The sequence below is a fragment of the Chelonia mydas genome, chromosome 5 (genome assembly GCF_015237465.2).
Source record: "Chelonia mydas isolate rCheMyd1 chromosome 5, rCheMyd1.pri.v2, whole genome shotgun sequence".
Classification (NCBI taxonomy): domain Eukaryota; kingdom Metazoa; phylum Chordata; order Testudines; family Cheloniidae; genus Chelonia; species Chelonia mydas.
The window spans coordinates 45,438,650-45,582,828 of record NC_051245.2 but is presented as its reverse complement, the minus strand read 5'-3'; the positions used below and the strand labels follow the sequence as shown (position 1 = coordinate 45,582,828).

At 42.8% G+C, this 144,179-nt stretch overlaps 2 protein-coding genes, 2 long non-coding RNA genes and 1 other non-coding gene across 14 annotated transcripts; 2 read left to right on the top strand and 3 right to left on the bottom strand.

The window, feature by feature from the left end:
• The first annotated feature begins 3,262 nt into the window (after positions 1–3,262).
• Positions 3,263–27,349, top strand: LOC102932894 (corticotropin releasing hormone binding protein). Of its 2 annotated transcripts, none has more exons than XM_037902976.2 (7): positions 3,263–3,445; positions 3,926–4,019; positions 4,333–4,490; positions 8,874–9,084; positions 12,408–12,556; positions 15,365–15,482; positions 25,808–27,349. In XM_037902976.2, the coding sequence occupies exons 1-7, from the start codon at positions 3,365–3,367 to the stop codon at positions 25,945–25,947; spliced, it is 951 nt and encodes a 316-aa protein (XP_037758904.1). In that variant the 5' UTR covers positions 3,263–3,364; the 3' UTR covers positions 25,948–27,349. The 2 variants fall into 2 exon arrangements, with proteins under 2 accessions (XP_037758904.1, XP_037758903.1); XM_037902975.2 differs by lacking the exon at positions 25,808–27,349 and adding an exon at positions 20,114–20,574.
• A 47,799-nt stretch (positions 27,350–75,148) lies between these two features.
• On the top strand, positions 75,149–112,641 carry AGGF1 (angiogenic factor with G-patch and FHA domains 1). 5 transcript variants are annotated; one of them, XM_037902972.2, is made up of 16 exons: positions 75,149–75,632; positions 76,565–76,667; positions 78,207–78,328; positions 80,886–81,032; positions 82,960–83,145; positions 92,455–92,546; positions 93,363–93,480; positions 96,958–97,312; positions 100,075–100,186; positions 101,461–101,512; positions 105,106–105,207; positions 105,588–105,753; positions 106,263–106,342; positions 107,761–107,888; positions 110,463–110,562; positions 111,470–112,641. In XM_037902972.2, the coding sequence occupies exons 1-16, from the start codon at positions 75,450–75,452 to the stop codon at positions 111,668–111,670; spliced, it is 2,247 nt and encodes a 748-aa protein (XP_037758900.1). In that variant the 5' UTR covers positions 75,149–75,449; the 3' UTR covers positions 111,671–112,641. The 5 variants fall into 5 exon arrangements, with proteins under 5 accessions (XP_037758900.1, XP_037758899.1, XP_037758902.1 ...); XM_037902971.2 differs by having other exon boundaries at positions 78,207–78,412; XM_037902974.2 differs by lacking the exons at positions 93,363–93,480; positions 96,958–97,312 and having other exon boundaries at positions 75,196–75,632; positions 78,207–78,412; positions 92,455–92,524.
• LOC119566669 lies at positions 83,770–89,824 on the bottom strand. Its single transcript, XR_005225975.1, has 2 exons — positions 89,732–89,824; positions 83,770–84,198 (listed from the first exon to the last, which is right to left on the bottom strand). It is a non-coding gene; the product is annotated as an uncharacterized LOC119566669 (long non-coding RNA).
• Positions 90,616–126,155, bottom strand: LOC114021076. Of its 5 annotated transcripts, none has more exons than XR_006290811.1 (7): positions 126,039–126,149; positions 123,471–123,570; positions 118,704–118,826; positions 114,763–117,830; positions 114,357–114,433; positions 104,592–105,728; positions 90,616–91,890 (listed from the first exon to the last, which is right to left on the bottom strand). It is a non-coding gene; the product is annotated as an uncharacterized LOC114021076 (long non-coding RNA). The 5 variants fall into 5 exon arrangements; XR_005225970.2 differs by lacking the exon at positions 118,704–118,826 and adding an exon at positions 100,481–100,517 and having other exon boundaries at positions 114,763–114,858; XR_005225969.2 differs by lacking the exon at positions 118,704–118,826 and having other exon boundaries at positions 114,763–114,858; positions 126,039–126,155.
• On the bottom strand, positions 122,282–122,420 carry LOC114021078. The gene has a single exon (XR_003565736.1). It is a non-coding gene; the product is annotated as a small nucleolar RNA SNORA47 (small nucleolar RNA).
• Positions 126,156–144,179: the final 18,024 nt, after the last annotated feature.

Here is a 144,179-nt window from a genome sequence, read left to right as displayed (position 1 = left end):
CCGTAAATCTCACAGGAAAGCCATTCCACTCATAATTGCACCTTGTTGTTCTTCCATGTGATCCTGAGCCTCTAGTGAATCTGCATGAGCAACTGGGCTCCTCAATAAGGTATCGGTAACCACTAGGGATGTCTCTGGTGCATATTCTACAAAAGGCTTAAATCTCAAATGGGAGAGCAATCTGTGAGATTTAAGGGCCACCTGGTTATGTTGTTACTGTTTATTAATTATATCAGACAGCAGCTTGTCACAAGTTTGAAATGATCAAGAACCTGGAAATAATGTATGAAACTCTCACATACTCATAGGCTCACCAAACATTCGCTATCTCTTCAGCTTTTCCAGGGCTCAGGGTCTGATAGCCATCAGGCGACATACACTAGGGGCATCCCTCATTTTAACTGGATTAGCACCAATCAAAACCATGGATTAGATTTTGTGTTGTGTCTCCAGTGGGATTCAGCACAGGAGAAACAGGTCTTGGTTCTAGGCTGCTGCTGGGGCTGAATCAGAACTGTATCTCCTCTCTTAAATGGTAACATTTCAGCTATAGCTTTGACTTCTTCTAGATGAGCCCTCATAAATTAGTTGTCTGTTACACTGTGATCTTGGTCTGTTTATGTTTTACATTTGTTTTATTCAATTTAAAAAGTGAACATATGACAATACATGCTGAATGATGCTAGATTCTCCTATAGGAGGATGAGTGAGAGCAGGGCCATCGGTGGAGTACCTCTCCAGCTCCAGTCTCTCCTAATTCTGATGTAATGTTCCCAGGGACTCTTGCAACTACTCAGGTCCTTCTGTGTCCTCCTTCTCTATGATAGCGTGAGCAGGGGCTTAGAGCTGTGATTTTCATAGGGATTTGGTGTTTTACTCTCTTCGGTGCTTTTGCAAATCTCAGCATAGAACCAAAATATTTAAACATTTCAGAGCAGATTCATTGAAGACAAATTTACTATTTCATAAGAACATAAGAATGGCGATACTGGGTCAGACCAAAGATCAATCCAGCCCAGTATCCTGTCTACCGACAGTGGCCAATGCCAGGTGCCCCAGAGGGAGTGAACCTAACAGGTAATGATCAAGTGATCTCTCTCCTGCCATCCATCTCCACCCTCTGACAAACAGAGGCTAGGGACACCATTCCTTACCCATCCTGGCTAACAGCCATTAATGGACTTAACCTCCATTAATTTATCCAGTTCTCTTTTAAACCCTGTTATAGTCCTAGCCTTCACAACCTCCTCAGGCAAGGAGTTCCACAGCTTGACTGTGCACTGAGTGAAGAAGAACTTCCTTTTATTTGTTTTAAACCTGCTGCCCATTAATTTCATTTGGTGGTCCCTAGTTCTTATATTATAGGAACAAGTAAATAACTTTTCCTTATTCACTTTCTCCACTCATGATTTTATATACCTCTATCATATCCCCCCTTAGTCTCCTCTTTTCCAAGCTGAAAAGTCCTAGCCTCTTTAATCTCTCCTCATATGGGACCCGTTCCAAACCCCTAATCATTTTAGTTGCCCTTTTCTGAACCTTTTCTACTGCCAGTAAATCTTTTTTGAGATGAGGGGACCACATCTGTATGCAGTATTCAAGATGTGGCCGTACCATGGATTTATATAAGGGCAATAAGATATTCTCTGTTTTATTCTCTATCCCTTTTTAAATGATTCCTAACATCCCGTTTGCTTTTTTGACTGCTGCACATTGTGTGAACGTCTTCAGAGAACTATCCACGATGACTCCAAGATCTTTCTCCTGATTAGTTGTAGCTAAATTAGCCCCCATCATATTGTATGTATAGTTGGGGTTATTTTTTCCAACGTGCATTACTTTACGTTTATCCACATTAAATTTCATTTGCCATTTTGTTGCCCAATCACTTAGTTTTGTGAGATCTTTTTGAAGTTCTTCACAGTCTGCTTTGGTCTTAACTATCTTGAGCAGTTTAGTATCATCTGCAAATGCGGGGTCAGCCACCAATTAATTACTCCGTTCACAAGACCAGTTTTGATAACTTTGAAACAAAAAAAGTCAATATTTAAAAGTCGTATGTGAACTGAATGCATGAGACGTTAGAAACAAGCCATTTTTGGAGAGGCCAAAACATGGGGAGACAATTTATCGGTTTATATTTCTTTATGAAGATTTTTGATGCAACACAAAACCATAGGTTTAAATACAGAATAAGAAGAAACAGGTTACATGAAAGTAAACTCTAAAATAGGAATTGTGTGACACTTAATAAAGAAATTCATTTGAATTCCAGTGATTAGTAAAGGACTTCAAACTATTGTCTCTGATGACATAAATCCCTTCAAATGGACAACTCCTAATGAGTGAGCTGCTGGGGGAATCTGCTGCTTCCTGGGACTTGCTCTGCCCTCCCTTCCCCCCGCCCTTTACTTTTACCTCCACGGAGTCCTTGGGACTGGGGGAAGTCATATGGAGCCTGTTGCCCATAGGAGCTGCCCCCAACCAAGAGAGGCAGGGGAGGGAAGGAAGAGGTCTCTGGTTGCTGCTGGGGGAGACCTTGTTCTACGCAGTATGCACCTGCTTTTACATCCAGTGAAGTGAGCTGTAGCTCACGAAAGCTTATGCTCAAATAAATTTGTTGGTCTCTAAGGTGCCATAAGTCTTCCTGTTCTTTTTTCGGATACAGACTAACACGGCTGCTACTCTGAAACATCTCTAGGAGAGAAGACCCCATTTATCTACCTCCTCCACAAGGGCATTGTGAGGGATAATCAATTCATGTTCATATAACACTATGCAAAGCATCTCAGAGTCTAGCAAACCAGTGGTAAGAGCCCTTATAGGCGCTGATAGCATTGCAGACACCCAGGAAGTCAGAGGGTCCAGTTAACATAGCGTATGAACAGGTTCTGGTTCAGTGTGGGATGCTGCTGCTGCTGCCTTTCCTGTGCAATTCCATGTAAGGGGAGAGGGATGCGGGGAAGCTTTTTGTTTCCTGCTTTGCCTTTGGATAGTTGGGCTAATTCTAACTATCAGTCCCGCATTTAGTAGGTGCAGAGGGACAGTGCGCTTCTCCCTGTAGCTGTTTAACTATGCCAGACAGGTAAGTAGAAAAGACAGCTGCCAATGAGAAGAGCTAGACTGGCTTGGAAATTTGTGGCTGTGATTTGGACCCTCGTCATACCCACGTACTTTGTCACTGAGATAGGGTAACCCATGGTAACTGAATTCCTAGCAGTACAGGGACCAAGTGCCTCCCCTCCCAACAGCTCTATAAAAAGGGTCTGTCAAAGGAACCCCACAGGCTGCTGCCTATCAGCACAGACAAGAAAGAAAACTTAGACAGTGAGAGAGTGTCAGGGACCAGAGAGGAAGTGCCAGCATGGCTTCTGCTTTCAGACTTCAGTGCCACTGCATCCTGATCTTCTTGGCAGCCCTCAAGGGGGAAACCAGATACCTAGAGGTGAGCAATGCAACTGGCACCTATCACAGCTCATCACACCTTCTCCAGCCTTCTTCCAACTCGCAGTTCCAGGTTTAGGGCATCCTGCCTGTCTCCTCTACCCCTCCCACTCCCTTCCAAAGCCTTCGGAGCAGACTGGAGGTAACATTAAAGGCAGCAGGTCCTCTCCCCATGTCCCCAGCTAGTGCCCCTTCCCGCAGCCGGCTGGCAGCTTGGCTAACGGACTGAGAGACTCACCGTGCACCCGGCTTGCTCGCGCCCTCTCTCCAGCGCGGGTCCCCTCTGGAGCCGGCCGCCTTAGCCCGTGACAGGCAGGAAGTTTCAGACAAAGCGCTGTCTGCGCGGGCCCATTTGTGGAGGAGGGCGGGATGCCATTCGCTGACACCTGTGTCGGGGGGTGCAGGGCGAGGGAGGGCTGCTGCCGTCAGCCCATGTCCCCTTGGCCCAGGCTCTTCTTGCCCGAGTGTTTCCTTTCCCCAGGCGAGGGCTGCCGGTGAGGACGAGCCCTTTCTGCTCCTCAGCGCAGACCTGAAGCGGGAGTTGTCAGGCAGGCAGCTCTACCATCGGGCGCTCAGTGAGTTTCTTCGCTTCTCGGCTAAGGGGGGAGGCCCGGGGAGAGCTCAGAGCGGGCGGTCTGAACTGGGGGGAAGGAGGGGGCTGAGGTGAGAACTCAGACACGCGTGTTGTGGGGAGCTCCTGGCTGAAGGGAGTGGGAGATGGGGTGCTCAGCCTGGGCCCTTGGCATGGAGGTCTAAGCCCGACTCCCCCCCAGCTCAGCTCTCCCCATGGGGGGCGGCCGGGGGTGTCTCTCTGCAGCACGGCCCGAGGGAGCTGGGCGCGGGTCTCCCTGCGGGAGCGGCGCTGAGATGCAGCCTCTGTCTCTCCAGGATGCATTGACATGCTGAGCGTGGAGGGGCAGTTCACCTTCACCGCCGAGCAGCCCCAGCTGCACTGTGCCGCTTTTTTCATAGGAGACCCCGAGGAGCTCATCACAATAGACTATGACTTCGTCAATATTGACTGCCAAGGGGGAGACTTCCTGAAGGTAGGAGGCTGGCAACTCCTGGTGATACTCCCGTCCTCCATATACTAACCAGGCACAGGACATGGCATTTATGGGTGTGGGGGGATGGAGGGGAAATGTGTGTGTGTGTGTGTGTGTGTTTCAGAGGTTTAAAAAGTAACTGTCATTGGTACTTGTGCTCCTAACCCCCTTAGGCGCTTCTGAAGCTCTCCCCCCGTAAGATCTGATCATGATGCAGGCGGAGTTGCTTGTTAAACTGCAGTGCAAACGTTTCAGAACTTTCACAGGGGGCCCCTGGCTGTTTCTTCCTCCCTGTTTTCGTGTGATCGGTTTTAAAGAAAAGCCCAGGTAGCCTCGTTAGTGTTGCTTTGTTGTTGCTTTTGTAACACGATGAATCACACGAATGCTGTTGATATTATTGTAGCTCTCAGAGGATTTTCACTGCACAAGCATTTAGCTTTAGTTTACTGATGAGGGGCTTGGTGCTTTCTTTCTTTTAAATGGCTCCAGTGGAGCTTTTCATGGCGTTCTCCTTAAACAGAATGAACTCCATGACTCATGGTCAATTATATTTCAGAACTAAGAAAACGTCACTGGAAAACTTTGATTTCAATGGCCTTACACCAGGAAGAAACTTTCAACAAGTACTTAAAAAAAGGAGTACTTGTGGCATCTTAGAGACTAACAAATTTATTTGAGCAAAAACTTTCGTGAGCTACAGCTCACTTCATCGGATCCGTAGCTGTAGCTCATGAAAGCTTATGCTCAAATAAATTTGTTAGTCTCTAAGGTGCCACAAGTACTCCTTTTCTTTTTGTGGATACAGACTAACATGGCTGCTACTCTGAAACCAAGTACTTAATTCAGTTAATGAGACCAAGGGAGGCTTCAAAGTGCCTGGGTCATGACCTCATGGTGCCCCTTAATCTTAAAATGGGAGGGGGCTATACCCTCGTCTTTCCCGGCAGGGGTCTGTGGATGAGGACAGGAAATAAGGAGGAGGTGTGGAAGGAACCAAGTCAGGCCTTGGACTTTTGACTTCCCCATGGAAATACAGTTCCCTGCTGTATTACTCCTTTGTAGTCTCTCCCATCTTGGGATCTCCACAGGGATCACATTGCCAGTGGGTAATGATAGGGGAGGGGAGAAGTGATACTGGGGACCTCCTGTGGAGCCATGGCATTTAACACTGGACCTTTTCTTTGGGGCCAGAAAAATTCAGACAGAACTTCACTAGGGGCCTTTGTGGCTTTTCTTCAACCTACACTCTGAGTTTCACAATTCTTACAAACAGCTTTACCTGCTTATATTCTAACACCCACATGTAGCCACGTGATAAGGATTTGCTGCTCTAGAAGATCTGAGGCCTGATCCTTAGGTAAGAAAGCCTTTCCCTATAAGCATAAGGATTCCTCACTAAATGCTTGCAGGTTCTGGCCCTTAGCGTCTAAGTGCTCTACATGAAAACCACTGAAGCATGTAATGACTTGCTGAGTAAAAGCAATGAGAAGACAAGTGAATCAGGGCTCAAAGGGTAGTTGCTCAGTTAAGCTAATTGCAGTGCAGATACTTAATTTGTTTTGGCTCTGACAAACAGTATTCTCACAAATTTTCCCAGAACACTGTAAGGGCAAATTTGATGCCATGTTTACTGTTATGTTCTTTCATGGTCAGCACGAGCCTCAGAGTGAGATGAGAAGGAAATGTAGCTCAGTTGGTTTCAGGATGAGAAAGGGACAAAGTGGTTGAGGTAATATTTTTTATTGGACCAACTTCTGTTGGTGAAAGGTACAAGCTCTGGAGTTTCAAAGAGCTCTTCTTCAGCTCTGGGGAAGGTTAACAGCATGCCTAAGCTAAATACAAGTTGGGACACTCTGGTTACCTTCCCCAGACCTGAAGAAGAGCTATGTGAAGCTCCAAAACTTGTACCCTTGGTCCAATAAAAGATATTACCTCACCTACCGTGTCTCCCTTATTAAAAGGAAAGGCACAGAAGGAAAAAGATCTGGCCTAGCACAAGCAGTAATACTGGCAGGAATTCTTCACTGAAGATTTATCATGCTGATTTTTCAAGATGAAGTGCCAGGGCTCAGGAATGTCTTCTATCCAATTAAAAACAAGCATTAAAACATTCCAAGTGGAAAAAGGCAGAGACATCAAAGTAATTAATAGTTAGAGGTTGAGATGGTGACATATGTTTGACACTGATGCTAGATGACGTCAGTCAAAAGCTTGGCTTAGTAATAATGGAACAGTAATAATAATGGAATAATAATAAAAAAAGATAGTTTTAAACCATGAGATTCTCACTCCATCTTCCCTTCATTAAATACAACCAACATCAGCCCTGGGAAAAGTACAGCCTCTAACATAAAATACATGCATTTATCTTCTATGCATTGACTGAAACATCAGCAGTTACTTTCTTTTAACCACAGGGAATATAGAAACACAGATCCTCTTCTAATTTCATTGATGGTTTTGGACTAAACACCTGGTGTCAAAAAAATCAACAAATCCACTACTAGTTGAGTCTGTTTGGTATTGCTGGATTAGGATTATAATACGAGATCTACTTGTAGTAATTACCAAGAAGATGATCGCTAATATAAGCATTATTTTTAGGTACATATGGTATGAAGAGCACTGAGCAAGACAGAAGATAACAAGAATAAGAGTGAGGCAGGTGGCAAATTGGGATTATTTCTATTCATTGGCCAAGGACCAGCTAGCATATCATTTTTGTTATCCCATCCCGCCATCAACTTGTTTCGTTCACCCACCTGTTCTGTGTTATCTGTTTAGATTGTAAACACTTTGGGTCAGGGAATGTCTACTACTTGGCGTCTGTGCAGGGCCTAGCACAATGAGAACTGATCTGGCTGACTCCTCTGTGGCTGCCATAATATAAATGTAAATAATATGAACACATGGTACATGCCCCTGAAGTATAAATAGGACCTTACCATCTAAGGACATCATTCTGAAAACCTTTATTCATGGAAGCAGTCATCTTCTTGCAAGTAGAGTTTGCAGGATAGAACTCTATATAATCTTAAAATACTTAGTCACTCTCTGACCTAGAATACAGCTGCATTTCTGTGCCTTTGATGTGGGACCAATACCTACCCACACAAGAAAGTTTGTTAAATTGCTGATAAGGCTGCAAAAGTGCCTTTCCTCCCAGCACAACCAACAAAAAACAAGGTGATTACCAGGTAAAGCAGCATTAGAATCCCAGCCAAACTCCATTCACAGACCTTACTCGTCAAAGATTAGAGTGCTCAAGTGCATTCACAGACTCCTCACCGCCAGCACACAACCACCCACAACATAGTACACACGCAGTTCCTCAGAATCTCACTCAAAGTTTCCTGGTTTGTTGGACTGAAACTCTGGCTGTCAAACCTCCACAGGTAACTGGAAGGCTGTTTGGGGCGAGGGGGAAGGATAGGTGAGATGGATTCAGCAAGGGTGAGGAGCTGGTAAGGGCATAGCTACAGAACCAGGGAGGTAGCAGGGCTCTGGAAGCAGAGAGATAGGATGCACAGAGGGTGAGGAGCAGCATCAGACAGGGCAGCAAAGCCAGGCAGGAAGCTTCAGAGAATGGATGTTGACTGTGAAGATGCATTGTTCTGTCAGCTGCCACCATGCAAAATATAATAAGAAAAGGAGTACTGGTGGCACCTTAGAGACTAACCAATTTATTTGAGCATGAGCTTTCGTGAGCTACAGCTCACTTCATCGGATGCATACCGATGAAGTGAGCTGTAGCTCACGAAAGCTCATGCTCAAATAAATTGGTTAGTCTCTAAGGTGCCACCAGTACTCCTTTTCTTTTTGCGAATACAGACTAACACGGCTATTACTCTGAAACCTGGCAAAATATAATGTTATCTTTCAGCATTTTTTAAAATTGATCCCCCATGAGATCTGATATTATTTCCAGGAGCACAAAGCATTACGAGGTCATAAACACTGCCTTGTGAAGGCAGAGGGGTCTGAAAAACATAAGACCCTTTGTAAAAATGTCAGGATGGACTGGTTTTTAATCCCTTTAGTGTTTAAACATGAGGGGGAGGGGTTGGATTCTGCCAAGGATTTGTAAAATGCAAGTTTGTATTCCTTTTTGAAGTGGCATCATTGTGGGAAGGATCAGTTTCAGGGCTGGCTATTCAAAACCATCCAGGGAGTTAGGAGCTCATTGAAAATAAATGGGTCCTGTGTTCCTAATTCCCTTATGTGCTTTTGAAAATCTTACTGTCAAACTCCACCTTTAGAGGAAAACTCTAAACTGGAGCCTCTTTTACATCTTTTACACTCTGTAATCTTTGACATGTCTGGAGACTGCTGACAGAACGATAACAAACCTGAACTGTTCTTTGAATCACTGAACCCCTGTAGGTGTTTGATGGCTGGATACTCAAAGGTGAGAAGTTTCCTAGTTCTTTGGACCATCCTCTCCCTACTTCAGAAAGATATGTAGATTTTTGCAAAAGCGGCAACATCCATAGGAGCATCAGGTCATCCCAGAATGTGGCAATGATCTTCTTCAGGATTCATGAACCTGGGAATGGATTTACATTTACAATAAAGAAAAATGACAACCTCTTCCGTAAGTTTGATTTTCATATTGCTACTTGGATTGTCAGATGGGCTACATTTGGATTAGGAACCAAAAAGAACCAATTATCATGAAGCAGGACAGTTGAAAAGAAGCTGGTAAACTTAAAACCACTCTCTCTGAAATCGTTTTGAAGTCTTCAGTAAATTGATAGACTTAGAGGACCAGATTCCTAGCTGCTGTAAAGTGACATTGTTCAATGGAGCTATGACAATTTATACCAGATGAGGACCTGGTTCAGAAAGTACTGATATAGGCTAAGCTTGTGTCTCACATTAAGAGAGAAAGTCAGTGAAATACTAGAGATTTTTTAAGAAAGCCTGCTATATGTAAGATCCAAGGAATTTTTATTTCAAAGATTTGTTCCAATCTATAATGTTAATATATCCAATAAGAGTAAATGGTATTACTTTAAGGATCTTAAATTTGGCAAATGACTAGAGCTGGGTAGGCAATGAGAAAAAATATTCAAATATGTTATTTGAAATACATGGTGAATTTTGTCAAATTACTCTATGACAGTGTTTTTAAATGATTTGCACAGGTCTATAAACTGACCAAATGAAAAATATTTACTCAAAACAGTACAAAATTCAGCAAACAATTTATTTGCCAACCCAGTCCACTTACTATTCAACCCAGTCCAGTTACTATTCTTTGATAAACATGCTAACTCAGAGTGACAGGTTTCAGGGTGGCAGCCGTGTTAGTCTGTATCCTCAAAAAGAAAAGGAGTACTTGTGGCACCTTAGATTTGTGTCCATTTATTCTTTTACATAGAGACTGTCCAGTTTGGCCAATGTACAAATCAGATGTCAAGAATTATAACATTCAAAAACCAGTCAGAGAACACTTCAATCTTTTTGGTCACTTGATTACAGACCTAAAAGTGGCAATTCTTCAACAAAAAAAACCTTCAAAACCAGACTCCAGTGAGAGACTGCTGAATTGGAATTAATTTGCAAACTGGATACAATTAACTTAGGCTTGAATAAAGACTGCGAGTGGATGTGTCATTACACAAAGTAAAACTATTTCCCCATGTTTATTTCCCCCTCCTCCCCCCCCCGTTCCTCACACGTTCTTGTCCACTACTGGAAATGGCCCACCTTGATTATCACTACAAAAGGTTACCCGCCCCCCCCCCCCTCCTGCTGGTAATAGCTCACCTTACCTGATCACTCTCCTTACAGCGTGTATGGTAACACCCATTGTTTCATGTTCTCTGTATATATAAATCTCCCCACTGTATTTTCCACTGCATGCATCCGATGAAGTGGGCTGTAGCTCACGAAAGCTTATGCTCAAATAAATTTGTTAGTCTCTAAGGTGCTACAAGTACTACTTTTCTTCTAACTCAGAGTGCAATTCTGCCACCCTTACCCACACTGAATATGCCCTACTTTATATTCTAGGCCCAAACTATCCTGTGCATGGGAGGAAACTCAGAGGAAGGAATTCTTTGTGAGGATCCCCCATGGAAAGGGTGGGGTTTAATCTCCTCCCTCCCCATATGAAAGGCTGCAGGGGCTGACCCCAAATCTAGATGATCTCTCGGAGGTTTGTGCTTCCATGTAGGCTCTGATACCAGGCACCGCTTCTCTGCAGCATGGTTCCTCTGGAGCCTTCCCTTGCCTGTGACTGCTCTGAGGAAATGACAGTACAACACCCAGGGCCAGGATAAGGGGAGACCTGGATCCCCCGGTTTCACTCACTTTTCTCTTCAGCTCATCCAGTCTCCTTCTGCTCCATATGGTGGACCCTGAACCAGAGCGTGGGTCCCCTGCAGGATTGAGCAGGGTGGGAGGTGAGCTGCACACAGTGGGTTCTGTGTGGATCTAGGGGCAATGTCTGAGCCATACATTAGAATAAATCCTCTTTAAAGGCGAAAGATTCCTTGGAATGAAAATATAGGATCTTAAATATGGCAGAAACAAGTGTGCCAGAAACAATCGCTGCTCTGCACCACGGAGACACAAGGTAAGCTGCCATCAGTAATGGCTGAATCTATCAATTTAATGGAGATTTTAAAATAAAACCAATATTCATCCTCTGGTTTCAATGGGATCCCTTTCAGTGTGAGTAAGTGGGGGCAGAACATGGCTATCAATGAATGTTTTAGTAGATACATAATGTAAGATAATAGCTAGTGGACTTCATGTAGTATGTAGCTTATTATTAAATACTGACCAAAGAGCTAGGTCTTAATCCCTAAGAAACCCGTGCCCCTATGCAGAGCCCCACTGAAGTCAGTTGGACTCCATGAAGATTCAAGAGTCAACCCAGGCAGAGTCAGCTGCAGGATCAGGTCTAAGGCTACATCTACACTGCAGTCAGGGGAATGATTTGCAGCTCGTGGACATGTACCCTCACTACCTTTAATCTAGCCAGCTTGCTAAAAATAGCAGTGAGGATGTGGTGGTGCAGGCTTCAGTGTGGGCTAGCAATGCAAGGATGTACCTGGGGAGGGCAGGCAGGCTTGTATGTCCCACAAATATAGCTAAGCCCTGGTCTACACTACAAACTTATATTGGTATAACTACGTCACTCAGGGATGTGGAAAATCCTGACCTAACCCACTATGTCGACAGGAGGGCGTCTCTCGTAGACATAGCTACAACCTCTCAGGGAGACGGAGCACCTACGCCAATGGGAGAAGCTCTCCCGTCGGCATAGGTAGTGTCTTCACTAGGCACTACAGAGCTGTAAGAATAAACAAACCCTAAACCACAAGCCCGGGCCTTTGTGTCTTCACTGCTATTTTTAGCAGACTAGCTAGATTAAAGGTAGCTTAGATAATCTACAAAACCTTCTAATTATACCCGCAGCTACAGTGTAGATGTAGTCTAAAATACTCAGCTAAAAGGAGTTTCTTTAAGTTCTTTGGCATGTGATATTACGTTCTGAGTGATATGCTGGCAATTGCTAGAGAACAATACCATGTACTAGCCAAAGGAAATGCTGAGTGAATCTTTTTTCAGCATTCTATTTATAATAAATAGTAATAAAATGAATTGTTCTTTGATAGGATCCATTATTTGAGAAAATTGGATACAGTGAAGAGTGCAGACTGGCCTATTTTGGAAGTGTAATGACACTGCCTGCAGGCCAGATTCTGTTCATGATTACACCAGCTGTAAATCAAAATAACTCTGCTGAAGTCAGCAGAGGTCCCAGAGGGCAGAATCTGGCCCTGTGAGTTTGGCCTGTGAGCTGCAATTACATCAAGAGTGTCTAGAACACAGCTGGATGTCTACATCTATGCTGCATGCAGATTGTGACTAATTACGCTGTATCTTTTTCCTGTGCTAAAGCTTGCAATGTCATCTCTCAGACCCCTACTGGAAGATTTACCATGGTAATTCCTCATCAGCACAGAAACTGCAGTTTTTCCATAATCTATCCAGTGGTGATAAAAATATCTGACCTTATACTGGGACATTTAAATAGCCTCCATTTAAAGGTGAGTTGTTCGTTTGTGTCGTAGTAAATTAATGTCTTCAGCTGGAGTGTAGCATAGATAATGAGGTTATACAGAGTGTCATTTGTATATTTACGATTATTAATATGATGAGTGCCCTTATATGTGCTAGGCATCTCATAAGAAACCAAGCTTCAGCTCAAAAGAGCATACAATCTGCATTTCACACAACAAGTAGTGATGGTCCTAAACAGGCAAAAGGGTAACACATATTGTGTAGTTATGGGTGTGTTTAGTATGACAGACATTAAAAGCAGGAATCTATTTACAATGGACCCAGTCCCATGAGGTGCTGAGAACCCTCTGTCCCTTCTTATTTCAGTAGGAGTGGAGGGGACTTGTTAACTTGCAGAATTGGACCTGGGGTGGTTTGAAATCTATGGAAATGGTATAAAATTAGTACCTTGAGTTGAGCCAGGGGAAACTCTGCTGACTGGATTCCTCTGAAGATCACAGTAACACATTTGGACCACAACAGGTCTTCCCAAGAAGACCCATTTATAATTTAAGCCTATTAGTATGGTAGGAGGGAGGCCCAGAGCAAGCAAAGAGCCCCTCCAAATCTATGGAGAGGCAAGCAGGTTCTTCCACAGCTCAGCCATGGAGGAGCTTAAGAGGATTGCACACACAACCTAACAATAAGCAGCTGTTAGTTCTGAAGGGTTCCAAGAACAGGAGGAACACCCACTGTTGCAAAGAACCTTTCCCTCCCATAACATGCAGACTGGGTGAAGAAGTGGGGCAGATTTCTTTGTCCCAGGGGGTGCTTCTCCTGTCTTGGCTGCCTTGCAGAACTACCAGCTGATAATCTTCAAGTTGTGCAGCCTCTTTATGCTCTTCCATCACTGAGCTGTGGAGGAACCTGCTTGCCTCCCCATGGATTTGGAGGGGCTCTTTGCTTCTCTGGAGCTCCTTTGCCCAAAGGTTTTCAATAGTGTTCCATACCTATGGAGTCCCGCAAGGGGCCTGGTTTCTAACCAGCTTCATGATGTCAAGCACCATAGGGTCAAGATTTGGCCGTAAACAACGTATGGGAAAGAACAGCAAATGATTAAAGCTAAGGTACTGGATTTCATGCAGGTAATAGCAATGTTCAGGCTGTGGAGTTTGAAGTATAATTTTTAACCACTTCATAAATTCTCATCATATATTGATTATACCATTGCTATTTCATAAAAACTCATCATATATTGATTATACCATTGCTGTTTTGTTTGAGGCACAGAGCTAGTTTAATTTAAAAAAGAGAACATTTATGGGAGCCTGGGTGACTCAGTAGATAAACTGCATATCTTAAATCTCTGAGGATCCAGCTCATACCAGTACCCAAGTATCACCTTGCCTTACTGGCCCTCCTTGCATGGATTTACATGGTTGTCTCTGACCAAGGAGAGAGAGTGTTCCCACAAACATAGTTCTTAGGTTATTGCCAGGGCAAAAAAACCCCAATAAATGTAGATCTCCTAAGTGAAAAAACAGAGTTTGCCCATTATAAACTAGCTGAAAATGTCTGTGGATCCAATCCTGCCAACAGATGAACACCTCTTTTGTCCCACACGGAGTCCCATTTGTCTCTGGGACAAAAGAGATGAAGTCTCTGGGCCTGCAATCACATAAATGGTGGCAGAAGTTGCCTAGAAATGTAATTTGCACCAATTTGGCATGTGGTGGTGTGCAAAATGAGTGTGACTTAATCATTAACAGGCAGACATGGGATTGTAACAGGAAAAGGAATAGGGGAAACTAACTGAGCACAGCTCTTACCATGGGTTGAAGCAGCAGAATGGGAGTTGGTATAAGGTAGCGCTGGCAGTCAGCATTAAACCACAGAAGAAAATCTTCGCAGTTTTCCAAGACAATGAAGCTGCAGAAAGAGACTCTCCCCAGCTCCCTCAGTCCATAGAAGCCAAAATATACTGAGGGGTTTCCCCAGGATTGCAGGGAAGTGACTTTTGTGTTGGCTCCAAAATCCTCTTTCACCCTGCCCCAGTGGATTTTAGGTCAGCTAAATGGGGTTTCTGTTCCTTTCACAATGCTCCCTACTTGGGAAACATGGAGGGGGAATGTTGTGCTCTCCTGATATTTTCATTGTAAGTTAACTTAGTGAACAGCATAGCCTGGTTAGTTGTCACTCTGACAACTACCTGGAAATGTAATGGGATGGTGAAACAGAGTGGGGCATGTGCACACACGCACACACACACTCTTTCTCTCTCTCAACATTGAAATGAAACATTTTTTTGACAATTTCATTTGACTCCAAACAATTTTTCTGACTTTTCAATTTGCAAAAAAAAAAAAAAAAATTGTTTTCAGGGTCTACTTGAAACATTTTAATTTTTTTATTTTTCGTAATTGCCAGTGAACCAAAAAGTCAGTTATTTGCACAGCTCTGTGTGTGTGTGGAATTTATAGTTAGGATTATATTAGCAGCAAAAATTCATTGCAGTACCTTTGTTAATTAACTAAACTTTGCAAAGGTAATATATTTCAGTACCACAGCTATAGTATCTTACTGTTTTTGATAGGATGATTTGGTTTGTTAGAACCAACATGATCCAAAACCTTAACTGGGTACTCCTATTGCTAAAATCCATCTATAGATTACTTGTATGGTCTCTTAAGGACATTAAATTTGCTAACTTCAAATTAGAGCATTAAACAGGCCAAAAGGGGCCTGATTTTTACAGGTCTGAGCACCCACAACTCCTATTGATTTAAATGATATCTAAATGACTGTTTAATTTATTAAGTATATTCAAAATGTATCTTCTGTCTCTGTCTTTATAGAAACCATCAACGGGCTGTGCAGGAGTGGGAGATTTTGTGGAGCTGTTGGGTGGAACTGGATTAGACCCCTCCAAGATGTTCCCACTAGCTGATCTGTGCCAATCCTTTCATGGTTCTGGTGAGAACTTCTCTTGTTTAAATCTGTGCATGAGGACATAATTAATTAGCAGTAGAGTACAGCAGAAATCTGATTTCCTGGTAGGCTTGGGTACTTCATATGGAGCAGAACCTGAGAATCAAAGCTGTTAAGAGCTCAACCAGTGTGTTTAGGTTTCCTGTATCACAGCCCCTAGATGGAGAACTTAAGGACAGACTAGAAACCACAGCAGGGTTAAGCTTCAATTAAAAAAAAATTCTTATTGCAGATATGTCCATAGTCAATAAGGACTGCAACAGAAGGATGTTCCTAGAAACCATGATAAGGTCAAAACAGGGCAGGCAAGTTCTGAGTGGAGGGGGAGGAGTACTTCGTATTTTACTCAAACTCCCAAGTTGTGCGACGCGATTAAGCAATTTTTGGTCTGCTGACTGAACCGAAAAATTGAAAATATATATATTATATATAATTTCAAGGTGACTCAAAAGCAAAATGTTTAAAATATTTTGGCAAACCAAAGTAGTTAAAAATATACATTTCAGGTCAAACAAAATATTTTGTCCAACCCAAAATGAAATGTTTAATATTTGAGGGTGATTTTTAATACCTTTTAAAAACTTATTTATACCTTTGATGTAAAATATAAAACAAAAAGTCATTTTGAATGGAATAATTAAAATGTTTCATTAAAAATGTCAAAACAAAACATTTTGATTTTTTCAGATTGTTTTGTTTTGTTCGGACCAAAACAATTTGGTGAATTCAGTATTAGCTAAATGTTTTGGTCGACCTGAATGTACATTTTTTGATGAAAAAGTTTTGTCCTAAAAATTTCACCCAGCTCTAGTTCCAAGAGCCTTCTCTTCCTTTGGAAAGAAAAAATGTACTGCTTACATAATTTCCTCTAACATGCGGGACGTTAGAAAAGCTCTAAATCAGTGTTATCTCAAGCTTTTCAGGCTGATGACCTGTTATTCAAAGTAAAAAGTTTTAGCAGTCTCCTTATATTTATTATAAAAGAAAGAGAAAAAATGTATGTGGGATAATAATAAGCCTATATAATGTACTTTTGTGGATATGTGATTCGAGAGATTGACAGAAAACTCTTGATTGTGATGAGTAAGGGTGTATGGGACAGTGAGATTTTCTTTGCTTTAGATTGTAATTCAGCAGCTCGTGATATCTCCTCCTCCTCCCCCCAATTGCCTTTCATGATCCATCTTTGAGGTCACAACCCACCATTTGAGAAAAACTTCTCTACACCAGAGCGAACAGAATTAAAGTCTCAGACAAAAAAAATGTCACTGAGCCTATGCTGAGTGCTCCTATGAGGTAATATTGTTTCCAAGGCAGCTCTTGAATACATTGTGAAATAGTGTTCCAGTTAATGAGAGAAAGGGAAATCATACAATGTTATATTGTTAGCATGAATCTGAACGGTTGGGAGGCCAGTGGGTTCAGGCTCCCTCCAAATACAAAAGGCCACTTTAAGTTCTTGAAATGGTCTACAAAGGTTAATGCCAAACTCCTCCTCGGGAAGCTCATCACAAAGCAGGGTTTAATAACAGGCTCAATGAGCTCTGACAAGGTTTGGGGCCTGATGCCACTCCTAATGCGTATTTGGAAAACACAGGTATATGGAGAGATACAGCAGAATAATTGGAGAAGCAATGAGAAAGACAGAGCTCAGTACTGTAGAACTTCCATACTGAGAAGTTCCATTGATTTCAGTGGGGACTCGGAGCGCACAGAAGACTTAACAGGATGAAGACCAAGAACTGGGAAAAAAGTGAAGGGGAGAAGGGACTGATCTGTGAAGGGGAGAGATGCAGAGGAAGAAAAAAGAGAGAGGGAGAAGGTACAATAGAACACAGGGGAAAAGGAAATGGAGAAAGAGTGGGAGCAAGTGTAGAAAAGGTGTGAGGATGGAAGGCATGAGGACAGGTGAGAGAGTGGGAAAAGAGATGAGCAACAACATAAATTCTATAGAACTGACTTGAAGCAGGATGGATAAGTTTCAGCATAATGTGCTGCTATAAAGCTTTAGGAACAATCATCACATCTTAGAGCTCAGGTTCATCCTAAAAGGGACACACTTGGGCTCTGAAAAAGGGATAGCCCAAAAGTGTATATTTCAAAGGTGATGTGTTGAGGAAGGCATGAGGAATATGTCTGCACTGCCTTTTGATATGAGGGAAGGTTAATAGTAAGGAAAATGTGACATTCCCTCATGGGTGAGGTTAAGATTCTGTCATAGTTATTTTTAGTAAAAGTCAGGAACAGATCACGGGCATTAAACAAAGATTCACAGAAGCCTGCAACCTGTCCCCGACTTTTACTAAAAATACCCGGGAGAGAGGAATGACAAACAGATCACTGCCAAGGCTTGCAGCTGCTCCAGACCCGCCAGTACTCCTGTAGTGGGGGCTGACCCAAACCCCAGCCTCTGCTCCAGCAGCCCTGCCCAGAAGAAGTCACGGAGGCCCCAGAAAGTCATGGAATCCATGACGTCCATGACAGAATCGTATCCTTACTCATTGGTAATGCAACATGGAAACACAGATCTCTTGATGCCTCTTAATCAGTGGGGTGGAATAACCATGTAAATAATCAGCTATCCGTAGAAATGTAGGGCTGGAAGTAACCTCAAGAGGTTGTCTAGTCCATCCACCCCACACTGAGGCAGGACTAAATAAACCTAGACCATTCTTGACAAATGTTTGTCTAACCTGTTCTTAAAAACCTCCAGTGCTGGGGATTTCACAACCTCCCTTGGTAACCTATTCCAGAGCATAGCTACCCTTCTACTTAGAAAGTTTTTCCTAATATCTAACCCAAATCTCTCTCGCTGCAGATTAAGCTGATTACGTCTTGTCCTACCTTCAGTAGACATGGAGAACAATTGATCACCAGTCTCTTTATAACAGCCCTTAACATATTTGAAGACTGTTATCAGGTCCCCTTTCAGTCTTCTTTTCACAAGACTAAACATGGCCTTTTTTTAACCTTTCCTCTATAGGTCAGGTTTTCTAAACCTTTTATTATTTTTATTGCTCTCATCTGGACTCTCTGCAATTTGCCTAAATCTTTTTTAAAGCATGACACCTAAAACCGGGCACAATACTCCAGATGAGGCCTCACCAGTGCTGAGTAGAGTGGGACAGTTACCTTCTGTGTCTTACATATAACACTCCTGTTAATACATCTGTCTTTTTCGCAATGGCATCTCATTGTTGACTTATATTTAATTTGTAATTCACTATAACCTCCAGATCTTTTTCTCTAGTACTACTGCCTAGCCAGTTATTTCCCATTAGTATTTGTGCATTTGACTTTTCCTTCTCAAGTGCCATGCTTTGCATTAGTCTTTATTGAATTTCATCTTGTTGATTGCAGACCAATTCTCCAAGTTACTAAGTCATTTTGAATTCCAGTCTTGTCCTCCAAAGTGCTAGCAACGCCACACAGCTTGCTGTCATTCATAAATTTGATAAGCATACATTCCACTCAGTTATCCAAATCATTAATGAAAATATTGAATAGTACCAGACCCAGGACAGACTTCTGCAGGACACAACTGGACACATTCTCACAGTTTGATAGCAAACCATTGATAACTACTCTTTGAGTATGATTTTTCAATCAATTGTGTACCATTTTATAGTAATTTCATCTGGACCGCATTTCCCTAGTTTGCTTATGAGAATGTCATGTGGGACTGTGTCAAAACCCTTACTAAAATCAAGATATATCACCTCTACTACTTCCTCTCTATCCACTAGGCCAGTAACTCTGACAAAGAAGGAAATTAGGTTAGTTTGACATGTTTTGTTCTTGACAAATCCATGCTGGGCTATTCCTTATAACCCTATTATTCTTCAGGTGTTTACAAATTGATTAATAATTTGTTCCAGCATCTTTCCAGGTATTGAATTTAGGCTGATTGGTTCATAATTCCTCTTAGTAAAGATAAATTCATCTTCCCCCAATGCGTGCCCCTGCCCTTTTACTTTGTTGTAATGAAAAGAGGCAGGATTGAAGTAGACATCTGTTTTGATACTCCCCCATTCACTGTGTTACAGTGCACATTGTACTCTCATCCTGAATTCTCCTATGGAGTGTTGTCTTAAGAAAACCTGACTAACATGAGTGTTCCCTATTTGGGCATGCTACACTAGAATTTAAACACACCTTTTACATTAGGAGGAATCTTCTTGGTGTTGGCACCTAAAAACTGTCATTTTTTCAATAGGAAATATTTCACAAATGGTTTATTAATGACACCTCCGTGGTTGGGAATGGTTTCCTTTAAATATTATTATCAATGGCATTTAACATTCATATACATTTCAGGGCATAGAAATAGAAAGGGGACAGGTGGAAATAACATATGGAATTAGTATTAGTAAATAGAACATTTGATGAAATGGTCAAACCGTTTAAAAATTAATAATAAAAATACAAAATTTTATTTTTTAATTTTGTTAATATTTAACTTGTATTCAGTAGTGTCATCATTCTACAGTCAGCTAGGTGAAAAGTTCATCATAGTGGGAAAGTTATATATAGGAATGGATACTTTCAACTATATATTTAGACATTTGTATTTAGTAATTCCTAACAATGTAAAACGCTATCTTTTCATTGATTAGCTCAAATGAAGATTGGCTGTGACAATACTGTACTACGAATGGTGTCCAGTGGCAAGCATATTAATCGTGTGTCATTTGAGTATCATCAGCTTGACCAATATGAATTGGAAAACAGAAAGGAGAATAGCATTGAGGAGTTCTGCTTCCCTAGTATTTGAGAAACCATTCAAAGCATTTTCACGCTGCTAGCAAAAATATCGTCTTGGCTGATAAACAATGTACTTTTAATTTTAACTAACTAGTATTATCAAACTTTCTATGGCATACACATCCTTATCTTTTTCATCTTTTTCATATTAAACAGCTGTTCCCATGACCAATCAGGAAAAATGACTTAATGTGTTAATCTTTCTATTTATCATAATACTTTTTTTTGTTGCAATATTTGGGTTCCTTTATTGTATCCAAAATTAATAAAGACCATGTTCCCAATATAATTATTATTTCAAAAGGACATAAGCGAAAATCCTCTGTGTAGCTAGTTTGAGCACTCATAAAAACTACAAATTAATATCAAATTCAATTAGCAACTTTATCTTTTTATATCAGATGCACTCACAAAAAGAAAAAATATGGTGGAATGTACATCAGTTTTATAATAGAAAATCCATTATTAGTATGTACAAAGATTGCTTATTTATTACTATAAATGTACTATTATTTATTTCTAATTACTTGTTTTTAATAAAAACATTTGTAGCATGGAAACTTTTCCTTACACAAGTCCAAACATGAATAAATACATTCAAAGTGTTGGCAAAATTTTATGTTGCATTTGTCTGAGAAGCTGTTTAACTCTCTGGTTAACTTTGTAAATCTTGTGCAGTTTTTTTGGAAATGATAATCTTAGACATCTGTCACTGTAAAACTGGACCATTAAACTAACATTATGGCCATAAATTCAGTTTGCTCTGTTGCATACCCATATGAAGACTTACAGTAAGCACCAATTTAATAGTTAATTAAAAACCTTAAACAGTAAAGATAACGAAGTGGGCACTATGAGAAAAGTGTGGGTATAAGTGCCTACAAATACAGGTATTTTTGTCCCTGGACCTTTATCTACCCATAAGAGGGGGATGTTGTGTTACCATTCCAAGTACAAAGCTTCCAGAAGAGTGACAGTATATTGAAATATCAGCATTACACAAATTATCCTACCTTAGAAAAATAAGGCTCCATCTCAAGTGTATCTCAGGAACACTTCTCGATTAATTCTTTATGTCTTTGAAATTATTGCTGCTAAATTTAGGCCTTGGTGACATTATGACTGAGATTTTTAATAGTGGGTCCCTAAAATTAGGCTCCTATATCCATATCTAGGCACCTAAGCAAATGTCCTGATTTTCAGAGCTACCAACCACTCATCTGCTCCCACTGAAATCAGTGGAAGCTGCTAAGGTGTCAGCATCTCTGAAAATTGACACTTCTGTAGGAGCCTAACTTTTGGGACCCTGATCTGAACCTATAAATTCTGTTGTGGGTTGGGTGAATCATCATTGAAATAGGTGGGTGTAACCACTGCCCCTCACTTAAGATAGTGGTAAGAAACAGTTAGGCTCTTTTATGAAATAACAGGAGTTTTTGTCCTAAACACAGGTACACGCAGTGCCTTAACCAAAAACACATGTGATTCTGCCCAGGAATTAGCATCATGTGGGCAGAGGGTTTTTAGCTGGTGTGTGTGTGTGAGAAGACAGAAGCAGGCAGAAAGCCAAGCTGACAGTAACAGAAATGCTGGAAATGTGGCCCCGAGAGAAAGCTTTTGGGGCATAGAATGCTGGCTGGAAAGGCAGGCTTGGAATAGGAAGCAAAGAAACTTTCTCCTGCTATTTGTTCCTACAGCGTTCAGGGAGTCAGGATTTTGTGTATAGTCTTTGTAAATAAATAAGATTGCATCAAATAAAATACCTGTCTCTATCATCAATTTCTCCTTCTAGTGGAAACAACCTGCAGGGCCCTGCACTCCCGCTATCAGTGTGTGTCAAAAAGGGGTAACAGTACAATTATCTTTTTGGAACCAGATCATGACACCCTCTTCAGAATCTGTTACAAAAACCATGCTTGAGAGGTGTCCACGTAGCCATTTCTTTCTCACAATGCAATCACGTTATGTGTGAGTGTGTGTGATACCCATCATGCTTTGTATCAGTGTATCCTAGGAACACCTAGAATGTTATACTCTAGCAACAGAAGGGAATAGAGGGCCTACTCTCTACTGCTTCTTACATTATGTAGTAGTTTATATCCATGCCAAGTGAATGCAGTGTTCTAACATCAACGTGAGTGGAAAGTGTCTGAGCTGATGGTACTTTACACCCTCCTTTGCAAGCATGTAAATGGTTATACAAGCTGCAAGGCAATTACGTGCCTAAGGCGTGTATCCAGAGGACCTAGAGGCTCTATGCACAGTGGCACCAGCAACATGCAGGGCAATGCACTTTACTATGCCATGCTATATAGATAGGCTAGGAGGACCAGTCAGCCCAGTTACACAGCCCAGTAGAGGATTCCATCTACATAGCAAGGAGACAACCATGTGTTGCACTGACCACAGACAAGGGTGACATATGGCTATTCGTGCACTTACTAACCATGGCAGTTATACAGCATGTGGACGCAGTCTGTGTGAAGAACGAGCCATAATAGCCTGTCTTGGCACCATCCTTTGCTGCAGTCACCAGAACACCCTGCTACCCTATGAACAAGAACTCTACGGCTCACTGTTTCAGCATTTGTAATGTTTTGTTATGAAGTCTAAATTGAAAGCCTGGGATTGTGAGTGTTGCTTACAGTGCAGTAGTGATATATTCTCGTACTGCAAGTGCTGTTTTATTACTGAGCCAATGTTAAGAGTGCACATTACTTTTCTCTAGTCCTTGTGGCACTAGTGCTGAATAACGGTTGTGTACCCCTGTGACAGGATCCCCGGGGTGCAACCTGGGACTGTGGGGCCACTGTGCCCCCTTAACTTGCTAAGCTTGGTTGTCTATCACAATGCCTTACTGGTTTACAAGCAGCAAACCCCTCCAGCTGCTGCTATCACTCAGTATATCAACGTATGGAGCCCCATACCCAGCTAGATTGCATGAACGCTCCCAGAGCCACTCATGAATCACACAGAGCAGAGGTTCTCAAACTGTGGTCCACAAGCTCCATTCAGGTGGTCCAAGGATAGTTCTCTCTAAGGTGCGGGCCTGGGCGGCTGCATACAAGAGAACGAAGGGCCACCCACCTAACTAGTGGAGCCGTGCAGGATTGGCTCCACTAATGAGGTGTCTGGACCCTGGAGAAGATGCACATGTAAGGTGAGGTGGTGGCCTTGGGGAAAATAGGGGGTAGGTGGGAAGGGGCAGTGGGGTGAGAAGAGGGGGTGGGTGGAATTTGGGATGTGCAGGTCTGTGGCAGCCAGAGAAAGAGGTGACTTTTCCCAGCTCCAGGGCTGCGGTTGCCGGGGAGAGATGGCCCTCCTTCCCAGCCTCAGCTGTGTGGCTGTTGTGGTGGGGGAGAGACCCCCCTCCTTCCTAGCCCCAGTTCAGGGGCTGCTGTGGTACGGGAGAGAAGGAGAGACTCCCCTCTTTCCCAGCCCCAGCTCGGGGGCTGCTGCGGCGGGGGAGAAAGGGCACATCCATCACATTAGAAAGGTAAGACTACTGATATTAAAATATGAGTTGTGTGCTTTTATTTGTAGAAAAAAAACATTAATTATTAACTTTTTTTATATAGCGGTTTTATCCAAAGTGCTTTATAATAGCTAACAGTACAAACAACACTTGGAAAGATCATTAAGTGGTCTGCCAAGACCCTCAGCAATTTTCAAGTGGTCCATGAAAAAAAAAGTTTGAGAACCACTGACACAGAGCAAGTCACTAGCCAAATTCTACCAGCTCCCAGACTTCTACCTCAGGAATATACTGTCTTGCGCTGTTCAAGATCTTTCTTAAGCAATGCAAGTTTATTAATTGGTTCACCACTTCGTTAATGGAAAGTGGACATGCAACAGCCTTTTTAACCTGAGAAGATTTACCAAATACAGCCCACCCTAGCTCACCTCTGCCTCCTCCCCTGAGCGCACCTTCCCCACTTCTCCCCCTAGCTCCCAGTGCTTGCTGCCGTGAAACAGCTGTTTTGCAGCGTAACAAGCTGTGGAAGGGAAGGGGGAAGAGTGGAAACGCAGTGCACTCAGGGGAGGAGGCAGGGAAGAGGTGGGGATTTGGGGAAGGGGTCCAATAGGGGCAGGGAGGGGGCGGAGTTGGGGCAGGTACTTTGGGGAAGGGGTTGGAATGAGGGTGGGGCAGGGATGGAGGGGGGCACGAGCACCCACCAGCACCATGAGAAGTTGGCACCTATGATTCCATATGCTTGGCGAACACAAGACCAAGCATGTCTGGTGGGCGTTGCTGAGTCACCAGGCAAGGTTGGCCTTGTGCAAGTGAGTAATTCCCCTGGTGTTTCCTAACTTCATATGCACTAACTATATACATATTTAGATAAAACAATGGCTTTCAGCAGATCATAACCTTTCCCATGATACCTTACATGGCATGCTTTATATGAAATATCACAATTATATAAAAATGATGAATATGAGGGTTACAGGGTGCTCCCCCAAGATATAGTGTCACATGTTAAGAGTGCACATTACTTTTATCTACTCCTTGTGGCACTATTACTAAATAATGGTTGTGTACCTCCAAAACAAATGAAAGTATTTGTCTAGTGTCCCAGACTGCTATGTTGCTACAGTGCTATTGCGTGGTTGGAAGACATGTTGAGAGGCAAACATTTCACAGCTTCTCTCATGTTATTGGCTATCTTATATGTTTAGGGCATTAACCCTAACATGAGGTATTTGGAGTTTTGATTCTAACACATGGTGTGCAATTTATCACAAACCCGTGCACTTTGTGACATGGGGCCAGGTGTGTCTCCACACTTGCAGCCCCCCAGATCTCATCTGCCCCACTGGCGATTCTGCAGCACTATGCCCCCGCAGGGTTGGGATCTGTGGGGGATGAAAGACAGCCCTTTATTACCTGAGGCTAGGAGACGGGGAAATTATGTGCTTCCCCTACCAGCCCCGTGAAGATCGACTGAAGAGGTGACCCAGCCTCAAGCCCTATTACCTCTCCCACCAATCCTCTTTCAGCGACCGCGGTGGTCAGTGGGAGGTGGAAACTAGGTTGATATCTAGGGGCAACACTCCCTTTGACTTCAATAGGGCCAGGATTTTACCCCAGGGCTCTAGAGCCAATGCAGCCACAGAGTGTGTGTGTATGGCCATGGCAGGTTTGGGGCTAGTCCTGCAGCTCATTTCGGGAGGGGTTCCAATGGAATGATGTTAGAGCAGTGGTTTTCAACCTGTGATTCACAAACCCATGGGGTCCACAGACTTCGTCTAAGATTTCCAAAGGGGTTCGTATCTCCATTTGAAATGGGGTCCGCAAATAAAAAAAGGTTGAAAACCTCTGGCCTAGAGAGTCTCCTTCTGAAGTTTTTACTATACGAGGGGTCCATCTCACCCATGGATATCACAGTCTTGCATTATATAGTCCCAGTGAAGCTGGATCACTGGGCAGAGCAGGTGAGATCACTGGGACCACCAGTAGAATTTCAAACCTAGAAGGTACATTCAAACGGGCTACCATGTTAAAAAAACTGCCTAAGAAATGTTTACTTCTTTCCTCCCCAAAGGCGGAATTTTCCCCTGGAACTACCCTGGTCTGACCTGCAAGATGAGCAGCAAGCACAGGACCAGTGACAGATTTAGGGTCCAACAGCTCAGGACCAGCTCACGGATGAAAATGGCTGCTACACACCCAGGGTGTGGTTAAAGCAGACTGAAACTGAAGAGCCAAAGAGATGTGGGGAGCCGTTAAGAAGAACTGCTCCCCCAAGCCAAGGAGAGGAGGTTCCTGCTACTTTCAGTAGAGGATGTGGAGTGGCACTCCCCAACTCAATGCCTCTTTCTTTAACATTGTTACAGGGTTTAAAGGTAGATTTCTGACTTTCTAATGGGACCCAGTACTGTTTTCTAGACCTAATATATTTGGCCTTAAAATAGCAATATTATTTACATAAAAGCTATTTTAGGTTATTTTCAGAGATTAAAATTTAGTTAGAATTATCTTCTTTCAAGGTATTTACATTCAGGATCTTGGTACTAAGAAATACTAACTTTATAGGTGGAGGGCTATGACAAGGAGTATTCTCTACAAATATCTCTAGTAATTCTGCTGAGTATTACACACACAGTGCATGACGGGGGGTGTTTGTTGACACTTGGCTGGAATGAACTTCACGGTTCACTTGTTGCTTCACCACTTGTGATTAATGTTGCCTTCCAAACTCATGCTGATAAAGCTTTTATATAACCCCACATCATCGTGTATTTTGCACAAAACCACAAGCCATTCTTTGTGCTGCAGATGCAGCTTTTCCTCATGTGAAAAATCAATGCACATTTAAGCCTATCTTCCTGTATTTATTGAGGCCTTAGTGGTTATTAAATGCAGAGAACACAGTAGAGATGCTTTAAAACCACAATTGGAAGGCAGGTTTGCTACTTTTGGTTCCTGAGAAAACAAGAAAGGAAGCAGAGCTGGGAAGGAATGGGGCATGAGCAATCCCACACTCAAACCTCTGGCATTGTGATGCAACTGTCAGACTGCTCCATCATACTGCCTTCAATTTATTTGTTTGTTCCACCAATTAGGTCCTCGGCACTTAAAACTCAAAAGGCAACTAATCACAGATTGGCTGACATTGTCCAAGGGCAGAGAGCCACACCAGTATTTATTTAATAGTTTTTTAAAACAGATATTGAATTGCCTTGGTAACAACCAGGATGAACTGGTCTGTGACGATTGGCAATGGAAATAACCATGCTCAGAACAGGACAAGTGTCATCCTTCTGAATGGGAGTCTAAATATTTAAATTGTTTTCAGAATGCTTTATATTTATAACTAAATGTACTGCTAACACTAATGTGATGAAACTGTGCCATTCAATTCACTTGATTGAAGGTTGATTGCATGGAAGGTTTTATCTGTAATTAGGAAACAGTTTCCAAAAAAGCTGAACAATGAAAAATGTAGGTTTGTAGATTGCACCAAGTGCTGGATGATATAAACAGCTTTGCTATAGAATCTCTCTATTCTTAGAAGATTTAAAATATAACTTCAATGCAGTCAAAATGTTCTTGCTTAACATTCAAGGCAGATTTTATTCTACTTATTCACCTGTACATACCGGCAATCTGTACTAGTGAACCCCATTATGGGGGATACGGCAGACATGTAATTGCCTTATGTAACAAAGAGATACTTTTTTCTTAAAGAATTTTTGATTTTCTGTATGAACTCAAGTAAAACTTCTTACAATCCCAACGCTTTACCTACTCAGTATTAAATACAAGCTAAATTATACTTCAGGGAAGTGATTCATTATAATCATTTTTATTTAGATCCACATTACTTCTGGTAGCTGAGCGATTTGCTTGTTGATAAATTGACGCACTTCTCACTTTTTTCACTTTGTCTTTAAAGATCAGCAACAACTAATCATAGCAACTATGGATTTCACTCACACATCATTTCCTATCAAAGGGAAAGCAGTATATAACACGTGAGTCACCACCAAATGAAAAGTTTTCATTATCATCCACTGTTGCAAACAAAATTGATATTCATGCTATCACGCGGCTTCAAACTCCCATCAAACCATCGTTTACAATATTGACTAATTTCCTAATGTTTCCTCTCAACTGTAATGCAAGGGGGCTTCTGACAATAATGTGCTTTTACCCTGTTATGGAGGCACAACTCTCATCCTCCAGGGGCCCAGACTTAGCATTTTTCAGTGGCCCCGTGAAATAATTTCATGCCCATAACACCCATTATACACAGCACTGGCCTAAGGAGGATCTTTAGGGTGCTCCCAGACATAATACACCTTTGATATAAGTGTGCAGTATTGCCAACCCTGAGTTCAAAACTCATGAGACTGATAAAATAGAATACATTTTTATGGCTGGTTTCAGAGTAACAGCCGTGTTAGTCTGTATTCGCAAAAAGAAAAGGAATACTTGTGGCACCTTAGAGACCAACCAATTTATTTGAGCATGAGCTTTCGTGAGCTACAGCTCACTTCATCCGATGAAGTGAGCTGTAGCTCACGAAAGCTCATGCTCAAATAAATTGGTTAGTCTCTAAGGTGCCATAAGTACTCCTTTTATTTTTATGGCTGTGCCTCTTGGTGTTGGAGCTCCCAATGTGTGGGTGACAACTGCAGACTGACAACACAACCTCAGTGGCATACAAAATGTGCTCACAGACACATAGCTGCTTGTGCTCCAACTCCCTCCCCCTTCCACAGCCTTCCCTGCTCCCCCTTGAAGCCTCCTATCCCTCAACCACCTGGTAGGATCTAGCAGCTGCCCCCTTTCTCCAGCTTGTAGGCTACCCAGGGTTCCTGCAGTAACACAAACTAGAGGAGGGGACAAATCTCCTGTGTTGCATCTGCTACAGACTCTCCTCTTCAGAGCACACCGGGGCAGCATGGTACTAGAAGCAGCAGCTTCAGCTACTTTGTGGCACAGTGGCCTCTGGTAGCCAAAAGGGGAACCTGTAGGCAGTTCAGGGAAAATTCAGGGGTGTGTGTGTGTGTGTGTGTGTCTGTGGGGAGGGTGAAGAGAGATCTTTAGGTTAATCCTGACCAACACGCACACATCTCAGATTGCTAATGGAGTGTTGGAGACCAGCTGCTTATTTTGGGGTCCATGCCTAGTTGTCAGCATTTCACAGGGGATAAGCCAGAAGGGACCATTAGATCATCTAGTCTGGCCTCCTGTATCTCACAAATCACTATATTTCATCCAGTTACCCCTTTATAGAGCCTCAAGACTTGTGGGTGACTAAAGCATAAGTTGTTATGCAAAGAACAACTGTGAAAATAAACTGGGGAGTCACTCAGCCACTGGAGGGTCTGCGTTCACCAGAAAGCACGCATACAGCATTGTACGTACATTAACTAATCACCTCTTCACCCTGTCAGGTAGATAAGCATCACTCCCCATTCGAGTAGCAGATGAACTAAAACACAAAGGTTAGGTGATGACTCGCTCTGACGCTTAGTCAAATGGCAGAGCTGGGATTCGCTTGTAGCCCAGTGGGTTAGAATGTCGCAATTCCTCACTCTGAGTCTGGTGCTTGCTCCACGCTGCCCGTCACACTCTGAGTGGCCCTTCCTTGTGGCAAGGAGTCACACGGGCTGCTCAGCGGAAGAGCCAGCCCCCTGGGAACATGCAGCAGTTCCAGTGCCAGCAGCCGCCGCCTATGCAGCTGCTAACTGATGTATCTTCTGAAAACTGCGGGGCCTCTAGCCATGGGTTGACAGCAGACCCTAAGGGGCCCTTTGTAAGAGGATGGGAGAAGACTGAAAACCTATGATCTTCAGGAAGGGTCAATGAGAAGCTCTCATCCTACAGACCAGTTTAAGTCTAACTTTACAAGGAAGTTGTTTCCCCCTCAACCCCCGAAAGAAAAATGAGATAAGCTCTGACATCTCCTTAAATCGAGGGCAATGGTTCGAAGAGGTGGCTTGGGGAGAAAGAGCTCCCACCACACCACCCAAAAGGGGAGGGGGAGGTTGCAGAGGAGCACTGCTTATCGAAACCAGGAAGCGGAGGGGGGCTACACTGCCCCAACTCCTCCCTACTCGAATTCCTGATCAAAGGGCCACAGCTTGACAGCTGTGAGCTTTGTGGCCCAAAAGCTGGCTCCAGAAAACATCTGCATTTGCAGTGTCTAAAGGTTTTCCTCTGTAATGTCTGCAAATACATTATGCCACATAACTGAAGGGTCGTGGTGGATAATCAGCTGAACAGGAGCTATGTTGGATCATATTAAAGAAGTTCTGTATTAACATCACAAATGAGTTTGATTCCCCATAGTTTAAATTGCAGGGCATTACTAATTAAGAGGTCTCTTGGTTTTACTGTTTCCCTCCCTCTCTGTGTGAAACTTGCAAGCCACTAATTGTGTTAGTACATCCTAAGACAGAGTCTGTTCTCAAAGCAATACTTTGTAACAACAACTACTCAGAGAAAGAGAGAGAGAGAGAGACTCAAAGCAATACTTTGTAATAACAGAAACAGCACACAGAGACTCCCTGCCCTTTTGTTGTATTTATCTCGCTTTGTTAACAATTGTGATTAAAATAGAGATAAGAGGATGTATGTGGATGGATGCTTGGTGTGGATAATAACTGAATGATCAGGGAGGTGCCAGGCTAAGAATCCAGTGTCGATCGGCCAAAGAAGGCATCAAGTGGAAACAACCAGAGGACACCTGGAGGGCAGATTGGAATCCACCCAACAGCCTCAAAGATGGGAGAACCGAAGAACAAGATAATATCTGGCAGCACAGAGCCGTCAGGAATGTGCCGTCTGCTGATTGATTCAGCAACAGCATGATGAAGCAATTCCCACAGACTGGCATAGGAATAAATTCCTATAAAAATGGAGTCTAGAAACTGAGAACTTTGGGGTCTGATTCTGCAAACCAACTTCCAGGAGCATCAGATGAGCATCTGACATGTCCCTGCTCCCTCCTCATGTCCAGGCCACCTAGCCAGTGGCTTGGCATGAGCAACTCTAAAGCTGGTAACTATGATAACAACCTTGCAGAACCTGTGTGTGTGTGTGTGTGTATGAATGAATGTGTGAATAAATATGAAATTGAATGGAATGTTATAGCTATAACTAACTGCTTACTATGATTCTTTCTGGATTCACAATAAATGTGGCATTTTGCCTTATTCCCTTCAATAAGATCCTGCTGGTTTTTATTTTATTGGTATAACAGCTCCTCGTACAACACTATGGCCCAAGGGCTAATGTGATCCTTGAATGTGTAAACAGGGGATTAGAGAGTATGAGTAGGGTGCCTGGGGGTCCCTCCATCATGAAAAAGGGGCAGCCATGCCAAATCAGAGTGGCATTGCGATACTGCACGACGGGTTGCAATGCCACACACTGAAATTTGGGGTGGGTGCGGCTGTGCCAAACCTGAGTGGTGCTGCAACTGTGCAGGCCAGGTCACAAAGCCGAGAGCAGAGAGTCAGACCCAGACCTGTGGGACAGGAGCCAAGCCGCCACTGTTACAGACTTGTGGGGGAGCAGGCAGGGTCACGTGCCCCCCAGATTTCTGCCAGGGAGGGTTCACACCAGAACGTGGCCAGCAGCAGCCTTTTGACACTGTGTGGCAGGAAGGGACCGGAGCTGCTTCCAGACGCAGGGGGAGGAGTGGGGAAGGGATGACCTGGCCTGTGTCTTTGCAAAGCTCATCCCTTCCCTCTCCTTCCCCCCTGTGGCTGGAAGCAGCTCCCAGCCCTTCCTGTCTGCACAGCACGGAAAGGCAGCTAACACCTCCAGGCTGCTGCTGGCCACCAACAAAACCCAGCTGCCTCCTGTCCCCTGGCTTCAGCGCAGGCAGGAAGGGGTTAAGCACTAAGGAGGCATTGTGCACCGGAGCCCCAGGGAACTTCACAGCTGGGGCTTCAGCAGTCCAGGAGCCCAGCCAGAGGTGGCTTAGCAGGGGAGGGTGCCATAGGGATGGGGCAGCCCTGCACTCCCTGGGGCCAGGACCCGGAACAGTGGGTGTGTGTGAAGAGGATGCTAAGCCCCCGGGGGCTGCTGTTGAGCCTGCAGGTTGGACTGGAAATCGCTTCCCCTCCCTCCTCCAGTCCTTATCTGAGGGGTTGAGAGGCTCCCCCCATGCCGGTGTAGTGTCCACCTGGTGCTGCGCAGGGCTCCAGGTGGCTTTGGCACATGCTGGGTTCAGCTCCTCCTGGGCAGTGCCCCATGCCCAGCCAGCAGCAGCAGGGGAGGAAGGAGCCTGCCAGGCAGGCTGTAGGTGTGCGGAGCGCTCCCACCGGGAGCTGGGTCTCCATACGCTGCTGGGAGTGGGACATGCCCCACCAGGGGGCGGGGGTATAAAGGAGCAGTAGACTGGTGTGGGGAGAAGGGGCAAAGCAGGAAGAGAACAGTGAGGAGGGGAGCATGTAAAGAGCTGATCGGTGGGCAGCAGAGGCAACATGTGGGCCTGTCCCATGATCCCCCCAACCTTTAAATTATGACCATCCCCTACTATTGACAGTTACAAGTCACCCAGGAGGGGTTAGTCCAGTCCAGGCTCACTCTCCAACACCCATTCTCCCTGGCCTCTCCCCAGTGGTAATTTCTTTTGGAAGGGGGAGGGACCTCAGTTTCAGATTTTGCCCCAGGCCCCCAAAAACCTCTGTGTGACCCTGACCTTATGTTGCAAAATCCAGCCTGGAACAAATTCTACAGCTGAGCTCTGAAAAAAGAAATTTTACAATGGAAATGCTACCAGAGCTTTGGCTGTAATATTATTTGTAGAAGAGGCAGGCTGCTACAGTTTTCTTTAGAAAGAAAGACTTAAAGAAAGGACATTGCACATAGATAGAACAGCGAGAGAACTTGCGTAAATTCAAAGCAATGTTCTATTTTTACCAATGTTAATTAAATGTTATCTCTCGCCCTTCATGACTTCAAATCATTTCAGCTATTGTCAAATCTGAAGTAGCTCCTTCATTTCTTCTTCTTCAATGAAACCAATTTGAAAGTCTCTTTCAGTGATTTGCTTTTAATTGGAAAGCACTCCCAAATGCAAGACCAAACAATATCTCTTCCTGTGGTCAGTGATGTGCATGGATACTCTTGAAACTGATAAAACATGATTTGTCAATTATCCATTTAAAAGGAATGCATGACTGGAATTTTTAGCATGGTTTATTTTATTTATCACTTGTTTCTCCTGCTTCCCTCTACAACAGCAGTATAAGGAAATGGTATGCCCCAGGACTCCGCTAAAGAATACAGAGCTCCTCTGTTGAGTCACCCTAAATTCAGGTGTTAGAACTGTGACAAAGCTCTGTCCTAGTCTCAGTGGGTCCCGCACTTCCTGGCAGATTTCGCTAGCCTCAGAGGCTCACTGTGACCCTCCACGTAGCACTTCTCTCTCTAGAGGCAAGGGTCACAGCCTACTGAGCCATTTTCATCATAAGCCAGCAAGGGAGGTGAGGAGAAGCAACCTCCCTTGCACAGTCTCTGTTGTCTCCCAGTCTCAGTGATTAATTGGGGAGGGGGAGCCCGGGCCCGCCCTCTATTCCAGGCCCCATCCCAGGGACCCTAATAGTAGCAGCTGTGGTAGCTGACTTTTTGGAGATAGGACGTGTACAATTCCCTGGGCCACTTCCCCACAGCAGCCCCCACTTCCTCAATATGTACTTCACCATTAGCTCAGGGCCTCCTTTCTAGCGCCTGATATGGTTTGTACTGCTTAGTTCCTCCAACAGCGCAACTTCCTCCTACAGCTCCTGACACACGCCCAGCTGACTAACTGGGAGGCTTTTAACTAGTTTCAGCCAGCCCCTGACTGGCTTCAGGTGTCCCAATCAACCTAGCTATCTTCCCTGCCTTCTGGAAAATCTTAATTGGCCCCAGGTGTCTTAATTGACCTGGAGCAGCTGCCATTTACTTATCCTGGTAACAGGGATTTGTTTAGCCTGTGGCTAATATATCTGTCTCCCACTACTTTTCTATAGCCATCTGGCCTTGCCCCGTCACAGAACCTAGCATAGGAGGTGATAGTTTTGGATAGGCATAGACCTGCCCGTCCCAGTACCTGTAATAGGTGGAACCCAACATAAAAATGTATAGTAGCTCATTTTACTGGCAGCTGGATTGTGTTCATTCCCAGTAGGATATGAGGGACTGGTCATTCTCTGAGGCAGTGAAAATTAGCTTTTGGGACAGAGACGGTCCTGCAGGAAAAAAATCTAGGAACAGCCAAGCTTGGGGAGGCTGAACTTTAGAACAAAACCAACATTGGCCTATTTAAGTTAACAGTAGAGGACAAACCCACAAGAAAGTAGCATTGGACTATAGCCAGTGTGTGGCTCTTCTATTCAGAGGAAGCTGGGAATGCCATCTGCTTCCAACCACTTTATGTTTATGGGAAGAAACTGGGACTGCAACAATTGGCTAAAACTCTGTTAGCGCTTTTGTATTATGGTGATAAGTGCCCTCTGACTTCTATGGGACTATTCACATGAGTAAGCATTGAAGTTGAGAGCTAGCCTTTGCAAACCTCATAAGATGTATGATCTGGGCTTTAACTGTTCATGTTGTTTTCTATAAGGGCAGGTCTACACTAGAAGTGCTGCACTGGCGCAACTCCACCACTGTAGTGTGTCTGGTGAAGACGCTCTGTGCTGATGGGAGAGTGCTCTCCTGTCAGCATAATTACTCCACCTCCATGAGAAGTGGAAGCTATGTCAGCGGGAGAGCATCTCCTGCTGACATAGTGCCAGTGTGGACAGCGTTTAGGTTACTGTAACTTGCATCGGTCAGGAACAGGGGCGCTGGATCAATTTGTATAGTGGGGGTGCTGAGAGTCATTGAACCAAACTGTAAACTGTATGATGGAAACCACTTCAAGCCAGGGGGTGCAGCAGCATGCCCAGCACCTCTAGTTCCAGCACCTGTGCTCAGAGGGTATCTTTTTCACACCCTTGAGTGACGCAAGTTAGATCGACTTAAGAGGTAGTGTGGACCTGCCCTAAGTATTCATTTCTTCAAAAGGATACAGAACCTACCTTATTTTCCTTCTCCGCTTACACTGCCATCTCATCTCAAGAGAGCTGAGAAACAAGCTGCAACTTGCTAACCAGAGATACCTTAAGGACAGGAACTCCACCAGGAAGGCCTGTTTTAAGTCTGTTGTCATGACAGGGCAAACCTCTAGCAAGAGTTATCAAGTGACACAACCTTAATTAGACATTGAAAAAAATGCCTCATTCTAGCAAACAGTTATTTCCAGTACCTAGCACTGCACTCACTGTTACATGGGTTATCTCGCCTTTTAAAATAAATAGTTGGAAGTGATGTTGCACAGGACTGCCCTCTGATATCCTTGCCCTGATTAATGTACAGCTCAAGAATATTTCTAATTACCCAGAGTGCTTCAAGTGCAATGTTTCAGTTATAAATGCAAGTCCCTTAAATTGTTTTTACCCCTATAAGAGTTAAGACAAAAATATTAGCTACCTCCTTCATGGGCTCAAATCTGCAAGGCGCTGACCACTCCTATGAGTTACTGAGTGCCCTCAACAGCTCCTAATGGAGGGGATGGATTTTCAGTCCAACTTGGTTCAGGCCACATTCCTCTGACGATAGTTACATGCCGCGTTTGAACTTTAAGAGAAACCAACATGTTTTGAGTTCAAAAAGGCATCTGAACAGGTCTTTAACAGCTGAAACACTTTTGCATGCTCAGTGAACTCACACAAATGAGTGGATTTTCTTTAAACTGGAAAAAATCCCAAATTTCAACCCTAATTTTTCTGAGTTGGGGAGGAGTTATGAAGCACTGAAATCAGGGACTTTGCTTTACCTTGAAAAGTCTTTCTTTATCTTAACTACAGTGATGCTATATTATAAAGAGCTGCATTTTAGTTAATGAGTCATTGATGAAATCGTGGTTTCAGTTCATTGCACTTTTGATTAAGGGGTATAAATATTCTTTGTTAAACAATACTGTACTATGTACTTTCACTAGAAAGGTGCTAGACCTCTTCACTAGCAGACAATCTATAGAATACAGTGGTTGTCAACCTTTTTTCATTTGCGGACCCCTAAAAAATTTTGAATGGTGGAGGGCTCTTTTTGTTCAGAATGTCAGCAGGTTATGTCATCACTGGGATTCACAGTCTATTACTGTACAATTTTCAGCCATGCAACAGCACAGGCTTTCAGCTACAGCAAGGCATGTATCTATGTGGTGCCAAGAGTCCCAGGCCATTGTGATATCAGAGGTAACTCAACCAATCATCACCCTTACTCTACAGCCAATTTGCATGCAATAATTTAATGGGTTGCATAAGAGAGACTGCAGATGGTGGGTTACTTGGCTCATCTACCAGAGTTCCTAAAAGCATCGGTTTTCACCTACTTTAAAAACTTTAAACTATTCAAACTGAATAAAAATAGTGAACAAGAAAACAAGACCTGCCATTCCAGCAACCGTGGTCCAGTTAGTCTGATGAATAGTCTTTTGTTTCAGCCCCGTCTAACATTGCACCTCAGACAGTAGGCTCTCTGATACCCTTTCTCTGTGTTATCAGAGGTCTCTGCCAGATGGAGAAGTGTCCTTGTAAAATTCCACATAGTCAATTATGCATTTCTGTCTGATTAGCAGAGGGAATCCTGATCTCAGCCGATGATCATTTTATTTCCTGAAGCATAAGACCTAATAATGAGAAGTTAAATGGTGTCTTGAATAAGCAATATGAGCCATGTCCAGCTCCCACTGAAGTGAACAGGAATTGTGTATGTGTATCTGAAGGAAGCATTTAGCTCATTTAGGTTCTCTTTTCTTAAAACACATACTAATGCTCATGATAGACAAACTTCTTATGAATTTTTCATGTTGGTTTTATGTATTTGGCAGTGTTCAGGAGTTAAGATAAAAACCTAATTCAGGCTATTAAATTATGGACATGCTGTCATTCTCAATTGTCGAGGTACCTTTCATATTGGTCTGTTGAGTTTTGTTCCCTAAAGAGCAAAACACATAAATAGACATGTACAAATAGAAAATAACTCACCAAAGCACTTCCCTGATTTCTCCTGAGGGAAGATTGAATGTATTAACTTCTCTTGGAATAACATTCAGAAGGGAAATGAAAATGCAAAACACTCATTACTTCTCCTTTTGAGCATGTCATGAAGGCTTTCTACTATGTTATACCAGGCAGAAAAAAATATAAAAAGGTGATGCTTGCTTTCAGATAGCTGTCATGAAAATACTGAAGAAAAGCCTTTTAAAAGATTAAAGGAAAATGTATTTTGTATTTGTTGGACTTTGGGTGAAGTACATGTCTTTCCATAACTGAATGTGCAATGTACATTTTATTACTTTAGATGTAATTTACTAATTCATTGCATAGGAAGTCTTTGATTTTAACAACTGGTTGCGTCTTTAAAGTGCAAATCAATTGACCAGCATTTCAGCTTTCCATTGAAGTCAATAGTAGAAGGCTCAGGTCCCAAATCAAGATTGTCAAACCTGTCCTCTGACTCCAGCACACTTTTTTGGCACTTGGGACGTCTTCTTCAAGTGTTACTGAATAAATAAACTCTCTTACTTTTGTTCTTTTTTATGCAAGATCATAACCATTTCCAGAGCCAAACTGAAAACTGTCATGTGCACTTGTCATCCATTCTGGAAACCAGGCCTGTTTTCTTCAGTTTTAGATAAGATCTGGCTTCATCTTTCAATTTCTACACAGCAAAGCTGTTTGAAAATATGCTGTATTTCTTGTCATGTAGCTGTCACTTTAATATGGATGTCTCAAAAGAAATCTTTTCTTTTTGCTATAGCACAATTGCAATTTATCATAATATCTGCTTCCCAATTCATTTCACATTTTTGCGGCAGTGCTGACTTCACAGCTGGATACAATGATAACTTTGTGATGTCATTGGTGAACTAGATAAGGGATGGGAGTAAGAATCCTCTGAAATGTAAAGTGTTTTAAAAATGATTAGCTGTGTTTCTGCTATCTTAAGTTTTATTTTTTACCTTCTTTTAGAAACAGTTATCTTGGTCACCAGATTAACATTACAGCTTAAATCCTGTGTGATTTATATTTGGTTTTTACATATTGTGTATGAATATGTGGATTGTTTTTACTTTGGATAATTAATCAAACAATTACTAGATGATGTATTTTATATCACAATTTTTGTTATGAATAATGACAACCTTCTCTGATCCTCACAAAACATTATTTTGATTTCTGATTAACATACAAAAGTAGTCTACATTTTTCTTGAGACAGATCAAACTCTTAGTCCCCAGATGCTCTGTAGCTGAATGTATTGGCTATAAAACTGTTTTAGCAACAGTGGTTTTTAAAACTTTGTGAATGCATTTCTGAGCTCAAGTAACACTGACAAAGGGGAGGTAGGTTTGGTCTATGTCTTGGTTTATTTTATAAAGCAACAATTTTTTGGCTGCTGGGAAAAAAATAATTAAGTGGAAGAATTGGCTAGCTCCACCACAAGCAAAATGGGGAATTTCCTTGATTAACAGGGACTTGAGACAAAATTTGATCCATGATGGAAGAACATGTAGAATATACTATGGGAGATTAAACTTACCATAATTACCATCAAAGAAATGTTGAATGGAGCACAGTAGAATTCTGCGCCAGTCACAAGTGTCATTGTGATTCACGTAAAGGAGAAGTTTCTGCTAAAGATCACCCGTATAAATATTGCTGAATGGAGGGGACTGGACACCTATGAAGATGAACCAACTACATTCATGCTGCTGTTGAATATGAAGAAACAGCTTGAAATATGCTTACAGCAATGGGAAGCAATTCAAGAGGAAATAGACTGTATTCTAAGCTAGCAGATGGAGTTCCCTTGGAAGAGGAAAACCAAACCACTAAAAATGCTCACCCACCTCGCTAATCCCACTGCATTGCTAGAAAATCCATCCGCTGTGTCCAGCAAGCAGATGTGAAAGAGACAAGGAAAGAAAGTCACACTACAACTTCATTTTGTTCCTGGAACTTTATGATGAGCACTGCAAGCCACTTGTCTCTCCATTGCAAAGGGACACAACATTGTGTTTGTGTAGCCACTGAACCTGATCCTTCACACACTCCTGGTTCTCCCAGCTTCTGCGGCATGGACCGGAGCAGTGGGAGGCCAGATACCAGACATCAGGTAAAAAAAACACATTTATGTTCACAGGGAGAAAGGACTGCTCTGATGTTCCTTGGACAACCAAAGGATTCCCTTTACCTTCCCGGACCTAAGTATTACCTGCACAATCTAGGGCACCCCACCTTTACCCTATCGATGGCTCAAGGCACAGTCTGGTTAATTTAGGCACCCCCACCCTTTCCCTTCCATAGGCTCAAGACATAGGGCACCCACCCTTACCTGTCCGGGGCTCAGGGCAAAACCTGGTCAGTTTAAGTATTTTGCCAGAAGCTGGGAATGGGCAACGGGGGATGGATCACTTGATGATTACCTGTTCTGTTCATTCCCTCTGAAGCACCTGGCATTGACCACTGTCAGAAGACAGGATAGTGGGCTAGATGGACTTTTGGTTTGACCCTATATGGCCATTCCTATGTTCTTATCCCCTTACCTTTTTCCCTCGGGGCTCAGGGCCCTACGGGTCCGTAGGACCTTTTCCCAGTGAAACAGCCTTACAGAGCTTGCTCTAAACATCTATTTATTAGCAACACATACAGAATACATGTGCCAGGCAAGGCTACTATGCTCACCTCTCCCAATATACATTCGAATCTCACCCAGTAGCCAGTCGGGATCCACTCGTCTGGGGGTTCCAGTGCCCTTACATGTCATGGTTGTGCAGGGGGTATGACATCGCAGCTTGTTCGTGCACTGCAGTCCAGAGTTGATTCCCAAGAGCCTTGTATTTCATTTATGTTATATAGGTAAAACTAACCACCTCCTTTAATGCTACTAAACCTACCACATTATCTAACACCCCTAGGGAACAAAATTTAACACATCACACACTGGCACCTATGTTTCCTCCTCCCTCCCAAGTCTCTTACATTTTAACTCTCATGCCCAAATTGTAACTTATTTATGACCTTCCTTGTTTGTGCAAATGGTCAGCATAAATTTGCTGGTCAGAGCTTATCTTATCTATAACTATTTGTTCTTGAGTCTCTCTATATCCTCCCTAAAACTTCCCAGCGCCTGTGTGTCTCTACTTTACAACCCTTGGTGATTATAACTCTTGTTAGGGACATTCCTGAAGGGATGCTTTATCAGCAGCAGAGCATTCTTTTCCTCAGTTTTAGTGGTGAACTCCCTGAGTTTCACCCCAGGCTAGTTTGGGGGTGGGTTAGGTCCCAGGCTTACATAAGTGGACCTGCACCTCATAGACTTTAAGGTCTCCTGCACATTGCAGGCCACAGCACCTCATTCACCCACTCTTGTAATAGACCCAAAACCTTTGACTGAGTTACCGAAGTCCTGAAACCATGATTTAAGGACTTCAAGTAACAGCGAATCCAGCATTTACTCTGTTTAAACCAGCAAGTGACCTGAGGCCCAAGCTGCAGAGGAAAGAGCAACCCCCCCCAGGATCTCTGCCAATCTGACCTGGGAGAAAATTCCTTCCCATCCCTAAATATGGAGATCAGTTAGACCCTGAGCATGTCAGCAAGACCCACCAGCCAGACCCAACGGAAAGAATTCTCTGTAGTAACTCAGAGCCCTCCCCATCTAATGTCCCATCTCTGGCCAGTAGAGATATTTGGTACTAGCAGTCGTAGACGAGTCACATGCCATTGTAGGCAATCTCATCATACCATTCCCTCCATAAATTTATCAAACTCAGTCTTGAAACCAGTTAGGTTTTTTGACCCCACTGCTCCCCTTGGAAAGCTGTTCCAGAACTTCACTCTTCTGGTGATTAGAAACCTTTGTCTAATTTCAAGCCTAAACTTGTTGATGACCAGTTTGTATCTATTTGTTCTTGTGCCAGCATTGGCCCTTAACTTAAATATGTCCTTTCCCTCCCCAGTGTTTATCCCTCTGATGTATTTATAGAGCACAATCGTATCTCCCCTCAGCCTTCATTTGGTTAAACAAGCTGAGATTGTGAAGTCTCCTCTCGTAAAGTAGGTTTTCCATTCCTCAGATGATCCTAGTAGCTCTTCTCTGTATCTGGTCCAGTTTGAATTAATCTTTCTTCAACATGGGAGACCAGGATTGCACACAGCATTCCAAATGAGGGTTCACCAGTGCCTTGTATAATGGTACTAACATTTCCCTGTCTCTACTGGAAATACATCTCCAGATGCATCCTAGGATTTCATTAGCCTTTTTCACATCAGTGGCTCATAGTCATCCAGTGATCAACGAATATACTCAGGTCTTTCTCTTCCTCTGTCATTCCAATTGATGTGTCCCCAGCTTCTAGCAAAAATTCTTATTGTTAGACCCTAAGTCCATGACCTTGCACTATTAAATTTCATCCCATTTCCATTACTCGAGTTTACAAGTTCATCCAAATCTTCTTGTATGATATTCCAGTCCTCCTCCATATTGGCAATACCTCCCCACTTGGTGTCATCCTCAGATGTTATTAGCACACTTCCATTTTTTTGTGCCAAGATCAATAATGAAAATGTTAAATAATGTTGATCCCAAGACTGATCTTTGAGGAAGGTAGTTAAGGACATCATTCATGAATAATCTTTGTTATAGCTTCCACTAAACACATAATATGGGATTTCCAGAAAATCATTCATTTTTAGCCATGTCTTGCTTGGGGACCATTAGGGGTGGAGCAGAGTGGGGCTGGGCTTCAGGCATGTAGCACCAGAGCAAGAGGGGATATTTCAGGGGCTGAAGGAGGGTCCATTGTAAAAATTATCAGCCTTGGATTCTGGTTCCTACCAGAGCTCAGGATCCTCCTTGGGCTCCTTTGGGGTGGGGACTTTGTTCAACTGGTTTCACTAGGTAAAGGTGCTAAATCACATGCTCCTCTTCCTCTGGCTCTCCTGGGTCTTCCTCCAAGCTCCCTGCTGGCTCCTGGCCTGATGAGGCCAACAAGGTTGAGGAGGGGTTCATAAGTCACTTCAGGCTCTGTACTGGGAGCCCTGGGGAGCACCTGGTCCATCTCATCATAGCATGGGCATATACAAGGGTCACTCCCAGAGTGACTGTTCCAGTCCTTCTCCTTTCAGAACAGGAGCCTCAGGGGCTTCATCTGTTCCCAGCACTCAGCCTGTGTCTGGTGAATGCCCACCTCCTCCAGCCTCCATGAAATCTCCCAGTACAAATGAATGTTCCTGCTGCTCCAGGCAAAGTCCTGGAAGACGGTGTATTCTGAACACACCTTTATCTGCACTGGGATGTGCTCGGTGGACCAAGTGGCTGCTCTGCAAACATGATCCATGCTAACCTGTACTGACCAGAGTGTAGAGGAAAACTGTTCTGAAGTGCTCAGCACAGTTCACTGCTACCACTGATAGTGGAGGGCCAGAGACACTGGATGAGGGTCAGGCAGAAACGAGTCTAATGCATTGTGGGAATGGGCCTTGAGGACGACTGAAATTTGAAACTTGGTACATGCCCCTGGCCCCATCCACACTGCATGGTAGCATTTGGGACCATGCCACAGCAGAGGCATGTACATACCCACGCCCCTCATGCATGCTAGCTTTCTTGCTGTGCGCACTCCTTCATGCACGTACTTCAGGGGCTCAGATGCGGACAATGGGGGAGTGGTGGTACAACAAAGCACATGTATTCAGTGACTAATGTAGACAGCCTGAGGTGGGGAAAAACTGACTGATGTCATCAAGCAAGAGCATAGAAATTATGATCTTTCCTTCACTCACTGCAGAGGACAGGTGTTAATGAGGGGACAATCCAGGCACAATATTGCTAAATTGTTTTCACGAGTTAAGTCATTCAGTGTCTATTTCTGTCTTATACAGGTCGTATTTTCATCATCCATGAGCAGATGAGAAGCTTTGGAGTCTCACATCTGAACAGCTTTGAAACCTCGCTGACTCCTGCTGGAGTGTAAGATTGAAGGCATGAAGATCTTGAGATACCTGCACAGGTATGTCTGATATGAAGTGTTGGCCCTGAAGGAAAGCATGCTGTGAAAGTGCTCTGTACACAGAAGCTGAAGAACTGCCAGAAGAAGTCACCTTTCTATTTTCTAATACTAACAGTTGCAAATGGTCTGAGGTGCTCAAACTGGAGCACACTTAATTTAAAGAAAGGAGTGAGCTGCTCACCGGACATATGGCTTTCTGCATGGAGCATCCTTGACTTTGGAGCTTACTCCTCTACTTGATCTGCCTGATTCTGGATTTGTTAACTTTCCAGGTATGCAGCAAAGTCCTTTGTTCTTTTTGGACATTTGGGGTGAAAATGGATTGATAGGCTGACTGACAGGATTACTGATGGGTTTGAGAGAATAGGATGTCGATTAGCGGTTGTTGCAGTTATTAATATTTGAACTTATTAATATTAATATGGAAACCACCAAACACTAATTTAACCATAAGTTCCTTTATTAAATCCAAAGGCCAATGGTTTTTATACAATTGCTCTAAGCATGCCGAAAAAGCCTGACTACTAAACAATTTACTACATCCAAACAGTAACAAAACATTTATAAGCATTTGATCAAGATACTTACAAACAGACTGAACCCAGAGGTGCTTAGACCCATATTGGTTGGCTCCAAATTGGTCAGGCAGGTATTAGCAATGAACCGTTTAAGAGTTTACTTTTTATACCCATTTACAAAGAAGTGATGTCATTGCCAATTACTGACTTCAGATAAAAACAATTTGAGACAATTCACCCTTACTTCCAGTCTTAATCCAGATAAGATTTATAACCTCTTTTCTTCCCAAGGCCTTTCCTTTCTTATCTTCTCCCCTACCTCCCTGCTTACCAGCAGAACAGTGGGAAGGGTTTGGGTTAGTTTCTTTTAAGACAATTTTTCTTTGTCTTGTTATTGCAGTTCTTTATTTTATTAATTATGTCTGGAACCATACAGCCTTCATGCTACAGGTAATCTGATTTATTATTCTCATGGCCTTCTTTTATTTCCTGATTGGGGCCTTCTCCCTACTTGCCAAAAACTATAAATCAAATATGGTCTTTTTTTAACCAAATTTAAACTAACTCTAATTCTTTCCTGGTGGGGACCAGCTATGATCACTCAATTAGGGTGAACTGCAAAGAACGGGAAAGACAATGCCCATGAAGCTGGTGGATATTCCACTACTTAGATTTACCAAGCCAATGTAAAACAGCATCTTTATTACCTTACTGGTTACTCAGAAGTCCAAACAACAGAGTTCCCTTAAAGTGATCCAGCCTCAGGCTTCCATCCAGTTACCCACGTCAAATATGATGAAAATTTCTGTAAATCTTATTTCATCATATAAAAGAAAAGGTTCTACCAATCCCAAAGGATCAGACACAGTACCTCCCAGGTTAATGAATGTTTCAGATCTTACCCAAGTACATGCTACAGCCAATTCTTATTAACTAAACTAAAATGTATTAAAAAACAAGAGAGAGAGAGTATGGTTAAAAGATCACTGTACATACAGACATGAGTTCAATTAATTGAGGTGCAGATTCAGAGCAGAGATGGTGAGCTTTGTAGTTTCAAAGAGTTCCTTTAGAATTCAGTTCATAGATAATAGTCCAATGTCCAAATATCATATTCAGGGTGTACCAGCCTAACTGGGACCTCAGTCTTGCAACTCAAACTTCACCTGATGAAGCCTAAGCAGATCTGAGATGACAGAATCAGGACCCAAGGGTCTTTTTATATAGTGTTCTAGCATCCACTTGACAACACAATCCTGGTTAAACAATAGGCTTTTGATATAACCTTTTGCTTTCTAAACACCAGCAGCAATTAGTTACACAAATTAACATAGGCCAATTTATCCATTAGCAGTCTATTACAAACTTCAAAGAGACACATAGACAATGACATTATATGACCCAACACTCTCACAAATCTTGGGAGACAGGCCAGTCCTTGCCTACAGACAGCCCCCCAACCTGAAGCAAATACTCACCAGCAACCACATACCACACAACGGAACCACTAACCCAGGAACCTATCCTTGCAACAAAGCCCGTTGCCAACTGTGCCCACATATCTATTCAGGGAACACCATCACAGGGCCTAATAACATCAGCCACACTATCAGAGGCTCGTTCACCTGCACATCTACCAATGTGATATATGCCATCATGTGCCAGCAATGCCCCTCTACCATGTACATTGGTCAAACTGGACAGTCTCTACGTAAAAGAATAAATGGACACAAATCAGATGTCAAGAATTATAACATTCATAAACCAGTCAGAGAACACTTCAATCTCTCTGGTCACGCGATTACAGACATGAAAGTTGCGATATTACAATAGAAAAACTTCAAAACCAGACTCCAGCGAGAGACTGTTGAATTGGAATTCATTTGCAAATTGGATACAATTAACTTAGGCTTGAATAGAGACTGGGAGTGGCTAAGTCATTATGCAAGATAACCTATTTCCCCTTGTTTTTTCCTACCTATACCCCCCCCACCCTCAGACGTTCTTGTTAAACCCTGGATTTGTGCTGGAAATGGCCTACCTTGATTATCATACACATTGTAAGGAGAGTGATCACTTTAGATAAGCTATTACCAACAGGAGAGTGGGTTTGGGGGGGGGGGGGGGAGAGGGGAGAAAACCTGGATTTGTGCTGGAAATGGCCCAACTTGATTATCATATACATTGTAAGGAGAGTGATCACTTTAGATAAGCTATTACCAGCAGGAGAGTGGGGTGGGGGGAGAGAAAACCTTTTGTAGTGGTAAACACCCATTTTTTCATGGTTTGTATGTATAAGAACATCTTCTGTATTTTCCACAGTATGCATCCGATGAAGTGAGCTGTAGCTCACGAAAGCTTATACTCAAATAAATTGGTTAGTCTCTAAGGTGCCACAAGTACTCCTTTTCTTTTTGCGAATACAGACTAACACGGCTGTTACTCTGAAACCTATTATTTTACCCAAGATTCATCCAAATGTTAATATTCCCTTTTGATCTCTGAATCAATAATTATAGTGACAGACAGGAACTATCTGTTTACGGGTAGCATCTAAGATACACACAATTAGTATTGCTTCTAACAATATAGGTTTGCATTTCAAAGTTCTAGCCTATTTAGCGTGAATGGCTCTGATGATCATTTGCATACCTTTCTAACATGACTTTAAAGGTGGGCTTTGGGTCATTCAGCCTGCAATCTGTTTAACCCTTTCTAGCCATGCATCACAGTCTTGTTACTAAAAAAACAGGAGTACTTATGGCACCTTAGAGACTAACAAACTTATTACAGCATAAGCTTTCGTGAGCTACTGCTCATATATATGTACATATATATCTTACTATATGTTCCATTCTATGCATCCGATGAAGTGAGCTGTAGCTCACGAAAGCTTATGCTCAAATAAATTTGTTAGTCTTTAAGGTGCCACAAGTACTCCTGTTCTTTTTGTGGATACAGACTAACACAGCTGCTACTCTGAAACCAGTCTTGTTACTGCAGTTCTTTATTAATTATGTTGGAACCATATTTCCTTCCCACACTACAGGTAATCTGATTTATTATTCTCACAGCCTTCTTTTATTTGCTGATTGAGGCCTTCTCCCTACTAGCCCAAAACTATAAATCAAATATGGTCTTTTCTTAACCAAATTTAAACTAACTCTAATTCGTTATGTTTATACTTATCCTACTGGGGTTATTATTCGATGGGCTTTTGTTAAGGTTACAGTATTTGCAGTTTAACACATTTCTAAAATGGTAATTGGGATAAAATACAACATTGGTTTTATCAAAGGTAGATCATGCCAGACCAACCTGATCTTTTTCTTTGACAAGATAACTAATTTTCTCGACAAAAGAAATGAATTAGAGCTAATCTTCCTGGGTTTCAGGAAGGCATTTGATAAAGTTCCACATGGGAAATTATTAGTTAAATTGGAGAAAATGGGGATTAATACGAGAATTGAAAGTTGGATAAAGAACTGGTTAAAGGGGAGACTACAGTGGGTCATACTGAACCGTGAACTGTCCAGCTAGAGGGAGGTTACTAGTGGAGTTATAGACTCATAGACATTAAGGACGGCAGGGACCTTCATGATCATTTAGTTTGACCTCCTGCACATTGCAGGCCAGAGAACCTCACCCACCTACTCCTGTAATACACCCATAATCTTTAATATTCTTGGATGGAGATTATCCAGGCACCCCCGGTTTGGTCCCATGAAGCTGTTTGAATTTGACTTCCATCTCAGATGTGGTCATTTCTATTTCCATATCCCCATTGTCATTAGCCACCCTGCCACAACCTCTAAGCTCTTCATTAGCATTATTAAAAACTGAGGTTTGGGGCCATGCCTAGATTATTTTTAATATCTACCCCATCCTCAGTTTAGCAGTACCATTTCTTTATTTGTTTTCTTTTTATATATATGGCTAAAGAACCTTTTAGTATTGGTTTTAATTTCCTTTGCAAGGTTCAACTCTGCTTGGCTTTTGGGAGTTCTCATATTTCCCCTACACTTTCTGACCTCTAAGAGGTAGCTTTTCTTGTTGATCCATCCCTTCTTCTATTCCTTATAGGCTTTCTGCTTTTTCTTAATAACCTGTTTGAAATGCCTTTTTATCCAGTTTGGTCTGCAGCCCTTCCCTACAAATCCCGCCCCCCCCGCCCCCCACCTTGCGTGGGATACAGGCTTCTGATACTTTAAGTCAAAGTTGCAGAAACTAGTTCCAAGCTTCCTCCACATTCAGATCCTTGAGTTCTTCAGTCCAGTCCACTTACCTAACTACTTCCCTCAATTTTTTAAAATTTGCCCTTTTGAAATCAAGGACCCTAGTTGCAAACCTGTTTTTGTTAATCCTTCCATTTAGTTTAAACTGAATTACCTCATGATCACTTGAACCCACGTTGTCCTGTACCATCAGTTCTTGTATGAGGTCCTCACTACTGAGCAATATTAGATCTAAAATGGCATCACCTTTTCTTTGTTCGCTGACTATTTGGTGGAAGAAATCTGTCAGCTATCACATCCAGGAGTATCTGGGCCCTACCACTAGGGAATTATGTGATTATGGGAGATTTTAATTTCTCAGCTATAGATTGGAGGACAAGTGCTACTAATAATGGATTTATTCCTACGAAGTGCCTAAGGTATAGAATTGGCTGTCTAAGATCTTCATAAGTAGGTAAAATTAGTGATGTAGCATGCTCTCATGGAGTTAGAGTAGCAAACTCATGCAAAACCCTTATCTGCAAAATTGTCAGCAGCCACGTCTGTCCAGAATAACAGGCTATCTAAACACAAGGGAGAGAGTGTGGGAAAGTACACTTGGGGACAAAAAAAACTTATGGGAGAGTTGTTTGTCAATTACTCCAGAACTGCTGTTAGCCTGCATCTGATAACTTAAACGTCTAATAAATTATTAATTGAAAGGAGAACTAGTAATGGACACAGGCAAGACATTGAGGGTTGAATTTTCAGTGTTTTGCTGGCGTGTACATTAACGCATTATGTGTTTCAATGAACGTAAAGCTGCAGCTGGATTCCTGTATGGGGTTAAGAAACAAAAAAATGCTAGAGATATCAAATTGAGTAAGTGCTGCATAAACCTAGCAATAGCACTGACTGACGCACATAAAAGTAACTCAGACGCAGACTGTGTGGATATTATTGCTGAAATGCAAAGACCGTCACATTTAACAGTCATTAGATGAACTTGGTACCCCTTCATTTCATTTATAAATGATATTTATTCTAATGTGTCAATAGGCCTCTGAGTAACAGTGACAACTCCTGTGACAGTTGCATCAACAGGGAGAAGCTTTTCAAAGCTGACGCTGGTATCGTATTGGCATTCAAGTACAGTGTATCCCACCAATGCCTGGCAGGCTCAAAAGTAGGAGAGATTTTACCAGATCACAGGATTTTAGGCAACTGGCTCCTTTTTAAATATGAATTTAGGAAAGGAGGGCAGCTACATTTGGAACACTCTTTATACAGTATCTTAATTTGAATTGTAGTCAATGTATGTAATTAGAGATTTAATTAGTAGCTTGTAGGTGTCTATAGCAGTGGCCTACCTGTCACGCATTTGCTGCCTGAGATCCCCCTCTAGGTCTTAGATTAATACATTCACACTCACATGTTTAGAATAAAATCTCCTCTTGTGGTGTCTGGCTTATTTCGACATGAAACAAATTAATAGTTCCTTTGGCCCTCCCACATGAGAGCAGTTCCTCTACTGAACAGCAGGATTTGACCATTAGCCCAGAGGAGTAGAATAGGATGGACAGTCCTTTCTGCCCCACAGTGCAGAGTTCTGCATACAGTTTCTCTCCCTTTGGTGCAGAGTTATCTGCTCATGCCCCAGCAGGAGGCCCAGACACCTATCTTTCTGCAGGCTTTTGTGGAGAGGACACAGCCCCTTTTATCTCTCCCACTGTGGGAACAGCAGCCCTTCTTACAGTAGACACCACCTCCAGCTGGGCAGTTGTCACATGACTCTTAGGCACCTGATTCAGGCACTGGCCAGAACTGAGGTCTTAATCCCATAGCTGACCCAGCTCATCCCATGTCCTCCCCAAAGAGACTAGCCCAGCTGATGTATGGTTGTCTTTTTTAGCTCTGGTCCCCAACCAGGATGACTCTGCCTGTTCAGCTGAAACAAGGAGGTCTACCAAGTTTTGGGTGGTAATTATCTTCTATTCATCAAAGAATGAAGTGGCCAGGCCCTGGTGTGTACCACCATCTATATAGCTAATGTGGACATCGTCTTCAGTAATCAAAGAATCACAGAAATGTAGGTCTGGAAGGGATTTTGAGAGGTCATCAAGTCCAGCCTCCTTTGTTGAAGCAGGACCAAATAAACCTAGACCATTCCTGACAGGTGTTCATTCAGCTTGTTCTTAAAATTCCGCAACCTCCCTTGGAAACCTGTTCAGAACTTAACTACCCTTATAGTTAGACTGTTTTTCCTAATATCTAATCTAAATCTCCCTTGCTGCAGATTAAGCCCATTATTTTTTGTCCTACCTTCTGTGAACATGGACCCCAAGTGTTCTCCATCTTCTTTATAACAGCCCTTAACAAATTTGAAGATTTATCAGATCATCCCTCAGTTTTCTTTTCACAAGCATAAACATGCCCAGTTTTTTTAACCTTTCCCCACAGGTCAGGTTCTTCTAAACCTTTAATCACTTTTTGTTGCTCTCCTCTGGACTGTTTCAAACATGTTCACATCTTTTCTACAGTGTGGCACCAGGAACTGGACACAGTACTCCAGCTGAGGCCTCACCAGTGCCGAGTGGAGCAGGACATTTATCTCTTGTATTTTATATATGACATTCCTGTTAATACACCCCAGAATATTAGCCTTTTTCGCAGCTGTATCCCATTGTTGACTCATATGCAATTTGTGATCTGCTATAGTCCCCAGCCCATTTACTACTACCTAGCCAGTTATTCCCCATTTTGTAGATGTGAATTTGATTTTTCCTTCCTAAATGTAGTGCTTTGCTTTACTGAATTTTCATCTTGTTAATTTCAGATTCATTCTCTAATTTGTCAAGGTCATTTTGAATTCTAATCTTGTCCTCCAAAGTACTTATCCTTGGCATATCATAGTTTACAATCTGTTTGTCATGTTCTGGGTTGCAATCCAGACCAGTAAGGGGTTGTGTCACGACCTGCCCTGAAACCTTGGGTGCTTTACAATGCTTTGCTGCTTTGGCTCACATCTCAGTGGACACCAACAACCCACAGACAGGCATGCAGTCCCCTGAGTACCTGTGTCCTGTGCAGCTCTGGTTCAGCGCTCTGACCCCAGCTGCCTGCCTATAAAACAACAGCTCCACTCCGGTTTCCACCAGCTTTGGTTACATCTGCCAAGATGACCCCAACACACTTCCAATCCCAAATTTCCCGCAAACCATCTGCCCTGAAGTGTCCAGTCCTCTCCTGGACCACTCAGAGAAATAGTAAGATTTATTTGTTCCTTTAAAGAGTCAATACTCAGCAGCTTGCCACATTAACCAGAGTTAACAATTACTTAAATGTAAATACAGCACTGGGTTGATTTAGATTAAAAGTCAAACAAGTTTATTAACAAAAGGACATAGGTTAAGTGATGCCATGTCAAAGAAATAAAGGTACAGATGGTTACAAGCACAAAGTAAAAGTGAAAACACACATCTGAAAGTCTAAAACTTAATCTAGCAAGACAGTTTTTGTTTAAGATAGTTTATATCATGATTATTCTTTGTCCAGATGGCTGACTGTCTCTCAGTCAGGACTTTCCACAGAAGTAAGAGGTGATGGTCTTCCTTGTCTTCTTAGTGAAAGAAAAAGATGGAGTCTCTCTTTGTCCCTTATATTTCCAAAAAATTGTCTATGTTCTTAAGGTCAGCAAGGCCTCAGGGGGATTCAGTTTCCTGTGTCTCTCTGGGGTTCAGGAACCATGTTAATTCTCTTTCTGTTGAGTTCAGGCTCCAAACATGCCCTGCTGTCTTAGTTTGAGAGCTTTGTTTACAGCTAATATGTAAACTGAGGTAAACACATATTCCTTTATCTAGGACAGATGTGTTTATCATCGTTACCTAGTCTAGGGTGTCTTTGTCTTAAACTTGTTCTACTAACATTATACAGAGGGAATTCATAACTTCACAAATAATGTTAACACACACCTTTTACAACAAAATGACACACTTTCATATGATATCTTGCAAGGGATAGTTTATACAAATATCATTGCAGTAGTGTGTGGAATGTGAATACAGGGCTTAGGGTCACATTGTTGTACATCTCAACTGTCTGATTCTCAGGATACTTCTGATGTAGACAAAAACAGGGGTGTTTACTGAGTCAAACTGGTGTAAAGGTTGCCTCTGTCCCTCTGGTCAGGAATTCCTGGGGTGCAGTTTTATGGCCTGTGCTGTGCAGGAGGTCAAAGTAAATGATCATAATGATCCCTCGCCTTAAAATCTATCATGCATATTTATGCTGGACCACAGGAGCAGTGGCTGGCCTTTGCATTGTCAGACATGGCCACTGCTTCAGTTTCCCCTTGATTTCTCTCTTTTGTGTAGAGTAGCTTAATTTAACACTCCATCTAGATTAAGGAAACTCTACTCCTTCCAGGTGTAATGATCACTGTGATGAGGTTGCCTGCAGGCAATGAACCCCAAACCTGTGATCTAAAGGTATGACCCTCTACTGCTGGAGCTAAAGGACCACTGCATTAACTTGGATGCAGTAGCAGACCCAGACCTCTTTTTGCAGTCCAGCCAAAAGAGGAGCAAAAAGATCCACACTCTGCAAATACAAGGTATGCTCCCCCTGACTTTACACATGGGGAAGCGTGTCCAGAACATCAGAGGACCACAGCAGTTCAAATCCTTCTATACATCAGCACTTGTAACAACATCTGTAGCTGGGATACCCGCTGGGATTGAACCTGGGAGTTGGATCTAAAAGCAGGAACTTCTCATGCAGTTGGGGTGAATGAGTGAAAGTCCAAAATAAATACGTGTCCAGGCTATTAGGATATGAGTTTCAGACTGTTCTGAAGCTTACATTGGCTTGAACGGCACACTGGCTCAAGCATGATATTATGTACCAGTTTCATAATTCTGTGTACAACATTAGGCATTTGTCTCATTTCCCCCCCAGAATGTATCATCCCAGAGCCAATCTCCATATATGGGTATGGCATTTTCTGGGTGTGAAAGCTGGGGTTCTGAGTAGACATGCTGCACATGGGCATAGTATGGGAGGGACAGAGGGGCCATTGCCCCCCAAACTGGAAGCCTCAGGCAGGTGCAGAATTTGCCCCATATGCATGGCCCCATTGGCCTGACTGTGGCTCCCCCCCCCCGCCCCCCCCCAGATATACAGGTCAAACTACCACCGATGACGCTGCAGGCTCATTAAGTAAGGTATCCAGCCTATGAGTTGGGAACACTCATAACACTGGTACATCCCAGCTGAGTTCATGCTTCAGCCCTCCTAATGCAATCACTGTGCACCTTGGTAAGAATCATTCAATGTTAGAACCTGCGCTGGTGTGATTAGAAGGATTAACATGACTGGATTACTTGCAACATCTATTCCGAGCAGGCTCCTTCCCTGGTAAGTATGGTGAGGTGACAAAATCTGGTGGCTGTGAATTGGGTCAGGAAGAACATCAGCCAGGAGATAAAGATATTTGCACTAATGCCTGGTTCTGAGGGGATTGCGGGGAAGATAGTTGCTGGGCCTCAAGTCCACTGTCCTCGGGTCTTTTGTCCTGATCGGTACATTGTCAGACACAGGTACAAATTTGTTCAGCCTCGATCATGAATCCATCATTAATGGCTTGAGGAATTCTTAGCAATTGGTCTGTGGGAGAGCAGCCCTGTAACACATTCGCTGTCTCTTGTGCTAAGTAATTATTGCAACTTGATCTAGTTGGATGGCTACTGGCCAGCAGGCTGTAGCTATGGTTGTATCTGTATGGAAAAGTTGTACTAGTATAACGGTATTTCTTTTTCCCAACAAAAACTGCCTTATTTTATCTTGTGCCTTAAATCCTAGGTTTGCATCACTATGCTGTCCTGTCTTGGATGTCCAGTTCCAGAAGCAGCACTCCACCAAATGCAGCTGATCAAGGAATGTGTCATGCAGGAGCATCTGCTGGTATCTCTCCTCCTCCTCCTCTCAGAATAGCTATGCAGAATCACAATGGTGATCCACAATCTCCCTTAAAGCTGCCTGGCTGCTCAGCTGCCAATATCTACCAATTAATGCAGACAGGAGGATCCTGAACAGGTCTGTGATGCTTACCAGTGCTTCCTCCATGCTACCTGACAGCTCTTTGAAAATGAATGAGCCAACAAGAACCCAATGAATTATAGGATGCAGCAGGAAGAATAATGGGAGTTTGACCGCGGATTCTAATTTTCCACTCAGTACTGGCAGGTATCCCACAATCCACTGTGAAAAGCACTGAGAATGTATAGAGCCCAGTAGCAGTGCTTTGAACCCTGGAATGCCACACAGACTGCAAGGTGTTTATATTGATAGAGCGCTGTGCTGTGTGGACGCTGCTCCACAAGCAAAGTGGCTTAAACCAGTACATGGAAAGCAGTATGAACTCACACAATCAAATTAGTTACATTGGTATTATGAGCTGGGTGAAATTCTGTTATGGGTTGAGTAAAAAACCTCTTTCAAACTGATGTGTGAATACACCTTCCAATTAGGATAGTTGTAAGAACCACTCCAGGGGCCATACCTAAAACAAGATCTAATAGAATCTGCCCAGAAACTACCACCATGTGGGTGTGGGGTTCCAATGGGTATTTTGACAAGGCGTGTGCGTGTGTGGAGGGGTGTAAGTCTCTGAGGGAAGGCACAGAAACTGAAAACACACAGACAAGAGAGGCAGAGGCAAAAAAACCCCTGTGGCTGGCCAGGCTCAGCTGACTCGGGCTTATGGGGCTCAGGCTCTGGGATGGAAAAATCACTGTGCAGACGTTTGGGCTTGGGCTGGAGCCTGAGCTCTGGGACCCTATGAGGGTCAAGGGTCCCAGAGCTCAGGCTCCCAGCCTGAGCCTGAATGTTTCCACAGAGATGTTTAGTCCGGCAGCCTGAGCTCTGTGTGCGTGAGTCAGCTGACCCAAGCCAGCCGCAGCCATGCCAGAGGTCTTTTATCCCTGAATAGACATACAGTGTGACCCTGGAAAAAGCTAGAGAGAGTGCTTTTGGGTCTGGCGTTGGCTAAAGAGGGCTGGGCTGTAAACTAAGAAATTGCTCCTTTGTTTCTCATTCCCTCTGCATTCACAGAGGCAGGACTTTGTACATTCCTTGGAAATAAACAAGATGGCATCAAAGAAAATACCAGACTCCATCAGTTCCTGCTTTCAACTAGAATGTCCCCAGAGTTTGACAAGCTGATGCTGTCAAAAAGAGGCAATAGTATAATTAAATCAGTATAAACTATACTGGTGCAACTTGATTGTACAGCCAAGCCCTGTGACAATGCGGTCAGACTAGGACCTATAGGCTCTGGAAACCTTTAAGCTGCAGAGATTTACCTCCAGGTTTACAGTATAGTTATGGTGATGTGGATACAAATGTAGAACAAAATAAATGTGCAGCCTTTTGTCTTTCAGCAGAAATTCATGTTGAGTAATTGTTCCTGTGTATCTCCAGCAATGCCCTCTCATCCAGTATGCCTCCAGGAAGCTGTCTGCTGCATTGAACCTTTTGTACCCTTAATCACTTGAGCCAAGTAAATGTGAAGTGGATGTAAATTGCACCAAGAGCACAATGGCAGCATCTAATTCCCACTGTGCCCACATACTTGCATTAATGCCAGTGGCTACAAAAGGTGATGTTAGGACAGATGGGAAGCAGCACCCCTTCATATGCAAGCTGTGCCCTCGCTAGGCCCTTTCTCTCCTCCATACCACTAGCGCACGATAAGAGTAGCACCTAAAAGTAGCACTCAATAGCCATTAATTGCTTTTTATCATTTAAAGTCTAAAGGGGTCCTTTTGTATCATCATTTCCAATGGGCGTATACTTAATTGGATGGTGTCGTTCAAGCTACCCTTGTGAATCAGATAAATGCTTTGTTCTGCAATTAGTGCCCAAATAACAATGGGCAGGCAAACTCATGTTGGCCCAGTTACTTTGTATTCTTTGTATTTTGTGTGAGCACTCAATTCAGTATTGCCTTATTAGTGCTGCTAATGTAAGAATTAATATTATTTTATACCTGCTTTCTAGATATTTAGACGTAGCATTTATATGGTGCCTGAGGCATCTGCTAGGCTATTGAGACAAGAACCAGTACTGAATTCACTAAATTGCTGAGTGATGGGGCCATTTCCAGGTAAACATGTGAATGAGCATTGGCTGTTCTCTTATGCTTGATTTGGTCTGAACCCCTTTTTAGAATAATGCATATTCTATGACACCAGACTTTAATAGGAAGTTGCCCAGCGATTGCCCTGAGGTGCTTTACCACAAGCCATGCTGCTCTATTTCAAAGGATTTAACAGAAAGATTACTGGGGAATTGTGGTTTTGCAAACATATATTTTGATAAGGGTTTGAAGAGGGCTGAGGGTATGTTTCCCAGAATGGTGAGAGGATGAAAAGGAGCTGTTTTATAGCAGAGTTCCTTTTTGGATAATTATTTAAGTGTAATCCTTCTGCCCGTCAGAGTTGGCAGCAACAAGGGCCGGGTTCAATATCTAGGGGATCCATTCCAATAACAAAATGCAAACCGGCTCGAGCCCCCACCCAGTGACCTGGGACAAATATATACCACCCCCGCTGGGCACCTCCAAGAGACAATACTTCCCCTCTCGCAAGCACATAGTCTGAGTGTAGCAAAAAGCCTTTTAATAATGGAGAGAAACAATGTGGCATTATGTTGGGGAAACACCACCAACAAGATTCATAACACAACCCATGAGCAAAAAACCCACCCCAAGCAAATTGGGGCATGCCCTTTCCCTTTGGTTCTTGAGTCCAGCAACCCCAAATCACCCAAAGTCCCAAAAGTCCAATGACCCAAAAGTCTCTGTCCCTGGTCAGGGCAACCCCAGAGTTCAAAAGTTTATCTACAGAGCTTTACCTCCCAACCTGGGTGGAGATGGGGGCGGAGGTAAGAGGCACCTTACATGGTCTGAAGCTGACCGCCCCACAGCTCCATAGGTCTTCGCTCCGCTCCGCCAGCCGCCCCACAAACTGCTTCACTCAGCTCCGCTCTGCGGCCCACACGCAGCTCCTGCCGTCCCACGAACTGCTCCACGTCCCACCAGCAGCTGCCGCCGTCCTATGAACTGCTCCACCAGCCTGTCCACAAGGCACTCCAGCTGTCCCGCAAACTGCTCCACAATATATCTTCAGGCTCCCCCACTACTTAACACAACACTCAGTGATTTCAGCTCTTAGTCAGTTCAGCTCAAACTGCTCCACAATATATCTTCAGGCTCCCCCACTACTTAACACAACACTCAGTGATTTCAGCTCTTAGTCAGTTCAGCTCTTCGGTGAATTCAGCTTGTAGTAGGGGAGCCTCAGTGCTGGTGCACTATTAGCCCAAAGTGAGCTCAGCAGCCTGTAACTAGACTTCTAATGAAATCAAAATTAGCTCTGATATTCCACAGTGGAGGGAGGAGGAAGTGCAATTAGCATGTAAGGCCCTCACCAAGGGGCCCATACCACCAAGTATTAATACTTGTCCCCAGCCTCTCTCAATTCACAGAGTTTTGGAACCCATGACCCTTGCCTAGCGAGTGCTACTTAGTTGATGGTGAGTCCCTCCATCATAACAAAAGGCCAAGTACAGTTCCAAGCACAGTTCCCATAATCAGGGTAATAACAATTTATTCTTCCTGCCCCAATAACAGAGACACTGGGGATCCCACAGCAGCCAAAGTGACCATTTGGGCAGCTATGGCCTCATTCTAGGCGGGGTGGGTGTGCCTATGCAAATGAGATCGGCCTCTGAAGTTCTTTTCCACAACTTGCCACACCTCACCACCAGATGTCAGGGTGGAGCTCATCCTGACACTGCTTACATCAGTAATATTACAACAGTTATGATTCAGGATGTCTAACACTTTGTATATGCATCTTTTTATTATTTAAATCAAAATAGAGTCAGCTGCCTAGACGCAGCCAGAGTTTTAAGAAAGCCTCTTTAGCAACATACCCAGCTTTGTATGTTTGGCATAAGGAGGCATATATTAACTGCAGCCACATGCCTATCGCAAGGTTTCAAAACCAGCTTCACATTTATATGAACAGAAGTATTTCATTACTGAATAATTACTATGAATGAAAGACGGCAGATAGCTTTTGATGATATTTTTCACAGTTTAATACTATTTTTGCAAACAGATTAAAGCTGTCTCTCAACTTTACATAAGGTAAAGTAACACAGCAGCTTACAGAACAATATTGTGTGTGGATGACTGAAGGGAACAGATAGGGAGGAAACAGATGCCATGATAGCAGTGGCAGATTTAGAGTTAGTGGGGTCCTGGGCACAGCCGCCCCCCTGCCCTGGGGACCCAGCCAAGAACAAGAACATTCTCTCTTATCTCCCCCTCACACACATTTTTCATTCTTTTTTTCTTCATCCTCCTCCTATATTGTAAGTAATGGGAAGTAAATGAAAATAAAGTGAGGTACCTTGATTGGGGCAGGGGGTTAGGGTGCAGAAGGGGGCTTGGGGGTCAGGCTCTGGGAGAAAGTTTGGGTGCTGGGTGCAGGCTCAGGGCCAGGGCAGGGGGTTAGGGTACGGGACGGGGGTAGGGGAGCGGCGTGGCTCCCAAAGCGACCAGCACACACAACCCTCCGGCCGCAGCTCCTAGGTGAGGGGGGGCAGGGGATCTCTGTGTGCCGCTGCCCGGAGGCGCCACCCCCACAGCTCCCATTGGCCACAGTTTCTGGCCAATGGGAGCTGCGGAGTCAGCGCTCAGGGCGGGGGCAGTGTGTAGAGACAACCCCCCCCCCCCCCCCAGGGGCCACAGGGACATGCCAGCTGATTCTGGGAGCGAAACAGTACAGAGAAAGGGAGGCAGAGCAGGCAGGGAGCTGCCGTAGCCCTGCTGCTGGCACGTCTCTGCATGCCCCATGGGGGGAGGGGGACAGCAGGTCTCCGTGAGCTGCCCGGGTGGGGGCAGTACACGGAGCCGTCTCCCCCCTGCCAGGGGCACGCAGAGATGTGCCAGCAGCCAGCTGCTTCCAGGAGCAGTGTGGGGCCACCGGCCATGACATGCAGGCAGCCTGCCTGAGCCCTGCTGCACCTCCGGCCAGGACTCAGGGGCAGGTTGTCAGATATTTGTCCTGCATTTTGGGGGTCCCCCTGTCATTGGGGTCCCCGTGCCACCGCATGGTTTGTTTCATGATAAATCTGCTCCTGCGTGATAGCACATATTGTATGTTGAGCATTGGCCATCAAAACACCCATCTTCCTGTGGCATAGAGTTTGAATTCAATTTTTCATTACATTTTTATTTTGGATAAATAATACAGTAGAACCTCAGAGTTATGAACACTAGAGTTACGAACTGATGGGTCAACCACATACCTCATTTGGAACCGGAAGTACATAATCAGGCAGCAGCAGAGCCAAAAAAAAACCAAAAACAAATATAGTACAGTACTGTGTTAAATGTAAACTAGTAAAAAAATAAAGGGAAAGTTTTAAAAAGAAAGATTTGACGAGGTAAAGAAACTTGTACTTGTTTCATTAAAATTAAGATGGTTAAAAGCAGCATTTTCTCCCTCTTTTAAAGCTGTCTTAAGTCAATGTTCAGTTGTAAACTTTTGAAAGAACAACCATAATGTTTTGTTCAGAGTTACAAATGTTTCAGAGTTACGAACAACCTCCATTCACGAAGTATTTGTAAATCTGCAGTTCTATTGTATTTAGAATGGCAGACTCTAGTTTCCATAAATATTATTTCCACATTATACAATAGAGTTTAGTGTCTTCACAGTGTGATCTTACAATGCACGGAATAGGTTCTATGGCTAGTTACTGTACTTGTTTGTATTGGTTTATGAGCATTTGTAGTGGGCATGTAGTTGTAGTACGTAGCTGGTCATGCCCCTGTTTGCATAAGACATACCTGTTTCCAGTCTCTTATCTACTGACAGCTGACAAACAACTGGGTACCACACTGTTGTACTCTTCCACGGGTTTTCTTTGTGTTGGTTTTCTGCCCCCTATATTTGCCTTGTGGGTCTTGTGCATCCACGCAGCACTCCTCAGGAATGGATCCTTTCAGCATATTGTATGAATTTGTAACCTGAAAACCTTCAACCACAGGAGACTATCCAATTGTATAAATGATAGCCCCTCATTTTGGCTTTACACTTTTTCCTTTTAAGGGCATCAGTTGAAGGAATCAAAACCAAAATCATGCTATTTTAGGGAACTATTTTTTCTATGGCAAGAAATGCTATCAGCTTGAATGACAAGCAATTAAAAATTATTACAGTGCCTACACAGACAGTCTAAAACTGGTATTTTCACCAACTATAATCATGTATGGTGGGACAGAGTTCCCGTATATCCATTATAAAATTAGTTTCAGGGCTTGTGAACATAGTGCATTAGTGCACAGAAGCTGAAGTGTATATTCTAGTGTGCCTCAGTGTGCCATGCACTGACTAGCTGTGTGGCCCCTGCTGACACACTAAAAGTTCCTTAGTGCATATTGACATACTACTGTTTTGAGATGCAACTATGTCAACATGACCTGGGAACTTTAGTGCATGCCAGCAGGATCCATTCAGCCAGTTAGTGTTTGACATACTGGTATGCACTAGAATTTACACCTCAGCTGGTGTGCACTTGCACACTTTGTTTGTAGGCAAGCTGTCAGAGAGTTTAATGGCAAAATAATAGAACCCTGTGTGGATATAAAAATTTGGATCCCTATCTGAGCCGCAATAGTTAACCTGCATCTCACCCACGAGCTGCACTCCACCTTTTATATGCATCCGCACCCTATCTCACTGTTAGAGCCCTGCGCAGACACAAAAATTTGGATCCGCATCCAATCTGCAATCCACAAAGATGGTACACAATACAACCACATCTGCCTCCACTGAAGCAGATATACAAGGATATAAAGCGGATATCTGCGGATTTGCAGGGCTCTGTAAACTAAATCCTACACTGAAGGACTTCAACTGGAAATTAATAGTAACTGTTGCCAGCCAGCACTGGAGGGAAAGGAACTGCATTGCTTAAGGGAATAGACAGCTTTATTGGTGCATAATGGAAAATTCCTGGGCACTGATTAGATATACCTTGAAAGGTACTGTATACTTAAAGCTTAAGCACTTTTCTTCATGTATTAAGGAAGTAAAGTTTCTATATTACATGCAAGGAAAAATGTAAATGTCTGTTATTAATGTATGTTAGCACCACTGTAAATCTATTCTGTACCCAACTATGTAAAAAATTATCCTAATATGGACCCAAGGCTGAGGGGAGGCCCCTTTGCCTGACATTCCCCACCTCCTCTCTGTCCTCACCTCCATGACCACTGGCAGCAGAACATGTGCATGAAGTGAGGAGGCAGGATTTGAGACAAGGGACAGATATCCTTATGTGTTGTCTACCAGACAACACACATAAGGCGATGGGGCAGGAAGAGGACCAGAATCAATCCTGGGGCCAAAGAATCCTATCCTAGGAGTTGAGAGAGGCTTTCCAGCAAAGACTGACTCCTTCACTGTGATGCTATTTATGTTCACTCTGATGAACAGCAGTGCTTTTCAAGGCTCTGATGGCAGTTATAGTGTTGGGAACCGCTGTAGCAGCGGTCTCCAGCCCTTTTAAGTACAAGATCATTTTTTGAATTTAAGTGCAACCCAGGATCTACCTCAAAGAAAATGTAGAAATAACAGTAATCACACAAACCCATACACTTTTGACCCACCCCCTGCCCCGAGGCCATGCCCCTGCCCCGAGGCCATGCCCCTGCCCCACCTCTTCTCCAAGACCCCTCCCTGTTCACTCTATCCCCCCTCCCTCCGTCACTTGCTCTCCCCCACCCTCACTCACTTTCACTGGGCTGGGACAGGGGGTTGGGGTACGGGCTCTGGGCTGGGGCCGAGGGGTTCAGAGTGTGGGAGGGGCTGAGCCTAGAGCAGAGGGTTGGGGTTCTGGAGAGGGCTCAGGGCTGGGGCAGGAGGTTGGGGTCCAGGAGGGGGTGCAGGGTGCTGGCTCCAGGAGGGGGCTCAGGCAGCAGGTTGGGGTGCAGGATGCAGGCTCTAGGAGGGGGCTGGGGCAGGGGGTTGGGATGCAGGAGGTGTTCGGGGTGCAGGAAGGGTTCGGAGTACAGACTCCGGCCGGGTGCCACTTACATCAGACGGCTCCCAGGTGGTGACACAGCGGGGCTAAGGCACAGCCTGTGTCACCTGCAACTCCTCCCCCTCAGGAACCTAAATTCCTCTGCCAGACAAGTTTGGCAGTGACCACAGCCAGTTTCATAGTTTTATGGACCAGTACTGGCTCCTATTCCTGCTGTGCCTCACAGTCCTTTCCCACTGATGAATCTCAGGTGGGACTTAGCCTGCTGACTGGGGAAGGCATTGGCTTGGGCTTCCCTACTCCTGGAAGAGTCTAGCCATTTCCTGAAGCAGTCTGAGGACTTTGTTCTAGCCATTAATGGTAATTTTTAATGACCTGAGCTATGTGTGCATAACTGAGGATGCACTCTAGATCAGTGGTTTTCAAACATTTTTTCTGGTGACCCAGTTGAAGAAAATTGTTGATGCCCATGACCGAATGTAGCTGGGGATGAGAGGTTTGGGCTGTGGGAGGGAGCTCTGGGCTGGGCCAGGGGGTTGGGGTGTGGGAGGGGGTCAGGGCTCTGGGCTGAGGGTGCAGCCTCTGGGGTGGGGCCAGGGAGGAGGGGTTTGGGGTGCAGGAGGAGGCTCCGGGTTTGACTGGGTTTGAGTGGGGGGCTCAGCGTTGGGGCAGGGGATTGCGGATTGGGCCATGGGGTTGGGCCCCGGAAGGGACCAGCAGCAGGTCTGGGTCCTAGGCAGAGGCACGCAAGCAGCTCTGCGCGGCTCTCGCCCACAGGCACCGCCGCCCCACCCCAGCTCCGATTGGCCGGGAACCGGTCAATAGGAGTGCGGAGCCGGTGCTCAGGGCAGGGGACAGCACACAGAGCCTCGTGGCCCCCCAACCTAGGAGCCAGACCTGCTGCTAGCCTCTTCCGGGGCGCAGCACGGTGTCAGAATAGGTAGGAACTAGGCTGCCTTAGCCTGGCAGCACCACCAATGGGACTTTTAATGGCCCAGTCGGCGGTGCTGACCAGAGCTTCCGAGACCCAGTCCCTTCCATTCCGCGACCCAGTTCTGGCTCGTGACCCACAGTTTGAAAACCACTGCTCTAGATCCTCCAGCAGGGACAATGGCCAGTTGCTAATTATGTCACAGAGTTTTGGCATGTGGTAGCTGACACCACATGGAACGAGGCTGCGCATCGCTACCACTCCCGCATTGGCCTGGAAGATTAGATCAATGATAAGCTGGCGCAAGTAGAGCCATGGGTCAGTCTGGACACCTTGCTGAAACTCCGTATTAAGATTGACAACCGCCTACTGGAACGCCGCCTAGAGAAGGTCGGCATCCCGAACCTCGCTAGCCTCACCAGGTCTAGTCTGCCATCTCCTGGTGCCCTCACCACAGCCCAAATCTATGCAAGCCCAGCCTCGTCTCTCTGAAGCAGAGAAAATTGACATCAAGTCTGTACTGTGGTGAACTGGGACACTTCACATCAAGCTGCCCTGTGAAAGCTTGGTCTGTGTTCCCAGTCAGGAAATGGCAAACCCAGCCCTGGGCCTGCCCAAGGGCCTGGGTTGGTGTCTTCCCCCTCACTCTGGTACTTCACACTAACACAGGTCTGCCAGGACTTTGGCAACAGCCTTCCAACTCCTGTTCATTTTCCTACACCCCGCTATGTTGGAGGTTAACCTAGAAGTTCTAGTGCAGTGGTTCTCAAGCTGTGCGTCATGATCTCAAAGTGGATTACAAGTTTGTTTTAATGGGGTCGCCTAGACAAAGACAAATGACACAATAATAATAGTAATAAAAGTGGTTCTGTTAAGTTTAAGTTATTTTATTTTATAATGGGTCACTTTCTCTACTCAGGCACGTGTCTGTCAGAACTGTCTGAAATGGTTACCTAGCAACTGATTCAGCACATTGTGGTTGAAGCTAGTTTGAAAAGTTGCTTGTAGAAATCATTTTAGCAATGGACCATTTTCTAAAGAAAAGTGGTGGAAACGGGGGTAAGGAAGGGGAGTTGATTGCCAGTTGCAGCAAAAGAAGAGCTGACAACGAGGATCCAAACAGTGAAAAACTAAGAAATTGCAATTATGATTTGAAGTATTTGGAATCGGGATTTATATGGACTGTTTTGAGCAGGACCCACAGCCACAGTGTGTGCTGTGTGGCAAAGTTCTGGCAAAGGAGAGTTTAAAACCGTCTAAAATGTTGCGGCACTTGCAGACATAGCATAGTTCTCTTCAGACAAAACCATGCCATTTTTTTTTCAATCAAAAGCTGAGAGAGCTACAGGCCAGAAGACACTACTGAAAATGGCAGTAACTGCAAATGAGAAAGCTGTTGAGGCATCTTTTGCTGCGTCAGACTGGACAGCTAAACCTGGGAAAACACACACTATTGGAGAAACTTTTTTTCTGCCATGTGCCAAGGAAATGATTTTGAGTATGTTGGGGCAAAGTGCAGCAACTCAACTTGATTAGATTCCCCTTCTAACGACACTATTGCCAGGCGTATTCACAGTATGGCAAATGACGTGACTAAACAAGTGATCAAGCAAAATCCTTTTTTTTTTTTTTCATTCAACTTGACAAAATTACAGACGTGTTGGGTGCCGCTCAGATTCTGACATACATAAAATTTGAGAATGATGAAAAACTCCAAGAGGAATTTCTGTTCTGCCAGCCATTACCACAGCGTGCTACAGATGAACAGCTCTTTGCACATTTGGGTGCTTTTCTCTCTGATTGGAATGCTTGGAACGGCAATGCTGTGTAGGAATTCGCAGTGATGGTGTTTGTGCAACGACTGGAAAAAACAGTGGGCTAGTCACCCGAGTGCAGGCTGTTGCTCCGCAAGCAGTTTGGACTCCCCGTATTATATACACAGGCAAGCCCTAGTTGCAAAAAAAAAAAAAAAAAAAAAAAAAAGCCACCCATTCTAAAACAAGTTCTCAGTGAAGCTGTTCGCATAGTTAACTTTATCAAAAGTAGCTCAACAAGTGTATGTCTGTTTGGAGTTTTGTGTGATGAGATGTGACAGGAGCCGAGCATCATCAGTTACTTTAATACATAGAAGTTAGGTGGTTGTCTCAAGGAAAGGTTCTCAATCGTTTGATTGAGCTCAGAGAGGAAGTGAGAATTTTTCTTTCAGATAAAGATTCCCCACTGGCTGAAAAGTTTGCAGATACCAAGTAGCTTGCTTTACTAACTTACCTGGCAGACATTTGTGAATGCCTAAATGTTTTAAATACCTCATTTCAAGGGCACGATGCATCTGTCTTTTCTCTCAGTGACAAAATTGAAAGTTTCCCTGTGGTAAGCTCACGTGGCCAGTGGCAGTTTTGAAGTGTTTTTTTTGTTTTTAGGTTTTTTTAGTGGGATGACTTTTTCGATGAAAATGCCTTGCCAAAGCATGACTTACAATCTATTATCTTCAGGCTCCTGGAAAGCTGTAAACTACAGTTTCGGGAGTACTTCCCTGAAAAGGATTGGAAAACAGAGGCATGAATTAGAAATCCCTTTAATGAAGAAGTGACTGCAAGTGCTGTTATGTCACTTAAAGTAAAAGAAACATTTATGGACCTTTCTTGTGAGGAAACATCGATGCTGAGATTCTCTAAGAAACCTCTTGCTGACTTCTGGATTTCTTTGCTGTCATCTGCAGCATTGAAAGCGCTCATGCTGTTTTCATCCACCTACCTGTGTGAAGCTGGGAACTGCAGCCAATGGGAGCTGCAGGGGTGGTGCCTGCAGGCAGGGGCAGCGCGCAGAGCCCCCTGGCCCCTCCACCTAGCAGTTACAGGAACACCCAACCCCCTACCCCAACCCTGAGGCTCCTCCCGCACCCAAACTGCTTTTAGAAAGGTTAGTTTTTTAGTATACCTTTAGAAAGGTTAGTTTTTTGTAACCTCAACTGAACAGAAAACTGATTAAATACTGTAAAAAATAATAGACACCCCTAAAGTATGGCCTAAAGATAGAAACTGCTTGAAATGAATTCTTGTTAAATTGACATTGCTTGAATGACTGTAGAAGTAAAAGACAGATAAGGTGGGTGAAATATTGTCTTTTATTGGACCAACTTCTGCTGGTGGGAGACACAAGCTTTCGAGCGTACACAGAGCTCTTCTTCAGGTCTTGGGAATGTACTCAGAGTGTCTCAGCTAAATACAAGGCGGAACATTCTGAAGGCTCCCTTATCATATGAAGGATTGTCAGGAACAATAAGCCCTTGGCAAGTCAATAAATTAGCTTCATCAACCTGGATATTACAGAATTTTTTCATTCCACATTTGCGGATTTCTTCAAGCTCCTTCATCAGCCTCCTGCTGGCCACCATGAAGTAAAAAGTCAGCCATCCTATCCATGATGCCGAAACAGAACCATGAAAATTTGTAATAAACCAGTGCCATCTACTGGACACCAGTGAAATCAGCTGAAAAAAGCTGAACCATCATCAAATTTAGAGCACATTTGGCCATCATCTAACAAAATACTAGGCACATCCAGGGATTTCCCTACACCCCACCCCCTGAACTCTCCCCCCTCGTCCCCAGTTTTATGAACTAATTACATGCAGTGTTGCCAATTTAGTGATTGTTTGGACATTTGAATTGAAATTGAAACATTAATACACACTTTAAAAGCATATAAAGTGTATGATAAAATACATGTATCTGAAAAAGTATAATAGATTTGAAAAGTATGAACATAGACTAGCTTCCTTACACAGCTTTTGTTTTTATGACAATGTCAGTGCATTCATTTCGGTGATGTTGGCCAACCTAATAATTTCAAATGATGATTTGTAAGCAAAGTCTAAATGAGCTCTCCCTGACAGCTAGTGATGAGCTGCGGACTTGGGGGGAAAGGCTTCATGACCAGATTATATTTACATTCACACCTAGGTATCCAGCAAACTAAGCTGTGTTGCCCAAGTGATAGATTTTGGCTGGGGTTGGGTTACAAATCACTTGAATGTGTGTGTGGGGGGAGGGGAGGGTAATGAAATGTTGTTATTCTTATTGTATGAGTAAAGGGCAGTAGAACTGTACTTAGCCTGTGCTGACTGAGGGCATCAAGAGAGAGGGTGGGGCTAGGTGTTTTGCTTGAGTCACAAGTACTATTTGACCTGCCCCTCTCCACTGTTTAAAGACAGAGCTGATTAGGCTCCATAGGTAGTCTTTGTTTTGTTAAGTGACCACTACAGCTGAAATCACTGATAATCAGGTCTAAGTGCTTAGACCTGCTGTGGGACAGTGTTTCTATGGAAGAGACGGCCCAGTCTGCACTAGCGGCAAGGTTCCCCCCACTGAGAGCTCAGCTGAAATCACTGAGAGCTGGGTGGAACCTCAAGAGACCAGCTCGCAGGGGTCACAGTGGCAGGTGGTGACGGTGCAGGGCCATTGGCAACAGAGCGATGGAGTGAATGGTGGCACAACAAACAACAGTGGCCAGAGCAAACAGTGAGCACCTGGAGGAACGAGCAAGGTGCCTTCTTGCCCCCACCTGGGAGGTAAACTCATGTGAATTCTGTGAATGTGAAACTCTGAATTCTGATTTCCACTGACCAAGGACAACACTGGTGAGTGTTAATGAGGCCGTTAAGAATGCTGAAGACACAACACAGTTCATGCAAACAAACATGGCTGTGGCATCATACTTCCTATTTAAGCAAGAGATACCACATAACATTGGCCTCCAGTTTGTAGTAAGTGCATTGTCACTTGTTCATCCTGAAGTTGAACACTAGTTCTGAACAAGACCAGCAAATGTTCACTATCTTTCTGCAAGAAACTCAGCTGACTGGCTAGAAGCATGTGGTGCAAAAGTGAAAGACTCAACAGTTGAAAAAGTGAAGAACTCTCTCACCACATTCAAAACATTTGCATACATGGCTCATGAATGCACCAATGCAAACAGGCATCAAGTATTAAGTCATTGTGTACGTTATCTTGATGTCAGTGGTTGGCCAGTAGATGCATTTCTAGATGTTCAAGTTATAGAAGACACATTGGCTGCATCTGTGACAACCCACATCTTAGAAGAGTTAAATGCTTCTCAACTGGACCCCAAACAGATGGCTGCTTGTGCATTTGATGGAGCTGCAAACTTCTCAGGTAGACATGGTGGAGTACAAGCTTTCCTCAGATAAAAGTGTAACCCTAATGTCTCCTATACACACTGCAGGGGCCATCTACTCCAACTAGTGGTGGTACAAGCTGCAGACTCTTCAAAAGACATTTTAAAAGCTATAAATTTAATGTCTTCATTATATTCTTTTTTCAGCAAGAGTCCAAAAAGACTGAATATCTTGGAAAATATAGAAGATACACTGGGACTGAAGTTCAAATTAGTCCAACCTGGGAAAACCCTCTGGCTTTCTCATGAGCAATCCTTGGCAGTTGTTTTAAAATTACTCCAGCCATTATTACTGACTTTGGAAAGTATATTCCAAGATGCGATGGCTCTAAGTAGTGAGGCTGGTGGATTACTTTTGCTACTACATTCAGAGAAGACTATTGCCATTCTCTCTCTTGTAAGTCTACAGTTGAAACCACTTGGATCATTAAACAATGCCATCCAGGCATCTGCTACAACAGTAGTAAATCTTTGTTGAGCAACAGAAGCTAAATTTGGATCAATCAGAGAGCTATCCATTGAAAAAGAACTGGAAGAAGCAAAGACTTCAGTCAGAAGTTGACTAAGGAAGGCATTTATATTGAATCCTTAAGGGCAGAGGACAAGAAGCATTTGTTAAGACAACTGAAAAAGTACACAGACTTGATTCTTAAAAATCTACAACAGTGACTTCTAGATTCTACTCAACCTCCACGTAGCTTTTACAGATCCCTGTCCTATAAACCACTGACAGTTGAGTGGAGTGAGGCACTACCAGCATTGGGGCTTCCATGTGCTCAGGACATAATAGAGAATTTGAGCACAGAGTGGAATATCATACAACAAATGAATGAAGATTTGACTTCAACTTCTTTTTTATCATCCCCAGTGGCTTGACCCAATCTTTATGCCATGTTTCCTGGGATGAAAGAAGCAGGAATTCATCTCTTGCTACTCCCAGTCACAACAGCTACAGTTGAGTGTTCTTTTTCATCATTGAAAAGAAGTTTGTGTTCTGAAAGAAGTCGCCTTCTGCATGATCATGTGACTGAACTAATGAGCATATCAACTGAAGGAATGGAAGTACCGGACACAGGAGAAACCACCAAAGATGAACACACTGCATTCAAGAAGTTCATTAACAGAGCTGAGAAAAATTATAACAAGAAACCAAGAAGGATGTAGAAGTAGTGCTTCATAGAAGGCTTGAGTAGCCAACTTTAATTTGTGTGGTGATTTTAAAACATGAGTTAAATCTAATAAAATGGTCATGAAACATTTTTCAGTTTTTACTATGGTGCCATACAGCCCACCTTCACCCTCACGGTCTTACCACTCATCGGCCCTAATTTCCCTCCTCTCCCCCCATAAATTTGAACACCCTCCCCTAATTTCAATTCCTGGGGAAAACACTGGGGGCATCTCCCCCTCCGACCACATCTATCCCCTGAAGAGGATATTTAAAAAACCTAAGAGGACACGAAAAACTCTAGAAGAGCACGCCTCTGCAATTGCATGTCATTGCAACCTGTCCCAGAACCCTGGGGGGAAATGGGATGGGGGTGGCTACAGTCTCCAGAAGATGTTCACTTGCCAAATGTCTGGACAAGGGAGACCGAACTATCATTTCAGAAAAAGCAGATAAAAAATGATGAACCTTAAAAGCAATTAAGTGAGCAGTACCGTCCTTCACAGCATGCCACAGCACCTGTGTAAAAAAAGGAGAAGGGGGAGGTTTTAGATGGTGCTGTTTTTTCAATATTAAAGTATGCTTTGAAGTTTGTTATTGGCTCTTTAGGCTCTAGAAGTCCCACTAAGAAGTTATGGGATTCAGCTAAAGATATAGTGAAAGTGCTCTGCTGTAACTAAAGTCCAGGTTGCAAGTAGTGCAGAGAAGGACTGTGAACAGGCAGTAGGCTCTGTGGATGTCCCTAGGCTGAGGAGAGGCCCTAACCACTGAACTAATGGAGGCCCACAACCTTTGTTGGAAAATTCCTTTGTGTTATCATTCCACATTTTCTTTTTTCAAGACAATAAGCAAAGTTCTGAGGCAAGGACTATGAACTTACTTGGACTGGCTGGTTATTTCTCCATACTGGTGAGCCAGCCCATTCGCCTACATGTGGTCAAGAAGATGGGCAGATACAATAACCCCTGGGGGTGGGATGGAGAGAAGAGGAAACTGCCTGTCCAGGAAACATGGAAGAGGTAGCATGACTTATCAGCGATGCAGGAACAACAGGCATTCAAGCAGGAGCAGCAGTGATGGTTTCAGACCTTCTTATAGCAGTATCTGAACAGCAAGCCACAGAAGCCTGGAACTCCAGACCAACCCCACAGAAGTGGGGAAGTTTTGCTGGTGGTTGGTCCCTCATGCATCCCACAGGATGTACCTAGGTATTGTTAAGGAACAGAGTGAAGTTAGGAAGAGGAAGGACGTTGGGAGCAGGGGAACTAATATCTCTGTGCATCAGGCCCTGAAGGAAGAGAGCCAGGATTAAGGGAAATCAGTCCGGCTGGGGGGTGGGGGTGGGGGGTTTAAAGGCCCAAAAGAGTGGACAATAGCCAAGAGGGGACAAGGAGGGGACAAGGAGGCATTCTTCTGATGCAAGAAGGTGAACCAGATTAGAGACCCCAGATGCCAAGTGACCGAAGGACTATTCTAATGTTGGCTACCAGTGGGTTACTGTTTGACTGGCAGATAAAAGACTTAAGATGCTATAATGCTGAAAGGGGCTGGTTACTGGAAGGAGCCTGACTGGAGGAACAGGCCTCTATCACAAGTACCCACCCAGGGAGCCCTGACAGGGTCCTCTGGGATTGGCATGTTTTGTACCTCAGGTACAGACGCAGAGAGGGCTGCACTCTTAGGCCTTGTCTACAAAGGAAAGCTTTTTGATATATCTTTAGTTTTTTCACCATGAGCTGCCTTACGTCCAACACCACAAACTATTTTTTTATTTATCTGGCACCTTATCCCACTTTAATCAATCAGCTTTAGAAGTGACATCTATTTTCAAATGAATTATACAGCTGTAAGGTTTGTGTGGATGCATCACTATTTAAAATTAACTATGCCACTTCAGGCGTCTTCCAACTGCTATCACACTCACCATTGCCTTCACATTGGATTGACCTGCCTGACTGCCTGTGTGCCTTCCACAGCTCCAGGGTCATCTAGACTGGACATCATCTGTCTGTTTAAAAAATGCTAGCACACACTCATACTTGCCCATTTGTAATTCAAGGTCATGTCAAGGTCACTTGCCAAGGGTTCATTATAGCAATCGCGTCCATATTTCTACATGGTCCTATCCAGAAGTCTTAGATTTCCTTGCTCTTTAGGGAGAGGAGCATGTCCAGTTCCATCTTTCCAAGAGTCAGTGCAAACATTTATGCGTACATATTGCAACAAGTGCTGGAAATTCCCAGGATATAGCCCAGTGTGATGCCAGAGCTAAAGAACTCTGGCAGAATTACAAAAACATTAAAGACAAAAACAAGATCTCCAGTAACACTCCCAGTGCATGTACTTACTATGAGGAGCTAAACCAGATTATTGCCAAGGAGGGCACCACAGAATCCCAGTACAGTAGACACTTGTTTGCAGCCACACCTTGCAAGAGCAACTGCCACTTACGAGCAACATTTCCCCTGGGAACACTTTCTCTACCATGAATTGTCCACTTTGGAACAGCATCATAGCTGCCACGTAAGAGCAATATTTGTGATGTCATGACATCACATCCTCTGCTTACTTGCATCATTTTTTGTGGCAAAAACAGACAAAATGCCAAGAAGTCTCTCACTGAAAGAAAAAGTACAGATAGTCCAAGACTGTCAAATGCCAGGGGCTACTCAAAACCAACGTGCAGTCAAGTGGGAGTTGCACAGATTGGCTGTATGCAGAATGTGTAAGCAGCAGGATAAGCTTTTGGCTAAATACAAAGACAGACAGTTTAATAACTGCCGTAAACACGGGCGTGAAGGATGTCAACCAGGCTCTCTTTATATGGTTCAAGGAAAAGAGGGCGCAGGGAGCACTGCTTGCTGGACTCACAATCAAGGAAAAAGCCCTTCAGCTTGCTGCTTTACTTAGAGTGAATGATTGGTTGATTTACCAGATGGAAGAAACACTTCAATGTTGCTTACAAAAAAGAGTCTAGCAAAAAACATTTGGTGGACAAACCAGCAGCTGAGCAGTGGCAGTGTGAAAAACTTCCTCACATTCTTGAAAAGTTTTCCCTGTTCGACATCTACAATGCTGACAAAACAGCACTTTATCTGAAAGGGCTCTGTGAGAGAGGACATGTAGAAAAAAAAATGAAAAGCTAAAAGGAGGGAATGCTTCAAAGGGCAGGAAACTGTGCTCATCTGTGCCAACATGGATGGGAGTGACAAATGCCCACCGTTCATGATCGGGAAGTCAAAATGACCCACATGTTTTCTGAAGGATTTCAGTAAACTTCCCCTCAATTTTGTCAGCTCAGCAAATGCCAGGATGACAGGTAAGATTTTCATCAACCGACTAAAAAAGTGGGAAGTCAGCTTTGCTTGCAGCATCATAAAGTATGCCTTTTACTGGATAACTGCTCTGCACACCTACGGATTGAGGTGTGATTAAGAATATGAAGGGACATTACCGATCAAAAAATCACAAACTGGATTTTTGTAGCTCTTGATGCAGACCCCAACACCAGATGTTCAGACAGTCCTGAAAACTTTAAATTTGCTAGCTTGTGTTCATTTTGTTGCTGATGCATGGCAAGATGTAAAAGCTGACAACAATTTCCAACTATCTCAGGAAAGACAAATGTGTTGTGTCGGTGGAAAGTGTGCAAGACAAGAATATTGAAGAGTTTGATGACCACCTAAATGATGTTCCACTTCCAGTCAACACGGAAAAAGAGGACGTAGTAGCTGCTGTGGCTATGACTGAGGATTTGCTCACATTCAGAGAGCTAACTGTTGAGAAATTATTGAGCGCTGCAGCAAGCATAGGCACCAAATCTGTGGCTGCTCAGGGGCACAAGCACCCACGGAGAAAAAATAGGGGGTGCTCAGCACCCATGGAGCTGGCTGGGACTGCTGGTCTAGGGGCCCTGGCCCTGTACCCCCAATCAGTTATTGAGTGGGGTTGACCATGTACCCCCAATCAGCTGTTGAGGGGGCTTCCCTGCCACTCCCTCCTCTCTGCCCCTCCATTGCCCTTAAGGCAGGAGGGGGCGTAAAGGAGGAAGCAGCAGACAGGAGATGCTCAAGAGAGGGGGTTGTGACACTGCATCCCATATTCTTCATAGTTGTATGAATATAATTATGACATAATTATGATGCATTTTGTACAAGATGGGGCATGTGAGATGTCATTGGAAAAGTTATGATTTGCTGAAAATGATTATCCTATTTGTATACATGTATTGTTTTTGTATCTGAAGCTATGAATATTGATTAGGGATCTGTATTTCAAATGGGCTTACTCTGGAAACACCCACAGCCAGCCTTTCAGGTACAACAGTGAAGAAGTCAGATGGGGCTGATGGCCCATCAGAAAAGGCAATAGACTGTGGAATAGCTTAACCTTCTTGTGGGCATTTTGGCCAGTCTATAAGCAATGGCAGCTATAACATTGCAAGGGCATGTGACCAGACCACATGTCTCTGGACTCCAACTTGGGATGTCAGTATTTTTCCACAAACCAGTCTGGGAACCAAATTTTGAAACAAAGGGTTCCTGCCCTATATTAAAGCTATATAAGGCAGGGAGTGACCATCATCTGTTGTTCATCACTCCCCACAAAAGAAGACTCCTGGAAACACCTGAGAAACAAAGACTGATGTGGGGGAAGTGCTGGACCCAGGCTAAAGGGATTTCTAGCCCATGTATGAAAGACCTGGGAATTCCAAGCTATAAAGCAAGTGCAACTTGTCCCTTAAGAATCTGCAGCCTGCTAGTATCATCAGCCAGGGTGAGAATCTGCTAATTCATATCCTATCTTTCAAGTTTCTTAGATATTTTTTTGTTTATTTATTAGGTAATCTGCTTTGATCTGTTTGCTATCACTTATAATCACTTAAAATCTCTCTTTTGTAGTTAATAAACTTGTTTTTGCTTTATCTAAACCACTGATTTGGAGTGAAGTGCCTGGGACATCACAGTTCAAGGGGCAAAGGCTGTTGCATATCCGTTCCATGGGGGGGCAGGAGAAGAGAACTCTATGAGCTTACACTGTACAGTTCCCTGTGCAGCACAAGACGGTATAATTTTGGGTTTATGCTCCAGAGAGGGTACATGTCTGGAGAGCTGAGAATTACCTTGGCTTTAGCCTTTCTACTGTTGGTTCATGCACTGGCTAGTCAGAGAGCCTGCATGTAACTGCAGCTGGCTGTGTCCCTACCTGTGTGAATGGTGGTGGAAGTGTAAGACCAGGAGTGGGTCTGCAGCTTGTCACAACAGCAGAAGGAGAGGGGTCAGAGGGTTCAGTGGTACCCCAGTTTCAGACAGCACCCCAGAAGAACCCATCACAGGAGTCTCAGGGGTGAGGGTAGAGCAGAAGTGGGAAGAGGTGGAGTGGGTGTTTGTTTTGAAAGTTATTTCAGGAATATTCTGCTGTTTACAATGCTTGCATGTGTTTAGTATAAATATTTGGTTTCTAATAAACTGTGTCCAGTTTCAGAGTAACAACCGTGTTAGTCTGTATCCGCAAAAAGAAAAGGAGTACTTGTGGCACCTTAGAAACTAACCAATTTATTTGAGCATAAGCTTTCGTGAGCTACAGCTCACTTCATCGGATGCATCATTGGGAACAGCAGCAGGGCTAAGCAAACCCCCTCTCCCGAGGGAGAGCAATGGCCGTCGGGTGGAGGAGCTGGATGTAGATTGCTCAGCAGGATTGGGGTCGCTATTCAGCGTTTGTGTAGCGTCGTCCCACATACGTCGTCCCCCACACCACCCCCGGTCTCCCCAGGGACGGGCGGGCGGCCAGGAATCGCTCTCAGGGAATGACCGACCCTCGCTCGCGTTCTGCCCCAGACTTTTGCAGGCCCGGAAGCTACCAGAGGGCCGCTCTCTCGAGCGGGGCTCAAACGCCCCCGCCCTGAGCAACCAGGGTGCCCAGGCTCTCCTACCCGCCGACTATTTGCCCTCAGCCCCTTGTAGCCAGTCACTCCCCACCCCGCCTGTGAGGAACCACCGCATGCTGCCCTCCAACAGCGTGACTAACGCCGAGTCCCGCCCGCTCCGCCCGCCCATGGCAGGGCCTAGTGTACCGAAGTCCTACCGCCCCCTGAACGACTAGTAAAGAACACCCCCGCTAAGCTCCCTCTATTTATAGGCCTGGGTACACTGCGCAAGCGCAGAGCAAAGCCCCAGCACTCTCGCTCACTTCCTGTTGCCCTGGGACCGTTTCCGGGTCACTCGTCCCGGCCACGCCCCTTGGTGCTAGTGTGGTGCGCAGCGTACTGCCGCAGCCTCTCGTTCCCGCCGGAAACTTTTCTTCAGGAGTGTTGGTAGCCGAGCGCGAGGGACTCCCGGGGGGGGGCGGGGCCATGGCGGGAGGCGCCGGGCTGCGAGGCCGCCGCTGCCGCTTTGTCTCCTGGCTCTGGCTGCGCCCCTGCTCCGGCCGCTGAGGGTCCCTGGGAGCTAGAGCCCCAGGCATGGCCTCCCCGCCGCTCCCGGAGGCGGGCGCCGAGCTGCGGGCCCTCCAAGGGAAGGTGGAGGTGCTGGAGGCGGAGCTGGGGTGCTGTCGGAGCCAGCTGGAGCAGGTGCAGAGGCTGCTGCGCCACACGGAGCGGCTCTACCGGGAGGCCCAGGAGAGCAACGGGGCGCTACAGACACAGGTACCGACCCCGTCTCAGGCCGCTGCGCGTCCCTCCCCTCCGCACTCACCGAGCCTCCCCCTGTCACCCGGGCACGCCCTCCCCTCACCTCTGGGGCTGCTCCCCTTCCCGCGCTGGCGCGGCCCTTTACTTAGCAGCCAGACACCTCATCAGTCCCTGAGTATTCAGGGTTTTCGCTCAGAGATCCGGGTCTGCATGCCCAGCCTCATGCTCCCTCTGGCTCTTGACAGGCTGTGGGCCTTGTTAGCCTCTCATGTCGCTGAGCTGTTTTCCTCAGCTGCAGCACCAGACAACCATAAGCTCTAACATTCTCCAGTTCACAGAAAGTCCCACAGGGATATTTGATCTAATTTAGCTTCTCAAGTTGAGTGCCCAGCACTGGAACTTAGTTCCAGCATTTTTGAAACCATCGCTTACAAGTACATTATATATAGTATTCAGACTTACAAACCTGGTTCCTTAATCAAAAGGGAAGATTACACTAGGGAGAGGCAAGAGAAGGAAAAACATAGAAGACAGCCTGGTAAAGATTTGGGGCAGTATGGGTCATAGAGATTTTTATAGTGTTGACACATCACTAGCTGTGGTATACTAAGATGATAAACATTATCCTTTAGGGTCACATGAAAAGTGCATGTTCGAATTTTAATCTTGTATCTTACAAACAATTAGTGGTTTGGTCGCTTCCTTCACATTTCCTTCTTTAATCAGTATAATTTTAATATGACTGGAATGTCATCTTTGTTATGACACCCACTTGTCTAATACGTGGGAGTCTCAAGAAACTAAAATCAGTTATGGTATCTATGATAGACTTAAATAGTTGTTTCTGTACAATATATGTAAGAAAATAGAGCAGTATAGTTTTCTGAGATGAATAATTATAATGGCTTTGATTTAATAGTTTTTATAATGCACGCTTTTTCCTGCAGGTTGAAGAGCTGAGTAAGGAAGTCCATGATAGGAAGAAAAAAGAGAGAGAGACATCTAGTGTAGAAGTGCAAACTGAAGACTATGATTCTTGGCAACAGTCAGGTAACCAGTGGAAATTGCACTGGAAACAGTGGAAAGAAAGATCCTTAACACTTTCCTTAATCAGTTAAATTAGTTCACTGACTTAACTAACTCCCTAAATATTGTTCTTCATTTCTTATTAATTTGAAGTTTATTTTATATGCACATGTAGCTCCCCTTCCTGTCCTGCATCAAACACAGCTTCTTGTCATTGCCTTTAAGGCCTTTCACTATTAAGCCCTGCCATTGTCTGTGAAATAAAACTGCTGATCCAGGCTTTGTACTGCTGGTGATTAGTTTCAATTGTCCAGTTTTCTGCTTCTCCTTTAAGCAGTCATGCTGCCTTCTATGCATGCAAAAATACCTCTTCATCAAAATTTGGAAAGCTACCTGTGAAGAACTGGGAATGTGATTCTACAATTTTTGAACTCTGTGTGAGATTATGAACCCCATGTATCTGTGTCAGATTGCAAATTCTGTTTTGAATGTGCACCCTTCTGTCCTTCTCCAAGGTGTGTTTGCCTCCATGTTGGGTTGGCATTCAAAAGGCTGGTGACAAAAGAATAACAGTAGGGGGGAGTTGACCATTAAATACCCAATAGTTGCTAATTTGCTAAAAGACTGGTCTCTGCGTGGAAGAACTAGTTTAATGGGGGAGGTCTCATTGGTAAGTCACCTGACAGGGATCTGTGCTCATGTGAGGAAACTGGCAAGGGGATCGCTGGATCTGGGGCTAAAGGTTTTAAAAGGGTAGAAACTGATCGCTCAAGGGTCCATTTTGTCAAGTTCAGGAGGGAAAAGGCACCCTGCATATAGAAGCCTCATGAGGAAGGAGGGCCCCGTCTGCTTTCCAGAGTCTGGATGGCCCAAGGGACTCAGACCACAGCCTAAAGACCCCAGGGGATCCAGAGCAGAGAGGCTTGGTTTCCCCTCCGAGCAGTCCTAGTCAGTGATTGGGAAGGGGCACTTGCTAGGATCTAGGGTACCATCCCCTTATCCTCTTTTAAATCCCCCTTTAAAAACAACCTCTGCTGCGATGCTTTTAAATCACTATTGTCTGGCATTGATTAGGCAAATGTTGAGTTGCGCTTTAAGCTTTTCTACTAAAGACAGTTCATTTTATTATTGTTTCATCATCCCAGTCCATTCTGTTTTATCCACTTATTATGTACTGTCTGATTTCTAGATTGTGAGCTTCCAGGGCAAGGAGCTCAGCTCTTTTTGTTTGTTTTTGTTTTGTTTTGTTTTGTTTGACTTCTCTGTGCAGTGCCTAGCACAATGATAATGCTGATCTTTAATGGAGGCTCCTAGACACTAGCATAATAGAAGAATAAATAACAGGATTACTTGTGCATACACTTCGGCAGTTGCAGAAGTACATTTAAGAAAGTTTTCATTTGCTCAACAAAAGTGGGGTAAACCCAAAATGGTGCATACAACCTGGAAATTGAGGCTAGTTAGCCTATTTGTGAAAAGTGAAGCATATGCATTAGGGTCATCAGGCTGATTTGTGTAAAATGTTACTTTGCTAATTTATGCAATTTAAACTTTTTTCTACAGATTATTACAATTATCAGAATTATTGTAACAACATTGATGCTCAAGATAACACATCTGAACTATCAGTGCAGCAGAACCATGAGAATGAAGGTCCCAATCCTAATTCTACAGAGCAGTCTCAGGCAGGTGGTGGTATTCATTCACACATTGGTAGCACAGAACTTGCTGAATGTGGACAAGGGGATAACTTAATCGAGAATTTACAGGTAGTAGAACTGTGTGTTTTGAAATACTTTTGGAGTCCTTAATCTGTCAACATGTCTATGATTTTGAAAGTCTAGCTTCAGTTCCAATATTACTATCTGAGATAGCTGTTTCAGTGATCCAGTACTGAAGATTGTTTATAAATTTTTCTCCTTTGTGCAATAAAACTAGGGTCCCAGTTCTGCAATCAGGTCCGCCAGTGTGGATCTGGGTGCAGGATCGGGGCTAGGTTGTAAAGGTGTATGCACGTTTTAAAGCAAGAAAATTTTAAGAAGCACAGAATTTAGGAGCTATAATTGCAGCATGTTTTTACACAAAGAACATCCTTCTAATCTGCATTATGTAGAACCATAAATGCACAACATCATTTATAATTTTTTTTTTTAAAGCAGTCACATAACCTTGTATCCTCTAGGGATAGTAGTCCTCTGATTTAACCATCTCTGTAGAGCTGGAACCAAATGAGATTTTTTTTTCTTTTAAGGAACAATTTAAAGAAAGTGTGTGTGCATGTGTGTGGTAGCATGGGCCTTGCCTGGCATGGCCTGGAAGCATGAAAAGTAGCCCAGTCAGAAATATTTGCAAAACGTGTGCAGGTAGGTTGGAGGTGTAGCTGGAGAGGTATACAGGAGTGGACAAGGAAATTGAGATTGCAGTCAGAGGTACTGCATTGGAGGTGAGTGTGGGAAGAAGCCCCAGATGTGTGGGGAAAGAGAAAGTGTAGCAACCTGAAAGGGGAAAAAGGGATGCTCTTAGATGCGTTGAAGATAGATGGAATTAATGGATCGAACAGTGGTAAGGCTCTGAGAGTGAGTAGGAACTGCAAAGGAGAAGGCTCTTGTATCATTAGTTGTGAAATTGTGGGCAAAGCCTGGGAGAGAGGGTCCGTACTAGAAGATGGGGGAAGTAGCAGAGGAGAGAGAGAGAGACATAAGGTCTGAGGTATCTTATCTAAGGCCATGTCTACACTTACAAGCGTGCAGCAACACAACTGTACCAATACAGCTGTGCCACTGTAAGATCATTGTGTAGCCACATTATGCCAACAGGAGAGAGTTCTGCCATTGACATAATAAAACCAGCTCAATGAGCGGTGCTGGCTATGTCGGTGAGAGACATAGCTTATGCTGGCAAAACTTACGTCACTCAGGGTGTCGTGGTTTTTTTTCTTTAAAGTTTTGCCGACATAAGTGTCGGTGTAGACATGGCCAAAGAATTGATACTCACCATAGTATCTGAAGTTGGCTGCAACTAGTATACGCAGTTTAAAAACAAAGCAGTTATTTTTTAAATGGATCCTGAAATGAATGGGGAGCAGAGGGGAGTTTGAGAAAAGGTGTGTGTTGTGGTTATACTTCTTTTGTATGCTTTAGAAGGCAGACAGTAGCATTATGTGCATGCTGGAAACTGGAGAGCTAGAATTTGAAAGGTTCTAGAGAAAGGAACTTCATCAGTTAATGGGAGAGGGGATGAAAGCATGAATGGGGGATCTCAGCAAAGGTGGACTCAAACCAGTGATATTGATGTTTGTTACAGAGTTTATGGTCACTTTCTATTAGGGGTACATTTATAAATAGTTAGATGATCTATGAAAGTTTTAATAAGTGATAGATACTAGTATAACAGAACGTATTCTAGATGGTTATATGCAATCCAGTGATCTGGATATCAGTCTCTAACACATACTACTCATGTCTATAACATACTTATAACCTCTATTACTGATTTATTAACCTTTTATAAACTAATAAATGTACCCTTCATATAGTGTGTGACTCGATTTATAAATTACTCAGATAACATGGTGATGAGCACATAACTGCATAGGTAGGCCTATATGGGCATAGTTGCAGTGCTCATAAGGATTACGTCGATTACTTTATTGGATTGAAAGTACTTACGCTCAAATCTTTTATCAACAGAATAGGTATAGCATGGGCATTTGGCAGTGCCAGCTCTCCCACTTCTCTATGCTGTCTGTTTGCCTTACCCCCTGATGTAGGTAGACAATATATAGGGATAAGAAATGAGTTCACTCTTTACCTGTCAGTCTTGCACCTCTCAAAGTATCTCAGTTGTGGTGCTGGTTTTGTAATCTAGTACTTAAACGCTGAACTGAGAACCAACGTTTATTTTATAAAGGTCACTGTGGGGCCAACAGATGGTACCTTTCTTCACTACTGTCAGTAACCTGAGTCACTTTTGAATTGAGTAATGAAAAATGAAAGGCTTTGGGTGGAGTTCTGGCCCCATTGACGTTAGTAGGAGTATTGACATTGTCGTCAGTGCAGTCAGCATTTCAGCCTCTTTCTCCACTAACAATCCTCTGAGCCATCCATATCCCTAAGGCACTAGATTTGTATCAGTTTATTAACATTGATATTTCTTTAAAATGCTGAAGTGTGTTACAATGGAAGAATAAAAGCTGACCTTTCTTGTAGCAGGCAACTTACTTTTTTTATTATCTGATCTTAGGAACCAGAAGATACTTCGTTAGCAGAAGGTACATTAGCAGAAAGCTTGAGAGCTGCTGCAGAAGCTGCTGTATCACAGACTGGGTTTATTTATGATGAGAATACTGGATTGTATTATGACCATAGCACTGGATTCTACTATAATTCGGTAAGTTTCTTTTTCAAAATTGTTGCTGTTTTACATATATGGATCTGTACTATTTGCCTGATATAATAAAAGTTGGAGTAATAAAGATTGATGGAATCAACAGAGAACTAAGACCCGAGCTGATTTTATAATTTAAAGTAAATATTGAGTGTGCAAATATCCTGAGAAATAATTTGAAAAGAAAAGGAAAATTTCATCTCCAAGCACGTTTTTTTTCTAAACAGAGTGACAAAACTGGAGTAACACTTGTTTTCAGTGGTTTAACTCTAGACTGAAACCAATGCAACAGAGGTCAGACACTGCTGAATATTTTTCATGGGACATAAAGCTGTTTAAGTGGTACAGTCTGAGAAAAAATCACAAAAATGTGTCCCTTGATGTGAACAATATAAATCATGTTTACCGTGTGCTAAGGAATTCTTAATAGTGTTTTCCATAATTTTTGCATTATTAAGTTGATGGTGTTCTGGTTTCTGTGAACCAGTTGAAATTCACTGTAGTTCAAAGATCAGTGCAAACACTTACTCTCAAATTGTCAGGTTCCTCATTCATGCAATTGCAGTGTTTTGTGCAATCATCCAGTTCACATACACGGTTTTAAAAGTGGAACTGCTGAATGATGATAAATGCCAGTATGAAAAGCAAATGTAGGCCTTTATCTAGTTCCTTTCAGACCTTGTGTACTGTTAACATTTTTGTACTATTAACAAAGATGTCTCTTAAGGAGAAAATTATTTCTGCAGCAAATTATTCTACAATAGCAAAGCTTCTGTTGGAATCTTTATTTTAAAATTAGACTTAGAAACATGAGCTTAAAAATAAGTCAAATTTTGAACAAAACAGATTGTAGTAGCCTGCCCTGAGTCATTGAGATTTCTCTGCTACCAAAAGCTTATTCAGAGAAAGTGTAGGAAACCGTTCCATTTAGCTGGATGCTCTTATGATTAATTGAAAATAATTTTGGGAGAAAATAAAAAAGAATATCAAGACTATGTCTACACTACAAATTACTTCAGTATAATTTACATTGCTCAGGGGTGTGAATAATCCACACCCGTAAGCGACATAAATTATACTGACCTAAGTGTGCAGGCAGGAGTTATTAAAAGTCAACAGAGAGCTTAGAGCTTCTTCACCAGAAGTGCTGGAGTGGTGCTGTTGTGCCACTGTGATGATGTAGTGTAGACATAGCCAAAGACCTCAGGCAAAGTGGATCAAACTGCTTCAAGAGTTATTCAGCTTCAGCAATATAGATGAGTCTTCGTTTATGAATGTGGATGTCTTTTTCTTTTGTAAGGCGTCTATTTTGGTATAAATGTAAGAGCATACATGTTAATCTTAATGGAAGTCCTATACTGAAGGAAGACTAGACTCTTAAATTTGCAACACTGCATGGGCAAACTCAGTCATATGCTTCAGAAATGTATGTAATGCTCATGAAAAGTGCTATACTGACAGCACTAGAAAGTGAAGGACAGCTACAGCACAGACATTGGTTTTACAAGCTTTCCAACACACTCACCATTTTGGCTCAACCCTGCACGACCTGTTTTATTCTCTGCTTTTAGGGATGCTTATTCCTAATGTTTTATTTTCAGTATTGTTAATGTGTTATTGATGTGATAGGATGCAATCCTGTAAACATTTGAAGCCAGTGGGGCTACTCACAGAAGTAAAGTTCAGCCTGTGTATAAATGTTTGCAGGATTGGGATCATAGGGTCCAGCCTCATTCTGCATTACAGTTACTTGATCCTTTACTTGTGTTTTCTTGTCCAATGACTGTCACTATAGTAATATGTAATAGAATTTAGCGCATTGTTACATTTATATGAACTTCACGCACAGTTCTTTATTAATTTGATGTTTCACTAGGCAGTACATAAATCAGATTAAAGGATGCATTTTGCTTTATTTTTCTTTTTAAAGGAAAATCAACTTTATTATGATCCAACCACTGGAATTTATTACTATTGTGATGTTGAAAGTGGCCGATATCAGTTTCATTCACGAGTGGATCTGCAGTCTTACCAGGCTTCAACCACTCAGACTAAGGATAAAAAAGGGAAAAAGAAAAGAAAAGATCCAGAGTGGATTACTGCAAATGAATATAAGGTAATTTATTTCAGATTTGCAAATATTTATCAAAGGCAAAAATTATTTTTCTGTGAGCAACTTGTGATTGTGTGGATTTTGTGAACTGAAGGAATGATATGTATCCAAAATGTCACCAGTGCATCACTAAAAGTTAAGAATTAACACTAGAAAGTGTTAAAATAATTTTCTGATTGAAGGGGCTAAAGTGGGGGCCTTAAGTCAGGACATCTTTGTTTTTCTGAGTTTGAACTGTAATTGCAGCGCAAAGTAGATACAACGCTTTAAACTCTCACATGAGCCATAACTCTGCAGTAGATACGTACAACAAGGTGAATTGAGGAAGAGATTGCTTTTATGTTAAACACTAATGTTACCTTAATGTGTTTGTTTTTAAGTTCTTTTCTTGTGTATAAAAACATAGGAAAACTTTAAGAAAAATCAATGTGAATACCTTTATCCCACAAGCCCATTCCATTGACATCATCTTGAATCTATAGTCATTTGGATCCAATCTGATCTTCATAGAATTATTTTAATTAATATTATATCCCACCTTTCTATTCCAATACCATTTGTTCAGGCCATCTTTGTTATCTACTATGTCAACTGAACTATTGCAATATACATCTTAATACATACACACTGATTTCAGTGGCCGTTTATTTTAAGAAAAGTTTAGCTCCTCTTTGACTATATATTGTCTCCCAAATGCTAAAACAGTTTACTGTGTACCACATAAGTAGACGTTTTGAACTTATACTTAGACATATTATCATTTTCAAGTTGTACAAGTTGTGGTACAAGTTCTGTTGCCATTGATGCTTATAGCAGAATTAAAGAAACATCTCCTGATGCATACCAATATTTGCTATGTCAAATGATTGTTGCAGAGGAACACCATTTGAATTGTAAATTAAGTTTTTTCTACTACTGATTTAATGATACATGTTGATTACCTCTGTTCACAGTGCTTGCTAGTTTGCATTTCTAAAACAGAATGCGGTGTTACCTATTTTCCTCCAGGAAATTACATGAGCATCTCAGATTTCAGACAGTCATGTTGTCTAAAACCTAGAATAAAAAAAATTAATGCTTTTTACTGTAGGGATTTTCAACCTTCTTGAATCAAGTCCCCCAACTAGCATTATTTTTTTTTTTACTTGGAGCCCTTCCCACTCACCCTACCCTTACAATAGTGAGTGGGATACTGCCACCTAGTGTTGCTAATGCATTTGTTCAGAAGATATCAGGCAGATTACTTAAAATGCAAGTCAAATGGTACTATAAAAAAACACCCCTTCCCTGTATTAGTGCTGCCGATGTCAGTCAGCGTGAGAAGTTTGGGCTTGTTTGGTATTGGAACTAGGATCTGTGCAAGGTTCAGTGTTTGAAAGTTCATCTACTTGAAGATGTTTTCTGTACTTTGTCTTCAATGCTGTAAGTCTGGAAAACCCAACTTTGCATGGGTATGATGAAGCAAAAGGTAGAAAGAGTAGAGAGCTCTGGGAATTTCTCTGTAATTGAAAGCCAGAAGTTTGAGAGAGAAAAAGTGCCGAAATGGTCCTCCTGCCTGCTGTTGTATTTCAGCTCAGTTTGTTATTCTTCTGCCTCCCCTGAAAGATGGCTTTCATCTACAAAAATGAGCAGATCATGAGCCCAGGCAAATGAGCTGCAGTCTTCTTGGAAGTAGTAACTGAATAATGCTTTCAGTCCCGTCACATATTCAACAACGGCAGCTTGTAAATCATCATAATTAGGCTTGAAAGGATTAGATTTTTATCAGTAAGTCAGTTTTACCATATACACACATACCAATGAAAAATATTTCTATCAATAATAATTGAAATTTACAGATAGGCAAAGTAAGAAAATGGCTGCTTGAAAACTTATTAGAGTTTGGTTTAAGGAATTTTACTTTGTTTATTTTGACATCATGTTGACAACTCATGTTTTAATGGTTATAAAGCTGGAATATCAACATCTGTCACTAAATAACTATTGTTTGGACCCCCCATAATTTCCCACAAGTGTGAACATTTAAATAGCTAAAAGTAAAAGCTTAAAATAAACAGACGTTAGCCACTACATTATAAAAGAATAAAAATCAAGTTCTGCCAAGCCTAATTGCCACCCCACAATCGTAAAGGAAATCTGAAAATGTGGGAAATGTTGTAGTTTCCACTTGCAAATCAAGAGGCTCACATGTCCTGTTTCTGAATAGAATTTGTTAATTTGTCTGATAGGAGGAGGAGCTTCTTCACTTGCATAGATGCATTTAGTGAATTCAGATGGTTGAAAACTTTAACAAAGTAAGCAAATAGAGGCAGCCAAGGGTAGTCATGAAGGTCTTTGCATCAGTTAAGATGATTTTAACCCCTTCACATAACTCAAAAAGGCGAAGTATTCTTCCTCTTGATAACTACCTTTGGTTTGGAGTAGTAGGTGGTGATTATTGTCATGCTGTCTGGAGTGGCTCACAACCATGACAACCAACCTCAGGGCAGACTCAAAAAGCAGGGCAGAAACCCCAAACTGGTTGTATGCTCTATAATTAGATTTCACTAACCCAATAACAAGGTGAACTCAATTTGCTCAATATAACAGTCTTACTGTGAACTGTCACTGCAAATCCCAAGGCATCAAATGAGTATTATCTAGCACAGTGGCTCTCAACCTTTCCAGACTAGTGTACCCCTTTCAAGAGTCTGAATTGTCTTACAGACACCCAAGTTACACCTCACTTAAAAACTACTTGCTTACAAAATCAGACATAAAAATACAAAAGTGGTCACAGCACATTTTACTGAAAAATTGCTTGCTTCCTCATTTTTACCATATAATTATAAAATAAATCAATTGGAATATAAATACTATATTTACATTTCACTGTATAGTATATAGAGCAATACATATAAATGATTGTATGAAATTTTAGATTGTACTGACTTGGCTAGTGCTTTTTATGTAGCCTGTTGTAAAACTAGGCAAATATCAAGATGAGTTGATGTACCCCGTGGAAGACCTCTGCGTACCCCCAGGGGTGCGTGTACCCCTGGTTGAGAACCACTAATCTAGCATTTCAGATTTCTGTTGCCTGGTGTATGTTGAAAGGGGTTGGCAAAAAAGTTCTTCAGAAGTGACTCAGTGCACAAAACTGACATAAACAAGCAGTTGTACAGCTCTAGCAATATCTGTTGTCTTCTCAAGTTGGATTGCATTGTATTGACTCATCTTAATATATTTCAACACTTGATGTTTCACACCACTGAGTTCTGAAATTCTGCAACTCACTGTGTTTGACAATGGAATGGCACCATCCTGCACAGCTGAGCTTTCCCCAGACATAATGGAACAAATCTCCTTTGCAACTGGCAAAACCAGTGTGTCTGCTGTGGTGTGAGGCTTATTAGTATGACACGGCACAAGAAGCTTTAAGATGCTTTGCAGGCAGTGTAGCATGCTTACTCATAGTACTTTTTGGCTGCTTTAATGCTTTGAGACTTCCTTTGGAAAAGTCAGATGGCTACCATTTAGTCCACGATGTCTCATCTCAATTTGCAAGATTTCAAGCTGCCATTAGCCAGTACATCACCACAGACAATGCTTTGTGGATGAAGTTCATCTGCAGGGCCAATAAATGTAAATCCCATTTCCAAGTAACTTTCTTCATGTTTCCAAACTTTTTGTTTTTCAAAGATGAAGCACTAGTACAATCACCGTCTCTTTTCACGCCACAAAAACGGATCCATTTTATGTACTGTACAAGGCAGCTATTTCTAATGATTAAGCACTAGAAGAACTGCAAAAGTGGATGCTCCAAATGCCTGAAGGAGAGGAAAGGTGTAAACCTCAGGTCTCTGGCCCCCAACTACGTACAATACCAGGTGGCAACCCCAGAAAATAGACTCCATTATCTGTTTGCAGTTATTTCCCTGAGCTAAATCCAAAGATAGAGTACTTAACCGTATCCACAAGATACTCAGGCCTAAAGTTATAAAAATGGCCTCCAGTTCTGTGGGTGCTGTTATTTACACCTGCATTTGCATACACTTAGTAATGATCTGATTGTACCTGTAGGTTACTTAAGCAGGCATCTGAAGGGCACAGACTTCAGGTTCCTGGCTCTACTCGTCCAGTTACCTACAACACTTGGTGGCAACACCGGGGTTCAGCCCATTGCCTCCCCTTTTTTAGCCTTAGGTCTGGCAATGCCCGGGGCCTCTGGGCTTGGAGAGCTACAGAGGTGCCCACATTGGCAATACCTGGACTTGTGGGAGGGGGCAAAGGGTGGGCGCAGCTTCTTGTACAATAACAGGCTCTTAATGGTAATTCCAGCCACTCCCTGCTCCATTTCAGCCTCTGGGTAGTAGCAGCATTAAGGCTATAGGCTGTGGAGGGGAATACCCGTAATGGCTAGGGCTCTGGACAGGGATTCTGGGAGGGGGGGTTGAGGAAAGGGCTCTGGCCCTGCTTCCATGCAAGCCACACACCCTTAACCTGCAGGCTTGATGCTTTGAGCTCTCCTGAGGGACTGGAACCTTTAATGGCGTTGCAACCACATGCGCCAGGTTGCTTTGCCATTCACTCAGGTTTGGCCTGGCTGTCCTTCCGCACTCCACGTGGTAGCAGTGATCCAAAGGCATGTCATGCTCAGTAGTTACATACAAACATTTCAGTTGTTTGGGAGAATTGTTAATAAAATAAAAACATTTTGTATCAGAAAGCAGGGGAAAATTACCTTTGGGGGGGAAGTGGAGTGGCAGAATTTTATTCGGTTAATGATGGATCTGATAATTTTTCATAGCAAACTTGGAGTTAATTTGTTTGGAACAGGCGCTTAAAATAGTGTTGCTTTGTCATAAGGGTCAGATCAGTATTGCCTAAAATATAGTGTTAAAAATAATGGTCTTAAAGTGTTTTACTTTGTCAGTAAGTACATGTACACTTAAATTCTGGATCGTTATCTAGCATATATCATACATTGCTACTAGAAACAGCCTTTTATTATTTACATTCTCTGCTTTTTTGGTAAGAAAAATGTTTTTTTTTTTTTCACAAATAACTTGGAGGGTACTCTAGCTGAAGCAACTAAGATATTATTTGCCTTGCTCTCCTTCGGACTCCCTCCAGTTTTCTGTTTGAGAGACAAGGTGGAGAAGGATGAGACTTCCTTTTTTAGGCATCCTGCTGTTTTGAGAGACCTGTCCAAAGTATGCACAAATTTACTGAGTATAGTTGTGCTCCATCTTTATTAGAAGACCATCTCCATTAAGGAACCAATTTTTGTTAGACCCCTTTGGTAGCTTCTTAATACAGGTTTCACAGTACAATTAATCTCTAGTTTTCTTTCATTCTAGGTGAAGAGGCTGCTAGTTGACCCCCTTTACAGTGCTAGTGGAAGTAGTTCCTTACCTAGAACAGTTGCCATGGGTAAAGTAGATTCCCACTCTGGAATATCAGAGGCAGCAGGCCATCCCAGTCTGAAAGCATGCATTTGGCAGCTAGCACGGTTGAATAGCACAGTGAACTCTTAGGCTTGTGGGAGGGAAGCTAGTGAAGGGGGCATTTAAAAGTAGTTGTATTTTGTACAAATGTCCAAATCAGTAGTAATGTGAAAGCATAACTCTACTGATGCCACTTCTCCCCCAGTATATTACAGATGCATAGCTTAATTCAGCTAATGACAGGCTACAAGATTGAAAAGTCATAATGGTAAATGCTTGTCTGTTGCGGGGGGGGGGGAAGAGTAGACCACTTAAAATTAGTTCTGAGTGATAAGGTGTTTCACATATCTGACAATATTTACAAGAATAAAACACCATAAAAGTTGTTAAGGCAACCCTTTACCCTAACTAGCAAAAGCATATCAACACATCTTGGTGCTTTTCCACATTCCCCTTGTTGTCGCCCTCCACTTCTGCTGTGTAATCATATTCCATATGGCCCCTTGGATTGAATGAATTTGATTTTTAGTCAGATGTTTTATATATGAAATCTTGTTAGCAAGTGAAATCTTGTATGGAGGTTGGATGGTATAGTCAAAAGGCAGGAGGTAAACATTCACAATTTATGATGTTGTCTATGTTAGATGCTTTTTAACTATGTACCTTGGTCAAGCAGGCAAATCAGTTTACAACTTGGTTGGGCAACAAGATATGCATTAACATGAAAAAAACCCAAAGTAGATAAGATAGGCAGTGCACAATTTTCTTAAATGTAGATGTTGTATCTTTGTGAGCACAATAATTAAGGAGAAATGGTGTTTCCAAAGTTAACAGCAGTTACTTTTTGCTGTTTTGTAAATACAAGCAAATGGCAAAACATAAATAGAAAATGAAGTGTAAAAATAGTCTTATATTCAAAATTTATATTGAAAATAGTCACTGAAAGGTTTTTTTGACCATTTTTATATAATTACATAAAACTTTATTATTGTGGTGTTTTTAAGCATCTTATCTAGTTGAGTTGCAATACTTCCATTTTCAGTGATCATCTTATTATATAAAGAAATGTATTGAGTAATAAGAAAATTTCCAGCTTGTGTAGAAATTGACAGCACTTGTTACATAAATACTAAGGAAGATTTTCCTGTTGTAAAACTTACCTTACAATTAATTAGCTGCTGTTGTCATAAGTCATTAGTTCATGTCCATAAGGTATGCGGTGTTTTTTGGCAGCATTGTATGTCTAGTCTTTTTTTTTTTTTTTTTTTTTAAGGCATAAGAGAGTCAATTTATAGTAATTATTTTAGCATTTTAAAGATGTCTTTTTAATCTGAAAATGAACCAGGGTTGTTTGTAACTAGTAATGTTTTATGGTTCCAGTGTTGTATCTTATGCAGATAGCTTTGCTACTAAATCTTGCTTTTGAACCATTATCTTTGCCAGATACCTTACTTTAAATACTATTTGAAAAAGTCATATCTCTTGTCCTGCACGCCAACTTTATGTATCCGTATATACAAATTTAGATCTACTCCACTTTCCTGTCACTCTAGAGATCAGAGAATATATTTTGCATAGTCAAGGGATGCTGATTCATGTCTCTTTGTCTTATAAAGCATTCTTTTAAGAGAAAAGCAATTTAAATTTTCCCAACTTTATACTATAATCAGTCCTATCGCTTGATATCAGGAATCCTAAACAGTGTATTATAATTTAATTATGACAAAACATCAGGCACAGCCAAGACAATGAGGTTTTTTTTTCTCCAGGGTAGGTTATAGAAACTTACAGGTTGCCTACAAATATTCATTGGACTAGTAATGTTAGTTATCTTGAAAATGAAATTATTATTTCTGGTTATTTCACAGTGAGTTACCAATTACTTTAAAGTGCAGTTTTACTCTGAAAAGTGACTGAAAAAAGCAACTTCTTACTCAATAGACCAGGTCCATGTTTGCATTCATAGTCATAGTTAGCCAGTAACGTAAAGAGATACGTTTTTATTACAGTTTACTTCACATTTCTCTCTTGCAGAGTCAATATAGCTGGGAGAATGAGCTGGATTTTATTTTCATTTGCACATCATTAACAGAATTGGTAACTTAAATTCTGAATGCAGAATCTTTATTTCTGGTGATACATAAGTCAGAAGGAACCCAGCTTGACTTGCAGATTCCAGGATGAGTTAGCAGATTCAAAAAAAATACAGGAAGAGAAGGAATTTTTAATTAGACGGTTTAAAACTCCTGTACAAACAGATTAGCTCTCAAAGGTTAACTGACAAACAACAAACCTAGAGCCGCATCCATCCTATATAACAATGGCTTTCAGAGTTGAAGTGCACTTTAGTTACTAGCTTATTAAATATAAACAAAATTGTTGATAGTACATATTTTTATATAAGTATTAAGAGAGGGTTCCAAATACAGAAAGTAAGGAAATGCAGAGTTGCGACAGTATAGGTTGACTTACTCTAGGTATACTATGACATACAGTACTAATACAGTAGGTTTTTTCCAGAGACGTGATGAATGAATTCTTACCAATTTATTCCATTTAAACCATTTTTCTTCAGAGTTCAGTAGTTAATCTAATAAAGGCAGTAAATTGACTAATTTCTCTCATTTATTCTTCTCAACCACATTTCTTTTAATATTTGTTTTTGCAGCCACAGTGATGGAATACATTTATTGACTATAGTCTCAAAAAATCTAAACACACATCGGTTTATTTTCAGCAAGTCAGGACATTTTCCTAACACCATAGTAATGAGCAATATATTCCCAACATTTGAAATGTTCCTTAAAGAGACATATACATGTAGGCATACAAAAGGTTAACTGTCTTTTTTAAAAAAAAAAAAATCCCACACTTTTACATATGTTGGAGAAAAAAAATTACATAATAGAAAGCCAAAGAAGGCTTCTACTAAAATATTATGCTTTTATTGCAAAAAATATTGAAAGAATTTTTTGCATCTTTAATATCACCTATAAAACAAAGCTGTATAATTTTTGTATAAATAACAGAAATGTATTCTAGTTCCTTTTAGATAACATACCTTTATGGCGTTATTCATTCTTTTAGATCTCCACAGTCACTTATTACAGACATTTTTTTCTTTGCAGGCATGAAACTGAGAATTTTGCCCAAGAAATTTGTTTTTAATAGATAATCCTAACGTCTGTCTCTGATAGGACACAGAATCAGATAAACTTATGTTCTTGACCAATAAGGGCTTGGTGCAATACATATTGAAGTCAATTGAAGTTTTTTTTTTACTTCAGTGAGCATTGGATCAGGTTTCTATTTCTTCTGGCTGTGAGGGGTTGAAAAAGAATAATATTGGGTGAGGATCCTCTTCATACATGGAAAAAACTTTTAAAAGTAAGTGAATTTGGGAGAATAAAAAACAGAACCTTTAAAAACTGAACAAGGATTGAATAAATGATAAACATAGGCCTCTGATACTGTAACTAGAGCCATGGGTTCCACACAGGTGCAAAGATGATGTCTCTTTGTGGCTCTATTTGCTGGATTGGGGCCTGAGCGACTACACAAAATTACTAATTTGAGGCCTGTTGGCTGCATCCAGTTTCTTATGCAATTTGCTCATGAAAAATACATTAGTAGCTTTTATTTGATCACAATAGAAACTAGTTTTGATTGTGTCTGTGTCCTACATTTTTATCTTGATGCCATGCTGACTCTACAGTTCACTTCTCTGACAGAATTCAATAGGCTATCTCAAAACTAGATGCATCTTCGCTATCTCTCCAGGAGACAGCATTTAATAGCAAGTATTTCCCATAGAACTCTTGAAACAGATGATATTTTTTACAGTGTGCAGTTTACTATTTGCTGCTATTCATCCTGTCTTTAGGTACATCAGTTGACAGAAACCATGGCTAATCTGAAGATTTCTTCTTTTGAATTGGCAGCTTCTGGTGAAGGTAGAGTTGAGACACCAAACATGTTAGTCTGTGGATGTTTACCTTTAACCTTGATAGATTTAAAAAATTCTTAGTAGCTGGGTAGTTGCTGTTTAAATGTTTTTTTACCTGGAGGAAATAGGATTAAATTTATTGCACCTATTTGCCATAAATCAAATCCAGTTTTTAAATTATTTTGTAATTGAATTGAAATGTACAAATCCAGACATCTGCAGAAAACTTTGACAAGCCTTCTGTCTAAATTATAGTTGCCAAAAGAAATATTAAGCATCCTGCTACATCAATATATGGTGTCTTGACTAACCAAGAATCACCTTTGATGTTCTTATGGTAACAGTCACATTTGTGCTGCTTGCTCTGTAAAGGTGCCTGCCAAAAGGACTCGGGTGGGGTTTTGGCCCCCACCCCCACTTTTTTTTTTAAAAAATACATTGAAAACTCGGGTTCTGGGTTGCTGGAAGATGGTGATAACTGGAGAATTAGTGGAATGGTGGCATCAAACAAGTGGAAGCTTAGCTATATGATTCTCCATGCCTTGTCACCAGGCTGGGAATGAGCATCTTATAAATCCTCCAGTAGAAAAATGAGAAATCTGCAGTTTACGTTTCTCTGAATCTTAAGGAATTGACATTTGTCTCATTTGAAAAAGCTGAAGTACTGGTTCTTTCCTCTAAGCAGTGGTTATTTTGAATGAAGTCTGATTATTAATCTAGTACATGTGTTCAGGCACATTTACAGGGATGTTATGTTCTGCATCAATACTACAACTGATATATAATGAAAAGGCTTCTTCTGCACCATTACTCTTTTGTATGTCATTGCTTTTGCATTTTTTCAGATGCCATAAGATGCCTTTGTACTTTAAGAATGAATTGAAGAGTGTCTCCAGGTTTAACATTACAGAGCACCAGAGCATGAAGGAAGGAACAAAATTCATTCCTTTTAAGAATGAAAAGGTGGAAGCTGCCATCTTTAAATAAATAAATAAATAAATAAAACCCAGATCTTTACAAAAATGTTGGATTAACCAACAAAACCATAAATATCCCATGCGTCCTTGATTCCTAAATGTATTTGTTGCTGTACCCAAAGCGTGCCAGGAGCTTTATGAACAAGTATAAAGTCATGTGCCTTTCCCAAAGAACTTAGTCTGAGTGTCTGATCCTGTGTAGAGATTTACAAGCATGGACCCTTATGCTCACAGAGTTCCATTGTCTTCAATACTTTGCTTCAGCAGTAGTCTACACATGCATAAGGATCCATGCTTGTAGATCACTTTGCAGGATCAGGACTAAGTCAGTGGTGGTGAGGGCTCAGCATCATGCAGGATCAGGTCTCAAATAAGAACTTTCCAACAGGGGTATTCACTGTATATCATGAATAACATTGCACTTTGTTTTTGTACATTTGAAACAACCAGTCAATAAATTCTTGACCCTGCTGCCATGAATTTTAGTAATAGCAGAATTGGGCCAATAAATTGTAAATTAAAAATGTAACTGTAAATTCACTTTTTTGTTGGTTTAAAGATGATCTGCAAATATTTACACTTACGTAAATAAACAGGCTTTCTATTAAGTACTGAATGCTCCCACTTAAACAGCTGAATTGGGATGTTTCAGTACATTCCTAAAGCTGACTTTGCTTTTTTCTTTTACATGGCATAATGTGCTGAAAGCCATCTATACTTGGTGATTTGAGGCAGTTAGTTGGCATGTAATACTACATTTTTGTCAGGAGGAGGGGAAGATTGCCCTTAGATAAGAATTTGTTAATGTATGTATATTCAATTGCTTTCCTTTTTTAAATTGAGTAGTCTGTTACTGCTGAGATCAGAAGATTGTATAAGTTTTATGTTTATATTGGCATTGATACTTTTAAAAAAAAAATATTGCTCAGGATGCGTGTCATGCTTTTTCTTAACGTTTGATCTGCATACAAGAATTTAAAATGTGTATTGCAGTTTTCATCCAAGAGTATCTAATCTTACTGGCCAGGAAACTGTCTATTTTCTAATATACAACATCTGAAGAGATGCTAAAACAATATCTTCACATATTTGCATAAATACTAAAGTGAACAATTTGTGTATAAACGTCTTTATGATGTAATTGACCAAAGAAGCTTCTAACATAATTCTCTCTCAGGCACTTGTGACCTGTGTAACCTCTTCACCAAGCAGGTTGCCACATTGCTAATTACAATTTTAAATAAACTTTAAAAACTCTGATTCCTAATGACCCTCTCATCTTGTCCGTCCCTAGCTGCTGGAGCCAGCCGTGGCCACTTGAAGCGCAAGCATCCCCAGGAAGGGCTGCATGGAAAAGATGGTACAGTCTGAGCTGTATCAATCTTTTGTGCCTTGTTTATGTGGGGCTGGAGCAGGAATGATTTGCATCCATTCCCTCCCTCTCACCACAGGCAGGCCTACATCTTCTCCACCCAAGGAGGAAGACATGGTGTTGCTGAGGCAATCAAGTGAATCCCTCTTGGGGCTGGTCTACACTATACAGGTTGACACAAGGCAGCTTATGTCGACCTAATTATGTCAGTGCCTACACTACAGCCTTCCTCTAACCGTTGTACGTGCCCTACTACACTGACATCATAACTCCACCTCCACGAGTGGCGTAAGGCTTATGTTGGTATAGTTAAGGCAATGGAATGTCTGTGTAGACACTTTATCCATTACATTGGCGGTCTTGTCAATTTCATGGCTCCTGCTGTGAAATTGACAAGACCGCCAGGCAGCTAGAGCCCAGCTGTCCTCTGCTCCCTGCGGAAATGTGCAGCTTCCGACCCTGCTCCCTTCCAGGAGCCAGGCAACCTTGTGAATTTCACAGCTTGTTGAGCCCTGGGTGGTGCAGGGGCGAGACGGTGAGGATGCTCACCACCTACCCTAGGAGGGTAGTGTGCACATGTACTGTGGTGGCTGTAAGTCGACCTAATATCGGTCAACTTAGGTTTGTAATGTAGACATACCCTTTGATGCAGAAAGGGGAAAATTTGTGCTCTGAGACACACCCCTACCCTTCCTATGCAGATCTAAGTGATGCAGTGTGGTGGTCCTTTGGTTGGAACAGTCTAAGGTTCTTCTAGAATTGCTGTGTAATGAGAATTTAATGTGTGTTGAGTGGAAAAGCTCTTTGAAAATGTTTTAAAGTTCTCAAACAGCTAAATGTGCATGTAAACTTAAATGTTCTTTGCTGCCTAGTTCGTTGAGGCCAAGGCTGGGAGGCAGGAATTCTTGTGTTCTAATGACAGTTCTGCCATCGACCAGCCTTGTGGCCTTGAGCAAGTTACTTTACCTCTCTATTCTTGTTTCCACATTTATAAAATGAAAAGTCAACCTCATGAACTACTTTCACAGGGTTTACATTAAGATTTATAATTTATAAGGGATAAATCTTTTAAAAAAATACTTGAAAGGCACTTTTTTCCATTGTTTACGTGCTTTGTTTCAAGAGTATTGGATTTATTGCAAAACATCTATTCTGAGTTCAGGGTTCCAAATAAGTAAGTAAATTGGGATCTTAAATGTTCTTCCTTTACTTGATAAAGTTTTTCTGTTCACTTAAGTGTCAGGGTTGATAGATTTAGAATTATGACAACAGTTTTTCTTAAATACTCTGGAAAGTTTGTAATTCTTTGTGCTGATTTAATATTTTGTCTTCCTTCACAAGACCATCAAAAATTTCTCAAAATCTAACGAATGTCATAAGCCAAACACTGATGGACAAACATGCAATAAAGCTGTGTGTGTATGTGTAATAGAGAAAAATCTTTCAGTAAGGAAATAGATTTTCAGTATGAATCTTCTGTGGCGTTATAATGGGAACTTAAAAAATTAAACTACCTCTGCAGTGTCTTTTAATGAAAGGCTTTATTGAAGATGCAAGTTTGAAAGAAGAAAGGAAGGAAGGTCGATCAGCGAACATGGCAGGGAGTTGCAGACATAGGGAGTAGTGTGGAAAAAAGAGAAGACAGAAATAGCGGACAAGATGAAGAACAATTGAGGAAGCTCGGAAGGAGCATAGGAATTGAGTGAGGGGAAAAGAGAAATTAGGAAAGATGAGAGCAGACATGTATTTTGGATGGACTTACACAGGTCTTTCTTTGAAAGTGAGGACAAGGATCCTGAAGCTTGTTGTGAAGAAAGAGGCTGTCAGTGAAGGGATTAGAAGAAGAGAGTGATAGTTACAACATCAGGAATTGAAGATAGCCATAACATCTTGGATATACTTGAAATGGGTGAAACGTGTCATCTGGAACCTCTCTCTTGCATGCACACACAAGTTTCTTGATTTAAAAATCTCTTGACGCTATTTATATCTAGTGAAGGATTTAAATCTGTGTTATTTATAGATTAAAATAATTCAGTCCCTAAAGACATGTTAAATTCCTCAAGTTTGATTTCTATAAATCCTCTCCAGGATTTGGACACAGAAGAGCAGAAATCACCCAGAAGTCTGAATTGCCTTTCCACCACTGAGCAAATAAGTTCTACTGAAGAGGAGGAGTCTCCAAATGCAAGAAAGAAGGCTAAAGTGGACATTGATGTAAGAAACAGACTAACAGCCAAAGAATCAGTTATCACAGATGGTATAAATTCACATCTTAACAGAAAAACACAAGATACTGCTGCATTTATGGATGACAGTAAAATAATAGAGACAGAGAGTGAGCCAGAAGAAGGTGAAATTACTGACTCTGAATGTGAGGAGTATAGCAGTGAAGATGAAGTAACAAGTGAAGAGAGTGTAAATTCAGAAGACTCTGAAAATGAAGGTGAATTATTATGGCTTTTATATACGGTATTTTCTGTAGTTTTTTTTAGAAGTCCAGTAAATAAATAAGAACAAACTATTAAGAAAATGAGTGACTCATAAAAATAAAACTGAAAAGGGATGACTTGAGGTAATTTAGCTTTAAAAACTGCAGTCTTCACTGAAATATAAAAGCTTAAGCCAATATTTATTGTGTTCTTTCCACTCTTTCCTTCAAATATTGTTAGGACTAAAAACAAATATGGATTTTGTTCTTGTAAAAGCTGTCATCTGAGTATATCTTTGTTATTTTGTGATGTTAACATGATACTCTCTCTGCTTACATAGACTGAATATTGTTTGTGTAGAGAAAATTGTAACAGGAGCTTTTAGACCTGGAAGCAATGCCATAATATGTACACGCTAGAGAGTGTAACCTATATATTCTAAAATTAATATCACAGTCCTATGCTTATAGTAATTTCTGGGATCAATTAGTGCATAGAATTACTGATAAATATTCTCCATATAAATACCATATAATCCACTGAGGGTGAAGCTCATCTACGCTGCAGAGGGCGAGCACAATCCCTCCAGACCACTTTAAGTCCTACTCTGGACATGTTCAAGTGGCCGTTGATGGAGTAGGTGTACAAGGAGGCCTCTATACCCCCTTTGAAAGGATATGTCTACACTACCAGCTAGATGAGTGATTCCCAGCTTGCATAAACATACTCGCATTAGCTCTCATCAGAGCTAGTGAGCTAAAAATAGTAGTGTAATTTCAGAGGCAGGGGCAGCAGCAGCATGGGCTAGCCACCCCAAGTACATATCCAGAAGGTTCAGGTGGGTTTGTGCTCAGGGCTGCCCTGACTGCCATTACCCATGCTACTGTGGCTGCACTACTGTTTTTAGTGTGCTAGTTCAGATGAGAGCTGGCATGAGTATATGTATGCGACCTGGGAATCGCATACTGAGCTCGTAGTAGTCCTTGCCAAAGTGTCTACATTGTTGGCTCTAGATAGGATAGTACAGTCCCACTGCCAACCTCTAATCTGTGGAAGAGGTCACGAGATCTGCCTTTATGCAGATCCTCTGACCCATAAACATTACCGAAAAGTGCATGGAGCGGCAGCAGTTGTTTTTCCAACCCACAGATTTGAGTAGTAGCTACAAGGGCCCTGTACTGCAACCCCATGACCTGGCTACAGTTAGGAAATGTTTCTGTAACATCCCATTTCTTCACTCAGGTTACCCAGGCTTTATGTAGATAAAGGGAACTCCATCCTAACTGATTTAGAACTCTAGTATTAGTATTTAATAATCCCATGTAACTGGTATGATAATATATTACAGTTGCATTTAAGAGCATGACTTCAGAGGTAAGTTTTGGATTTCAGTAAACATCAGAATTACATGCATGGTAATGACCATCAGGTGCTTTTGGTATAAATAAAGGCATCCTTAGAACATACTAGTCTGAAAAATGATTGCAAAAATAGCATCTTGGTAATTCGGTGGTTCTTACCTTGTGTCACCTTGATTAATTTTTCTCCTTTTATTCATTAAAAAAATGCTTTTCTAACCATCAACTCTGCAAACTCAAGCTAGGATCTGAAAGTCAAGCTCAGTTCTTTCTGGCTTGTGCATCAACACCAGACTAATAAATAAACTGCAGGCTGATATCTGTCCTTGCATCTGTGCAACCCAGTATCTTCAAATTGTGCCTTTATAGATTCATAGATACTAAGGTCAGAAGGGACCATTATGATCATCTAGTCTGACCTCCTGCACAACGCAGGCCACAGAATCTCACCCACCCACTCCTGCGAAAAACCTCTCACCTATATCTGAGCTATTGAAGTCCTCAAATCCTGGTTTAAAGACTTCAAGGAGCAGAGAATACTCCAGCAAAGTGACCCGGGCCCCATGCTACAGAGAGGCAAAAAACCTCCAGTGCCTCTTCCAATCTGCCCTGGAGGAAAATTCCTTCCCGACCCCAAATATGGCGATCAGCTAAACCCTGAGCATATGGGCAAGATTCACCAGCCAGATACTACAGAAAATTCTTTCCTTATTTACACCTGCTCAGCTTCATTAAAGACCGTGCTGTTGCACATGTATATCTGAAGATACATAATTTACCCCAGCAATTGGAATTCAGTTAACAGTTCTCTTGATGCACAAGAAGGAACAGAATACAGCTCATTCTCTCTTAACTGCGATAGCTCTGTAGTGCTAAAAAGTACTCAAAACTAAACTTTAGTTACTAAAGTAATCAGATATGACTCTGGATACCAATAAGGAGCACATTTGTTGAATAAGATTATATTTTAGATAGTTCCGTCTCAGAGTAGAACGACATTTTAAACAAAATGTTAATTTGTTTATCTCTAATCGACTATCCCTAAAGACCCATAAATTAATAGCATGTCAATAACTTCTACAAAGTTACTTTTTATGCTGATTGAAGTAAATATGCACTTCAATACATACAAGTAATCAAAGTAGCCCATTCCAACACATTGAGAAAAAATATTTCTGACACTTTGGTCTGGAAACTGACAAATAAGCCTTTTGAAGAATAGCTTAATCAAAGTTGTTCTGTCAGAACTGCTTGTACATTTCATTTGCTAAGATTGACACAGGATTGTGCCGGATAACACCAATCAATTGCAGTTGAGGTATGGCTAAATCCTTTCAAAGCATGTGAAAAGTTAGAGGATTGTGATATCACAGTTGTAGGCTTTGCTTTTTACTAATACTTATTTTTTATAAATATAGATGAAGAGAGAATTTGGCCTCCATGTATCAGAGTAATTGTAATTAGATCACCAGTACTGCAGACTGGATCACTTTATATCATCACAGCTGTTAAAACTGCTACAATTGGAAGGTAAAATTGACTGGAATCTGTGCAGTCCTGGCTCATGTCTGACATTGAAAATTTGTGTGCTGAGTCACTAGGTTTGTGTCCATCTTCTTCTACATTAGAAATTCTGAAGTTTTGGTATAGTAATAACCAGTAGATTGCAAATGAGTGCAGTGTGATTAGCTGCAGTGAATTCAGTGAAATCTATTATCACCTCCCAAAAGGTGATAATGACTTTGAGGCCACTAAGTGCCTAAAATTATGTTAGAAATTCAGATTGAAGCATATCAGATATTTATGATGGAACCCTGGTCTCACATTCACATTCCAGTAGAGTTGACTCCACTCTTCATCTCTGAAATACATAAATTGAGTTTATTTTGCTGTGGGTGTCTTTTGGATGAGATCTTCAAAAAGTCCTGTCTGCTCCTTGTGGATATCGGAGTTCTCTTGGATGTATTTTATGCAAGAGTAGTGATATTATGTAAGAGCATTGTTGTTTGCCAACATTTCTCCTCCCTTTCAGCTGTGTAGTATGCTATGTGGTGGTGGCATTTCGATGGTGGGATATGTATATAGGATTTGATTCCACAAGCTCAGTAAATGGACATTGTAGTATACAACTTTGTAGAGATTGGAATAGCTGGAAATTCCCCCTAACTCTCAACCTACATCCTGAGGTCCTTTACTATCTGTACAGCCATCTTCAGTTCCTACAGCAGGCTCCTAGATTGTGATGACCGTCCGCTACACAGGAATTTTGGCCAAGGGATCCATGTAGTTTATAGTTCCACTAGTCATATCCCCTGTCTGATTCTAAAAATGCACACTTGTGCTCTAAACACTGCTGTAGAGACCCATTGAAGAGCACAAAGGATGCAGGATTCCCCTATGTGGTCTCTCCACAACCAAAGCCATTTTCATACAGGCGTCGTGTGCTTGTGTGGGATCAGCATTTTTCCCTAAGTTTACAAATTCAGCTTAATTATATGTTCATTGTTTGCTGCATGGGTTAGTATTTATAGATGTAACAAGGTACATAACACAATTCTCCCCATCATATATTGCATCACAATAGCTTTCAGTCTGTAAAGCTTCTTAATAGCTCAGAAAGGAAACTTGATATTGCAATTTGTACAAAGTGTGGTTCTCACTGATTATATTAAAAAAAATTTTCTTTAAGAAATAACACAACCAAATTAGTGTGACGTATCTTAAATCTGTCTGGTACCATGATGTAAGTTACATAATTATGTATGACAGAAATCAAGTTAATTAACTATTTACCTGTTTTACAGAGAGAAAGATATGCAGCATACCCTCCAGATTCCTGAAGTTGGAGTCAGTAAGGTACTTCTTAAATTAAGTTATTTTTGTATTGATAGATCAAGAAATTTAAAAGAACAGTGTCAGAAATATAAACCAAAATTTTAGTATGTGTTTAAGAGTCTTGCTATTAAAAGAAGTGGTTTTTTTAATGAACTTGTCTTTAAGCAGAGGAATGTTTTTAATAATTTCCCTGCAGTTTTGGAAACAGTACCATCCAAATGGATGGGAAACAAAGTAAAACTGACCAAAACCAGGAATTTAATTTCAGTGTCAAAGTGCAGTGAAATGAAAAACTTAAAAATTCACAATATAAATGTTGATTTTTTTAAAAATTCTTTGCATTTAAATAGCTTGTGATAGTAACACAGGAAGGAACTTATTAAATACAATTTTAATCTTGCGTTTCCCATTTATTCAAAAGTTTAAAACCTATTACAATGGAATATTCTGGAAACCTAATTAGGACTTTTTGCTGGTCATATCAATATTCAAATCCCCACAGATGAGTTGAGATCGCTAGCTTTTCATATGTTCATCCAATTTATCTTCTAGGTAATTGTTATGTAAAATGAGCTCTGAAGGGGAGAGGAAATTTAGTAGAATTCTCTTCTTTGATACAGGACAATGGAAAAATATTTTTTCCAATTAAGAGATTACCAGAGGCTAATACGATTATATTTTGTTATATACTCACTTTTATTTCACTAACTACTTCAATAAAAAAGTACAGACCTTAATTTTAGCAGTGTTCATCAAGAAAAGCAGTATGAAGTGAGGACATTTAGGCTATATAAACACCCTTTACACCTGTAAACAGGCTTCAGACAGAACCAGGTAAGTGGGGCCCTACCAAATTCACAGCCATGAAAAATTTATCACAGACCGTGAAATCTGGTCTTTTGTGTGTGTTTTAACCTATACTATACAGATTTCATGGGGCGGTCCAGCATTTCTCAAATTGGGGGTCCTGACCGAAAAGGAAGTTGCGGGGGGGGGTCACAATATTGCCACTCTCACTTCTGCGCTGCCTTCAGAGCTGGGCAGCCAGAGAGGGTTGGCTGTTGGCCAGGCAGCACCGCCCTCGCCCCGCCCCCCCAGCAGCAGTGTAGAAGTGAGCATGGCAATACCATACCATGCTATCGTTACTTCTGCACTACTGCCTTCAGAGCTGGGTGGCTGGAGAGTGGCAGCTGCTGACTGAGGGCCCAGCTCTGCAGGCAGCAGTACAGAAGTAAGGGTGGCAATACCATAGCATGCCATCTTTACTTCTGTGCTGCTGTTGGCGCTGGCACTGCCTTCAGAACTGAGCTCCCAGCCAGCAGCTGCTGCTCTCCAGTTGCCCAGCTCTGAAGGCAGCAGCAGTGCAGAAGTAAGGGTAGCAGTAACGCAAGCCCCCCGCTACAATAACCTTGCAGTCCCCGCCACAACTCCTTTTGGAGTCAGGACCCCTACAATTAAAACACTGTGAAATTTCAGATTCAAATAGCTGAAATAATTAAATTTATTATTTTTAAAATCCTATGACCGTGAAATTTACCAAAGTGGATCGTGAATTTGGTAAGGCCCTACAGATAAGCTATTTAAACAAACTAGGTCTACCAGTTATCCTTTGCTTCTGGTACCTGAAACATATTTTACTGAATCTGTTCCCTGACCATCTCTCCAGTTAATCAACAATACCATTTATCAGGATGTCAATTAAGTGGTTTCTACTGAAAACAGTGAAATTCCTTTTTCTACTATTAGTATCATAGGGCTGGAAGGGACCTCCTGGGTCATCGAGTCCAATCCCTTACTATTGCAGGCAATCTCATCATATAATCCTGTTCGTAAATGTATCAAGCTCCATCTTAAAACTAGTTAGATTGTTTGCCCCCACTACTCCTATTAGAAGGCAGTTCCAGAACCTCATTCTTCTGATGGTTAAATGATTGGTGACCATTAATGATCTTTTGGGAAAGTATTGTTCAGCTCAATACAGAGATGCCATCCCTCCCTATTTTTTTGTAATCCTAATTTTTCATGTAAGTATGAAATTATTAAGTAAGTTTAAATCTACAAATTTTGCTAGATGAACTATGCACACTTTATTTATATAGAGAAAAGTGTGGGTCAGTCACTCATCGCCACTTGGGTTTGACCAACACAGCAAATAGTGCCACAGTGGCATTCTTCACCACCACCCCAGTGGCACATGTGCAGACTGTGTAGTGAGGGTCTGATAGGAGGCATGCCACAGTGATTTTTGAATCTTTTGGAGGCACTGCTGGATTCATGGGCCAAGCCACAGGTTACATGTTGCACTTTAGCTGCCCTATGTGAGCCCTGCTGGACCTAGAGCATGCCAGCAGGCTTCACGTTGGGCATCTGGAGTGTAACACACAGCTTGTGGCTTGAGCTGTGAATCCTGCAACGCAAACCCCACTGACAATCACCGCAGCTTGCATCCTATCAGATCCAGGCCCAGGAGTGGCCAAGGTACTTAAGGGATTTAGGTGGTATTGGAGGGCAGCTTTCCTAGGGCCAACCCTACCATTCTTCCTGCTTGGAGTTGTGGGGTCAGGGGCTCAACAAGGGAGGGCCCAGGGAGCCAGGGCCCCCTCTTGGCCATAGACTGGGAGGGGAGAGGGATCCTGGTTTCAGAGGGGAGGGGGCAGAGGTTGTGGTTTCTGCAGGAAGGGGAGGAGGAGGATAGAAGGAGAGGCCCCAGTTACTCGAATAACATGGACAGAATTGCATCTGAAATTCACTGCAAGTGTTCAAATGCTACCCCAGACTCTCTGCCTGTATTTGGCTTTGGTACTTGCTGCTGGTCCAAGCAATCTCCCTAATTTTTTTCATAAACACCCCTAAAATTCTCAGAACAAGATTGGCATTTCTGTCAAGAGCTTTTATTTCTCTGTAACACCATAATTTGTTTTTTTTAACTCCTCCTAGTGTGAATAACCAAATTCACCAATTTTTTGTGGGCAGTTGAGTTGTTTTAAAATACCTATCATGCAAGAATCTCAAACTGCTTTAATATCATAACACCCAGGAGGTCAGGGCTTTTTCTCATTTTCATGAAGAAACTAAGGCAGGGAGGAGTTAAGTGACTTACCAGTGGAACCATAGAAAGTTAGCGGCACTAAGCTGTTTTCCTCCACCTGCAACACATAGCAGCATTTTGTTGCTGTGTGGATCACTTTCACATTTACATCCTTTTTTATAAAAAGATTAAAATAAGATAATCAAAAAGCTCCAGGGTTAGCATCTTTAAAATAAACTTTAGTTGAATTGTGGTTTATCCTATTCATAGAATCTAGAGACCGAAAAGATCTGAGGTCATCTTCGTCAATCTCTCTGCCATTATAGGATTGTTCCCTACTGTAAATCTGTACAGCCCAATCAACAAATACAGTTGTGCTGATAATATGGAATTTAGTACGCCAGAAATATTAGGTTTTGTTCATGCACTCCTCAGTTTGGTCAAGTCAGAAAGCCTGCGACAGTGTGACTTGACTTACAATACCAGAGGTATGTTAATAGACCACTAAAATACATCCTGGAATATTAAGATAATATGTAAACTAAATGCTGTGCAGTAGAAACATTTTATTTCATCATTTTTCTAGTTTCATGCAGAAGTATATTTTGACCATGAATTGCAAAATTATGTTCTTGTGGATCAAGGCAGTCAGAATGGCACAGTTGTTAATGGAAATCAGATTCTACAGGTGAGCATTGCAACTTACTGTGATTAGAAAACTAGGTACTTATATTGCATTATAGAAAAGCATATCAGTCACATAGTCATTTTAAATGAATTATAAATCACGGATGATTTTGCTGAGTGGTTTTTCTTCTATGCATTGATCATTTCTTTGCTTCTGCTCAGTTTTTAGGTGTACTTATGATACATTTTCCTATTTATTTTGGATTAGGAATTATGAGAAATTTGTTCCAGTTAAAAATGTAGTTAGATTACCGAGATACCAATTTAAATATACTGAATGACTCACATATAAACAATATTCCTGGAATACATGTAATGGTGAATTTTATCAGTTATTCTAATAAATACAGTTGACAAAATTGCGTAATTCTTTTTCTGTAGCCTAAAACAAAATGTGACCCCTATGTTCTGGAACATGGGGATGAAGTAAAAATTGGAGAAACTGTGCTATCCTTCCACATACACCCTGGCAGTGACACCTGTGACGGATGTGAACCAGGACAGGTCAGAGCACATCTTCGCCTTGATAAGAAAAAGGAATTTTCTGGTAAGTGATGATATTGTTAGATATGGTATTTGACAGTAGCTCTTACATAACAAAATTAATTGAGACTGTAAAATAGTTACCCTTTTCCCTAACCAGATAGTTCTGTTTCAAATAGCTATAAAAAAAGAAAATGGTCTGCTGTCAACTGGGTACATTTCTGTACTACGTAGTGTGTGGTGTATTTTCCTCTCAATACATATACATTAGATACATTAAAACATTTTGGTTATTTAGTAGCATTGTGTTCTTGAAATTAACTTGTAACAGAAATACAACATTCTGATCATATTGTTGCAGTTAGCAATTTTTGTTTAGGATCTAGGAACACACAAAACAGAAAGGAATCTTAAATCTATTATATCCAGTCGTTATACTCAGTTGTATTGATCATTTTAGCAATTGTAGAACACTAGTTAGAACAAAATATTCTATAATATTAATTCTGTCTATACTTCAAAACAGTATTACTTAATTATCCAATTAAATCTGGTCTTGTGGTCTCCCTTTAGGTCCAGCACTGAGCAAAGAAGAGAGAGAATTAGTCAGAAGAAAAGCATTAAAAAAAATACGGGTAAAATATGGTTTACAGGTAAGTTCACAATAAGTGTTTATGAAATGCTTGAAATCTGGAGTTTATATTTACTCTGTGATTCCTAGTTTAAATCATAGATTTTAATAGGGAAAGTTTTCAAATATGCAACTTCTTTAAAGTATGTTGGTTTAATGAGAACTTCTAGTCTTACAGGCAGTAATTATAGCTGCTATTTTACAAATATATTTTAAAGAGGAAGAGAAGTAGGTGGGGGAGGTGGACGTTCTCTCATAAAGGCTCAGAAAAAATGACCAATTGTAATGATTTGAGAATAAAGCCAGATTCCTGTCCCTTTGAAGATAAGATATCCTGTGATTTTCTTACTACAAGCTGGGAAAGGGGCGCTGCAGTTCAGCACAAACTAGAGTTGGAAGGAGAGAGCCTGAAGAATAAGAAGGGAGAGAAAGGAAAAGCAATGGAGAAGAAATTATGGGAGGGAGATACAGGATTTAAGAAAAAAATTAAACGTCTTTCTTCTTTCCACCATCCCATAAAGAAACACTTGGAGTGTTCCAAAGCTTAGTTGAGGGTTCTTTTAGTCTCACTTAAGCAGTTTATTGTAAAAGATGCCATATATTTTTAATCTGTTTTATTTTTTCCATGTTATAGTACAAAATTGTTTGAGGGGGCATAATACCATTTCAATCAATAGTGTAGCGTATGTACCCATACATATCTATATGCTTTAAAATGTGATGCATATATTGTTCACATACTGTGTATATGTTTTGTGTGTGTGTATGCATATACTATATTTGTGTGCATGTATTTACATACACTGGTTGTATTATGTGTATATAATGTGTATATGCATATGTGTCCAATTTTAAGGATATTTTAGAACCCAGCCTTAACATGGAGTCACAACCAGTCCCTCTGTAGTGCACATTCATGTGGGGAATAGGATGTCTTCAGGGTCCCTTTACTTTGGCAGCTAATCAAATGTCACCAATACAATCTGTATAAGTACAGAATTTCTTGTTCATTCTGTAGTAATTGACACTAATGGGCAGCAAGATTTCTGGGACACTACTTAGAGATATAAAATTGTAATACATGAAATTCCCAATGGTTTGTAAATATGGTTTTGTGCTTAATATGAGGAAATTGACTCTTCATGTGAGGAGATCACATGCATTTAATTACGGCAGGAACATGGTACTATAGAGAGATTATATGATTTTAATTAGACTGGCATAAAACTGATGTATTTGCTAATAACACATTATCATGTGGTAGTGACATGGAACTACTGAAGGAGAATTTTATAGTATTTGGTCATGAGGTTTTGAATTAATAAAATATGGTGAAGCTATTCTAGTTGTTTGGGGAAAAGCAAAACAGGCTTAGAATAAAGGAGCATTTAAAGCCAGTCACTAATATCTTTCCCTAATGGAATTTTTGTGTATGTAAAGAATACAGACTATGAAGACAACAAAGCAGTGAAAAATCCAAATTACAAAGATAGAGCAGGAAAACGCAGGGAGACCATTGGAAGTGAGGGGACATTTCAAAGGGACGATACTCCAGCTTCAGTCCATGTGTAAGTGTGTAAAATCTTATTCTGTGCTCTGCTAATGCATAGCAAACCTTTCATGCACGTTCATAGGTGGTGATAAAGTGAATTTGTAATGGTAACCTGATTTGATATCATTTGGGCTGAATGTACAGTGAGAGAGCTCAGATTACTGCACTGACTCCCAAATTCACATTAGGCCACCATTAACGCGTGCGCGCACACAAATTTTAATCTAGCATTAAGTTTGCTCAAGTGCATTTCTTATCAGCAAAATAAGTTAAAGTCAAGGAAATAACCAGTTACACTACATTAGTATCTACAGCAACCTCACTTCATATGCCTTATAACTAGGGCCTTACCAAATTCACGGTCCATTTTGGGCAATTTCACGGTCATAGGATTTTAAATATAATTTCATTATTTCAGCTATTTAAATCTGAAATTTCATGGTGTTATAAGTGTAGGGATTCTGACCAAAAAGGAGTTGTGGGGGATCACAAGGTTATTGTAGGGGGGGTTGTGGTCCTACTACCCTTACTTCTGCACTGCTGCTGGCAGCGGCACTGCCTTCAAAGCTGGGCAGCTGGAGAGAGGTGGCTGCTGGCCAGCAACCCAGCTCTGAAGGCAGAGCTGCCACCACCAGCAGCGTAGCAGTAAGGATGGCATAGTATGATATTGCCACCTTTACTTCTGCGCTGCTGCCTGCAGAGCTGGGCCATCAGTCAGTAGCCACCACTGTCTGGCCGCCCAGCTCTGAAGGCAGCAGTGCGAAGTAAGAGTGGCATGGTATGATCTTGTCATCCTTACTTCTGTGCTGCTGCTGCAGGGTGCTGCCTTCAGAGCTGGGCACCCAGCCAACAGCTGCTGCTCTCCAGCTGCCCAGCTCTGAAGGCAGCGCAGAAGTAAGGGTAGCAATACCGCAACCCCCCTAACCTTTAGACATCCCACCTCCACCCTGCAACTCCCTTTTGGGTCAGAACCCCCAATTTGAGAAATGCTGGTCTCCCCTGTGAGAGCCATATAGAATAGGGTAAAAGCACACAAGACGAGATATCACGGGGGAGGACTAGATTTCATGGTCTGTGACGCATTTTTCATGGCCATGAATTTGGTAGGGCTCTACTTATAACCCATTGTAATATCCACACTTACTCAGATTCCTCACCTCCAACATATAGTCACTCACAGTGCATACAGCCATTTCTTCTAAATCAGAGGTTCTCAACCTTTTTCTTTGAGGCCTCCGCAACATGCTATAAAAACTCCACGGCTCACCTGTGCCATAACTAGTTTTCTGTATATAAAAGCCAAGGCCGGCGTTCGGGGTAGCAAGCAGGGCTATTGCCGGGAGCCCATGCCGCAGGGGTCCCCACAAAGCTACATTGGTCAGGCTTCAGCCCCGCTGACAGGGCTCAGGTACCGGGCCTTCAGCCCCATGCAGTGGGGTTTTGGCTTTCTGCCCTGGGCCCCAGCGAGTCTAATGCTGGCCCTGCTTGGAGGCCCCCTTGAAACCTGCTCAAGGTCCTTTAGGGGGCCCCAGACCCCTCATTGAGAACCACCTTCTAAATCACATTCCGTTTCACATGCTTAATTACGACAAGTCGTAATCTCACCAAGGTTATCATTAAGAGCGGGTTTTAGAGGAATTGAATGTATGCATTTGTGGGGGGCTGTATGTGGAAATTAAAAGAAGCTTGTTGTGGCAAATAAACTTTTAAGAATTTATGAAGTTTGGGTAATAAGATAGGTGAATTGACATTGCTCTGGATGTTAATGTAGACTTAACTGGCAATATCCCTGATTTTAATTATGGTTGCACTTGTAGAATATACACTTGAGCCAACCCTAATTTTGAGGCAATAAGTTTTTTTTTGTTTGCTTTTGTTTTTTTTGTGTGTAGACATTTCTTATTTAAAGAGGAGATTAATGATAAACTCGGGGCATAAGGAAGACCAGGATAATAAAGGTTGTCAAATGGGAGAACTTGCAGATAGGGCACTTGGGATTGGTGGGCAGAGGAGGGTTTTGATGGTGGTCATGATGGAATCAGAGGATGGTGGTTTAGGATGGGGAAACAAGGGGTTTGGGACGTGTAGGGTTTGCAGTGATAGTACTGGTTGTCAAGCTGCCAAGGACTCAGACTGTACAGTGAGGCTCTGTGGAGGCAATTCATTTGGAGAACAAGAGTTACTACTGCTAACTTTTTTACACTTCTGTTCATGAAAATATAGCTCGCCAAGATTGTAATGGTCCCTTCACTTAAAATGGCAATTTTCACAAAGGGTGACTAACTCTTTTTCACTAAGCTAGTGTATACTAACATATACTAGTGTATGTTTCATTTCTTGAAACAGATTTTGTCAATGCCAACAAAAATTCAAAGTTTAACTTTTGCATTGTGTTCAGCATAGTCTGGAGGCAGACATGAACATATTCAGCCCCTCATGCTTGCATATCAAGTAATGGCAAGTGCAATTGCCTAGTTTGCAGGAGCAGCAGTTGTGCACACAGTTGAAAATTTGACCTCAAATACTAGGAATAAAGAGTTAAAATTCTGTTCATCCTTCTCATATTAGCTAACTTTACTTTCCTTTAAAGTGAAATCAGTGATAGCAACAAGGGTCGTAAAATGCTGGAGAAGATGGGATGGAAAAAAGGAGAAGGGCTAGGCAAGGATGGTGGTGGAATGAAGAATCCGGTAGGTTTCTGTGACTTTTGCTTTTCAAGTTACACAAATATAAAAATACATTTGCACCGAAAATGCTAGTTTCATTGTAAGTCATGAGGAACTTACAGGATTTCAAAGTACTGGATGTGGGGCATTTCAGCAGGGCAGTTACTTTAAATTATAATCAGGTATTTTGAAATTATATATCAATAGTTGCAGTGCTTTACTGGAAAATGTTAGTGGCGTATACATTGTTGGTTGTTAGGAAATTGAGGTTGGGGCTGGGGTACAGATAACTGAACTACTGATAAGCTATCTTAATGCTTCACACAAAACCTAGAGGAAGATAGAAGAAATTTCCTTTTTGTTCTCTCTTTTATAGGGAGCATGTAAATATTTGGGTAAGATCCTCTGCTGTGCCCCACAGTGGCATAGCACAGAACTTGCAACCAACAGAGGAGTAGAAAAGGGCTAAGGTGGTTTTAAGCCACCTTTGCACCCTTCCAGTTTTGGGTTGCCATGGAAGAATGCAGACTGGGGAAATAAATATGGGGTTTGGATTTTAGAGTGGTAGGTACTATATTATGGAATGAGAATCTGGCACTTGCATGGAAATGTAGAGGGTGGACTGCACCTCACATTTAAAAAATATGCTAGTTGCATACATGCTAAAACATCCTCTTACATTTGTTTAGATTGTTCAGCATCTAAAAAGTTCAGGGTTTGGGTTTTTGTTTTTTGGGGGGCAGATCAACTCTAAAATGAATTGGGTGAGTAGCAGACTTTTATCAACATGAAATCAGTGTTCATGATTTGGGCATTTTATTGTTAGTCAGAACATAGCAGGTTTTTAAATGTTGCAGAGCTTGATAGGTGTACAGTAATGTTGAAGTATTTGTAATATGGAATCCATAGCACTTTTCAATGTGTTTGACAGATCCAGCTTCAGATACACAAGATGCATGCAGGCTTGGGTACAAGTAGACCAGCTTCCGTTGAAGATGTTCAGATCATCAAAAGCAAGAACAAAAAGAACTGGGATAAAGCAAGAGAGCGGTTTGCTGAAAGTTTCCAGGAAGCTAAAACACAGAAAGATGCACCCAAAGTTATGCCTTGGGTTAGAGGGACAGCAGAATGAAAATACTCAGTCCCAGAGCAGGACAATTCATGTATATAAAGAGTGGGTGAGAGGTTTTTTTTATTTTTTGCTAAATTAGAAGTTGGGTAATAAATAATATACCTCTGTGAAGAATCTCTTCAAGATTCAGAGATGTATATTAAGATTAAAAAAAGGTGTGAACACTAGTGTAAACCAAATAAGACTATAGTTAAACACACTTTTAAATAAGTAAGCAGTGAATAAATCAGACTGATGCCAGTTTTGTTTAGAAAGATGTTCAAATGGAAGTACTTGAATGTGATGCTTGTTAAGGTAAGGAATTTTCTTTAAATATTTTTAACACAATAGCCCACTGAAATTAAAACTATTTTCTGATTTGCTTTTAAACTGTTTTTCCAAACTTATGAAGATTATTTTTTTAATGTTCTAACAAGCAAAAAACCCACAAAACAAGGCAAGGGATTTTTAAATGTTGCCTTTTCCTCTCTTGTGAACATTTGGTCCAAATTGCTGTGAAACTTAGCAAGAGGTACATTACAACTAAATTCATACAATTCAGTACTGATCACACGCATCTCAATTTACTCTTCATATATGAAATTAAATTCCTGATATTTTTAACAATCCATGTCTACTTTGTATTTCTAAATACTGTGCTCCATGAAATAAATGTCCACTGTTAGTAAAAGAATAATATTCAGAGGACAGTTTGTAGTAAAGTCTTATTTTCTTCTGTGAAGAATTTGTGAGTGAATCTGTAACATACCATTTAGAAGGGGTATGCTCAGAAACCCACTATCTAGGAGTATTAAAGTATTTATTAGCCTCTTCAGGCTGGCTGTTCTGATACACCCATTGCTGGCAATGGAGTTTATGCCAGGGGGAAAAAAATCAGACTTTCCATGCACAAGGATTGCAAATCTGAAACTGAAAACTTGATATTTATTGAATGTTCTTAAACACAATAAATGAAATATTGTCAATTTAAATTGTGTGATTCTTGACATTAACTTATGAGTATGTTGGATGTGGGGGTTCTCTTTAAAATTAGGACACTTTCCTAATATCTCTCCATTCAGGTTAAAGGGACCTGATATTGCTGTCACAGGAAAGGAGACCAGTAAGCAGACATAAAATCCACCTAGTTTACCAGGACTAAACTGTCCAACTGCAAGCAGACTGCTGAGGCCAGAACAGCTGCCAGTCATTCTTCTTAGCATTTCCTATCAGAGTCACCGGAGAGTGTAATAAGAAATAACGATGCTTTGATTACTATTTAATGTTGTAGTTTAAAGCCTTTGTTTAATAATCTGAAAGCAGCTACTGAAAAATGCCTTGCCCAAAGGTAGTATTTTAAACAGTTATGTTTAGAAGTGCTTAGAATGGGCTATAGCAACACTGTTCAATTCTGTATTAAACTATCTTTGAAGAAATCAAAATATTAAAATTAGTCTTTGTACACAATATTATATAAATCTACAGGTAAACTGAAGATATCACAATTACCAATACAGTTTAGTGCTAACATTTTCTTTTAAGACTATATTCCATAATAACAAATTAACATTTCTGAAGGTGTAGCTCCCGAAGCGTGACTTGTATTCCAAGACATTCTGAAGCTTTTGTTATAATTAAGGGGGAAGCTTAGTTCTCCAAGTACCAAAAAAAACAAAACAAAACTGGAAAAATGCAACAAGATCTTTTGTAAAAATATTTGAGATTTTGATCTTACATGAGGAAAGTATTTTCCTTGAAAATAAAAATGTATGCTTGCCCATGCATATGCAATAAGAACCTGGTGAACCTGCACCACCACAACTTAGGAATTATAGATACTATATTTCTCTGCTGCTAGCAAATATTTACTTTTCAGATCAGTGGTTCAAGCATACAATCATGTTAAATGAGTTATGTCCACAAACAGGTGTGCTTGTTCACTTCAAAGGCCCCTTGAAAATTTTTCCTTCGGTATCTGATCCTACAGTTGTCCTCTGTCAAAGCTGAGATGAATACAGCACTGCCTTTTATTTGCCTGTTTCTGCTACCCTTCTGGCATCAGGTAACATTTTCTCACATTTTTCTCACCCCCTGCCTCCAGGGGATGAGGAGGAAGGTAGCATATGTGAAGCCTCGTAGCTTGGTAAAGGAAAGGGAACTATAGTGGGCGGAAAGGACAAATGAAAGACAATGCAGCATTCTTGCAAATCTAGAGTCTTGATAGAAATATCTGATTTAATATTTAATATCAAGTTCTGGGTACCATTGCAAAGACTAGTCAGATTTACTGTGAAAAGACAGTAGAGTAACTTAAGTATTCAGTTACAATAGAAGCATTAGTTTTCCCTCTTGGATTGCCTTTCCAAAAGTTTGTTAGAACCTAAATCTTAAGTATTAGTTACTACAGTTGTAAGAACTGCTGCACTGCCAATATTTTGTAGATATTTAATAGGTGTCCCACAGTTTTCTTTGATTGTACAAGTCAAAAATTCTTCAAAGAGCGTTCAAATTGACTAAAAGCTATTTGAGTTAAATGCAATTTTACAGAGTAATAGCTTTCTCTACTCCTCGTTCGGGAGAAGAGTTGTGCGTAAAGATACGACCATGAAAACATATCTAACATTATTGTGTAACTGTCCATTTTTTCTATAATGGATCATCAGTTTCAAGTACTGAATGCTCTCTCAGAAAAATAAGATACTCATACCTGGGTGAACGTTTTTCATTAAGTGACCATCACACTGCATGCAACCTCTTTGTCCTCAAAGAAAACTTGCACAACACCTTCAAAGACAAGTTTGGAAACTTAATAATTCTGCTAGACATTACCATGGACCATTACTAAACAGACACACTGGTTTTATGGCTCATTACGACAATCTGTAACGTCCTACGGCCTGCTAACCCTTAATTGCCCACTCCATGTTAAGTTGTCTTACAGCAGGTGTGCTCTTCCCTCCTCTCCTGCCCCATATGCTTAATAGTCCCAACTGGTATTTAGCTCAGACGCTCTGGTTACCTTCCTCAGACCTGAAGAAGAGCACTGTGACGCTCAAAAGCCTGTCCCTCCCACCAGCAGAAGCTGTTCCAATAAAAGATATTACCTCACCCACCTTGTCTCCAGCACTTCAAAGATAATTTTCAAAAACGTCAGTTGAATAAGTCAATGTAGGTTTCACAGATTCCAGAGTCTGAATTTTCATAAGAACCTGTTGGAGGAAAAGCAGTATTACTCTCATACTTGGAAAAGAGCAATAGCAGATAGAAATAGGCTGTGTTAAATAACCATCTTTGTCTAAGTGGGTCTCAACTGGGGTAGATGTACTCCTGAGGGTACATAGTGGGGTACAGTACATCAACTCATCTAGTTATTTGCCAAGTTTTACAACAGGCTACATAAAAAGCATTAGCGAAGTCAGTACGAACTAGAAATTCATATAGAAATGACTTGTTTATATTGCTCTGTATGAGTGCTGTCAATCACAGTTAACTAACATGATTAACTCAAAATTAATCATGATTAAAAAAATTAGTCTTGATTAATCAGTTTAATTGAACAGTTAAACAATAGAATACCAACTGAAATGTATTAAATGTTTTGTTTCTACATTTTCAAATATATTGATTTCAATTACAACACAGAATACAAAGTGTACAGTGCTCACTTTATATTTTTGATTAAATATTGCACTGTAAAAATGATAGTATTTTTCAGTTTACCTCATACAAGTACTGTAGTGCAATCTCGATCATGAAAGTGCAATTTACAAATAGATTTGTTACATAACTGCTCTCAAAAACAAAACAATGTAAAACTTTAGAGCCTACAAGTCCACTCAGTCCTACTTCTTGTTCAGCCAATCGCTCAAACAAGTTTTTTTACATTTACAGGAGATAATGCTGCCCGCTTCTTGTTTAGAGTGTCATCTGAAAGTGAGAACAGATGTTCTCTTGGCACTGTTTTAGCCAGCGTCGCAAGATATTTATGTGCCAGATGTGCTAAAGATTCACGTGTCCCTTCATGCTTCAAACACTATTCCAGGGGACATGTGTCCAGGCTGATGGTGGGTTCTGCTCAATAACAATCTAAAGTAGCACAGACCAACATGTTCATTTTCAACATCTGAGTCAGATGCCACCAGCAGAAGGTTGATTTTCCTTTTTGGTGGTTTGGGTTCTGTAGTTTCCGCATCCAGAGTGTTGCTCTTTTAAGACTTCTGAAAGCATACTCCACACCTTGTCCCTCTCAGATTTTGGACTGAGTGCTGTAGCTATCTTTAGAAATCTCACAGTGGTACCTTTTTTTGTGTCAAATCTGCAGTGAAAATGTTTTTAAAACAAATACGTGCTGGGTCATCATCTGAGACTGCTATAACATGAAATATATGGCAGAATGTGGGTAAAACAGAACAGGAGACACAATCTCTCCCAAGGAGTTCAATCACAAATTTAATAAACACTTTTTTTTAAAATGAGCGTCATCAGCATGGAAGTATGACCTCTGGAATGGTGGCCGAAGCATGAAGGGGCATGTGAATGTTTAGCATATCTGGCATATAAATACCTTGCAATGGCAGCTACAACAGTGCAATCCAAACACCTGTTCTCACTTTCAGGTGATACTGTAAATAAGAAGCTGAGCTTTCTTTGATCCCTGCACCAGGGGCACCGATCGAGGGACTCAAGGCATACCTCGCCGGTGGAATGGGGCAGACCCTCTGGGGCATGCACCACCCGGCAAGAACTTCAGGACCGGACCGGACCTGACTGTCTCCAAAGACCTGGTACTGATCCCGGGACCAATCAGACACCAGAGACCGCTGATCACCGGCTGTCATCACCTGTCTCCAAGAAGGAGATCACTCTACTCAGGATGATCCTCCTGGCAACCAGCCCAAAATAGCTCCCGGTCCTGGTCAACGTCCCAGTACCGGTCGAGTAGCGTGAGGCGTGGATCACCAGGTATCGGATGCAGATCCTCTGAATGCTGTCAGTCCCTGAGAGCCCAACCAAGACAATCTTGCTCAGACAGGTCAGCTTCAGGACTCAGTGACCGGCACTAGTCGGACAAGAACTACCGCTCAGCCAGATCCTGGTAGCCTGGTACTGACCACTCTGCTGGTAGCTCCGGCTCAGAGCGAGGTTCCCTGACTGCAGGACAAGTCCCAGTACTGGTGGTGCCAACTACATTATCAGCACTGAAACCTGTCCCAAGGGCAGCAGCTGGCACCCCTGGGGGTTCACCCAACATTCCCAGGCTGCCCGATCTGTGTCGGGAGCCTCAAAGGCCAGCGGCCTCAGTATCCCATCCCCCTCTGGTGCTTGAGGCTTCAGGGGGTAAAACCTCACAGGTCCAGGAGGACCCAGGGAAGCGAGCTGCTGGACCACCAATGGACATGGAGGTTCCCGCAGCAGCGGCATCATCCTTGTCGTCGCCAGACGAGGCTACCACGGGGCCCACTCTCCTTGTTCCTCAGGATGATGCCAAGGTGCACCAGGAACTTTTGAAGAGGGTCTCTTCTAACGTGGAGCTTCAGGCAGAGGAATTGGAAGAGCCCTCGGACTCTGTTTGATGTCCTATGTCCTAGGCCCTACCCCTTCATGAAGGGGTCTCCAAAAATCACTAATGCCCTGTGGCAGACCCCCTCTTCCCTGGCCCTGTCTCTAAAAGGGCCAAACGTAAGTACTTTGTGCCAGCTAAAGGGCATGAGTACCTATACTCCCACCCAGCCCCCAATTCTCTTGTGGTTGAGGTGGTGAACCACAAGAGGAGGCAGGGACAACCTGGGGCCACCCCCAAAAATAAAGACTCAAGGAGGCTGGATCTTTTCGGCCAAAAGGTTTATTCGTCTTCCAGCCTTCAGCTGAGAGTAGCTCACCACCAAGCCCTCCTTGGCCAATATGATTTCAATAGGTGGCAAGCCATAGCCAAGTTCAAAGGGTCACTCCCTGAGGCTTCCCAAGAAGGAGTTCCGAGCAATCCGCGATGAGGGCACGACTGCGGCCAGGGCGGCCCTCCAGGCAGCACTGGATGTTGCTGATGCTGCTGCCTGCACCATGGCTTCCGCTATTTGCATGCGGCGAGTCTCTTGGCTACTCCTCTGGTTGTCCACAGAGGCCCGGTGGACCTCATGCCTCATTGCAGAAGTCATTGCAGGACCTGTCCTTCAATGGCAGGGCCCTATTTGCGGAGCAAACAGACAGCAAGTTGCATAGCCTCAAGGACTTCCACACCAACCTGAAAACCCTGGGTGTCTACGTCCCAACCCTGACGCGTAAGCGGTTCAAACCGCAGCAACCTCAGGGCCAGGGGAGCCAGCCTCAGCAGGACAAGGCCCATAAACAAGCCAAGGGCTACAAACGCCGCCCGAACCACCCACCTCCACCCTCTGCCCAGTCGGGCTCAACCCGTAATAAGAAGGGGGCCAAACGGTCATTTCGAGAGTGTGCCCAAGGGTGACCTACCAGATTATACCCCGGATCCACCTTTCCCAGTGTTTTCCAACCACCTTTCCTCCCAGCTTGGACTGCTATAACTTCGTACCACTGGGTCCTCACCACAGTGGAACAGGGTTATACTCTCCAGTTCCTTTCTACTCCCCTTCCCACCCACCTTCCCCATCCCTCTTCAGGGACCCCTCTCACGAGAGTCTCCTCATGCAGGAGGTAAAGGGGTTACTACAGCTGGGTGCGGTGGAAGAAGTTCCTCTCGAGTACAGGAACAAGAGGTTCTATTCCTGGTACTTTTTTAATCCTAAAGACCAAGGGCGGTCTACAGCCCATCCTGGACCTGCGAGACCTCAACAAGTACCTACAGAAGCTAAAGTTCCGCATGGTCTCTCTGGCTTCTATTATCACCTCCCTGGATCCGGGAGGTTGGTATGCCGCCCTTGACTTGAAGGATGCATACCTCTATATAGCGATCTTTCAAGGACACAGACGCTTCTTCTGGTTTACGATGGGGCCCCACCACTACCAGTTTATGGTCCTCCCATTCTGCCTGGCGACAGCACCAAGGGTGTTTATCACATGCATGTCGGTGAGAGCGGCTTACCTCATGCGCCGGGGTATCCAGATCTACTCGTATCTTGACAACTAGCTTGTCAAGGGCAGTTCCAGGTCTCAAGTCCAAAGGGATGTTGCAGTGCTTCAAACCACATGCCACTCTCTGGGTCTACTGGTGAACAACAAAGTCGACATTAGTGCCAGTGCAGAGGACAGAGTTCATCGGAGCGGTCTTCTACTCTACCTGTGCCAGAGTGTTCCTGCCGCTGGAAAGGTTCCACATGATGATGAACCTCGTCACGGAAGTTTCCACGTTCCCTCTGACTACAGCCAGGGTCTGTCAGCGCCTGCTGGGCCACATGGCAGTGTGCACTTATGTGGTCCATCATAGCAGGCTCCAGATGCGGCCCCTACGACAATGGCTGGCGATGGTCTATTCCCAGTCCTGAGACCCCCTGGAAAAGGTAGCTACCATTCCCCAGGCAATACTCACCTCGCTGATGGTGGACAGTCCTTGAAGGGGTTCCATTCAACAACCCTCCTTACTCCATCAAGTTGGCGTTGGATGCCTCGGACCTCGGCTGGGGGGTCGCATCTTGGCAACCTCCAGACACGGGCTGTGGTCCCCAGAGGAGGTGTGGTTACAAGTAAACCTCAAAGAGCTCCAAGCAGTCCAGCTGGCATGCAGAGTCTTTTTGCCCCACCTGTCAGGCAAGGTGGTACGAGTCCTGATGAACAACACAGCCTTAATGTTCTACATCAACAGGCAACGGGGAGTGCACTCGTCGGCTCTCTGGCAGGAGGCGCTCTGTCTGTGAGACTTCTGCGTCAGCCACAAAATCCACCTGGAAGCTTGTCACCTTCCTGGCAAAAGGAATACACTGGCAGACTAGCTCAGCAGAGACTTCTCCTCTCACCACAAATGGTCACTCCATCCAGAGGTAGCCTGCATGATCTTCCAAAGGTGGGGAACTCCCCAAGTGGACCTGTTTGCTACCAGACAGAACAGGAAATGCCACCGGTTTTGTTCTCGACAGGGTTTGAGCTAGGGCGCTCTCTCTGATGCCTTCCTCCTGTCATGGTCAGGGAGCCTAATCTATACATTTCCTCTGATTATGCTCATCAGCAGGGCCCTTGCAAAGATTGAGAGGCCAGGCGCAGGTTATCATGATTGCCACAGCATGGTCTTGCCAGCATTGATTCAGCACGCTCAGGAGCCTGTCAGTGGCCCCACCCTGGCCCCTGCCGAACCGACCGGACCTGCTGTCACAGGACCACAGTCGGCTCTTACACCCCAACCTTGCGTCCCTCCACCTCTCGGCATGGATGCTGTGTGGCTGAACCTGGAGGAGCAGACCTGTTCAAAAGGACTCCAACAGGTCCTCCTGGAAAGTAGGAAGCCCACAACTAGCCTGACTTACCTGGCCAAGTGGACGAGGTTTTCCTGCTGGGGGTCCAAATGGGGCATCTCTCCCTCATGTTCCTCCATACAGGCTGTCCTGGACTACCTGCTCCATTTGAGGAACCAGGGCCTGGCACACACTTCCATTAGAGTGCATCTTGTGGCCATCTCTGCTTTTCACCCACCGATCCAAGGACAGATGGTGTTCTTCCATGACATGACTGTCAGATTCTTGAGAGGACTGGAGAGACTCTTTCCGCAGGTGTGGGCTCCCATCCTGCAGTGGGATCTTAAACTTGGTCCTCTTTAGGCTCACTGGCCCGCCCTTTGAACAACTGCGTTCCTGCTCCCTTTCCCATCTGTCATGGAAGGTTGCGTTCCTGGTGGCAGTGACATCAGCAAGACGGGTCTCGGAAATTAAAGCTTTGAGCTCAGAACCGCCGTACACAGTCTTCTACAAAGATAAGGTCCAGTTGTGACCCCACCCAGCCTACCTGCCAAAGGTGGTCTCCGCCTTCCATATGAACCAGGACATCTTCCTCCCGGTGTTCAGTCCCAAACCGCACAAGACCAGTGAAAGGCATCTTCATGCACTGGGCGTCCGGAGGGCCTTGGCTTTTAACTTAACATACCAAGCCTTTCTGTAAATTGACTCAACTCTTCATTGCTACAGCGGATAAGATGATGGGTCATCCAGTGTCCTCGCAGAGGATTTCCAGTTGGATCACCTCATGCATAAGGACCTGTTACGACTTGGCAGGGGTTCTGCTGCCGCCAGTTGTCAGAGCCCACTCGATGAGAGATCAGGTATCTTTGGTGGCCTTCCTGGCACACATCCCTGTAGAGCCACAACACGGTCCTCTGTCCATACATTTACCGCTCATTATGCCATCACTCAGCAGGCCAGGGATGACACTGGGTTCGGCAGAGCTATGTTGCAATCTACACATCCGTGAACTCCTACCCACCTTCAGGGGTACTGCTTTGGAGTCACCTAATGAGAAATGGCCATGACTGGTAACTGGTGATCTTCGAGATGTGTTGCTCATGTCCATTCCATGACCCGCCCTCCTTCCCCACTGTCAGTTTCCTGCAAGAAGGAACTGAGGGTGGGGGGAGCTGGCAGCGCCCCTTATATCATGCCATGTGGGCGCCACTCCAGGGGGTGCCAGAGCCAGTCCCCTATGGATACCGCTGAGGGAAAAACTTCCAGCAGCAGTGCATGTGGCGAGCTAGGGTGACCAGACAGCAAGTGTGGAAAAATCGTGACAGGGTGAGGGGTAATAGGAGCCTATACGAGAGAGACCCAAAAATCAAGACTGTCCCTATAAAAATCGAGACATCTGGTCACCCTATGGCGAGCACAAACACCTAATATGGAATGGACATGAGCAACTCATCTTGAACACCAGTTACAGAAAAGGTAACTGTCTTATCTCCTGCAAATGTAACCAAACTTGTCTGTCTGAGCAATTGGCTGAACAAGAAATAGGACTGAGTGGACTTGTAGGCTCTAAAGTTTTACTTTGTTTTATTGTTGAGTGCAGTTATTTTTTGTACATAATTCTTAAGTTCAACTTTCATGATAAAGAGATTGCACTATGATACTTGTATTAGGTGAATTGAAAAATACTATTTCTTTTGTTTTTTACAGTGCAAATATTTAATCAAATATAAAGTGAGCACTGTACACTTTGTATTCTGTATTGTAATTGCAATCAATATATTTGAAAATGTGGAAAACATCAAAAAGTAAATGGTATTCTATTACTGTAACAGCTCGATTAATCGCAATTAATATTTTAAATCACTTGACAGCCCTACTCTGTATACTGTACACTGAAATGTAAGTACAATATTTATATTCTAATTGATTTATTTTATAACTATATGGTAAAAATGAGTCATCAATTTTTCAGTACTAGTGTGCTGTGACACTTTATTTGTCTGATTTTGTAAGCAAGTAGTTTAAGTGAGGTGAAACTTGGGATACACAAAACAAATCAGACTCCTGAAAGGGGGACAGCCACTGGTTTAAACAGGCTACTGTATCTAGTTCCCTATTCAGTGCTTAGTCATAATTCACTGAATTGAATGGGACTATGGCTTAAGTAGAGTGCTAAATAGGGCTCTTGGTTAGAGAATCTACTCCCTTAAACTTATCACTATGAAGAATATTTTCCAAACCAATTAAGCTCAAGTAAAACAGTCATCCGGCTATGCAAGCCATATATGCAAAGGCAGTATTGTTTCCCCTCAACTTAGGAGAGGAACATGGGTTGCTTTTGCACTATTTTAATCTTGGAGGCTATAACCAGTAAGAACCAGTACAGGATATAACTGCCTTACCTTCTCAGTCCTCCATAAATATTGATGGTCTTTCTAATGTTAAGAAGATCCATACCATTTCATCATCACCAGTTACATAAGTTATTTTTTTCCCAGCACCAGGCATGAAAACTGACAAGTAAGAATACTCAGCACCAATAAATTTCACTGGAAGCATTACTTTGCACATCAGTCAGAATGCTTTTTCTAAAGCCTGCCATAAAATAGTGAAAGAGTAACACTGAAGAATATGGAAATATCTGAAGACAGCTATTAGACAAAACTAGGATGGGGGAAATTAACAGCACTACCATTATTCACTTGAAACTCAGGACAGCACCCCCTTCTGTGTATTTTTGGATCCATACGAGCATTTCAGAAAAGGCTCAGCAGTGTCGTATACTTGCAAAGCATTTTTCCAAGACGCATGCACAACACAGAATACAAATCCCTATGTATTCAGGCAGCTGCCCCAATCAGCTGTATCAGATACCCATTACTGACTGATCTTAATGGCTGAAAAGTAGAGAGACTGACACCAGGATGAGATGTGGGAGTAGAGCATCTGTTTAAGAGGGGATGAACTATGATTGTAGAAAGTTGCAGACCAATATATTTTCTGTTACAAGAATGTGTATACATGATATCCTCACGTTGCCAAATAGGATCATGCAATCAAAATTTCTGCATTCTTGTTTCCCTATGGTCAAGATTTTTGGTGCAAATTTAACATGCTGAGACAGACAGAACCTGTCTCTTCAAACAGAGAAGGCTCAGCAAAGCACCTAGACAGAGGGCTGTGAAGGGTGCCGATTTATATAATAAATGAAATATTGGTTTAGAACCATTATGTCGTGTACATAGATTGCTTATATAACTACATGTTCTACTGCTGTTATCTTCACCTTCCCCCCTAGTGTTTGTGAATACTCACTTGTTGCATCTTGTTTTCAATTAAAGTGTAAGGAGCTAGGACATGTCATCTAACAGCTTTGTACAGCACCTGATACAATTGTACCTCAATCCTGATGGACCTTTGGGCACCTCTGTAATATAAACAGATAATGAATTGTTAGCGAAAGATACCTTTTTGTCCAGACATACTGTCTCTTGGGATGTTTCATTTTAATACAGTACTTGGGGTGCATTTCTTGGCTTTTCTGTAGCTTTTTAGGCTTCTTCAGGCCTGTAAAAACCAAATTGTAGAAGGTAAGCAAAGAGCACAAAAGGCTATTTAGCAAACAAGACTAGGATGCAAGTCTAATAATGAATAAAAAGGACGTAAAATAAATATAAAAAAAAAGAGTAACCCAAACATGGTGTTCAATTCTGGACTGCTGAAGCCAATTGGAAAACTCCCCTCAATTTCCACTGGAGCAGAAACAGACCCCAAATTTTCATTTATTTATTCCAAAAAGGCAGCTGTGATGAGTGCTAGCATTCTACACTTGAGATGATTACATGACCCAAACCAGTTCTAACTGAAATACCAGTACATTTCCAGCAAAGAAGAATTATCCCAAAGGGCTAAAGTTGTAGTCAATGGGCATTTATACAGACTGGCCACTTCTCACAATTTTATCATCAGTCCCATGGCATTTGGCATTTTTAGAGCTCCAGCTTCTGAGGTCAGGTGAGATTACATTAGAACAGCAGTGGGCAAAATACAGCCCATGGGCTGGATCCGGCCCCTCTAACATTTCTGTGCGGCCTCCTCTGCCACCTCACAATCTCTGAGTCCGGGCCACTAAAAGTCCCGTGGGACGCTCAGGCAGGCTGCCTGCCTGCTGTGGCCCCATGCCGCTCCTGGAAGCATCTGGCTGCTGCTAGCACATCTCTGCATGCCCCTGGTGAGGGGAAGGTAGCTTAGTTCATTGCCCCTGCCCCCAGCACCATTCTCACAGCTCCCACTGGCCAGAAACTGGCCAATGGGAGCTGCGGGCATAGGCACCGACTTCTTCTGGCACTGGTGAGTGCTTGACCCACCCCCATTCCAACCCCTTTCCCAACTCCACCCCATCCCTGCCCCTATTCGACTCCTTTCCCAAATCCCCACCCCGGCCCTGCCTCCTCCCCTGAGTGCGCCACGTTCCTGCTCCTCCCCCCTAGAGCTTGCTACAGCTGTTTGGCAGTGGCAAGCGCTGGGAGGGAAGGAAGAGTGGAGATGTGGCGCGCTGGGAGGAGGTGAAGTGAGGGGGTGGGGAGCTTGGCTGCCCGTGGGTGTAGAGCACTCCCTAATTTTTCCCTGTGGGTGTTCCAGCCCCAGAGCACCCATGGTGTCAGCACCTATGGCTGCGGGGACGGTGCTTGCGGACAAAGGCAGCGCACGGAGACCCACCCTCCCCGCAAGGGGTGCACAGAGATGTGCCAGCAGCAGCTGGCCACAGCCACTTCCGGGAGCGGTGTGGGGCCAGGGCATGCAAACAGCCTGCCTGAGCCCTGCTGCGCCGCTGGCCGGGAGCCACCTGTGGTAAGTGCCTCCTGACCAGAACCTGCACCTCGCACCCCCTCCTGCACCCCAACCCCCTGCCCCAGGTCAGAACCCCCTCCTGCACCCAAACTCCCAGACCCCTCACCTGCATCCCAACGCTCTGCACCAGCGCAGAGCTCCCTCCTGCACCTAAACTCCCTCCCAGACCCCGCTTCCCCTCCATTAATATAGTAGAAATGTGCAGCCTGTGATGACTTACCAAAATTCATGGAGTGGCCCCCCTGTGAAAATTATTGCCCACCCCTTCATGAGAATCTCGGCTTTCATTAATATATATATTTCTAGCCTTCATGATGCTAGATAAAAGCTTGAAGATGTGAACCCTAGAGGTCACATACCAAAAGGTATGGGGAGGGGGGAACACTTTTTTTAAAAATCATGATTTTAAGCTAATCATGACTTTTGAATGCTTGCAGTTGGCAATGCTGCTCAGTGGCAACAGTTTTCCCAAATCTTCATTGCAGTTTTCACAGCTGACTAGGGAATTTAGCTTCACAATTCCCATGAACTTCAAAGGGAACTGTGCAGCAAAATCCCCATACCTCCTCTTGAAATTGATGTTAGGAGGCTTCGAAAATTTCAGCTCTTAAATCCATTCTCTATATTAAGATACACTTGTAAACAATCCAACTGAGTTTTTTTTAACATTTTAACATCTAAACTTCGAGTTTTTGAGGGTTACTGGCGCAAGTTGTTGATCCAAAGCTGCTTTCTTGTCCTGAGTTGAATATAGCAGCGTCCCTATACAAATTTCATTTGCTCCATTCCCAAATAAAACAGGATCCAGCTGCAATCTGCAAAAAAGAATCTCTCTAATCCCACCAGGCCGCAGGTCCCCTCCGTTGGCAGTGCACAAGATTCTGAACTCAGTGAACTCCAGGAAGCGTTTCCACTCCCTCTCCGATTGGTTTGCGGAATTACAGAGCTGCAGCCCCTTGCTTTCTGCACAGCAGACTTCAGTTTACATTGTTCAAACTCCTTAACGCGTTGGTGCAAACCTAGCTAACAACACTGGCGGTCTAAGCAACTCAGAGCAGGCTGCCGCCAGGACTTCAGAAGTCCCCAAAAGCCACAGCACAGCACTCTGCACGTGGTCCCACCACCACTCTGCTTGCCCTCCCCGGGGCTCTGCAAACTCCCATCGGCGCGTCTGGAGCGCTGACCTGCACCGGCAGCGTTGACCTAACCCGAGGGGCGAAGAGACCAGGCAGACACCCTGTGCTCCGCAGCTGCCGCATGGAGACATTTTCTTTTGCTTAGCAAACTGACACGTCACGTGCCGTGCTGCTCTTAAAGGCACAACGCTCAATTCCTGATTTGTGCTGAGCACACCAGCACATCTAAAGGGGAGCTCCCCACGTCATGTAAATGCTTTGCAAACAGAGTAAGGTCTCCAAACCAGCCACGGCACATGCACAGCAGGCATAGGCTGAAAAAAATCTCAAATACATTTATATTTAAAAATCGCTTCCTCCTTCATCTACCTGACAAGACCTGGGTTTGTGGGTCTCTCCCCGCTTAGTTCTTGGAGTGATGTTTGCCAGGCTCCCAACTATTGCAGGAAAATCCGAGCGTCACGAGCCCAGGTCTTGGCAGAAAAGTAGAGGAGGGTTTAGTTTTTAAAGATGTAAAATGTTCTAAGCAAATGGGTTGGTAGTTTTTAAGTCTACACATCCCAGACGTGTTGGGGTCTGCAGTAGCTCACGCAGCTGTTCCAGATCGGTCATTTGGAATGTTGTACTGATGAAGAAAAAGCTTGCGAAAGTGCCCGAATTCATTATCTTTGGTCAATACTTTTCACAGCCTTTATCAACTATGCATAAAGCAACTCCAAGCATGGCTTTATGGGAGCAGGTGCTGGATTGGGGCTCAAGAGAGCTGGGTTCAATACCTCATTGAATCTGAAGATAGCAGGAGCAGCCACAGAAGCAGCCTCAGGAACAGAGGTCCCCTGCGGGGCATGCCCCGCTTGGGGGGCACGGGGGAACATTTGGGAGGGGTGCAGCTGGGGCCCAGGCCAGCCTCCATGGGGGGCAGGGATGAAGCACCACCCAGCTCTGCTCCTGGCCCCAGCCTCAGCCCCCTTACTCCTCTCCGCGTGTTCCCCCGGATCCACGGCCCCACTCTGGGCCCCAGGAGGGAGGCTAGGGTTGCCAGGTGTCCGGTTTTCAACCAGAATGCCCAGTCGAAAAGGGACCCCAGTGGCTCCGGTCAGCAGTTAAAAGTCCAGTCAGAGGCGCAGTAAGGCTAAGGCAGGCTCCTGGAGCCTTCACCCCCTGCCCCCTAACCACCTGCCCCAGCCCTGAGCCCCTTCCAGCACGCCAAATCCCGCATCCCTGGCCCAAGCCGGAGCCCTCAGCCCCTCCCACACCCCCACCCTCTGCCCCAGCCTGGTGAAAATGAGCGAGGGTAGAGGAAAGCGAGTGGCGGAGGGAGGGGGAATGGAGTGAGTGAGGACGGGGCCTCGGGGCAGGGCAAGGATGTTTGGTTTTCTGCAGTCAGAAAGTTGGCCACACTAGAGGAGGTGCAGACAGGAGTAAGGGGGGGCAGGGAGGTACTTTTGACCCTGAAAAGTTTGGGGACCACTGCTCAGGAGGTACTGTAGCATTTGCGGAGGAGAAACGTAGGGCAAATTGTTTTTCAGCTCTCTCCAGACCTGCAACTGAGTGGCATGCTCTCCCTTGCTTCCTCTATGGGAGCACTAGGATCCATGCAGTACCAGTGGCATTGGGACCGTTTTTACAGTGGGGATGCTGACAGCCATTGAACAAAACTGTAAGCCCTATATATGATGGAAACTATTTCAAGCCAGGGGGTGCTGCCACACAGCACCCCTCATTCTGGCAGCCCTGTACAGTACTCCCTGGCGCTTTGTGGACTGGGAGAAGAAAGCAGTGTTCCCAACTCACAATGTTATCACAAGTCTTGCCATATTTGACATTTTTCTAACACCCAGCTCCTGGATGCTTGTAATTAGGCGAGCGTCTCCACTTTAATGAAAAAGAAAGCTTTTAGCCCTCATGATTGAAAAGCTTCAAACTGTGACCCACGTGCATCCCAAAGTCTTGGAAACCAAAAGACAAATAAAATGAGCCCCAGGTTTGTTTGTTTTTTAATCTCATGATTTTTGAGGCCTGATCCATGATTTTTGAACAATTGGTGTTGGCAATACTGACTGAGAAAAATTCCAGGGAGGAGCCAGCCCAAAGAACAGAATCAGCCTCATCAGGTGCTGCAGCAGGGACTGGCAATAGTGTCAGACTTCTTTTCACAGCTTTCACTCTGGACGTTCTTTCCCCCTGGCTGCCTGCTCCAAACCCCTTGCAGTCTCTTCACCTCAGCCTCACTCCACTTGCCCTCCATGCTTATGCTCTTATCAAGAGAAATGGTGGATTCGCTATTTCTTGATGTCTTCAGCTCAAGACAGGATGCCTTTGTGGAAGACATGTTTCAGTGATACCCAAGTTACTGGGCTCAATACAGGAGTAACGGGGTGAAATGTAATGGCCTATGATAAACAGGAGATCAAATTAGATGATCTAATGGTGGGTTATGGCTTTAAAATCTATTAATCCCCTACCCTGATCGCTCATCCCCTCACTTCAACATCCCCTCTCCGTTCCTTTGTCTTGCAGTTTAGCTAATCTCTTCCCCCCTAAAAAAGTTTTTTTTTTAAATAAAATTGTAGCACTAACCTGAAATTTTCCACCTTCACATTGTTCTGCTTGTGTATTATCAACTTTCCCCCTACCCCTTGTCTGTTTTGTCTCTTTAGACTGTAAATTCAAACAGAACAGTTTAGCATTTCTATGGTGTCTAGCACAATGGAGCCCCATTCTCGGTGGGTCTCTAGGCACTACCATAATACAAATAAAAGTAATAATAACAGTAATAATTTTCTGCCCTGTGACATTGGGCAAGTCACCTAATCTTGCTGCCTTACAAAGATGTTTTATTTTGGTGGGGGGAGTGTATGTTTTTTTCTGTCGAGGGCCTTGAGATCCAGGTTCTCTGCAGAGTTTCCTGATAGGATTGTTGTGCGAAAATGGAGATTATGGTTGCGAGCACTGTTTGATTATTATGAATTTTTATTGTGGGGGCCTTTACAATGTGATAATAAATTATCTTAGGGAAGGAAATAGTATGTGCAGTGGATTTGGTTTTGTGTGTTTTTTTCCGGGGCACAGATAGTTGTGTGAGCCAGTTCCCTTCCCATCCCTTTAGGATTTTGGATTTGAAGAACTTATTAGGGAATGGAATGTACAGCTGATAGGTAGATGTTTTCTGAGAGGGTTGTTATTTAGTTGTATAAATGCTTTTTTGAGAGCTTCCAACTGGTTTTTAATATGGCAACGATTTGGTTTTGGAATTTATCATTTTTTGAGTTGTACGATACGCTTCATAAGGCAATTGTAGGTTCTTTAGAATAGCTTTAGTTAGTCCATTTAGGTAGTGTTAAAATAAAAATAAAACAAAGAAAAATATTGTATCAAGTGTTTGGCCTTTTCTAGGCAACTTGAAGTCCTTGAGAAGCATTATGGGTTAATATATTCCACCGGTGTCATGGATTAACAAATCCCTCAATGGGCTTTGATAGCCCTTCAGATATATCTAATATTCTCTATATGGAGCACTCCTTAGGGGCTCTGCCACATCCTCAAATCCTAATTAATTTTTATCTTTGTCAAGGTTCCTCCCCCACTCTGAACGCTAGGGTACAGATGTGGGGACCTGCATGAAAACCTCCTAAGCTTATCTTTTCCAGCTTAGGTCAAAACTTCCCCAAGGTACAAAATATTCCACCCTTTGTCCTTGGATTGGCCGCTACCACCACCAAACAAATACTGGTTACTGGGGAAGAGCTGTTTGGAAACGTCTTTCCCCCCAAATACTTCCCAAAACCTTGCACCCCACTTCCTGGACAAGGTTTGGTAAAAAGCCTCACCAATTTGCATAGGTGACCACAGACCCAAACCCTTGGATCTGAGAACAATGAAAAAGCATTCAGTTTTCTTACAAGAAGACTTTTAATAGAAATAGGAGTAAATAGAAGTAAAGAAATCCCCTCTGTAAAATCAGGATGGTAGATACCTTACAGGGTAATTAGATTCAAAACATAGAGAATCCCTCTAGGCAAAACCTTAAGTGACAAAAAAGATACACAGACAGAAATAGTTATTCTATTCAGCACAATTCTTTTCTCAGCCATTTAAACAAATCATAATCTAACGCATACCTAGCTAGATTACTTACTAAAAGTTCTAAGACTCCATTCCTGGTCTATCCCCAACAAAAGCAGCATACAGACAGACAGAGACCCTTTGTTTCTCTCCCTCCTCCCAGCTTTAGAAAGTATCTTGTCTCCTCATTGGTCATTTTGGTCAGGTGCCAGCGAGGTTACCTTTAGCTTCTTAACCCTTTACAGGTGAGAGGAGTTTTCCTCTGGCCAGGAGGGATTTTAAAGGGGTTTACCCTTCCCTTTATATTTATGACAATCTTATTTTATTTTATAGAAAGTACTGAGTAAAAACTGAACAAGGATTTCAGAATTTGGTTTGAGGATTGTAATCATTCTCTGCTACAGCAGCTGCTTTTTCCTCCAATATTTTAGCTGGTCTCAAAACTAAGGTTAGCCATTTTGTATCTGAGAGAGATTTTGCTTTCTCCCTCGCTGTGTATACCTGCGGAGGAGACTGAGGGAAGGTTCTAAAAAGATTTACACTGAGATTTGATCCGTATGCTATTTTCTTCGGCAGTCCCATAGCTTGTGCTCAAAGCACTGGCTTTCCTCTAGACACTGTCTGTGGAAAATTCTAAATCCCAATAGTCACCATTTAAAATTGCATTTTAGATTTGAAGCTTAGTGAAATTGTTTTTCACCATTAGAAATAATGATTAGAAGGCTTGATTCAGTGTCATATATTATAAGGTTTGGAAAATGATGAAGTGTGCGCATATTTAGGAACACTGTCAGTTTCAATTCTCAGCACCCTTTCAGCCTTCTGTAATGGTTGACATAGTATTATTATTAGCTGCCACAATTAATTTAGGTAAGCTGCTGTGAAGCGTACCTTTCTTTGTAAGGATGTGTTCTCCTTGGGACTTTAACTGTTATGTTATGTAATTTTGCTCTCTTTTTTAGTTTTTAATTTGTTTCTTTTCGGGAGGGAAAAGATTATGCCACGTGAATGTGACAAAAATGGGTCATGTATATGGGATTTGAAATTCTGGAAGCTAAACCAGCTTGCAGATTGGGTGCTCCAAAACAATAGGAGCCAGCTCCTCAGCTGATATAATCAGCTCCAATGACTTTCATGAATACATGCTGATTTACACCTGTTGAGGATCTGGCCCCAAATGTTCATAGACCAATATTAGTAAATAAATAATAAACAGAGCAGACGAAATACACACCCCTGCTAATTCTTCATACCACTGAAGAGATTAAAATATTTGTTCCTGACATCAGAAAAACAACATGACCACAGACAAGAAAATCCCCCCATCTCCTCATCCCCCCGCCCCCACCTCCTTCATTGTCTAAATCACTGTAATTCGCTAAGGAAGAACATTCTATTCTTACATGTTTAGAAGCCATGAAATGTTTGTGCACCTAAATGAAGTGTTTGCCCCCTGCTTGGATTCGGAGATTTTGGAATGTCAGCTGAGAGCTGTGATAATCATAATGATTTACCAGGTCACAGTCCAATTACAGAAATGTTTACAGGAGTCAGCGTGGGGTCTGATTTTCAAAACACTGCTAGTCTAAGATTGTGCAATTCTAATTTGAATGATTACATGTTTTAGTCTTTTAAATACAGTTAAAAATAGTCCAGAGCTTTAAAACAGATAAAGCCGACACCTGAAGTGATTTGATTTTGATTGGCTTTATAAGCACATAAGAATGGGCATAGTGGGGCAAACCAGTGTTCCACGAGTGGCTGGTGCCAGATGCGTCAGAGGGAGTGAACAGAACAGGGCAATTATTGAGTGATCCATCCCCTTTCATCCAGTCCCAGGTTCTGGCAGTCAGAGATTTAGGGACACCAAGGTAATGTGATTGTATCCCTGACCATCTTGGCTAACAGCCATCGATGGACCTATCCTCCAGGAACTTATCTAGTTCTTTTTTGAATCCTTTTGGCCTTCACAACATCCCCTGGCAACACGTTCCACAGGTTGACTGTGCATTGTGTGAAGAGGTACTTCCTTATCTTTCTCTTAAACCTGCTGCCTATTAATTTCATTGGGTGATCCCTAGTTCTTGTGTTATCTGTAGGGGTAAATACTTCCTTAGTCATTTTCTCCACACCAGTCATGAATTTATAGACCTCGATCATACTCCCCTTTAGTTGCCTCTTTTCCAAGCTGAACAGTCCCAGTCTTTTTCATCTCTTCTCATACAGAAGCTGTTTCATTCCCCTAATTATTTTTGTTGCCCTTCTCTGTACTTTTTCCAATTCTAATATCTAATATCTAATATCTCTTTTTTTTGAAACCAGGACTGCACGCAGTATTCAAGGTGTGGGCACACCATGGATTTATACGGTGGCATTATGATATTTTTTGTTTTATTATTTATCCCTTTCCTAATGGTTCCTAACATTGTTAGCTTTTTTTGACTGCTGCTGCACATAGAACAGAAGTTGTCAGAGAACTATCCGCAATGACTCCAAGATCTCTTTCTTGAGTGGTAACAGCTAATTTAGGCCCAATCATTTTGTATGTGAAGTTAGGATTATGTTTTCCAATGTGCATTACTTTGCATTTATCCACAGGCACCAACTTTCCAAAGTGCCGGGGGGGTTGACCCCTGACTCTGCCCCAGGCCCCACTCCATCCCTTGCCCCAAGGCTCCCCCCTGCTTCACCCCCACCCGTCTCTTCCCACCCAGTTCTACCCCCTCCCCGAAGCGCGCCATGTCCTCACTCCTCCCCTTCCCCACCAGCCTCCTGCACGCCGTGAAACAGCTGATCATGGCGGGCAGAAGGTGTGGGGAAGGAAGGGGGAGGTGCTGATCTGCAGGGTCCATTGGTGGGCAGGAGGCGCTGGGGCAGGGGAGGAGCTGATGGGGGGCTGCCGGTGGGTGCTCAGCACCCACCATTTTTTCCCCCGGGGTGCTCCAGCCCTGGAGCACCCAGGGATTTGGCACCTATGCATTTATCAATTGAATGTCATCAGCCATTATCCTGCCCAATCACCTAGTTTTGTAAGACTCCTTTGTAACTCTTCACAGTCAGCTTTGGACTAAACTATCTTGAATAATTTTGTATCATGTGCAGACTTTGCCACCTCACTGTTCACCCCCTTTTCCAGATCATTTCTGAACATGTTGAACAGCACTGGTCCCAGTACAGATCTTTGGAGGACTCCACTATTTACTGCTCTCCACTGTGAAAACTGACCATTTATTCCTATCCTTTGTTTCCTATCTTTTAACCAGTTACTCCAGGAGAGGACGTTCCCTCTTACCCCATGACTGCCTACTTCGCTTAAGAGCCTTTGAGGAGGGACCACGTCAAAGACTTTCTGAAAGTGCAAGTACACTATATCCACTGGATCACCCTTGTCCACATGTTTGTTGTCTCCCCCCGACCCAAAAATAACCCCAATTCTAATAGATTTGAGGTATGATTTCCCTTTACAGAAGTCGTGGTGATTGTTCCCCAACATATCATGTTCATCTATGTGTCTGATAATTTTCTTCATTCCTATAGTTTCAACCAATTTGCCATATACTGAAGTTAGGCTTATTGGTCTGCAATTGCCAAGATCGACTCTGAGACCTTTTAAAAAAAATTGGCATTACATTAGCTATCTGCCAGTCATCTGGTATAGAGGCTGATCTAAGCAATAGGTTACGTACTGCAGTTAGCAGTTCTCCAATTTAATATCTGAGTTCTCATATTGAGAACTCTTGGGTGAATACCATCTGGTTCTGGTGACTTATTACTGTTTAATTTACCAATTTGTTCCAAAACCTCCTCTAATGACACCTCATTCTGGGATAATTCCTCAGATTTGTCACCTAAAAAGAATGGCTCAGGTGTGGGTATCTCCTTCACATCTCCTACAGCGAAGACCAATGCAAAGAATTCATTTATCTTCTTTGCAACGGACTTGTCTTCCTTGAAGGCTCCGTTAGCACCGCCATCATCTAGTGGCCCCACTGATTGTTTGGCAGACTTCCTGCTTCTGATGGACTTGAACTTTTTTTTTTTTGCTGTTAGTTTGTGTCTTTTGCTAGTTCCTCTTCAGATTGTTTTTTGGCCTCCATAATTATACTTTTACACTTGACTTGCCAGAATTTATACTCCTTTGTATTTTCCTCGGTAGAATTTGACTTCCAATTTTTGAAAAATGCCTTTTTGTCTCTAACTGCCTCTTTCACTCTGCTGTTTAGCCATGTGGCATTATTTTGGTCTTGACTATTTTTTTCAAAATTTGGGGTATACATATTATTTGAGCCTCTATTATGGTGTTTTTAAAAAGTTTCCATGCAGCGTGCAGGCATTTCACTGTTCTAACTATTCCTTTTAATTTCCATTTAACTAGCCTCCTTATTTTTGTGTAGTTCCCCTTTTTTAAATTAAATGCTGTTGTGCTGGGTTTCTTTAGTATTTCCCCACACACACACAAGGGTGTTAAATTTAATTTCATTATGGTTGCTATTACCCAGGGCAGAGGTGGGCAAACTAAGGCCCGCAGGCCACATCCAGCCCGCGGAACCGTCCTGCCCGGCCCCTGAGCTCCTGGCCCAGGAGGCTAGTCCCCAGCCCCTCCCCTGCTGCCCTCCTCCCCCGCAGCCACGCCGCCGCACAAGCAGTGCTCTGAGCAGCAGGGCTGTGCGCTCCTGCAGGGCAGCATGGCAGCATGTGTGGCTCCGGCCAAGCAGCACGGCTGCCAGACATGCTGCTCTGAGTGGCATCGGAAGGGAGCAGGGGGTTGGATAAGGGGCACGGGGTCCCAGGGGGCAATCAGGGGACAGGGAGCAGGGGGCTGGATAAGCGTGGGAGTCCCAGGGGGCCTGTCAGGGAGCAGGGGTCTGGCTAGGGGTTGGGGCAGTCAGGCGACAGGGAGCAGGGGGGGTTGGATAGGGGGTGGGGTCCTGGGGGGACGATTAGGGGTGGGGAGTCCAGGGAGGGGGCAGTTAGGGGACAAGCAGGGGGCGTTGAATGATCAGGGGTTCTGAGAGTGGCAGTCAGGGGGCAGGAAGTGGGAGGGGGCGGATAAGGGGCAGGGGCCAAGCTGTTTGGGGAGCCACAGCCTTCCCTACCTGGCCCTCCATACAGTTTTGCAACCCCAGTGTGGCCCTTGGGCCAAAAAGTTTGCCCACCCCTGACGTAGCAGTTCAACTTTCACTTATATGCACCTCTTCGACTAGATCGTGTGCTCCACTTAGGACCACTGTTCCCTCTAAGCTGTGCACGTGTGCGCATGCACACAGATTCTAAACCCCGTGCGCACAAAAATTTGCACAGAAGAAATTTTTTGCACACACGGCCTGTCAGAAATTAGAGGGAACATTACTTAGGACTAAATCAAGAATTGCCTCTCCTCTTTTGGGTTCCAGGACTAGCTGCTCTAAGAAGCAGCCATTAACGGTGACTAGAAATTTTCTCTCAGCATTCCATCCTGAGGTGACATGTTCCAAGTCAGTATGGGGATAGTTGAAATCCCTTATTATTATTATTATTGGGGTTTTCTGTTTTTTGTAGCTTCTCTAATCTCAGATCACCATTTCAGTTCACCATCACCATCCTGGTCAGGTGGTCGGTAGTATAGTCCCACTACTACACTCTTATTATTCAAGCATGGAATTTCTACCCATCATTCAATATTTTTCCTATATTTGATTCTATACTTTATTTCACATATAGTGCCACTCCCCCACCAGCGCGACTTACTCTGTCATTCCTATATATTTTGTATCCTGGGATTACTATGTACCATTGATTATCATCATTCCACTAAGTTTTTATGATGCCTATTTTATCTCAGTCCTCATTTAGTATTTGGCACTGAAGTTCACCCATCTCAGTATTTAAACTTCTTGCATTTAGTATCTTAGTATTTAAACTTCTTACAAGGACTAATTAAATTTGTCAATATTTAGTCATAGGTGCTGGAACTGGGGATGTCGGGTGTGCTGCAACTCCCCCTGGCTTGAAGTGGTTTCCATCATATACAGGATTTACAGTTTGCTTCAATGGCTCTCAGCACCCCCATTGTAGAAATTGTTCCAGCACACCTGTATTTAGTTGTCTGCCTTCATGTAATGTAATTGAATGTGACTCTTTTTCATTTGACTGTTTCTTGTCAGCTCCTTCCTGTACTTTATCAGCTTCTCCTGTTGAGCAGGAAATAGATCATCCTCTTTAATAAATCCTCCTCTAAGGTATGTGTCTGTCTGAACACTGTGCTTCTTTGACAGGTTTCAGAGTAGCAGCCGTGTTAGTCGCCACAAAAAGAACAGGAGTACTTGTGGCACCTTAGAGACTAACACATTTATTAGAGCATAAGCTTTCGTGGGCTACAGCCCACTTCATCAGATGCATAGAATGGAACATATACTAAGAAGATAGATATCTATCTATCTATACACACACACACACACACACATACAGAGAAGGTGGAAGTTACCATACAAACTGTAAGAGGCTAATTAAGATGAGCTATTATAAGCAGGAGAAAAAAACTTTAGTGATAATCAAGATGGCCCATTTAGACAGTTGAGGAGAACACTTCAGCCTCTCTGGCCAGTCAGTAAAAGACTTAAGGGTGGCAAATCTGCAACAGAAAAGCTTCAAAAACAGACTCCAGGGAGAAACTGCTGAGCTTGAATTAATATGCAAACTAGATACCATTAACTTGGGTTTGAATAGAGACTGGGAGTGGCAGGATCATTACACATATTGAATGTATTTCCCCATGATAAGTATCCGCACACCTTCTTGTCAACTGTCTAAATGGGCCATCTTGATTATCACTACAAAAGTTTTTTTTCCTCCTGCTGATAATAGCTCATCTTAACTAATTAGTTTCTTACAGTTTGTATGGCAACTTCCACCTTCTGTGTGTGTGTGTGTGTATATATATATATATATATATATATATATATATATATATATATATATATATCTTCTTACTATATGTTCCATTCTATGCAGCCGATGAAGTGGGCTGTAGCCCACAAAAGTTTATGCTCTAATAAATGTGTTAGTCTCTAAGGTGCCACAAGTACTCCTGTTCTTTTTTCTTCATGCTCCTTTGCACTTTGTCAGCTTTCCCCCAGCCCTTAGTTTAAAAACTCCTCTACAACCTTTTTAATTTTACATGCCAGGAATCTGGTTCTGTTTTGGTTTAGGTGGAGCTTATCTTTTCTGCATAGGCTCCTCCTTTCCCAAAACGTTCCCCAGTTCCTAATAAACTTAAATCCCTCCTCCGAACATCATTGTCTCATCCATGCATTGAGACCCTGCAGTTCTGCCTGTCTAACTGGTCCTGCACTTGGAACTGGAAGCATTTGAAAGAATGCTACTACCCTGGAGTGACTTCAGCTGGAGTGATTCAATTGTCTGACAGCTGGAATGCCTACTTTGGTATCTAAAATGCTAGCTAAAAGTAAAAATAATTTTATGCTGTCTAATTTCTCTTATAGGTTTCCAATAGTTATATAAATAAGGTGTCAGAGTTTCCTCTCCTGTACACCAGTTTTTCCATCAGTGTGGCTCCGTGGAGTTACTTCTGATTTACAGTAGTGTAAGAGAGGAGAAACAGAACCCTACCTATTATATTACACACACAAAAGTACATTAAAAGAACAGTTAAAGTGTAAAGTCAAGCGCTCAAAAGAGAGTAGATGTCAGAACTAAGGTTGCCTGTGCTTCCTTGCCCAACCAGTCCCAGCCTCCCACCTCTAGCTTCCAAGCACAGTTTCTTCTCCCCTACAGTTCCAGTCTCACCAGAGTCATTGTTCCAGTTTACTCCTTTCCCTCCTTCTGGTCCAGCTTTTGTCCCCCCTGCATTCAAATCAGATGGCTTCCACCTCCATGCTGCCTGGATGCCAGCAGAGGAATCCTTTAGAGCACAAGATAGACAGACTCGCTGCTCTCAGTTACAGTGCTCACCCTGACTTTGGCCTGGAGCAGCCATTACAGGGAAAGTCCCTCTTCACCCCTGTAGCCCTGGGCTGGAGCATGCTCAGTAGCTCTATGGGGACGGCACATACGCAATCTGGTCAGTATTAGCAGCTGTGAGAGGCTCAAACATGCTTTGTGAGGACAGAATCTTTGGAGATTTTAGCTGATAAACTCTAACAAGTCTCTGCTGATCATGTGCAGCCTGTGTTTCTCAAAGGCTTAAAACTTGGCTAAATTTTGGTGGATTTTCATAGGAATGGCAAAAGGCATGTCCCTGACACGAAGGCCACCCCCTGCCCATTTCAAATTCCTGCTCCAAAGCATAGGGTAGTAGAGCATTTCAAAGAAAAGGTCTCAAGCATTTTTTTTACATGGGACAAAGAATGTATTTTTCTCTAGCCTTGTTCTCAGAAATAGCTGAACCATTTTGCTGACATTTTCCCCAAGAAATTCAGTCTGAGGCAAACACAGGGCATGGGAAATTTCAGCTCAAAGGGTTAGAGTTTTGCAAAGTCATAAGCAACTGAAAGCAGATGCTTATGATGGGAAGTGTCAGGGAACCTTAATAATAGGTAGTGCTACGAGCCCCATCTATAATAAATTCTTCAGTGCTACTATTTCATTTTCTCCCTTTTAGTGGATTTTGGCTTGATTACTGTACCAGCTCCAGATTTATGCCAACAGCCATAGCAAGGACGTTGGTGTTTTTGTCCTCTTATTTGGGATCTAATAACCTACTTTAAGCCTTACAAGACTCCCAGGTACCAGGGTGATAGTACCTTATGTGTCATAGGCGCCGACTCCGTGGGTGCTCTGGGGCTGGAGCACCCATGGGGAAAAATGGGTGGGTGCTCTGCACCCACCAGCAGCCCAGGCTCCCCTCCCTGCCCTCTCCCTGTCCCAGCTCACCTCACCTTCGCCTCTGCCTCCTCCGCTGAGCGCGCCGCGTTCCCGCTTCTCCTCCCAGCGCTTGCTGCTGCAAAACACCTGTTTCCCGGCGTAACAAGCTGTGGGAGGGAGGGGGGGAGGAGGAGGAATGCACTGCGCTCAGGGGAGGAGGCAGGGAAGAGACAGGGCTGGGGTAGGGATTTCGGGAAGGAGTCTAATAGGGGCAGGGAGGGGGCGGAATAGGGGCGGGGACTTTGGGGAAGGGGTTGGAATGGGGGTGGGGCAGGGATGGAGTCGGGGCAGGGCCGGAGGTGGGGGGGGGAGCGTCCACCGGTGCCAGGAGAAGTTGGCACCTCTGATATGTTTGTTATAATAATAATAATAATTAATAATGTAACTCTGTTTTATAAACCACTTGAGTCTGAAAGTCATTGTGAACTATGGTTGCTAACTGGGTAACTATTAACTAATAACATTAAATCACTGGAAGTATTATCTTCAGGAATCAATGGGCCTGATTCTTCCCTCGCTTACACTATTTTTACACCAGTGTTAACCCATCCATTTCAGAAAGTGGAGGAAGTTACCGGGGGACAGCCATTTTAGACTTGATTCTGACCAACAGGGAGGAATTGGTTGTGAATCTGAAGGCGGAAGGCAATTTGGGTGAAAAGGATCATGAAATGATAGATTTCATGATTCTAAGGAAAGGAAGGAGTGAGAGCAACAGCATAAGGACAATGGACTTTAAAAAAGCGGACATTAACAAGCTCAGAGAACTGGTAGGTAAGGTCTCTTGACAAGAAGATCTAAGGGACACAGGAGTTCAGGAGAGCTGGCAGTTTCTAAAGCAGACAATATTAAAGGCATAACTGCAAACTATCCCAATGCAAAGGAAAGAGAGGAAAAATGTAAGAGGCCAATATGGCTCCATCAGGAGCTCTTTCATGACCTGAAAATCAAAAAGGAATCCTACAAAAAGTGGGCTCATGGACAAATTACTAAGGTGAAGTACGAAAGAACAGTATAAACTTGTCAGCAAAGCTAGGGCACATAAAAGGCAATAAGAAGAGCTTCTTTAAATATATTAGGAGCAAGAGCCAGACGAAGAAAAGTTTAGGTCCCCTACTTAGTGGGGAAAGAGAGCGAATAACTGATGACATCAAGAATGCTGAGGTGTTTAATATCTACAGTAGAATCTCAGAGTTGCGAACACCTCGGGAATGGAGGTTGTTGATAACTCTGAAATGTTTGTAACTCTGAACAAAACGTTATGGTTGTTCTTTCAAAAGTTTACAGCTGAACATTGACTTAATACAGCTTTGAAACTTGACGATGCAGAAGAAAAATGCTGCTTTCCCTTTACTTTTTAGTAGTTTATCTTTAAGACAGTACTGTACTGTAGTTGTTTTGTTTGGTTGTTTTGTCTCTGCTGCTGCCTGATTGCGTACTTCCGGTTACATATGACGTGTGTGGTTTACTGGTCAGTTTGTAACTCTGGTATTCATAACTCTGAGGTTCTACTGTATTTTGTTTCAGTCTGCACTAAAAAGGTTAATGGTGACCAGATACTCAACACAATTAATATTAAAAGGAAGGGGGAAGAAACGCAGGCCAAAATAGGGAAAGAACAGGTTAAAAAATATTTAGATAAGTTAGATATTTTCAAGTCAACAGGACCTGACTAAGTTCATTCTATGGTACTTAAGGAACTAAGCCCTGGTCTACACTAGGACTTTAGGTCGAATTTAGCAGCATTAAATCGATGTAAACCTGCACTTGTCCACATGATGAAGCCCTTTATTTCAACTTAAAGGGCTCTTAAAATTGATTTCCTTACTCCACCCCTGACAAGTGGATTAGCGCTTAAATCGGCCTTGCCGGGTCGAATTTGGGGTACTGTGGACACAATTCGACGGTATTGGCCTCCGGGAGCTATCCCAGAGTGCTCCATTGTGACTGCTCTGGACAGCACTCTCAACTCAGATGCACGATTGTTTGCCGTTGCTCTGATGCAGGGAGGTAAGCTTACAGGGTTGGCTTACAGGGAGATAAAATGAAGAAAGGGGGTGGCTTTACATCAAGGAGTATTTCAGGCAGGACTTCACAGAGGGTTCCAATAAGAAATGGTGCACCTAAGTTATTGTTCTTATTGGAACAAGGAGGTTAGTCTGACCTCTGATTGATACATGGCTAGATTTACCTCGCTGCACCTTCTCTGTGAGTGACTGCAGTGTGACCTAGAGGAATGAGTCCCCTAGACGGGGGCGGGGGCGGGGGTTTGCAAATGAGTACAAAACAAATCTGGTCTATTTCTTGTTTTGATCCACTCCATCTATCTTTTACATCTTTGGCTGGCAGCAGACGGTGCAGAAGGACTGCATGCCATCCACATCTCATGGCTACTCGGCAGAAGATGGTACAATAGGACTGCTAGCCATCCTCATCTCTTGCCTGCCCAGCAGAAGATGATGCAATAGGACTGCTAGCAATCCATATCACCTGCCTGCTCACCATAAGATGGTTCAATAGGACTGACTGCAGGACTAAAGAGAATGACTTGATCAAGTCACTCCAAATTTAGTCCCTGCGCCCATGTCTGCCCAGGCGCTCCTGATCGACCTCACACAGGTGACCAGGAGCACCTCGGACATGACGATGACGGCTACCAGTCCTATTGCACCGTCTGCTGCCACAAGGCATTGGGTTGCTGCTGCTGTGTAGCAATGCAGTACCGCGTCTGCCAGCACCCAGGAGACATACGGTGACAGTGAGCTGAGCGGGCTCCATGCTTGCTGTGGTATGGTGTCTGCACAGGTAACTTAGGAAAAAAGGCGCGAAACAATTGTCTGCCCTTGCTTTCACGGAGGGAGGGAGGGAACGGGGGCCTGACGATATGTACCCAGAACCACCTGCGACAATGTTTTAGCCCCATCAGGCATTGGGATCTCAACCCAGAATTCCAATGGGCAGCGGAGACTGCTGGAACTGTGGGATAGCTACCCACAGTGCAACGCTCCGGAAGTCGACTCTAGCCTCGGTACTGTGGAAGCACTCCGCCGAGTTAATGCACTTAATGCACTTAGAGCATTTTCTGTGGGGACACACACACTCGAATATATAAAACCGATTTCTAAAAAAACGACTTCTATAAATTCGACCTAATTTCGTAGTGTAGACATACCCTAACTGAAGCAGTCTCAGAAGTATTAGCAATTTTCTTTGAGAACTCCTAGAAGACAGGTGAGGTCCCAGAGGACTGAAGAAGGGCAAACATAGTACCTACCTTTAAAACAGAGATAAACTGGGGAATTATAGACCAGTCAGCCTAGCTTTGATACTTGGAACAAATCATTAAACAATCAAATTGTAAGCACCTATAGGATAAAGGGGTTAGATGGAATAGCCAGCATGGTGCTGGTGATTCGATAAATGGTACTCTTCCCTGATGGCTTTAACTCTAAGTATGTGAGGAGTCCTGTTGACTTCAAGTCCCATTTACTACTCACATGCTTTTAAGATAAGCTCATGATTTTAATGCTTTTCTGTATTGGAGCCAGGGTGCTTAGCACATCATAGGATCAGCACCTAAGTCAGTACTCGGACAATGTCCCAGTGCTGCTGGAAGTGCCCTCTTTCAGAGGAGATGTACAACCAAGGTCCTTGTCACTTGGTGATGGTTAAAGATACTATGGCACTCTTTGTAAGAGCAGAATATATTGGCCAAATCCCATCTCTGAGAGCTAAATTTCCCTTACCCTTTCAACTGTAAATAGTGTTCTTCCCTTCCTGTCTTAGCTATGCACTGGAAAACTGGTGCTGCATTCCATCATGGAGATGGCTGCATTTCAGAGTTCTCCATCTATTCCTTATCTACCTCACAGGGGTGTTGTGCAACTTAGGGCAGGTTACTACTGCTTAAGGCGATCTAACTTCTGTCATGTGAAAAAGCCACGCCCACCCCCCCGAGCAACACAAGTTACAGTGACCTAAGCACTGTCCACACCAGCCCTATGTCAGTGGGAGATGCTGTCCCGCCGATGTAGCTTCTGCCTCTCATGTAGGTGGAGTAATTTTGCTAATGGGACAGTGCTCTCCCGTCAGCATACAGCATCTTCTCCAGGCGCACTGCACTTGTGTAGCTGCATCGGTGCAGCTGCGCTGATGTAATGCTTCTAGTGTAGACCTGCCCTTGGGTGATGTTTGTTTGTCAGCAGTTTGAAACCCTAGGATGTTGAAAAGTGCTATATACCTGCAAAGCATTATTAAGTGCTAAGTATTTCACCTTTTGTCTTTAGTGCTTCATAGCTGTTTTCAGAAAAGCACTGAACACCAATGGATGGGGAATAAGAGGAAGGAGAATAATAGGCTGCATTCACACTGCAAATGCTCCGTTCTTATCCGACAGCTAGCTTAGTCCTACTAGCTCTCAACAAGGATAGGTGTCATGATGGTAAAAATGCCTGCATCCTGTCTTCACTAGCACTTCTGTCATTGCTACCGTTGGTGCTAGACCAACGGTGGGGAAAATGCTAATATAGATATAACGCCAGAAGAAGGCACTCTTCTCTGAGTCAGCACTGAACCAGAGCCCCAGGATGGTTTCAGGATGCACCCTGGCATTCTGTTCATTCATTATATCTGCTGTAGGCCACAGCCTCCACATAGCGATGCCCACAGTTCACTCATGCTGCCATTTGCTTTGCCTATGCTTGAATAATTCTAATGCCTGCACACATGCAAATGTTAGGATTTGTACCTGGAAAACTTTCTGGGTAAAAAATGGGTTTTGTGGGAGCAGGTTGCAGTTTGGACCCATATAGATGAATGTGCAACTTTGCCTGCGCATAGATGGAGACCAGCTAGAAGTCTAGCTGAAAATGTAGTCCACAGTTGTCTGAAGTGCACGGAGTCCATCCAAACACCCATTCTGTGCTTACATTGTCAGGGTGCAAGTAATCTAGGTATCAGCAGGATTGTTATAAAATCCACTCCAGTGTGTGAATGAGGGGCACGTTTCTAGAACTGCAGTGATGTGGGTCTAGAAAGTATGCACTTTATGCAGCTCCAATGGGGAAGGACTTGGAGAGCTACACTCTCCCTTTTCTTTTCTTTTTTTTTCTTTAAAATGATTGGCAAATGAGTGAAAAACATTATTTTATCAACCTTAATCACAAGTGTCAGGGAATGGAAACAAAAAATTACAGCATGTAACTGGGCCAGATGCCACACAAGAGATTCTTCGTACCTGTTTTTGTGTTAAGCAGGAGACAA

What these genes read in the sequence shown, in the direction of transcription:
- AGGF1 (XM_037902971.2), top strand. Translation starts at nt 75,450, where the DNA reads ATGGCCTCCCCGCCGCTCCCGGAGGCGGGCGCCGAGCTGCGGGCCCTC. An exon ending in ACGGGGCGCTACAGACACAG is followed by an intron (nt 75,633 to 76,564) that starts GTACCGACCCCG and finishes TTTTTCCTGCAG; the next exon opens with GTTGAAGAGCTGAGTAAGGA. An exon ending in TGATTCTTGGCAACAGTCAG is followed by an intron (nt 76,668 to 78,206) that starts GTAACCAGTGGA and finishes TTTTTTCTACAG; the next exon opens with ATTATTACAATTATCAGAAT.
- LOC102932894 (XM_037902975.2), top strand. Translation starts at nt 3,365, where the DNA reads ATGGCTTCTGCTTTCAGACTTCAGTGCCACTGCATCCTGATCTTCTTG. An exon ending in GAAAAATGACAACCTCTTCC is followed by an intron (nt 9,085 to 12,407) that starts GTAAGTTTGATT and finishes CCTGTGCTAAAG; the next exon opens with CTTGCAATGTCATCTCTCAG. An exon ending in TAAATAGCCTCCATTTAAAG is followed by an intron (nt 12,557 to 15,364) that starts GTGAGTTGTTCG and finishes CTGTCTTTATAG; the next exon opens with AAACCATCAACGGGCTGTGC.